This window comes from Glandiceps talaboti, chromosome 8 (genome assembly GCF_964340395.1).
Source record: "Glandiceps talaboti chromosome 8, keGlaTala1.1, whole genome shotgun sequence".
Classification (NCBI taxonomy): domain Eukaryota; kingdom Metazoa; phylum Hemichordata; class Enteropneusta; family Spengelidae; genus Glandiceps; species Glandiceps talaboti.
In genome coordinates, this window is record NC_135556.1 from 9,582,222 (window position 1) to 9,726,400 (window position 144,179).

The 144,179-nt window shown below is 36.1% G+C and overlaps 4 protein-coding genes across 4 annotated transcripts; 2 read left to right on the forward strand and 2 right to left on the reverse strand.

Annotated features, from left to right (window-relative positions):
• The first annotated feature begins 25,481 nt into the window (after window positions 1-25,481).
• On the forward strand, window positions 25,482-26,336 carry LOC144439151 (1-phosphatidylinositol phosphodiesterase-like). Its single transcript, XM_078128421.1, has one exon. The coding sequence runs from the start codon at window positions 25,482-25,484 to the stop codon at window positions 26,334-26,336; it is 855 nt and encodes a 284-aa protein (XP_077984547.1).
• A 328-nt stretch (window positions 26,337-26,664) lies between these two features.
• LOC144439152 (uncharacterized) lies at window positions 26,665-27,486 on the reverse strand. The gene has a single exon (XM_078128422.1). The coding sequence runs from the start codon at window positions 27,484-27,486 to the stop codon at window positions 26,665-26,667; it is 822 nt and encodes a 273-aa protein (XP_077984548.1).
• A 28,400-nt stretch (window positions 27,487-55,886) lies between these two features.
• Window positions 55,887-119,913, forward strand: LOC144438934 (cytoplasmic FMR1-interacting protein 2-like). The gene is made up of 27 exons (XM_078128161.1): window positions 55,887-56,001; window positions 64,521-64,749; window positions 70,271-70,348; window positions 72,612-72,713; window positions 74,521-74,702; window positions 80,972-81,197; window positions 81,900-82,004; window positions 82,576-82,782; window positions 83,163-83,282; window positions 84,209-84,283; window positions 84,838-85,052; window positions 85,817-85,964; window positions 86,722-86,878; window positions 87,070-87,152; window positions 87,395-87,468; window positions 88,253-88,349; window positions 88,882-89,067; window positions 89,586-89,705; window positions 91,089-91,288; window positions 93,910-93,997; window positions 97,955-98,098; window positions 103,442-103,532; window positions 104,244-104,447; window positions 106,342-106,436; window positions 107,054-107,292; window positions 117,834-117,981; window positions 118,744-119,913. The coding sequence occupies exons 2-27, from the start codon at window positions 64,543-64,545 to the stop codon at window positions 118,909-118,911; spliced, it is 3,759 nt and encodes a 1,252-aa protein (XP_077984287.1). The 5' UTR covers window positions 55,887-56,001; window positions 64,521-64,542; the 3' UTR covers window positions 118,912-119,913.
• Window positions 119,914-139,443: 19,530 nt separating this feature from the next.
• On the reverse strand, window positions 139,444-143,969 carry LOC144439153 (acyltransferase PGAP2-like). The gene is made up of 5 exons (XM_078128423.1): window positions 143,717-143,969; window positions 142,593-142,842; window positions 141,447-141,562; window positions 140,870-140,978; window positions 139,444-139,577 (listed from the first exon to the last, which is right to left on the reverse strand). The coding sequence occupies exons 1-5, from the start codon at window positions 143,882-143,884 to the stop codon at window positions 139,444-139,446; spliced, it is 777 nt and encodes a 258-aa protein (XP_077984549.1). The 5' UTR covers window positions 143,885-143,969.
• Window positions 143,970-144,179: the final 210 nt, after the last annotated feature.

A 144,179-nucleotide genomic window follows, 5' to 3' on the forward strand; every position in this document is an offset into this window, starting at 1 on the left:
ATGTGTCTTTCTTAAGTTCACGTTATCTCTTGTCATATTTCTTATCGAATGAATTGCATGTCCTGTAAGAGAGAGTAATAAAAATGACGTAAAAATGATTTGTTCTGTGAGTATCGTTCCGTGGATGTGGAACAAATTGAAATCATAGTGTAGTAGATACAAGCAGTGTGTAAAAGCCAACATCACCTTTTCAAGCATGTAGATAGACATCAATTTTACCGCACGATTACAGCCCACTATAACCATTTTATTTGGTAGATGATCCCACTTTTGGTAACACTCTGAAGGAATTACTGTTGTTGTTCTTGTTGTTACCATCGGCAATAAATAGACTGCACTGCTTTTCCCAGTGTGCATAAAATACGTTCTCAAATTCCAAACGATTAGACGTGCATACTAGAATAGTCTAACCATAACATCACCACTTTAGATGCCAAACACTAATTGCCAAGACATCAGACATACCATGCCCAATCGCGCACTGGTTCAACGATTTTACACTTCCTGCACGTAATGTGGTGTTATATACATATTTCAGGAATCACAGAATATTTGGCAAACTTCTTTCTTACAAGAAAAGATTGTTTGCGAACGACTTTTGCAGGTTTAGAATTCCCCTGTCTATCTACGTCATAGATTAGCTGACATGCACATGTATTATTGACTTACAAGCACAATCAAAATTACGACACCAAACACAAAATGTCGTCTGGCTGAACAAAAATCTAAATAACATTGCTACATGTTATCGTCTGGCTCAGCAAAAATCTATTTTGGTACACTTTTTAAGCCAGATGATAAAATGAAGGAATGCTGGTACAATTTCTGCTCAGCAGAAGGAATACTGGTTATCGAAATAATGAACAATATTTATGAGAGGCATTCAGTTTGTTTCTTAGCTTATTATATTGCAGACGTTTTCGTACTGTTAATGTTTTACGGTCTGTAGGTTTGTGCTTACTCACTAGGCACGTAGATTATTTACAACATTCTTCAAATTTAATGACGAGCTGTAGGTGTTATCAAACCCTCTGTGTTGGCATGGTAGCCAAGCATAACACACACACAAACATGTTTTCGAACAAATGTGATAATTCATGACACCTCTGATTTGATAACTGGGATTCGCGGGGGGCGTTCTCATAGATACGGTTGGTATTGTGTTTGACTGTGAAAACCTTTCGAATTTAATGAAATTCTCTATTCCGGGACATTTATCAAAGTAACACACTTTCAGGAAAATGGAGAACAAACTTGGTGGTGTTACTGCAAGATATCCACAAAATACGTTTCCAAACTGGATGGAATCACTCCCAGATGAGACACTGATTTCAGACTTATCTATTCCTGGTATCGACGGTTCTATCAGCTGTTACGGTATACACAATGAATGTCAACACTGACCTCTCTACTCCCAACTAAAAGCTGATGTCAGATTTATTTATATTGGTTGTAGGCACTATGGGCGTCGCTTTACTATTCACCAAGGTACAAATTACCAGAATACAATATTCGAGCCAGTGTGTGACGAAGTTGCAGAGTTCCTAAAAGAATACAGCAGTGAAACAGTTCTGTTCCATGTTAGGGAAGAGGCAATCCCCTATCAAACAGTCCAGCCGATCGTTGACCGGCTTAAACAATCTATAAGTAAGGGAGCGAACAGTTGTTAAGGCCGGGGGGTCACCTTAATTTGGGACTCAAAGAAGGGGGTCATCATTTTTATGAAGTGAATAAATGGGGGGGGGTCACCTTGTTTTCAACTAAACAAAATCATGAGCCATGCTCCTGTACTTAAATGTCCTTACATTTAATATCATAACTAGGCCAAAGCCCCTAAGCTCGCACAGCTTGGTTGATGCATTTGTGAGCGACTGCCTCACAATGATATCATAGATAGTGCTCTCAGCATGGAGATTGCACTTCGTACATAGAACGCGTATGCGTAGTCATTGTACCGCAATGCATCCTTGGGTAAAACCACCAAAAAACCATCGCATAGTATATAGGACATGCATGCGTACTAGTCATTGAGCTGCTATGCTGCCACTTGCGGTCGCCGTGTGAGCTATTAAACAAGAAAATGTATGTGCATAAAATAAACCAAAAACAAATAGCTATGTATATACATTCAAATATAACAAAAACTCTGTCTCTTGATACATCCAATACATATGGTATGGCGTCACAACACTGCACCATGGCCACCTTTAAGCAACAGTTATTTGTTAGAAATGACTTCTCGCTATTGCATGCCATGAGTTGCATTGTGTCATCTTGTGGTAGAAAAAGTTGCATGTGTAGCTGTCCATGTAACACATAAGAAATGAAATACCTTAAGATTTACTGGCTCTAAAATCTATTCCTCTATTGACCTGAACATGTGGAATTGTGCACAAACATAACCAATTTAGGACACTTTGAAATAATATGTGGCAAACACAATGACTGAAAGTGCCTGACACTGCCTGTGTCTAGATATTGGATATCCAATGTCCATGTATATAGTTAGTCTAGTTCCTATATATTTTTGTACATCTAGTGTATGATAACTACAATCATCTCCATTAGAAGTCCCAAATTGATTTATGGTTGAGATCAATAGTTCAATGTAGGGTAAAAACTAAATTCTTTTAGTTTTGGGTGGGGTGAGAAGGGGTCTTTTATAATGAAATCTGTTTTGTACCCCAATACAAACAATTCTAAAAATGTCAGATTGAAAAATGGGAAAAAGAATTGTTATGCATGGCACTAAAATACATTTATTGTGCCAATAAAAGAGCTATTTTTCCTCACTACATACTGGCTTTATATTCATAGCACTAGATAATACTACATACTGATTTGAAATTTATTGTGCTGTGTGCAACAATTTTACCAATTTAGTTAGAAGGGGATGGGGGATGGGGGAAGGGGTTCTGAGGCCTTACTAAAAGAATTAGTTTTTTACCTACTGATCCCACCCCTAATGTGTTGATTTATCATACATGTACAAACTATTGAAATGTTACTTTGCATAGCTATAGTACGAACTACATGTCTTATCAAAAATTACTTTTCAGTGTTTGTGTTTCACTTCTTCTCTGATACCTGTGACCTTCCATCACCAAGTTTAATACATGTTAACAGGCTACATGTGAAACCCCCTTTTCTCTTGCTATTGTTTTACACCATAAACTACCAAGAAGGAAATATATTCCAAGGTGAACACAATATTAATCGGATTAATATTGTGTTTGGTTAAAATTAGCAGTGTGGTCAATGAATGGGAGGGGGTGGAGTTTTGAGTCAGTACCAATTATGAACAGGACAAACAAGTGCCTTGAGGAGAGCAAACGTGTACATGTATGGAAAGCCACAGTTATGTTAAGTCTAAGGAGAACAATACATTGACTATATGGTGTGAACATATCTTTATATGATGTAAACAATTCATTATATGATGCAAGTACATCATTATGTGTGACAGTTATTGACATGGGTTTACAAGTATATTATCTCCATTTATAATATTGTAATTGATAATTAGCTGAATTAATCAATATTAATAGTTCACTCAATCTAAGAGATATCCTAGAACATTTGGTAACTAAAACATGAATATTTTGTATGTCCGTGAATAGACAATCATACTTCTCATAGGGGTCCTTATCTAAAGAACTTTATACATGTGAAACATTGGATTTTGGTTAGCAATTTACCAGATACACTTAAAATTACTGAAAATGTAACATGTAAAATTATCTATGCAGTGTGCGGTATTATGCTTTGAGAATAGAGTGTATTTTGCAAGAACAAAAAGAGTGTTTCTTGTCAACAGATGGGGGGGGGGGTATTGTGTTTTTTATTTGTCAGAGGGGGGTGGATTGTTTTGTGGATGAATTGCAGGGGGTCACTATTTTTAAGTACAACATGAACAAAAAGCCACCGGCCCACCCCCGGCCGTAAAAACTGATCGCTCCCTAAGTGCAGGCGACAAACATTCAAAGGTGGTGCCTCGAGTTTGGCCATGATTACACTTGGACAGGTACGCTGAAAAATGGTCTTCCTAGTTGACTTTGATGGCGTTTCACTGGAACCATACGCTTCAATAAATGTGGTGGGTAAGAAATCAATTGTGAGGAGTTTGTCTGATCTAGATATTGGGGAAAAAGTGGGATGAGCTACAGCCAAATCTTATGAAGGCCATCAATGGTAAAGCCGAAAACGCATTTCTGATTATGAGTGGTGGCAATTGTGGTTTTACACACTGCCCCAGCCCATATGCAATTTGTGGTGCGATCCACGAGATCTCACCTAGATAGATATCTCCAAGGGCGAGGTGGAACACGTCAACGACTTAGGATTATTGCAATGGATTTCCCAAGGGAAGATCTCATTAAAGCTATCATCAAAACGAATAACATTGAATTGCTGTAAAACAGTTTTACCAGCAATCAACGTGTTTGTTATGAGAAGTTGCACTATATCACATCGGAGGTTCGTTTGATAAAGATGACAGTTCGTTTGATAGCATGTTCTCAGGAAATCAAATCTGCTTGAAAATGGCCGCTTTTGTATGAGAGATAACTCATTCTATCGAAAATCGCACTCTATCCAGTGAACTTCTCATTCTATCCTACGTACCTCTATTCCTATCCTATCAACCCCTCGTTCTAATTTTAGTACATACATGATAGTTGATTACATATCAATACTTTCGAATCTCTTTCATTTCATATCAAATTTTACAGTTTACCAATGATTTAAATTCAATATAAAATTATGATTCTCTCATCACTTTTCTTTTTGTTCCTACCAACTTGTTTGTTTAGACAGACGAATCACACTCAGTATACTTACAAATATTTCAAGATTACAATACTAATCAAAGGCGTGAAAGACTTAACTTTGCAAACGACGTCAGGGGCATATCTTCTGAGTATGAGCATCTACTCCATAGGCAGAAACTTTTACTTGGAATTCAAATTTGTGAAAATATTCCACAGATCAATGTCTCATTATTGATATAAATATGGATATTATTATTAATGATACCGAAGAAAAAAAGGAAAGATTAAAACCCGTCCGGATATTAAAACAGTAGTCTGGATGACCAGAATTTGGTTTAACCACAACACAGTCTGGTCAAATTCCCTCAGTCATCACACATTCCTGTGCTTCCTCCTATTATGTTGATATAAACATGATTATGTTGTTGCATAGATTTTGTTTAAACGGATTGGCGGTGGAGTTCTGGTTAGACATTGGACATCATGGAAACAGTTGTATCAAATGAATATTTAAAGAGTGGTAACGACAAGACATTCTGTTATTACTAGTGACATGCACTGTTGTGCTTTGCTCACTATGGGGCTGAACCATAATTAACACCCTTTGTCTTGGGCCTTGACTATACTGTGAGTGAAGGTATAAATCATAACGATACTGTATAGGAACAAGACTATTAAAACAGGGGAGGTAGCTCCACACAACGAATATTAAACTTCTGCATGGGCGATGGAGATGTGTTTCTGTTTTGTTTATTTGTGTCTGTTGTGTTTGACTGATGGTGTAATAAAATATCCATGGAGTGGCTCCATACAACGATTACTTTCAAACAAACGTGACAACAGTACCACGGAACCACACACACCATAATAGCCAATGTTAAATACCTTTACGGACAACTTATTATTAAACCATATACACAAATATCCAGCGGATAACATTGATAAATCAATATATTTGTATCCCATACCGGTAAAATTGCGAAAGAAGTTGAGAGATGTTAAGTGTACCGCCGCTGATGTTGGACTATTGATGTAATGCAGGCTAGTGGTATACGTCCAATTCGTTTTCCTTATTTGTAGCTACTGCTAGAAATTAAAATGAATGTTACTTGACTGTGTTTTCCTTACATTTTTCTTTCTTTAGAATTAGTGAAAAAATGATCCTATAGGGAACCAAACTTGGGCTGCAATCAGTCGTGATATACACACTCAGTTGACTTGACTTATTATTGGCAGTTAGCGTGATTAATAATGTTGTTGATTTCATCCCTCGTGTTGGAATACCTTAGCCTACTTGTAGACGTGAGAACAGCTATCGCGATGCTATTCCACTATCACACAATTCCTAGTAACTTGTATTCAATAACAATGGTTGGCACTAGACCAAAATTCCAACTATGAAAGACCGGCATTACGTGCACAAGATCATGCATGCAGGTAAAAGGTAAAAACAAAATCGTGGAATTCTTGATAACAAATAAGTTGAGAGATGTTAAGTGTACCACCGCTGATGTTGGACTATTGATGTAATGCAGGCTAGTGGTATACGTCCAATTCGTTTACCTTATTTGTAGCTACTGCTAGAAATTAAAATGAATGTTACTTGACTGTGTTTTCCTTACATTTTTCTTTCTTTAGAATTAGTGAAAAAATGATCCTACAGGGAACCAAACTTGGGCTGCAATCAGTCGTGATATACACACTCAGTTGACTTGACTTATTATTGGCAGTTAGCGTGATTAATAATGTTGTTGATTTCATCCCTCGTGTTGGAATACCTTAGCCTACTTGTAGACGTGAGAACAGCTATCGCGATGCTATTCCACTATCATACAATTCCTAGTAACTTATATTCAATAACAATGGTTGGCACTAGACCAAAATTCCAACTATGAAGGACCGGCATTACGTGCACAAGATCATGCATGCAGGTAAAAGGTCAAAACAAAATCTTGATAACAAATACTGTATCAACATTATTCAGCAAATAAGCAATGGTTGGCATTGTACAATACTGAATTATTATCGATGTTAACGCACACATGCCAAATATATAACATGGTCGAACCACTTCCAGGTATCCGACAGTACAAGTGTACATGAATTTAGGATGACCATCGGTATTAAAAGTGAGAAATATATTTTTTGACTAGAACTATCATAATATTAGAATGTGTATAACAATATGGAAATGTAACATCGATATTCGTCTTGTTAGGAGTTGTATTTTAGTGTTGTAATTGCTGTTTCTATGTGATAGTGTGGTTTGTGAATTTGCGTAAATGTCTCATGATATGTACTATGTATACTCAACCATTCTGATGAATTAAATCTTAGCTCACAAATTAAATGACACACTGACAGTTTAAACTTCACAAAAGGCGTCACGATTTACAGCAAAATTTTGCAGACATGATGAAAACCTGGGTGATAAACATTTTAGAGGAAACAACTCTTCATAAAAGAAACACCCTCTCAAAACCTTACTTCTGTGTGACAAAGGTATGACAAATGAAAGTGACTGTGTATTTGCCGTGTCCTTTATTTAATGTGCCCAGTTGGTGATTGATTGACCATTAAGGTCGTGGTCAGGGTCATACAACAAACTTGCACCTAATAATATGGGGATAGACACTTGAATGGAGTCTCAATGTAGTATATTTTATGTAGTTATGCAGTAAATATTGATTTATAAAATCAAACTGTCACCATTCAGTAAAGAACGATATGATCACTAAAAGTAATGCTTGTGCATTTTATCTTTGATCTGTATTACCTGCAAACATGTTTTTTGAGACATCGAGTGCAAAAAGTGCAATAAATTATCTGTGACATGTAAGAAATAGCTGGATTTTAATTAATGACATTTACCTTGTCATCAGTAAATCTACTGAATCGGGCCATTTAATGGATATGGATTCATGAACGTGACCATGTTTCGTGCTCCTGTCAAATAAAAAAATAAAAGCAATGTTATGTTAAAACTGTGTGTGTGTGTGTGTGTGTGTGTCTGTCTGTCTGTCTGTCTGTATGTCTGTCTACCTGCCTGCCTGCCTGCCTGTCTGTATGTCTATGTATGCATGTATGTATGTATGTATGTATGTATGTATGTATGTATGTATGCATGCATATACGAACGCACGCACATATGTATATACAGTTCCCTTCAGACAAGTTGACACGGTTGTCATCGGTAATAAACTAAATTACCTAACTCAGAATTTCAGAACTTGTTATTTTTTTAACAATTTAAATCTGAGGTGTGAAAAGGCTTTCATAATTAACTTAATCGTCCTTTATCTCCATTTCCATGACTATCAGGACTGAGATGTACCTGTAACTTAGCGTCATAATATTCTTACGTTTGTTAATGTTGCCAAGTCGCAATTTTAATTTGTTATGGTAAATGTTGTAAACGTGAATAAATGCTGATAACTTTTAAAACAAGGAAGGGTCAGAAAGGTCGTGTCAGTCTCTGGCGTCGACATATTTTAGAGAATGTGTGGTATGCTTTTAATGGTGTTTATCAATTTCTTTTTGGATAGCCGAGGCTGACATGTATAAATCTTTTTTGAAATCAAGTTATTCTTAACCCAACTGACTCATGATATCAGTTCGGTGTGAAAGGTATCATGCCATGGCAACCATGTACTTTATTAAATATTGTCGTATAGTAAAGTAAATAAAAAAATGCGACCGTTTGGTACCAAAATGAGCATAGAGATATATATATAGCAATGATGTACACACGCAAATTCACCACAAGCGTATAACTCCAGATGTACTCCAGTTTAACTTCACTGTTACACTCGTCTCTGCTACAACAGTCGGTACAAAACATAGGTACAGACCAGGCCAGGTCAAGTCAGGCATAGACTAAATATTTTTTGGATTCCAATTCACATTTGGATCCAAAGGTCCGTCAATTGTTTTTTATTTGCAATATATTGGTTTTCATGGCAAATTTCATCTTCTCTTTTAAAAATGATAATTCAACAATGTAAGTACTCGAATATGTTCACATTCTGTGGAAAATGTCTATGATAAATACTCCGAACTGCTCACACGATATATCGCTTGATAGCTATTAATTACCAATGTTAATTATTGCTCACACTTAGCATGCGCATTTAAATGTGTCATAGAGTGTGTAGTGGGCAAGTAGAAATCAAAGCCTATTTGGTATATTCCATACAAAAGAAGTGAGCATAAATGGTAGACGCGTACAATGATGGAAATCCGCAATTACGAAGCATAGAATATGTGCTCATCACATGACATGATTTTTTGTGCCAATTTTCATTGACCTTTGATGCAACGTGCATGTTAGTCTTGGCCATCCAGACTTGCCATTGATGGCTCCACCACCAGCCTTCAAAGGCAAGAATTTGGGCAACCGAGACTACGTATATGTATCAATACATATTAAAGCATAATTTTGAACATTCATATAAAACAGACCGAATATATATACGGGTAACATTGAAATATTCTTATATTACACACACTGTTTCAATTGTATATAACCTGACAACTAATCAAAAATCTACACCAAATATAATGACGGATTCACATCTTTGAGTCTGAGTGTGAATTCAAAAAAATAATATTCAGTCGATACCTGATCTTTTTGGCTTTATTATACAGTCTCTGTTTTTTTAAGAATGGATCTACGGATGTAGCCCATGGCAGGTTAAATCTAGTTGAGGTCGTCTTGGATGAAAAATGTTGATTGCTGTTGCGAGTGTTTGTTTAAAGTCTGACCATAAAGTTATTGTATTATTTGTTGCTATGTATTCTTCTGTTAATGATGAATTGAAGTCTGATATGAGTTTGTTTACTGCAGGGTAGTCAGCCTATTAAGAGATAAAAATTTTCCTTCTTAGTGGCTTCACAAATCTACCTGGTATTCTGGCATTAACAATGAGTTACGTCAGCAGTACACTCCGCTCTGTAACTGAGAGTTGGAGTTACTAAACGTAACTCTCTGCTCTGTTACTGGATAGGTGTGCTGCTAAAGAGACTTCACTGTACCGCCAGTGTTTTTTACGCTGGACTCATAACCTCAAAGATTACCCACAAACCCACAAAAGATAAACAACATGGCAGCGTTGTTCATCTTTCCACTGGTGTCTATTGTAGGCGTATCTTACAGTCTAGCATAGTGAGAGTTCATCACATAACATAGTCTAGTTCCTATACGGTATCGTTACGATTTACACCTCCGCTCACCCACCCATGGTTTATAGACAACGTTGGCATCCAGACTGCACACAGCAAGGCACCTTTTTCAATGAGATCAGTGTTGAATCATGTTTAATGAAAACTGATCCCCTATGGCATATTGAACCGTTTGACTTGCTGTTTCTTTCAAAAACGAACTTTCTAATGAAGCTTGTTATAATACCAAGTACCTGCAATTATCATACACAAATAAAAATGTCTTAGCCAGTGGTCAATGTGCTATGGGTTTCTAATTCAGCATACTTTCATGGAATGGAACACTTACAAGAGATGGTTTGATCAGAAGTGAAGAGTCCCCAAACAACATCATTTACACTCGTTTTAATATTTCTCATTGAAAACACACTAATCTAGTTGAAATGACATCACTACTATTAGATCAAGTGAAATCTCATCTAGGCAACTTTACCATTTGCTCACAAATGCTTAATACTTTGCACACTGAACATTTTTCAAGAACTATCCAGTATAGATATATAATTATTATCATCATTATTAAATAATTATTATTATTGTTATTATTATTATTATTACAAGTGGAGGGGTTTAAATAGTATATAATAATTAAGCCTTGTGTGAGAGACAATTTAGAGGAATGGTGCCTATTGATCCTATTGTCAATAAAATACAAAATACATTTTCCTTAGGGGGCAACATTTTGGGGCAATTTATGGCAATTACGATTTGGCAAAGGACAAAGGGCCACATTTTAGACCAAGCAAAATCAAATATAATGCAAAGTGGACCCGTTTTAGACTCTTGAGTTCGAAAAAACCCTGACCCCATTTTAGACCAAATGGCTTGAAAACGAACCCAAAAGGTCGGCACATAAATGTATACTCAAATAAGGGAGTAGCCCCCCCCCCCCCCGATATTTGTCTGAACAGCTCGCATCATGACCAAGCAAGGTTAATAGGCCACATACATTGTTCTGTTACGATTTATAATGTTGCCGATAACATTCCCTGAAAACAATATTTGCAATGAGCCTTACTATATTTGTAATATTATTATTCCCAAATCGCTGCAGTTTTCAAAACATCGTAGACTTTCACAACATTCTGTAACAAATATCCCTCGCCGGCCATTCAGCAAATTCATGTAACATAATGTAATACAATGTACAGTCCAAAGTAAATATATTATTCCACGAAGTGTTTAGTAGTAGTATTTCTACTATGCAGCAGTACATTGACAGGTACAATTATTTTGATTATACAGTGTTGCAAAGTTTACTGAAAAGATTATCGATTTTTTTTCCGACACCCTGCAGGCGCTCTGAGCTGTGCGAGTGTGATAAAATTTGAGCCAGGTTTTTGAGCTATTGGTACTTATGTTACTGTTCACAATATATTTGTGTGCCATTGTGGTGGAGTCAAATGATGTATCCATTTGTTGCAAAACTTGGCCTCAGATTTCTGTTTGCTATGAAGACAGGTGTACTTGATATTTAAGGATCATTTACAGATTGAAATAATAGTTACCAACGCAACGTTAGATTTGTTTACGAATTACGTCGCTGTACCCATCATCAATGTCGCTTATCAGATGTCACACTAAATGATTGCGTTGCTTCCCATCAGAAAAATTTAACTGAAGGTAAGGGAAATTTTTATCGTAACATATTCAATCATAAAATCATCAGGTTTCTGGCAATTTCCATGACTTGTTTAGAAAGATTAAAGTTCAATAATATTTGGAAGCAACAGCATAAAGTTAGCGCTAAATATTATGTGATAACAATCAATCCCAGATGCACATGGTGGTATGTTTGTGCCTCATGTGTATGGTACCGGACGGACTAGCCTGTCTGTCAGTGTCACATTTTGCTTCTTATCTTCAAGATGTTTTAAGAAAATGAAAATAGTCGTTGTCTGATCAACAGAATTTCTCTTCCACTGAAGTTTAGACAACATTTAGTTGTATTCTCATGTAAACGTTGTTGATCATGCATGATGTGTCACACTGACCTCGTTTCCTTCGACGTCTGTATGAAACTAGGTTAAGGGTTAAATTCACTGAGAACGAACACTTTCGCTACATTGCTAGTCTTGTTTTGCTGCGTAATCGTCAAATATTTTCCAGATAATTATGAATAAATTTCTTATTTTACACTTTGGGCTTTTTATTTTTATCTGATAACCAGCCACTTTGAATACTATGTACTCACTCTATTTCATTTTCTCTTGATTGCGTTCATTACCATCCACACAGTGACACGAAGCACTTTCATTGTCTTTCAAAAAAGTACCCGTCCCGTTCGTACTGAAGACTTACTGTACATGTGGCATGGTGTATCGTCTACGACTATATTTGTTTTGTATTAGTTGTAAAATGAAATAAAATTTGAACATGCTGAACAGAACTATGGCCAGGCATGTTTTGTTTTATTTATTTATTTTTTTGTTTTTATGTAACTGTACTGTGTTGCGTCTATATGAACCTGTGTTTGCCATGTAATTTTCCAGGTAGACACAAAATGGCAACACTGAATTGCAACATCAGTACAGCATTGCGTCTTTTTATGTTGATTTCGACAATGATGCATGCTATGTATCAAATTAAAGCAATCAACTTTCCGTAGTCTGTTTGAAAGCAAGACACAATCGGACTACGCATTATTGTTCAAAAACAAAATATTATCATGAAACTGACTTGCCTTCTTTATATCAGTTCAAACACAATTTTCGATTTCACTTTGATCATGAGCCACAACCGGGGAACTCCTAAATTGGTCCGGTTATATTTACATGTTTACTGGCTCGGTAAAGGTTATTATTGTGATGGGCAAGTATAGTGTGTATACTAGTATTTTTTTAGAGTGTTGTGTTTTTTGGTTCATTGTGCACGATTGAAATAGAAGCAGGTGAAATGCACATAAAATCGTAAGTGCTAATTCGTATTGGGGTAGGAAACGAGGTCAAGTCAAGTAATCTTTCAAAAAACTACCCAAAAACAGTGTGTCATGGTGCCGTATATCGTCTACCATAATTTTTGTCTCGTAAAATAAAATAAAATTTGAACATGCTCAAGAGAACTATGGCTAGGCATGTCTTACAGTGCAATGTTTTGTTTTATTTATTTATTTATTTATTTTGTTTTGATTTTTGATGTGGGAGCGTGACGTATTCACTACACTGTGCATCTGTGCTATGTCCATATGAACGTGTTTTCGCCACGATGTATGTAATTTTCCAGGTAGACACAACATCATTGTTGCATCTTTTTATATTGACTGTGTCAGTGGTACATGTTATTGTATCAAAATAAAATCAATCAACTCTCGGTAGTCTGTTTGAAAGCAAGACAAACAATCCGGACTACGCATACATTACAAAATATTTGCAATGCCCCTTTCTGTTTTTAAGTCAACTTCGTGTAAATTTTAGCAACTTGTAAATTAATGATTATTCCTAGTCGTTCGGCAAAGTCATGTAAACAATAAACTAGTGAGTTGGTTGCTTTCATTGCCTATCATGCTTGCGTATATGATGTGTGTACGGCACACCTCGTACTGCTGCATACACACATAAATGCAGTGCACATAACATGCGTGATTTGCGTGATAAATATAGCTACATTGTAATACATTCTAGTGACGTCAGTCGACTTGCACGCGCAAAATATAACAGTTGCCATCTTTATAACACTGCACTTGTCAGCAAGCTTCAAAACTGAGAAATTCTGGATAATAATATTGATATTCCTGTAACAATCGATGTAGTGATACTGTGATCAATCCCAACTATATTGTGTCCTTATCGTTTGAATTTGGCATGTGTCACTGGGACCCGGAAATATGTATGTACGCATAAGTACGCACATCATGTTGTCAGTTGAGTTGGAGAATTTAAAAGCAGACGATATTTTGTTGGATAAAATCCAAGTACAAACAATAATATACAGTATGGAGTCAACGATCATGTCAACTTGTACTCAAATGTGTGTGTACACTTACTTTGAAGATTTTGTGATAAAAGACTGAACCAAGCTGTGTAAATGGAATTGTCAAGGACTGCTGGTATTTTAGGTATTTACAATTTATTCTGGTGATTTTAGAGTTTTAGAATTGCATACCGCCATAGGTTTGATACAGATAATTTCAAAAATCATGAAACCTTGTTACAACATATATCACCAACCCATACATTCAAACAGCAATGATGTTTTTTCCTAAATTTGAATTTTTTAAAGTGTTTTATGTCTAATTTTTCAAAAAATCACACAATGTGGTTATTTTGGTTACCATGGCAACTGATGTTCATTAAATGACCACCTTTTTTGAATTCAGCATGACAAACTACCCTTGGTAGTGGGGTCAATGTGCAAATAAAAAGATATTTATCAGATTTATAATGTTATTTGTGAGATGTATGTGTATGTAATGGAAACATAATTTTCACGTCTACCTTATGTGTCCATGGAAACAGCCATCAAATTTTATACAGTTTATGTTACACCAGGTAGCACTAACTCATACATGTCTAATACAAGGACATTTTTTCACTGTATTATCATTTTTTCAATGTTTTATGTCAAATTTTGGAAAAATGATTAACATATTATGGTGATTTTGGTTACCATGGCAACAGATGTTCATAAAATGACACCCTTTTTTGAGCTCAGCATACAAAACTACCCCAGGTAGGGTGGTTAATATTCGAATAAACCCGATTATTATAATCATTATTATTATGTACTATCACTATAATAATAATTATTATTATTGTTATATGCGTTGGCGAACTTCAAAAATAGACAAGCAAAATCTAATACATCACCCTTTTTATTCGAAAAAGAGACCACGTCACTTTTTGTACGAGTCACGGCAAATATAATTTTTGTGACTAACTTCCTCCTTACTTATTGGGACTGTTTAGTTAATCTTAATACTATGAGGCTATTTGTTAGGAATTCCTTTCCCAGCACAGTAACCAGACAAAAGGTTGATCACCAATAATCCAGGGTACTGACATAAAGTCCTGTGTAAACACCTATGTACTGTAGAGGATGTATTAAGATATAAACATTCCATTGAATACATGATTGATAATTCTTAGTCACGAAGGTGCCAGAAACCTAAACCGGACAATTCATGGATTGAAGATTATTGTTAATGCAAAAGACACATGGATTTATATATGAAAAGGAGGCCGGCTACTTTCCTTGTAACCAAACGAACAAATTTTTATACAATGATATAGAACATATAGCAAAATCTGACTGAAAATCAAAATAGTGAAATGTATCTTTTCAGTTTGACACATCAAGAAGATAATGATTGAATATAAAGAAAATCTGAGAGGAATTAAATTGGATTCCAGATTTAGAAATTGCCAGTCTTTTAAAACTGTAACTTTCCATTGATATCGCCATGTGTGTGTGGGGTGGGACATGGAGTGGGGGTATGTGTGTGCCTGTATGCGCACGCTTGTGTGTATATGTATGTGTGTGTTTGTTTGTTTGTTTGTTTGTGTGTGTGTATGTGTCTGTATGAAGGGGGAGGGGTTGTGCGTGCCAGAGTATATCAGTGACTCTGTGTCTGTTTACACGATGCATACAACTAGAATTTCAAAGCTATCCTAAATCGTTGCTTGTACAGTTGTGTTTTTTTCTTTCGAGAATATCAAAGAACGATAAAAACTGTTAAAACTTTGAAATATTTCTCTTTGCACAACACTCATATCAAAATTATTCTACATTGCAATCGGTACTAATCTTACAGCGATGACACGAACTGAAGCAATCCACAGAACTTTACTTATAGAAACGCGCCATGATTGTTTTGCTGTCATGAAACTATCTGGCCAAACAGATCTAGAGTCAAGTGGCAAATAACTGATAACTATAATTTGCGTTATTTTTGTTCGTGTCTATGCAGATAGATCCCAATGTTATTGATTTACACGAATGACAACGTTGGCCCAATTTAGCATAAAGAGGCGGGACTATAGGGGTCAAAGTATCTGCCAGAATGTACCATGTATTTATTATTCGTGCATGTGATCAGTCTTTAACCTGAGAAGTCGTAGTGAGGGTTGTCATTTGCTTGTTTATGTTATGCGGGCAAACTTAATCCAAAATCTGCGGCAAAAAAGTGCGGCGTTTCGTATTGCTACCTGGTGGTACTTAGTGAATCCAGATAGATCATCTAAAAATGGATCTACTCGCTTCTTTATCTGTAATTTCTGATGAAATCGTCGAAGGTATGTATGTGAATATGTCGCATATTTTACTAAATATCCGTAGGTCATGACACCAATTGACAGTACGAAATACGAGTTTATCTTAAATGTTGCCCCTAAAGCATTTTAGGGAGGGGATTCTTTTTCACAATGTTATCGGTACCCAAATAATTATTTTGAAGTTTATAAGACCAACATTGTGCGCTGCTTTTAAATTGACAACGAGAAAATGGTCAAACAGGCAATCACCTTTGCTTAGAGAATTAACAGGAATAATGTTTCAGTGCACACTGATTTTCAATGATTTTATCAGATGAATATGTATCTTTTGATGTTTACAAAACGTTGGTCACATTTGAACTATTTCAACATTTAATAAAAGACTGGCAATCCAATAAATATCAAATAAATCTCAAAGGCTTACATGCAGCATTCTTTTTCGTTAATGGATCATATCATAAATTGATGTGCTTATTGCTATTCGTGTGACTTGTACACTCTTTGTCATAAAAGCTTAGCATTTGGGTGTTTGAGACACACACAATTCTTGTTTGAGACACACACACTCCTTGTTTAAGACACATTGAATCCTGGTCATAAGAGCTTAGCATTTGACGTTTTATGCTACGATTTTACTCTAAAACAGAACACATCAAAAGATGCGTCAGTCAGAGGTGACTTCTTCAAAGCATCCTGATTTACACACTGTTACAATTTCATGTGGTGTCTAAGACACACTAACTTCTGGTCTGTCGAACAGAATAAGTTGTTGACATTAAGTCCCAAATGCTAAGCGTTTATGAACATCAGAAGATGCCGCTATCAATGTTGAAGAGAGCGCTTGAGCAGTCAATAGACGTCTATGCAATGTCAATGTTTACGGTGACCATCCCACTTTCCACTGATCTCCTTTTTAACCCTACTCTCGCTGTGTCTTTTCGTCGTAGAGTATGTACGTCCAGTGTCTACATCAAATTTTAAAAAGTGGTGTAGGATACACTCAAACTTCAATGTCTCATCCAAATTAGATGGTACTCTGCCGTGATAGTAGTCCTGCTTGCATACGGAGTAAGTCGTCCCTGCAGCGAAACGCGTACACCGTCTGCGAGCAGGACTACCGTGATAGTGACTCTTCAGAATCACAATATCATAATTTATGACCTGTTTTCTTGGTCGCAGTCTATTGGATGTTTCGCATCTTGTCGGCCATCTAGGTACGTGGAATCGTAAAAAGGGGCTACTTTTTCAGATCACCCTTCGATAATATGGTACGATGCCCCATTTCTACTCTCTCTCTCTGAAGGAACTTCCCCAATGAAGCCCTGGGAAGAAAAGGTCATGTAATCCAGGACCGTGTGCAGTGTATGGATTAGTTGTCATTGAAGGTAACCCCCCCCCCCCCCGATTTTGGAGAGAAGAGGGTTTTTGAAGTGATTTTCTCCCAGATTCACCATATAAAAAGGGGGGGGGTTCTTTTTCATTGAAATATTAACTGGAAAAGGGGTACATATGAAGTTTCACTAACAAGCCTGGGTACCCACCCATCCATGATCGAGAGACTGCCACCGCTGGGGCATAGGAGTGTCAGTATTGTATGGGGTGTTGATCACCGAAAACACCCATCGTATAGACTACCCGAACTGTCAATCCGTATTGTCGGCCCTTTGATGTGTGATGTTTTAGAGTAAATTGTTGCAGAAAATCCCCAAATGCTAAGCCCTTATGACCAGGATTCAGTGTGTTTTGAAATCCTCAATTCTGGTCATAAGAGCTTATCATTTGGGTGTTTTCTGCAACAATTTACTCTAAAACAGAAGACATAAAGGGTTCCGTCAATGAGAGTTGATACAGACACAATTTGGTGTGGTTTCGACTGGACTGTTTGTTTTGTCGCCTGGAACTGACGCATCTTTTGATGTGTTCTGTTTTAGAATAAATTGTTGCATAAAACGGCAAAAACTAAGCTCTTATGACCAGGATTGTGTGTATTTCGAACAAGGATTGTGTGTGTTTCAAACAATAATTGTGTGTATCTCAAACACCCAAATGCTAAGCTTTTATGACAAAGAGTGTAATACGTTGTGTACTGTTTATGCTAAATTTTCTCCTGGTGATTTGAAATCATGTTTATAAAGATACACAAAATTGATGAACAATGCCTAGTTTATCTGCTTGAATTACAAGCAAGTTTTACCTACCTCACATAAAGGTATAACTCCATAACATATAACATTACATTAAACACAATTTCTTCGAAAATGATGTCAGTGGATGTTTACACTGAACAAATTAAATTCATCTACATACCTACTTGTTATTATATCTTCTTAGCCAATCTTTTGGACATGAAAGATTTATGCAAGAAGATGACTCCAGACTGGGATGTTCGACAAATTGAAAATTCCTTTGATCTCATGAAAAGCATGGTTGAACGTAAATTGATTACGACTGATGACACAACACGCCTAGAACAACTACTGTCTGCTGTTGGACGACAGGACTTGGTCAACAAATTAACCGAGTTGTTAGGTAAATATGAACTTTATTAATTGAAACTTGGGAAATGAAAGTCATTACTTACAGGGCCCTGGTCTGCAACTTGTAAGCATATTTTGTCATTTTTGTTCCAAATAAAAGGTTACTTATCCTTTACCCTTCACTGTCATTTGTTTAATGACGAGTAGTCACTGGCAAAATCCCCATCCCACCGTATTAACTGCTGTGATACTGCATTCTCATACTATTTGACTAAAATGACGTCATTTTATTCTTATAAGTAATTATATTAGCCTACAGTATCACATCAGTTTATGTGGTAGCAGTTTTCTGGTTTTTAGACGAGTGATAGTGAATAGTTAAATATCTAAAAATCTAAATTCAAAATCTGATAAATCAATTGTCTATTAAAGCCTGTACTGTGCCTCTAATTATGATATTTTCCTCGTCTAATATTTGATTGCTATTGCAGCAACATCAATACAGACCTAAAGTGTATTGACTAGTGATTATTAATGTTTGGTATTCCATCTCTGGTCAAGCAACAAATTGGTCATCCATGAGATAATCTGAAATAATGAGTTAGGAGTAGAAAAGCACGTAATGATATATTGAATATGTGTTATATAGAGCAATTCCTTTGCAATCAATAATTATGGCGTCCTTTTACAGTCGTAGCATTGAACTACATGTGAAGTATAGATACGGTATACGTATAGATAAACTGTCCACAATTAACTTAATATTGCAAAGAATATCCCGTTGGAACTCTGTTGACTTTAGTTTCCTTTTTTATAATATACAATAATTAAATATTAAAGGTTATGTGATAAGTCATACTTCTCGGGAGCAGTATAAATGATAGCATTTTTCAGTAAATCAAACAAAATTCCATTAGACAGCTATGAATTGCTAACGTATTGTATGTCTTCTTTTCAGAATCGTCCGATGAGAAAGTTGTGTGGATGAAGGAGTTTCTGAAGAGAAAATACGAAAATGATTTTGCTAATTTTCAACCCCTTCCATGGAACCAAGAATTCCAGCTACACTTGAAAGACGTCTACACACAGCTGGTCGTCGAAAAGACAGATATAAGAACAACTCTCAAGACTGGAGAAAGACTGAAAAGTGAGCACGATATATTTGCGCATTTACATGATAGCAATGTAAAACGAATAGTAGTTAAGGGGTCCCCTGCTATAGGAAAATCTGTCTTTGCTAGGAAGTTAGCTTATGACTGGGCTTGTGGTGAGTTGCAAAGATTTGATTTCGTATTTCTTATCACACTTAGACACGCTGAAGCAAAATCTATAGCAGATGTGATATTTGAACAACTTCTCCCTTATGACGCACCTATTTCACGTTTACAACTTCAACGATATATCAAACGTCACAGTGAAACGATGTTATTGATATGTGATGGCTATGATGAAATCATACCCAAGACTAAAGATGGCGAAGTTTGTCAAATTATCTATGACAAAATATTACCAACTTGTACTGTAGTAACCACCACAAGGCCACATGAGCATGACCGTGATTTAACTCAGGCTAACCTATGGTTTGTTATCAAGGGGTTTAGTGAATCCAACTATAAAGAATACATTACTAAATATTTCTTTGAGAGTGTTAGTGGAAATGGGGATGCATTGGTCAAACAACTTCAGAAAACCAAGTTTGATTTTGATGAGAGTTTCCTATGTAATCCATTGTATATATCTTTTCTCTGTGTCCTTTGGGAAAACTATAGTGAAACAAAATTCAAAGAAGAGTCTCAGAATGTTAAGTTTCCAGAAACACTGAGTGACCTTTACACTGAGACCCATAACTGCATATTAAAGAGATATGTGGCGAAAGAAAACTTACCGTATAACGATGGCCAAAACGAAAGTGTACATGATCTATCTAGGTGTCTGGCGACAGATGTATATAGCTCATACAAGAGAAGACCTACTAAAGATAGCCATGTTGTCCTAAAGCATGCCGAGATTTCAAACCTTAAATCTCTAGATCTCGGCTTTCTTGTACAGGATAATGAAGCCATGACTCATGCGCAAACAAACATATACTATTTCTTCCATCGAACCTGGCAAGAGTATTTTCTTGCCAAACATGTAAGTAATTGCATTGAAAGTTCTATGGAAGTGAGGGAATTCCTGACTGAACTTCTTCAGTATCCTCAGAGTAACTCTCAGATCCTACGGTTCGTGTGCGGGATATTAAAAGAAAGAGCTAAACTGGCCTTTGAATTATTTATGAAAGCCCTGGAAAACATGCAACATATTTTGAAGGTTGAAGGCGACGACATTCCGTTAATGAATAAATTATCTTTCATGTTTGCATTTTGCTTCGAATGTTTGCATGAGTCTGGGAATAGCAAAGAATTTGTTAGCATGTTCTCTGATGTTGCGCCAAAGTGCTTAGGAGTAGAGATACAGGAATCATGTCCACTATTTTGGCAAGATTGGTTTTACCTTTTTAACAAAGGGAAAGCTGTAGAAAGTGATCCCTTGATTATCAATTGTCCAACGAAATTCCTCCCTGAAATTTTAAGGTTGATACAATATCAGAGTGAACTAATTAAAACATGTTCGGAAGAGGGAAACCAATATCTCTCGACAATTACACATCTTGTTCTCTTGGTGAAAGGCCGGAGTTCTAGGGAGGCTGGGGGTGAAAACCCTTTAACCAACATTTCTGAATTATTAGGTAAGAATAAAAGCATTGAATCACTTGCCATATGTAGCATCAATCCAGACATTGATGACACCATAACATTGTTAAAGATTGCAAGTAACTGCGTCACTCAGTTGGAGTCCTTAGATGAAATTTTCGTCGGATGTTTACCGCGCTACAAGATACCGCCTCTAAGTAAGATGTTCAGTTTTGAGAAAGATCATGAGTGTCAGAAAGACATATTTGTGGATAGGTTAAAAGCTCTGGTAGCGAATGCTAAAGGAAAACACAAATGCGTTAACAAGTTTGGTCTAGCTTTATTACAAATTCGATCTTCCATGGATATTGTACCCTTAGAGAAGTTTCTAGTCTTCAGTGAGTTATCACTTTTCCTTCACGTTTCAGAAGATAAAAACTATAAGCTGGATAGTGCGACTCATTTTATTCAGCAAATAAACACTGCAACTGATTTAGAATTGCAAATCTTCTATAGCTATGAAGGTGCAAAAGATTGTACTGTCGAACTGGGCAAAGCGGTTAATAATAGCCCAAATTTAAAAGGCCTGAGAGTCGGATTCTGGGACTTGTCAGCAATGGCATCTTCTCGCCTTCAAATAATTCACAGCATGTCATTTCTGAAACCAATCGATAAGAATAGAACACTCGAAAGGCTATGTGTCACCGCTGCACCAAATAAAAGTCTAATGTCCCTTATCACAACAACGAGACACCTACAATCTCTCACCGTGATATTTGGTGTGGTTTTCGGAACTACACCAAACGGGGCTGACGACTATTCAACGCATCTCACTAATGCAGTAAAGAAATCCTCCGGCCTCCGTAACTTGACTCTAAAAATTGTCAACAGAGACTTCTTCAACCGTCTACTGGACACCAGTCGATTGGAAGATTTGATTTACCGTATTGTCGATAGATTTATGGTTCCTGCCAGCAAGTGGATGGTGGGACGCTCATCGTGTACTTTAGAATCAATTTGCGTAGACGCAGTCTGTCGTGATGAGAGGGGGGAGATTAGGGATAACATTAAGTCATTTGTTTCCGAAATGAGCAGTGATGAGTTACATTGGTCATACAAAGTATCTTGCTCCTACACGGGAGATCTGAGACACACTGTTACTCTAAACAGAACGCAATCACTTGTGAACATACAGGAGAGTGGGTCGTGTGAGTGCATTTAAAGGGCTAGGGATAATGAATCTCTACAGGCATCTGATTCGCACAAGCTCACCTCGGGCTCGCATGCTATGTACACCTAGCCCTGCAGTTAGAACATTCAAACATAACTTTTTTTCTAAACAAAAATGCAAATTTGACGAAAACATTCCCGGCCAAGTGAACTCTGACCTCCTGCAAATTAGCCAAAATAAACGTGGTGGTTGGTACTGAGAATATGTAAGAACATAGTGTGTGTTGTCAATATACAATCATGGAACTTCACCGACATGCGTATTAGCCAACCTCAGAACTTTTAAATTTTAAACAGACATTACTACAGCATCGGTTGAAAAGTATATATGAGAAACCGTCGATATACTGCGGTCCATTAAATCGTTGGTTCAAAACCGTTCTGAGAATAACCTCGAAACTACAAAATCGCAGTAAGAAAGAGCAATAAACTTTCAACTTTAGCGTAAACAAATCCCTTCTCGATCTTTTCCTACCTGTTGCATTTCCACTCGTAAAATATTCAAAAGAAGCAATCTTTCCTAAGTCACAGGTAAAGAATATACAATGGTCTTACATATATTAATTTTGTAGAATTCAATTAATTCATTTGCCATATTAGAGGTATTGTGACAGTCCAGCATGAGTGTAACATGTCTAAACACACTTCCCACTGTAACTTTGGGTACGTTATTGTGCGTTTCAAAAGACTGTACATTGTGGTTAAAAGCAACTTTTAATGCCTATGAGTGACCGATTGTTTTACCCTTATAATAGGAAGTATAGAAAACCAATGATAACCAACTACAAACTAAAATTCCAATCAGTGACAACTCGCATCCACTCCTTCAACCGCCACAACATAAAGTGTGCTACAGGAAGTATTAGAAAACAAATGATAAACTACAAACTAAAATTCCAATCAGTGACAACTCGCATCCACTCCTTTGATTGTCACAATTCTAAAGTGGGTAAAAGTTAATGGCTTACGACATTTCATTATAGTAGTTGGATTGATGGAAGTAATTTGTCACGGATTTAATCAACCCAATAGTGATACTGTTGATACTTGGACTGTAATATATACTTAACCCTTGATTCATGTTAACAATGAGAATGGAACATTTCAAATTTCATTTCAGTCGATGTATTTTCTTTTCTAATATTGTGTGGCTCAGTGTTTAAAAGAAGCAGTCTTTTATATATGGCAATATGTATATATATTCTTCTACTTGGCCCATCAAAACGACCAGCAAGCGAGCTGCTATCTGATGTCGTTACTGAACACAGGATACTGGAATTGTGTTGTGTTTAATAGTTTAGTTTGTGTACACTGTGTTTTTGTTATTTTTAATTTCAACTGACAACAATATGAAATGGAAAATCGTCAACGCATTCAAGTTTTTGCTTTTAACCTGTAATTGTAATATGAAATATGATTTCGAAAAGCTATATTAAAAGCAATGAGGTGGGATGGGGAAAGCTAGGGAAATGTCCTGATATATTCAGTGATATAATATGAATGTCATATTCAGTGTAGTAGTGTTTTAAACATATTTTCGAAAAACTAAATATATATACTATTCTATTAAGTATATAATTGTGATATGAATCTATGTTATACAATTTAATTTTATCAATAAAATGTCAATTAAACTACATTGTGCTAGTGTCCGAATTCTGGCAAATGTGTGATTTTACTTTGCAAATGTAACTGTCTACAGTACAATTATTAGAGTGGATGATTGTAGGTGTGAACATGTTGATATGCTGAAAAGACAATAATTCTAAACTTTTTGCCTCAAAGCTGTTAAATATTTACCGTGCGTGTACGTGTTTTGTGTGTGTAAGTTAACCATCTAGATTGTCAGCGTGCATGTTGATACCAGAGTCAGATTAGATGACGCATTGATGTCAATCATTCACCCCGCATTCACCACTCCCCTAGCATAAATGCTGACGTCGTCGTTTTATCGTCGTCACATGGTCACTCTTGCACGTACTTCTCTTTTTTTGATTGAAATGTATTTCTGATCACAAGAATTGTATATGTTTTACTTATTAAATTTCCTTTCACCAAAAATATATGATAATAACAATTTATAAGCTTATACAAAAAGCAGTAACAGCAAACAATTCTGGTGAGGCCCATGGAAATATTCCACTTGAAACTATATACTAATCTTAAGACTTTTATGTGGTCTTAGCAAACTATGACAAATAAACTAATTACATGGCATACAAATGAATAACAGATAAATAATAAAATACAGATAGTTATTGAGATTTATTACATGAATATGTCGAAAACGATACAATACTAAACATATGATGAAAGATACCATATAGTAAAGAGAATATCAAACCCTAACCCTAACCCTAAACTGAAATTTGTATGCATTTCTATCAAGTTTGTTGTCAACGATACCGGGCAGCTCAAAACAAATGAGCAACGGGTTATACCATTCTCTTGGCAGGGGAGATTATTACTGCCAAGAGTCACGCTATGCGTATGCGTGTAGCTGGTATGATGCAAGCATGATACATGACTGTACAAAGCCTGTCAAATACGGATTTAAGAATGACATATGCCCTTCTGTTTAACGAATAATTTATAACACACTCTCATGATAGCGGCAGGACAAAGAGAGGCTACGTTTTTTTTCATTAATTTTCAGTCAATCTGTCAAGGTCTAGTCTTCAAAATAATATCGATTATATCCCTTTCTGATTTGACTAAAGTCTTTATCCTAGCGACCAGAACACAGTGTTAAAGTCATATATAACGAATGATTATGAGAGCAGGTTATAACTTATATAGTTTGTATACTTGATGACCCTAAGGTCAACGTAGGCAGACGTGTTTGTTTATAGTTATCAATCCTTGAATGGCACACGTAGGTCTTTCTGACACAAAATCAGCAAAATGGGGAACAAACTTGATAGCACCATCGCTAAACATCCTGAAAACACCTTGCCAAACTGGATGAAATCGATCCCAGACGACACTCTGGTGTCAGACATATCTATTCCTGGTACCCATGGTTCGGTCAGTTGTTACGGTATGAACAACGAGTGTCAGCATTGGCCTCTCTACTCGCAGCTGAAAGCTGGTGTCAGATTTATTGACATTGGTTGTAGACACTACGGACACCGCTTTGCTATCCATGAAGGTACGAATTTCCAGAATACTATGTTCACGCCTGTAGTTACGGAAGTTGTCAAGTTTCTTGAAAATTATGAGAGCGAGACTGTCCTTTTCCACGTCAGAGAGGAGGCAATTCCACACCAAACAGTCCAGCCAATGATTGATACACTCCGAAGCTATTTCTCGTTCTATCCTGGCCATATAAAGACAAATATGACATCGAGTTTGGGTAAAATCAAACTTGGCCAAGTTCGGGGAAAAGTAATATTTATCCCCAACTTTGACGACCAGTCTTTGGAACCTTACGCTTCAATAAATGTGGCGGGTAAGAGATCAATCGTGAGGAGTTTATCCGATCTGGATATTGGGAAACGATGGGACGAAATACAGACCAACCTTAGGAAGGCCATCAGTGGTAAGGCCGAGGACGCATTTCTTTCTATTTGTGGTGGTAATTGTGGTTTTATACGCTATCCCAGTCCGTATGCAATATCTGGTCCCATCCAAGATCATCTTGATAGATTTCTGAAAGGACTTGGGGGAACACGTCAACGACTAGGTATCATCGCAATGGATTTCCCAAGGGAAGATCTTATCCGTGCCATTACCAAAACCAATGACTTTCAACAGTAACTATTAGCATTGCGAGTTTTCACATGGCACCCGGTCACTTTTGGCCAAACGGCTTCCTTATTTCAAGAAACAATTTTAAACACACACACACACACACACACACACACACACACACACACACACACACACAAACAAACACACACACACACACAAACAAACAAACACACGCAAACACACACAATTTGAAAACAATCTTATTTCTTATGTAAAATACTTGATCAAAAACTAATCTTTTATTTCAAACATGAAAACTTCAAGTGGTTGTGGATCAAAGTGTTATGTGTTTTTGGTGAACACTACAACAGAACCAGACATGTATCGTTAGCATTTAAAGTTTCACCTTGCACAGTTCATCATATATCAAGACATCTTTTTCTATGAGCTGCTGTATCATGTTTATGGATGTCTGTTCCTCATTGCCGCCAGAGGCAGTCTGGCCTGCTGCTTCTTTGAAACAAGTACTCTCTAGCGCAGCTTGATACCAAGTACCTGCGATTACCTTTGGCAGACGAAAATGCCTTGGCCAGTGGTCAATGTTCCATGGTTTCCATTTCAGCATACTCTCACGGAATGGAACACCGGTGGCGTTGCAAAACTTCAGGAGAACATCTCTCGGATTTTCGATTAGATCTTCTGAATCAATGACAACAGGACAGCTGCCCTTTTCTTTTACAAAATCATACAGATCTTTGAGGTGAGAAATGCTTGCATAGCGCATCAACTCATCTAGATAATTCTCATGTGTCAAGCCAAGTGCCTCATTTACTTCGATTAAGCATTCGTGAACTGATAGAAGTGCCTTCTTTGGATCACAGATCATAAAAACGTGTTGGAACCCCTCCGGTACGTATTGTCGTTTATCTAGAGCCGAGAGTGGTGTGTGATCCATCGCAAGCACTGCATCATAACCAGGGTAGTGGGCTTCTAGCGTTGCTTTTATTTCTTTATATTTGAAGCCGAGATTTTCACCAACTTGATCAGTGATAGAATGGTGTTTCTCTTTACCGACGACAGCTGCCAACAGGTACAGTTCATGGAACACCTTGAATCTGTCTACGGATGCCATGGACAGTTCAAATGCAACTCCCATGCCCCCAGATTGGGCCCAGAGCATAACCTTTGGAATGCCTTTACTTCCAGCCATGCCCATGCTGTCGGTAAAAATTAAAATATACATGAATATTTATCATTTTATCTTATATAGTTGAGAAATAATTTTAGGATATCTTTTTTGTTTTTTGAGTTATGCAATTATAACTATTTTATCCAAACTCTATAGATTTTGAAATAGTGTGTACGTGAAGAAAAATCATTATGCCTCACCACCATGTATTAACGACAATGAGTGACAACTGCATGTACACTGTACATCGAGCAGACAGAAACGATATCTCTTGATAGTTCATTGATTTGGATTGTGTTGCGATAGTTCTTCTGTTTGCCTTTGTTGTTCTTAAAGACACGCAGGCCAGAAATAAGCTTAAGTGTTCGCATGTTTTGTCATAATGTAGACTCTCTCACAGTCCTCGGAGCATGGCTAAAAAGGGTTGTTTTATATGTACCGATACCTCAGTGCATAGTTGTACTCACACATCCCTGTACTGTGGGCCCTCATCGACGACATAGGGCTAATCATTCGTTAACGTGTTACTGCAATGTCCTGAAGACTGTTAACACTTGTTCATTTCCCTCCTTGGGGCATCACAATAAACACGGAGCATCGCAGTATTAAATACACCAAGGCATGATTAGCCCTATGTAGTAAATAAGGGCCCAAAGTACAAGGATATTCGAGTACAATTATGCGGTCGATGTCGGTACATACAAAACAAACCTTTTAGCTATGCTTAGAGACTGTGAGAGAGTCTAGTCATAATTTGGTGCTACAGAAAGCTATTTTGACAAGTGTTCTCTCACCCTCCAAAATAAACTGTATGCCCATTACATACTGTTTATGGGCAAATTCCAAACACACGGGATATGGTTAGTAATTAAAATACTGTGGAGTATCCAAGGTTCATACCATTATTGATTGTTTTTGTCAGATTTGTTATGTATTTTCATTGTTTATATGTACAATCATTTGGACCTCTCAACATCACTTGTTCATTGCTACCTTATTGAAGTCCAAATATCAACAGCAGTGTCACACTGAGGTATTTGGAAATAACTTTACGGAACTAGCATTGCCAGGGTTGTATGCTCTGTCTAGTTGTGTAAGTTGTCTACATACCGTAAGTTTGTCGTTTCGGTACCCACGCTGTGACTCAACGTTAACCCTCCCGGAAAGGCCGTGCGACAATGCTCTGACAAATGCAAACAGCTGCAATGAAATTTATTACGGAAATAGAATTATATATTGTAATGGAGTTGTTGCGAAAGCGTCTCTCAGCTCCCATAGAAACTATGTCGTGTTAGCTTGTGTGTACTTTGATCCCGGGCGGTAACAGTGGCCAGCTCAGGTAGGGGTGTGCGGCCAATACAGCTAATCTAAGACTCCATTTTGACCAAAACACATTTTAGACCTTTATAGGTTTTCAGATGTCTCAGACGAATTTTTTGTCCAAAATACATGTATTTAGTAGTTCCATCTAATTAAGGAATATCGGGTCGTAAAGTGCAGTTTTCCAAGTTGTCTTTTTCCTTTAGGAAGGAACATTTTAGGGGCATTTAATGGCACAGTTACGATTTGGCAAAGGACAGTGGGTCATATATTTTAGACCAGGCCAAGTAAAATCAAAACTAAAGTAGAGTGGACGCCATTCTAGACTCGTCATTCGAAAACACAGTCACCGTTTTAGTCCAAATGGGCTAGAAAACGCAAAGGGCGGCACATATACGTAGTCAATTGCAAGTAAGAGAAGTATCCCCCCCAGTGATACAGTGGTATTGTTCCAGCGAAAGGTCCCTTTCTGAGAGGGCGCAAGTACAGTTTTTCGACACATTTCGTGTTTAATGTATACATTAAAGAGATAAAATTATAAGTTTGCCAGGTTTATAGAGGACTCTATATTATTCAGACGGAGAATTAACATTTGTACTTGTAGGGGGTTTGACTTAGTGGACATCCTTTATCTACTCGTTTTCTCTATACGACGTTTTCTACTCTTTGATTCTCTATAATATAAGATAAGATTTGAGTACAGTATTAAGTGTACTTATTGGAATCGTTACTAGACATCCTGTGACAGAATACAACAAACTTACTTTCTGTCTGCTCTCATTTTCGGTCCAATCATCATCTCTCCATCCACAGTATTTTCATTGCTATCCATAATATGTAATATTTTCTTGTTTGTAAAGTGGATGAATTTATAAGCCGTTCTACTTAGGTGCAAGAACTTACCTAAAACACTAGATTAAACTGTAGTCTCGAATAATTAGAAGTGATTTGATGGCATCAAAATCGTCTCCTGGTATTGTTAACTGAACGTGGCGAAATCCATCTCCATCGGCCTTTTCTTTAGGGAAAGGGTAAGACCGATGAGGGCGCCACGACTCGGCGCGTTTTATGTGTAAATTTTAAAACCCAGAACAAACACAACACTGTGTTCTTTTATGTGAAACACAGATAACTAAAAAACACTGTTAGTTGTCTGTGTGTGAGATGATAACCTTACTCCTGAGTGCTAAATAATTAACAAATGGTTTTTTGGGGTGGTTGTTGTTGTTGTTGTTGTTGTTGTTGTTGTTGTTGTTGTTGTTGTTGTTGTTGTTTGTTTTTTTGGTTTGACCGATGTCTGTGTCTGTTTCAAGCATTCAGACAAGAAGACAACTTAAGTATGAACTTCGACATTTATACCATTGTCACTTGTAGAGGCAGGAAGGACAGTCGACCGGATTGACCAAGGTTTAACACTTTTTTTTATTAGGCCTAATGACAACTTTTTTCTGTTTATATTTAGATTCGTCGCAAGACTTCAAAGCACATTATACCGCGATTTGTGCGGCTTCCTTAAATACGGCCTTTTTCCAAGTTCCCTGATTAAAACCTGTTCTGTGTGGACTTTTATTTGCCTTTTATGAGATATTGGTGTGCGTGTCGATTTAGTGATATTTTCCCGTCTTCATGCCGGGTTTACCTTTCTCACTTTCATCGGTCAGAAATTACACAGTTAGGCCTATATTACGGCCTAGGTATATACAATTCCCACCGCTCCAGTTAGATGTATCTCCAACTAGCGGATGACATCGGCTCTACGTGTCAAAGTATATTTTTATCATTCCATAGTAGTAAAGTTTGTACTTGATATTTCGCAATACATGTATTATAATTCTCAACAAAATACCTCAACATGCGTTACCTCACTCAAAAAACGTAGTCCCGGTACATGCAAGCACAGCAAGGACGTGACCGGTAACCTTTTCGAGTTTAATGGGGAGAAAGAAACGCAAAATGTAATACAAAAAAAGACTGAAGCCAAATTATAGTTGTAATTATTTGGTCGATTCACTGAACTGAGTAAGCGTTCTATGGACTGCATAAACTTCAAAACTACGACCTGCAGCCGCTGCTTATACATGGTAGTTTTCTTCATTCTTGTTCACTCTACTAAAAATTACAGGGCGATATCGAATTAAACACATTGTCAAGGTTTACTGTTTACAATGAAATCCAAATGACCGGCGTGAAAGGAATCGACAAAACTTTGATTTTTAAGATAATGTCAACTGATAGACTCCTGTATATACACTAGTAGAAAAAATAGTACAGATTACGACATTTTCCGTACTATAGTTCAGATTGAGTTCAATTCTGTACTTTTATGCTGATGAGGTGGACGTTTCTGTACTTTCCCATTAGCGGCTGTCTAATCGGATTATACTCGATCTGAAAAATAGTTCAGATTGCGAGTCGGAAGTGATTTGAATACATTTGCATTTAGTTCAGAATATATTCATGAGTTCACCCCGATAACCGGGCAGTAAACAAATGAATATTCAAATCTACCGTGCTTGCAATCAATACGTACATAAACGCTATACGTGTAGCTAGTGTATTCGATACATATGTATGTATATAAGCAGGCTTATGATATGAACTACATGGTTAGGACGTACGTAGATTGTAATATCACAGGGCTCATTTTGAAATAAATGTTCGTAGTACGCCTTTTCATTATGCACTACATACCGCCACCACTAAACGTGTTTCACATTTCTACGCGTTTGATGCGTAGTAATACAGATTTAGATGACATGACAATCGTTTCCAATAATAGTTTAAAATTGGGCCACAAATATTGCTAGTGTATGGAGCTTCTTAACAAACCTGACCGGCCAATAGCGTCAACAAACTCACAGTAGAGACGTGCTGACAGATTTGAGTCTGTGGACATTATTTCTAGCTAAGTAAAATTGAGTGACTATTGGGAATATTATATGGCATCCATGTCGTCCATGTCGTCTATAGTTTCTGACGGACCGTGTTATGTACAACGTAACGCTGAACGAAATACGGTCCATCAGGAATTAACTAGACTAACCTCTATGGGAATAGTATTCTTGTCCATGTGTCGTTTATAGAACAATTAAGTGTTAGGGTGTGATCTTCACAGTAATAAACAAGCCTTTAGAAGAACAACAGGTATTCACGCCTCAAATATCTTGGGCATCATCCAAATTACGATCATGAGCACCAAAGTAAAGGAAATACTTAATGACGTTCGGCATGCAGAACCCCCCCCCCCCCCGGTCCCGTACCTATGGGTACATGCCCGGCATCCATGTAACTGTTATATCACTCTACGTGACGATTCTGAGGGCCCTCATCTCTTATTCTCTTGTTTTATTTCAATGTGGTATACTCATAACTCCTGTTTTTATAGTATAACTGTACAATTGGCTTCGATCAGTGCATTCCAGATTTTCATGAGTCATGAGTGCACATTGCACAGATATCTGCAGAATACTTAAAAGGATTATGGGTAATGTATGCATATGCGGGAAAAACAAACTGCTGTAAGGAGCATAGTCTCGCTGCCAGACTCGAGACTATCGTCCCTAATCTGTTTACCGAGCGGCGCAGCCGCGAGAAGAGAGGGGGACTGGTCCCTCTCTTCTCGCGGCTGCGCCGCTCGGTAAACAGATTAGGGACGATAGTCTCGAGTCTGGCAGCGAGACTATAAGGAGCACTGACTTTGCCCTCATATCTTCATCCCATTTTGCACTGAAGAAGTTTCACATGGCTCTCATATTTCATATATACTCTTTCTAAATATATGGTGATGCAACATGAGTAGAAATAACTGGGGTTAACTAAGTTTGGTAGTCAATATAGCAGGTTTACCATCAAACTGACGCAAAATTTGTTTCAAATTTGTCTAGTAAAAACCGTTGGCCCAGTTGTCGATTAGGCTTACAAGTTACACAAAGCATGATAAGACACTGTGAATGGTGCAAATAAACAACGTGCGAAATGCCAAATACCAAATGCAAACAATACAAGCGAACAAAAGGGCCTGTATGCACTCTAATAGCCCGATATTTTGCCTAAAATCAGGCTCACATGTGCGAACGGTGTGTTTTTGACGTACCTAGTAGGCAGTGATGTAGATAATAGCCGGTTACCGGTCACAACGCCCAGCTATAACTTATAAGTATAACAGTTGTGGGACCGGCTTAGGAAAGTACTCAAACCTGACGATCATTGAACAAATTCTAAGGTTGGAAAATTAAATATGAGTTGCCCGGGAGTTCTAATAGCAAGTAAAATACCCAAAGTGTAAACAAAAAGATAAATTAATTCATAATTATTTGGAAAACATTAGACGATTACGCAGTAAAACAAGACTGGCCACACTATCGCTAGCGAAAGCCTTCGAACTAGTTTCATAACGACCGGACGTTGAAGGAAGCGCGAAGCGAAGTGTGAGGTCAATGTGACGTCTCATGATGATGTATGATGCATCAACATGACGTTTACGTAGAGTTGCACTAAATGTTTTCTAAACTTCAGTGGAAAGAATTTTTGTCGATCAGACACTGACTATGTTTAAATTCTTAAAACATCTGAGAAAACTGAAGAGGGGAAGCAAAATGTGACACTGACAGACAAGCCAGATGTACGGCACATGTACAGAAGGCGAGGCACACCCTCTGATGCAAACTGGACAATTATCGTGCGTGTCACGTATAAGGCATCAGATGTAATACATGTAGCTAACCAAATGTTCTTGTACTGCAGTCTTTCTTGTAACAGGTATTGGAAATTGTCAGAAACCTGATGATTTTATGACTGAATAAGTTTCGATACGGAGACGAGAGAGAGGGGGAGACGGGAGAGAGAGAGAGAGAGAGAGAGAGAGAGAGAGAGAGAGAGAGAGAGAGAGAGAGGGAGGGAGGGAGGGAGGGAGGGAGGGAGGGAGGGAGGGAGGGAGGGAGGGAGGGAGGGAGAGAGAGAGAGAGAGAGAGAGAGAGAGAGAGAGAGAGAGAGAGAGAGAGAGAGAGAGAGAGAGAGAGAGAGAGAGAGAGAGAGAGAGGCATACACTTATACAAATGTAAATTTACTTGGTAAACAACTGCTCCTGAGGTTTAATTTTGGTTCAAATCATGAGCAGAATATTCGGGGGCCCTTTCAGACCATCACAATTGTCATGCCCCCCTCCCTTTGAACCTCAATTTTGTTCATGCCCCCCCCCCCCGTAAATTCTGACTCCAGCATAATTTCAAGTTTATTCCGAGCTCGGTATTACAGGCATTCGACTAGAGTCTTTATACCTCAAAGATATACAACAGTCCATTTCTGTACAAGGCATATCAGAAACCAAACATTTGCAGTGTGGAGTGCCACAAAACCCTGTGCTTGGTCCACTCTTACACGCGTATGCTGTCTATACACACCACCACTTGGAAAGCTAATCCGACATCAAAATCTCAATATGCAACAACATGCAGACGACAACCAGATTTACCAATATATTTCCCCAATCACATACGTCAACTACAGTAACTAAGATGGAAACTGTTGCACATGATATTAAACGACCCAAAATAAGCTAGTTTAATGATGGCAAAACCGAGGTCCTCCTTATCACGTCTCAGTTCAACAGGCTTCCTCGTCTCATGAACCACATCAACATGGGATCGTCTTCTGTGCAGTTAGTGGATTCAGCATGTACCATTTGTGTAACAATTGATGACCGTTATAACCTCAAGAAGCACATCTCGTTGACATGTAGATCAGTTCTTTTTCACCCCCGAACAATAGGTCGCATCATTGACAGTGGAGGGGGCCCCTCCACTGTCTATGGTCGCATACGCCAGTATCTTACAAACGGAGTTTGTCAGAACCTTGGTCATGCACTTATATCATCGAAACCTGACTACTGAATGTCCCTTCTGTATGGGCTGCCAGCTAAAAACATTGTCCCTCTTGAACATGCCCAAAATACAGCAGCTAGGATTGTGTCAGGTACAAAGAAAACAGATCACGTCACATCGGTTCTTTCAATAACACAGTTTAGTTAATCACACTGGCGTCAAGTGTAGTTACATAATATACCAGTAGGTAGGGCCTACATGTACATGTAGTCTCAGGTCACTACATTGTGGTCTGAGATGTAGTTTACACCACTATGACCTAAGAACTTGAACCAGGGCTGAGGAGAAGTGGTCTGAGGTTAAAGTTTTGCAGCTCTCGTTCAGCAATCTCAAAACATTTCAGCCTACTTCCCGTAATGAACACTTGTCAAGCATTTTTGTAGCTCCCATACTCAAAGACTACATATATGTTTATATACGACTCAAAATATAACACTGAAATTTACTTTGAACACGTTCAGTTTCAGTAGACCTATTAAAGCCCAAAATCTCCACCGTATAATTTAATATCGGTAATAGTTTACAGTCAAAAACTGAGTTTTGACTAGGAGGTCCCCAAGTTTTGCAAGTTGACTCATGACCGCAATCATTGCTTTACTCGCTTGAGCTGCAAGCGCTAAATACCATAGACCACTGCTTGACATAATCACGCCTAGATATTCATAAAAAGCGAACAACGTCGAGTTTATGACCACCAATAACCACTTTTCAATTTTCTTAAGAATTTCATCTCTTAGTAAATACAATAATTTTAGTTTTGACATACATGTAATTTACTTTCAAAAGACAATGTTAGAAACCCCTACCCCATTGATTCCTGTGGGAACATGCCTTTCGTGAAGAAAAAATGGTTACATAACATGTCTACAAGAATTGTTGGAGAATGTCTATGTAGAATGCCACACTGATCCCATATCCACACCTTGAGTTTTATTTTTGTTGTTCTTCAATGATCTCCTTCAAAGTAATAGTCTGGATGCCAATATGGTTTCTAACTAAACCACGTCTAGCCAAAAGCCCCTCAAATAGCACAAAAAGTTGTTCACCCAATCAGTGAAACCTAAATGTTTTGGTGATGTAAACAGTATATAAGTAGCATCATGAGCTGACAAATATACCACATTTGAACATTACTGTCCCAATAAACACTAACTTTATGAGGGACTGTGTTATTGGTTAGAGTTTTGTGATTTATTAACAAAGACATGATGTTAATGACTGTGTGGGTGGCTGTAGATGAATTTTAAATTGCATCTCATGCATTTCAAGACTTCTAGAGTAACGACTCTGACTATACTGTGAGTGGAGGTATAAATGGTAATGATACAGTATAGGAACTAGACTATCAAAGTAATTACCTTGTCCAAAAGACTACAGTCGGATATTAATCTCACCATTAATGCCTGAATTTATGTCTATCAAGGTGGATCTGATAAGATCATGGAAATCGAGAAACTTTCATCACTTTGGACTTGAGCATTGAATACATTTGTGAAGTACTCAGACCATGATTCATGGTTTTTTTTAGAGATTAATTCCACTAGATCGTCCACTAAATCGTCCACGAAAACAAATACATTCTATCATTCCACCATGTCACTCAACAACGCGCATCACATCCGGGTACCAGTTATTCTGTGAGTTCGAATTCTATCACTTGAATTTCCGTTATTTAGTCGTCTGAAGATCGTAACGGCCTCCGTACCATAACTTGTGTACTTTGTGTAAATACAGCTCTACTTCTCAGTATTGAGCACTTTTCCTTCAGTTTATGACTTACCTCTATATATATATATATATATATATATATATATATATATATATATATATATATATATATATATATATATATATATACATATATATATATATATATATATATATATATATATATATATATATATATTACCATTGCTCGGTTGACGGCAACGCGGTCAAAGATATCGGGTTCTTTGCACAATACACGTGTATATAGAAATGATGTCCCTTAAATTTCCCCTCTTTTCATTCTTGCTCTTTTCAACTACAATATAGATTTTGATAATTTCCATAGGTCTCACGAGATATACTCTTCAAGGAAAAACAAGTTCGTGTCGGGGTTTGACACGAGAATAGTCTGTGCTTGGAGTAATTATACTGTCAGTATAATTTCTCAAAGGTATGTGTTATCGTGGAAGTTTAAACATTATTTATACTTTAATGGTGTTATAGATTTTGACCCAAGCTATGCATGCCACGGTCACAAGCTATATTGCGTCAGATCGATTTGCCAAACAAGTTTGCCAGAATTAACGCATCCCATCAAACCATGGACCCTCCACAAAGGTGGAGTGTCTATGGTCAAACAAATGAAGGTCGCAGAAACTATGGTCATGGAAGTATGAACGTCGTTTATACTTGTACGCCGTGACATACAATGAGCGCAGTACCATGATTGACCGGATTATTCAGTGTCGACAATCCCAGTTAATATAATCCCAAAGGCAAACTTGTTTTATTTACCACCTTGCCAAGCAACACAGGGTGGTGGCGAGGCGAAGTTGTAATGTACTGTCGCTTTGATATTCACGATTTTGGAAAGGAAATAGATAACATCGGGTTAGATCTTGAGAGTAAATAAGAAGAAAAGAAGAGTTAATTTGAAATCAGTGATAAACGAGTTGTCTATTTTTAAGAAACTAAATATAAGGAAAGCTATGGGTCCTGATAACATATGTGGTAGGTTACTGAATGTCTATGCATCGCAGTTAGCTAGTGTTTCCAGTAGATTGTTCAATTGGTCGTACAATGATCATACGATATCAACCATTTGGAAAACATCTACCATCTGTCCGGTCCCTAAAAACTTCCAAGGCATCGTCCTGTAGCACTGACTTCCATTGTGATGAAATGCTTCGAGCGTATTTTACTTTGTCAAAACCCACAAAAACATTCACACCTTGACCCATACCAATTTACATATTAAAGTAATAGAGGTACTGATAATGCAACTCTCACATTACTTCACGATGCGTATACACATCTTGAAAAACCAAGTTCATTTGTAAGACTATTGGTTATTGATTTTTCATCAGTCGTTAACAGAAGTCAACCAAACATGATGGCTCATAAACTTAGTTATTTAAACGTTAACCCCAAACTCATCCTCTGGATAATGGATTTTCTTGTCAACCTTTCCCAGTTTGTTCGCTACCAAAAATTAAGTTCAGCCTTCCTTTCAACATTTAGGGGTGCCTCACAGAGCACGATACTCTCACACAAACTATTTACACTTTACACAAATGACTGCTCATCAGGTACCGATACAAATCCACTTATCAAATATTCTGATAACTCTGCATTAGTTGACCTGTCAAATTCTGACCGTACTTATTTCGATGAAGTTGATAGGTTTGTTACTTGGTGTAAAGAAAACTACTTGGACGAAAGGTCGACTTTAGGAAGAACCCTAAAGTAGTGCCCGACCTTTTTATTGACAATGTTAAAGTTGAACAGGTGACTAAATATATATATATATATATATATATATATATATATATATATATATATATATATATATATATATATATATATATATATATATATATATATATATATATATATATATATATATATATATATGTTGAGGGTAGAAGAAAATCAAGTCGGGTTTTTCGTCTCTACAAGCCTGGAGTTAAATTTGGTTCAACTCATGAGCAAAATATTTGTACGTGACTCCGGGCCCCTTTCAGACAATCCGAATTTTCACGCACGTCCCAATTCGTTTTTTTCCCGTGACAACAATTTTTCTCCTGAGCCTCCCCCTACCCTAATCTAGTTCCTGACGACCGTATTCCAATTTTACACTACATCTTTACATATTACGTATAGTCAATGTCATTACTCTCGTTGCCGATGTGTTGGCAATTATATATATATAATATCCATAATCACAACATATTTCCTGCTCAAAGAAGAACTGTTTCAGCTTATTCCATTTCGATATAAACAGAGTCCAGGGATAAAATACCCATGTACTACTCCTTATATTACTGGCTAGGTAATGTCAACCGTAAAATAATCCAAGCACCAGCGTCCCTAAAATCCGTGAAACAGTGTCGATATTACAGTATTTTGCTGACACTTATTACTTTCTGTAACTGGTCTATATTTGTGATATCATGGTAAATATGCTTGGAATTTATGGCCTAACAAACCAGACATTACGTAGATTTGAATATTGAATCAAGAAAATCAAAAACAAAAACAAGGCCATGGCCATGGCCGGTCAGGTACTGATATTAGTACTTTAGACATCAGTGGGGGTCACACTTGGTCATTGAAACTATATTGACCGACCAAAATTCTAAACATCACGGATAAATAATTTCATATCGAAATGTATGTACGGAGATTCAGGTTTTTAGACCACGTGGCTTTGACATGACATCATCAGCTAAATTTGCAATACGAAAGTAACGTAAAACATGGATGTATCTAGTAGGGAGCAAAGTCCGCATGTCTGTATAGATGTTTGAAGATTTACTATCGGTATATGGGAGGCATAGAGGGAAATATTTGAATAGCGTTATTTAACGTTACATAATTCATAATTGACTACTAAACTACCGTCAAGAGGATTGTTTTTGCTTCCATTTATCTGTATTAATTTTTTTTAAGGCAGTGATGGTGACTGCCAATGCCGATAGTGAAAATATGGCCCGCACATTCTGAAGATTTTTGTATCATACAAGTTCAATGTTGTAGCTGAGAATGTGATTTATATTTATAACTCAGTAGAATGGGTACCGGTACTGATGCGAGGGATGTGAACCAACCTTTGTGTTGCGTGCTTTTTAATATCACCGTGTGTGTGTGTGTGTGTGTGTGTGTGTGTTGTTTGTTTGTTTGTTTGTTTGTTTGTTTGTTTGTAATGTAGATTCGTCGTTGATATACTGCTACTAGATCAGACCGTGGGTTATACTTCCATGATCCATTCTCACTAATACATCCATGCATGATCAGAACATGACCAGACACAACTCTCCACGGCACCATTTTGGTTTTGCAACTTTGATTACTTTGTTTTGAATAGCTTTTGTCAAGTTCTTGACTTTCCTGATATGACAATAAAGCAAGGGCGGTGAAATATTATTATAGTAGTCCTTCAAAAAACAAGACAATTTTGAAACTTTTAGTGGAAAATGTTAGTGAAGACACAGTTTACCCGCATAAATTAACTAACAAAAGACAAAAGAAATGTACACATGGTTCATTTTCTAGGTGTCGACCTCATGAATATGCACCAAGATTTAGAACCGATCGAGTCAGCTTTAAATGCGTTCACACCTCCAAATCTGGTCTGGACAATATTGTCTGGGCTTAGTCACCCTTTTATGCGGACTACAGAGCGGCCCTGGTGCGGACTATTTCTGCCACCTATTAATGCCTGAAAGTCAAGTGGCATATGCTGAGGTTGTGTACAACCAGCAACCCATAACATTTTAGCAATCTACAGTTCTACCTCAGTATGGCTATTAGCCATGCTAGGTAGTTACTATAATGATTAATATAATGGTTGTCTTGGTAAAAGTTGTCGACCCCCCCCCAAAAAAAAAAAAAGAAAAAAAGAAAAAAAGAAAAAAAAAGATCAACAAAACATTCTATGATATTGAAAGCGCTCCTGGCATGTAATTCCATAGAACAGTTTCCTGTAGGGAATGGCAGCGATTTCATTCAAACTCAAAGACAGAGATGTTGCTAACCAACGTGAACAGCCATAAAAAATTGTATGTGAATGAGTATGACTCTGAGATCCCGCTAACGGTTTCATTGTTGTCGGTCTAACCAGAGACACTGGAGAACTTCACTGTCTATGATCTAATCGTATTGCTCAGTGTGAAAACCGTGCAAAGCGTTACTATTTTGGCGTTGTATTTTCGCACATTTTTGGTTCACAAGGGTCCAATAATTTAAGCTTGAGTTAGGAAATAGGCCTGTTAAAAAAATTGTGTTGTTCCGATTAGGCAAAATAAATAAATAGGTGGGGTAGGTAGATTTATTTTTATTCATGTGCGAGTGTCTAATTCTGGTTTTCCATTTTTTCCAAATGATCTCTGTGTTATTGGCTTCTTTCCATTAGATGTACAACCATTACAGATTGGAGGAACAGTTTTATATTGTCTTTTTAAGTTGATGTCAGTTTCTGCATCCACTATGTCTCGTGAGACTTCACAATTGTCGCGATTTTGTTAGTTTTTCAAGAACACGTAAAAAAAAGTTAAGGGTCGGCAGTGAAAAACTAGGTGGGTCGGGTAACAGAAACCAAACAGTTATTTTTTAGGCCTAAGGCATAACGTAGCATATAAATCTACCCAACCTGCGCGAGTAAGATCTGCATCGGTCAATGTAATATTTACATGGTCTATTACAATTTGGTAAAGTGTACCATTGTATATGCTTGTGCGAGACGTAAAAAACATCATGCCGTCTAATTGTATGAAACGATTTAGTCACTATGGTTTTGAAGTCAGTGAGATAATGTTTGTGAAGTACCCGGTATCGTGATGTTATCGCTTGTATAGAAAAACCATCACTGAGGCAAAATCTCACTTTTATCATCATTCATTTTTTAAAGTCTTCAATCATGCCAATTAAAAATATCGATACTGCAGTCATTTATGTGACTTTTTTCCAAAAATGTTTATCGTGCATCTCGATTATATTTTTTTTCGTCTTCGTAACATCTTTTTTTTTTAATTGTGCCAAAAGTAGTAGCTACCACATATAGAACAGTGGAAAAATACAGAATGAGACTCAGAAATGTAAAATCATTTACTTCAATGTCCAAAATGCGGACATCACAAAATGATGCATGCACGTTGTGATGGACTCGTGATTAGCTCTAGTCCAGATGCCAATTGGTATCTAACTAAACCATAGACAATAGAGAGGGTCCTCTCTATTAGTGAGTGGAGGTGTAAATGGTAACGATACTGTTTAGGAACACGGTGATAGGAACTAGACGAGATTAGCACTGACAACACACGCTCCGCGAACTCCAGCAAAGAGGCCTGGTGGGGTATATAGAGACTTGTCAGAGTTGTCGGAGCTACTGTTCATGTACATATAAGTTCCACGTATTCTCAATTTATTTCGTGCTGGATAGAAAACAGTCAGTATAGTCCTTGTGTATAGCCGATGGATTGGATAGTGAGAGTCATGATATGTGTGATACATTGCAGTTTATACACCAGAACTGAATTTTAGACTGATCCCGTCGGCATCTTCAGAGAAAGCATCAAGCGGGTACCACAATAAACTGAAAACGTAACGACTATAAGCATAACTATAAGTTTTAATTTACATGGAACTACGGTCATATTTGATAAGCTTATCCCCCACTTCCACATATGGTCTCACACCCCTTGGTCAGCGAAAAGCCAATCATGTTCATGTCCGGACATACGAGTTATAAATGGGGCGGTCATATGGGTTAAGTTAGGGTGGAATATAATATATGGAAAAAGTCTGATTGATACTGGCTGTGATGGGTAGTAGAGCATTTTTTAATTGTCAAAAACAGGGTTGGGGGCCGAATGATATGATTCAAAACGTCATGATTTTCTGGTATATCTTTGTTGTCATGCTGTGTGTCCAGTTGAGGATGGCTGTCTTTGACTGGCAAGTTAAGCTACAACTGTTACAGTAAGTGACTGACTTTGAAAGCAAAGAAAGTGGAAGAACATTGGTGTTAGTTAAAAAACTATTGTTATTAAAGATATACAAGTAAACACAGCAAAACAATTGAGAGTCGGTACGGAAAGGAACAGATGACCACAGGAAGGTGTTCAGCTGTTCTTCATTGTTCTTTGCAATTTGACGACCGGGCGAGGCCTTGAGTAAGTCCAGAAGTTCGAGCAGTCAGTACGTCGCCATTGATAAGGCCGAATGTTTTTGGCAGTATATTAGGTTGTCATTGAGTAGCTAGCTGTTTATCAGTAAGCTTAAGTCTCGACAAACGTTTGTAGTCGTTTAGGTGTGAGCCATTCACTGGTAATGACTGACATTTTTCCCTACTTGGTCGCAACCTCACCTACAAATTAATTGTATATGGTATTAATTGTATTAACTGTCATACTCTACTGCTTTTCTACCACTAAGACTGTCCCCTGGCATAAGGACAAGCAATGTGCATTGTCAAAAGTGATTCTCACGTGACCCCTTCGCAGGTGGCAAGAAATGAACAGAAATCAATAAACCCATACCTTGATTGACATTACCCACTATACAAAGAATAAGTTGAAATAATTGAACTTGAAATGCCTTTTGCAGGCCGATAATGTAGGACAAAGAGGACGTAGTGCTGTTACTTTCTACTACGCAAAAACCACAGACAACTAACACAACAACACTGTAATACTTATGCCGGTAGGATTTAAATAGATTGCTGTGTGAAAATTTCAGCTAATGACCAATTTGAACTTCAGTAAAATTGGTATCGCTGAAAGTTAAACGCGATACAAAAAATACAAATAATACCTCTACCTATTGGTTTTGTTAAAAACAGAATCTTTGCATGGAAGGTGGTATGTCGTCAACTTAAAGCTAAAAAAATGACAAAATAAAACGAAGTGAGGGCAGTTAACAATCACCACATTGTAAGTGTCAAAGAGATGACACCTTCCTATAACCCCCACCTTGCTTGCTACAAAGTTCACAACCTTGTAGATAATCTTTGAAGTTTCGCAGTTGTACTTCTAAGAGGGTGAGGGACTGGTATGTGAGTAATGGTCAACAATAGCAACACAGATTCAAAACTGATAACTTTGAATATTCGAGGTAGCCTACCTCCATTTTTGAACAAACCATGGAGGTAGGAACACGTCTTTTCTACCTCCATGAACAAACCGATGTGTCTTTAATAGGCAACCGTCCTTGAATCATCAACTATACACTCACAGTCGCAGTTTTCAAACAGACTTCATTTGATTTTCGGATACCGGCTCAGCCAACAACCCTCGCTGTTTTCTTCGGATATTTTGTCATGCTCAGGCATTCGTACAAAAGATTCAACACTAATGTTGTGGTATATTGGTTTTGCGAGAACTAATATCGGCGATCACATACTAGTAGTTGTCAGTGTTTTCGCTAAAGCAAAATACACGGAGATGGTTCAAAATCACTTGACTACCATTTCACTCTTATTTAAATCTACAAATATCTCATTAATATTTTCTCCCAGCTTACTTCAAACTATATGACATTTTCCATGAAAAAAAGGTGCGTATCTGGAGCAAAGAAGTGTTTCAGATATCAGAGTGTTCACGTTTGCGTGACCAAGACATAGACTGGCAAGCGACGCCATGAATTGTGATCCAATCCCAGGGTCGGATCGGTAGTAGATCAGTGTTCATGATAATTCATTTGCGTGTTCAATTACTAAGTCATCGATGTAGGGTTATAAATTCAGTGACTACACCATCAACAAAGTTACTTCTTACTATAAATCATGTTGAAAAAGACCCTAGGAAAATGTCTAAGCAACAATGACGGGTGTTACTTTTTTGCAGTGTTTATCCAAATAGTAATCGTCGAATAACGTGACCCTGGCTGAAAACTGCGACAGTGAATGTACCATAAATTCCCAAAACAGACTGACCAGAACAGACATATTGACACAAAAAAGTGTGCAAGTTTACATCTTGTGACAGGTTTGGTTGGGGTCACCTCCATCGGCTAATGGTCGAAATCGTCATTGTAAAATATTTTTAATTACCCTCAACTACAAATCAGCGTATCGTTGACGATCATTTCAATCGTAAGTGTTTAGAACTGATTCAGAAGTAAAACGTAGAATTATTAATGACAATGGTATGCAAAGTTTTGTTGTTTAACAATCATCAGCGATTTGGCATGTTTGCACAAACCACAGATACTTGTTAGTGCATACACTTTTGATACTTCTATTCTATAAGGTAAAGGCTAAATTTAAAAAGACATGATCCCAGTATTAACTTTTTTGTTGCGGCTATATTTCCTAAGTGAGGTGTGCCAAAGGAAGTTTTCCCATGATACTTTGCGCCAGTGCGACTTTTTGACATTGTACGTTCGATGTTCCCAATGAGTAAATGGAATTTTATCGAGAAGTCTATTCATATTTGTTTATGACAGCAAGATATTTTCAATTTTCTGTTTTTGGTCATTTTTGGGGTCAAAAACTGTCATTTGTTTTGTAATTAAAAGAATTCAAAGTAAAAATGAATGACAGCCGCAAAACTAATCGATTGAATGGGCTGACATTTGGTGTGCAGGTATGTTAGAGTATCTGGATGAAGAATTCTTCAAGAAAATTTGAAGATGACATTGATATGCAAATACGTCTAAAACGTGCTATGTAGTATCATATTATAGCCATGTTATTTTACAATACTCGTGAGAAAGTAGAATTTATTGGTGAAGTAAAGTTGCTCATACACCTAAGAAAATTTGACTACACTTGAATACATAATGAGCAAATGAAATGATCACAACAATCACATATCTTTGTAATATTATGACTATACAAGATCTAATACAGGGACGAATTGAGCACTTATCAAATAATGCCCTCCGTAACTCAGAAATAAATGTAGATGCGCTGTACCATGCAGTTACGATCAGCGGTTTTGAACTATGGAGGTAGGAAGGAAGGAGGTAGGAAGGATTATAGTCCTACCACCATTTCTGAACAAAATCGTTGTCCTTGAATTGGAATGGTATGGTTTTAATACAAAAGTTGCACAAACATATGTTCTTGCTTTCAAAAGTTTTAGAATTAACACCATGATTTCACCGTCGCCCATACTGAGGTTTTCCTGCATCTATTGCTATAAATGTAGATGCGCTGTACCATGCAGTTACGATCAGCGGTTTTGAACTATGGAGGTAGGAAGGAAGGAGGTAGGAAGGATTATAGTCCTACCACCATTTCTGAACAAAATCGTTGTCCTTGAATTGGAATGGTATGGTTTTAATACAAAAGTTGCACAAACATATGTTCTTGCTTTCAAAAGTTTTAGAATTAACACCATGATTTCACCGTCGCCCATACTGAGGTTTTCCTGCATCTATTGCTATGGATTTTGTTGGTGGGACTTTGCTGTACTGTATGAACACTTGTTCAGACTCAGGCCACTAAAACAGAATTGCAAAAAAAACCCGTAAAGACACGAAGTATCGTTTTGCACAACGTTCGGCTTGAAGCAGGTTTGAAGGGTAACCATGCACGACAGAGAAGATGGGTTTAGAGCCCCATTCACACCTAAAACAAAAAGCGATTCTAGTCTGTTCCTATTATAGTGGTCTGAGGTTCAGATCAAAGTGCCGCATTCATCCACAACATAAAAAATCATAGACCCTACACGACTGGCGTTTGTAAAAGTCAGTTTTAAACCATAATTACTACACCTCTTTATCTTCTCGGCAAGAACATGCAGTGCTGCAATCCAACGTGAGGACCTCTCACCAACTTTCAGATCACTTCACATTGGGAACGTTGGTGAGAGTTCTACTAATATAATTCAGACTGAGGCAAAAAATATAGCCTTTCTGAGTTGAAATCCGAGGTTTAAATCCTGATATCTGAAAATTCCCAATCAACCCAGATTACATTGAATAAAAAATAAGTCTAACAAACAATTTATGATTTTTCAGTCCCGAAACTTGCTATTATCCATACACTGTATACAAAGCTAAATACACGGTGATTGGTGTATCGCACTCCTTGACTGAGTGGGTCGGAAAAAAATAGGTAGACTCACTTGTCATAAATCGATTTATAAATCCACAAAGGCACTGTGACAACTAAAGCAGTCCCTTTACAGACCATTTTTCATTAGAAATAAATTGTAGGCTAAAACAATACTGAATGACAGGCAGTCCAAGGTATGCAAAACCATAAGCGAGCGCGTACTCACGATGCTAGATTAACACACTATTTTACCTGCGCATTGAAGACGCACAGTAAAAAGACCAGTTTTCAACATTAATGCAGGAAATACAAAGCTAACAATTCAAAATTGTATAAAATGTAAGAAAACAAAAAACAGGCGACAGTCAGAGCATGCATGAACTTCGATTTACAATACCATTATTAAGTTCTTGCATTTTGGGGCTAATGAAGTCATAGCGACTAGAGTGGGCGAGTTTCATCACAGTTAGTATAATCAATGGCACCGTGATAATTCTGACTTTCACTTGAAACTGGACCAGAACAGTCTAGGTCGGACGAGTCGTCATCATCATCAATTCAAAGGCGACGTAACCAAATATACACCGTGAATTCATCTTAGATCGCACCGAGTTGACCAATCATGTCTGTCATTGTTGTCCTCTTTGACTAACATCGAATGTATTTATCATTGTAGAATGTAGACCTTTACGCTGTTTGACCGACTATTGAAGTATAACCCACATAGGTGATATTTCATTGACCTACATGGAAATGCTTGTAAATACTTTTTGCAAGTAGTAGTAGCTCAGACCACTCTAGTATTTTAGTGGTCTGAGGTAGTAGTAAGAGTTTTTGCTAACGTTTACATGCTAGCGTAGTTGTACATGTACGTATACATGTCAGTTCGTATGTACATGTACATTAAATGTAGCTCTCATCATATCATACACTGTACATGTGTGTAACCCTTTTCTTTTGCACCCTCCCCCTCCGCCTTCATGTGGTCAAACACAGACAACTAACTAACTAAATAGTGTTACTGTTAGTTTTCTGTGGGTCAAACAATTAGTGTACACGCCTTGAATCACATGCAGGCGAGATAGATTTGAATATTCATTTGTTTACTGCCCGGTTATGGGGGTGAACTCATGAATATATTCTGAACTAAATGCATATGTATTCAAATCACTTCCGACTCGCAATCTGAACTATTTTTCAGATCGAGTATAATCCGATTAGACAGGCGCTAATGGGAAAGTACAGAAACGTCCACCTCATCAGCATAAAAGTACAGAATTGAACTCAATCTGAACTATAGTACGGAAAATGTCGTAAACTGTACTATTTTTTTCTACTAGTGATAAACGATTACACGCTTTGGAAATTCAAACAAACAATGCCAAGTGTGGTATCTGATAACAAGAGGTCGTAAAAATGCAACGTGCAAAATGTACACCTTCCAGGGAAAAACTTGACAATTGATGGTAGGTTTTATTAAATATAAGTGTGTTGGTTTCTAGAAAGCATGGTGTTATCATCATTTTTGTTGAATTTAACGGAGAGATGGTTGAAAAAATGGTGCAGACGACGGATGATGTTTTGCCTTTGGGAAACTTACATACCTTCCCTATATACCACTAGTATAGTATACATACTCAAGATGTTTGCTCTTCTCTTACATTCAAAGATGGACATTGGCGTAATAGGTGTACAGTATACTATTTTATTCATATTTCCATAGGTATTGGTTCAAGTGCCTGTGATACCAACAGTCCTGATTTTCGGGCTCTAGTATGTGTTCAGTTTGAACACTTACCAGAACACTTAATTGTAACACTTTAGTGAATGCATTGTGTGTTCAGAAAGAAAACTAGAACGCATGTGTTTTGGAAACCAGACCAAAGTGAACACATGCGACGCGTCCCAAGCGTCAAAATGTTTAGAGCGTATGTATGTATGTATGTATGTATGTATGTATGTATGTATGTATGTATGTATGTATGTATGTATGCAGTGTGTATGTGTGTGTGTGTGTGTGTGTGTGTGTGTGTGTGTGTGTGTGTGTGTGTGTGTGTGTGTGTGTGTGTGGTTCGTATCTCCTCGCCTCCCGTGACTAAGGCCTGCAACAGTAGACGTCATATCTTCCATACTTAGAGCGGAATCCCCAATTAATGATTCCAATTTGATTATGGCATGAGATATCAACTCTCTGCATTGGGTATCTAACGCTACCATCAGACAACCAACCAGCTCTGCACATTTCATAGCCATTTTGCCAAGCCTCATACATGTTATAAGGAGTAGCAATTTGGGCACCACGGCTTATGCATTTGTTTACTGCCTCATAGAACGTCAGAGTATACCGCCCACCAGGGCCTTCAGCATGAAAGAATCTCACCAGCTCTGTGTAATCTGTGTAATGGGAATCAAAGAAAAACTAATAATAACTTATTGTTAAATTATTTCCATTCAGACAGACAGACAGACAGACAGACAGACAGACAGACAGACAGACAGACAGACAGACAGACAGACAGACAGACAGACAGACGGACCGACGGACGGACAAACAGACAGACAGACAGACAGACAGACAGACAGACAGACAGACAGACAGACAGACAGACAGACAAGGACGGACGGCAGGACAGGCAGACAGACAGACACAGACAGACGGATGGATGGACGGGCAAACAGACGGTGGGTGGGTGGGTGGCTGAGTGAGTGAGTGAGTGAGTGAGTGAGTGGATGGATGGATGGATAGGTGAAGGAGCGAGAGATCGAGTGTGACAGACAGATATATAGAGGGACGTCAAACGTAACAAATTCGTACAATTGGCCACTTTAATATGTGTAGCACATAGCAGTTTTGAATACATGATATATATATTTATGAAATACTATTAATATTGTAACACTTGATATTTACAACTGAATCTAGCTTCAAGCATGACAATATTGAGTTAACCCCGTTATCATATGTATATGTATTTGTAAATTCATATATATATATATGTATATATATATATATGTTGACATCTCCTGACGAGTGATTTACTCACGAAACAGGCTTGTCGAGACGAAAAACCCGACTTGATTTTCTTCTACCCTCAACATATATATATATATATATATATATATATATATATATATATATATATATATATATATACACATGTATATATATATATATATATATATATATATATATGTGTGTGTGTGTGTGTGTGTGTGTATATATATATGTATATATATATATATATATATATATATATATATATATATATATATATATATATATATATATATATATATATATATATATATATATATATAACTCGGTGAGTATCAATCTGCTAAGACAGTGCTCTATACCGCAGTGGCAGAGCGTAATAGTTTTGGTAGTACTGGAACTCTTTCTTGGTTGTAACTCGGAGTTTCACGCATGGTGCGTGAAACTCCGAGTTACAACCAAGAAAGAGTTCCAGTACTACCAAAACTATTACGCTCTGCCACTGCGGTATATATATATATATATATATATATATATATATATATATATATATATATATATATATATATATATATATATATATATATAAACTATTACGCTCTGCCACTGCGGTATAGAGCACTGTCTTAGCAGATTGATACTCATCGAGTTATATATATATATATATATATATATATATATATATATATATATATATATATATATATATATATATATATATGTTGAGGGTAGAAGAAAATCAAGTCGGGTTTTTCGTCTCTACAAGCCTGTTTCGTGAGTAAATCACTCGTCAGGAGATGGTGATGTACATCAACATCTCCTGACGAGTGATTTACTCACGAAACAGGCTTGTAGAGACGAAAAACCCGACTTGATTTTCTTCTGCCCTCAACATATACTCCGCTCTGCGTGCAGACGTATCGAGCACTGTACTACGGACAAATCTTACCACTGACTTCATATATATATATATATATATATATATATATATATATATATATATATATATATATATATATATATATATATATATATATATATATATATATATATCAAAAGTTAATTATATCATACAAGATTTAAATAATTATATACACGGTCTGTAAAGTTAAAAACGATATATCTCCATTTTTCGAATTAAGTCACATTTACACCCATTCGATGGGCAAACATACAGTACCTCTCCCTCGAAAGAACATCACTTTCTATTCCGGTGGCACGAATCGTCTATGCTATTGATATACACATGTACCATCTACTTGAAGAAGGTGTGGTTGTATCCAATCATAATGTTATCACTTACCATGTGTAGTCAGTGGACTAGTCATCGTTGTTGTCATGGGCGGGTCAGACGTTATTGCTGTCGTGACCATCTCATCAGATATATGGGTTGATGGTTCCATCTTATATGTAGGAAAGTTTGTCAACGGATCAGTTATCATAGTACTAGTGGTTAGGTCGATTATTTCACCAACCGTTGTGCTGTTGAGAGTACTAGTGGTTTGTTCGGATGTGGCTGCGGTAAGCTTGTTCGAAGTAACTGCACTGTCGACGCTCATTTCTTTTGACATCGCTGTTGTTTTACTCGTAGGAGTTTCAGTATTCACCGTTGTCATAACAACTTTGTGGTCAGTCACTGCATCAGGTCTTGTCGGATTTCTCAGAATTGGTGACTTTCGGTAAAAGTAGCCAGTATTTACACAACCACTTTGCTTGTGAGATGCATTGCAATTGTGGCCTACAAAAGGTAGACGATAAAGGATGCACTCTATATAAATTTGCCATGCAGTGTGGTGCGCTCAAACGTCGTGAAAATCAAAGTTTTAACATTCTCTCCCAACTCTGCCATACGAAAGTTTATTGCTAAACTGTGACTTGAAAAACGCACCACCATTAAAGTAATAACGTGAAAGAATGACGTGGTTCTTTCTGTGCCTGATACCACCAAAATGGTTTTGACAATTGAAAAAAGTGTTGTTTCTAGTAAGCTTCGAGTTGATTGATTAAACTATCTCTTTTGTGAAATGATGTGGCAGTTACACCCACAAAATTACCATACGCTCACAAATAGGCACATAGGCTCTCATTGAGTCACCGGGTGTTTTCAAAGGGAACATCTACGATGATTCAATTGCATAATGATCACGATATATATATATATATATATATATATATATATATATATATATATATATATATACACATGTATATATATATATATATATATATATATATATATATATATATATATATATGTGTGTGTGTGTGTGTGTGTGTGTATATATATATATATATATATATATATATATATATATATATATATATATATATATATATATATATATATATATATATATATATATATATATATATATAACTCGGTGAGTATCAATCTGCTAAGACAGTGCTCTATACCGCAGTGGCAGAGCGTAATAGTTTTGGTAGTACTGGAACTCTTTCTTGGTTGTAACTCGGAGTTTCACGCATGGTGCGTGAAACTCCGAGTTACAACCAAGAAAGAGTTCCAGTACTACCAAAACTATTACGCTCTGCCACTGCGGTATATATATATATATATATATATATATATATATATATATATATATATATATATATATATATATATATATATATATATATATATATAACTATTACGCTCTGCCACTGCGGTATAGAGCACTGTCTTAGCAGATTGATACTCATCGAGTTATATATATATATATATATATATATATATATATATATATATATATATATATATATATATATATATATATATATATATATATATGTTGAGGGTAGAAGAAAATCAAGTCGGGTTTTTCGTCTCTACAAGCCTGTTTCGTGAGTAAATCACTCGTCAGGAGATGGTGATGTACATCAACATCTCCTGACGAGTGATTTACTCACGAAACAGGCTTGTAGAGACGAAAAACCCGACTTGATTTTCTTCTGCCCTCAACATATACTCCGCTCTGCGTGCAGACGTATCGAGCACTGTACTACGGACAAATCTTACCACTGACTTCCTATATATATATATATATATATATATATATATATATATATATATATATATATATATATATATATATATATATATATATATATATATATATATATATCAAAAGTTAATTATATCATACAAGATTTAAATAATTATATACACGGTCTGTAAAGTTAAAAACGATATATCTCCATTTTTCGAATTAAGTCACATTTACACCCATTCGATGGGCAAACATACAGTACCTCTCCCTCGAAAGAACATCACTTTCTATTCCGGTGGCACGAATCGTCTATGCTATTGATATACACATGTACCATCTACTTGAAGAAGGTGTGGTTGTATCCAATCATAATGTTATCACTTACCATGTGTAGTCAGTGGACTAGTCATCGTTGTTGTCATGGGCGGGTCAGACGTTATTGCTGTCGTGACCATCTCATCAGATATATGGGTTGATGGTTCCATCTTATATGTAGGAAAGTTTGTCAACGGATCAGTTATCATAGTACTAGTGGTTAGGTCGATTATTTCACCAACCGTTGTGCTGTTGAGAGTACTAGTGGTTTGTTCGGATGTGGCTGCGGTAAGCTTGTTCGAAGTAACTGCACTGTCGACGCTCATTTCTTTTGACATCGCTGTTGTTTTACTCGTAGGAGTTTCAGTATTCACCGTTGTCATAACAACTTTGTGGTCAGTCACTGCATCAGGTCTTGTCGGATTTCTCAGAATTGGTGACTTTCGGTAAAAGTAGCCAGTATTTACACAACCACTTTGCTTGTGAGATGCATTGCAATTGTGGCCTACAAAAGGTAGACGATAAAGGATGCACTCTATATAAATTTGCCATGCAGTGTGGTGCGCTCAAACGTCGTGAAAATCAAAGTTTTAACATTCTCTCCCAACTCTGCCATACGAAAGTTTATTGCTAAACTGTGACTTGAAAAACGCACCACCATTAAAGTAATAACGTGAAAGAATGACGTGGTTCTTTCTGTGCCTGATACCACCAAAATGGTTTTGACAATTGAAAAAAGTGTTGTTTCTAGTAAGCTTCGAGTTGATTGATTAAACTATCTCTTTTGTGAAATGATGTGGCAGTTACACCCACAAAATTACCATACGCTCACAAATAGGCACATAGGCTCTCATTGAGTCACCGGGTGTTTTCAAAGGGAACATCTACGATGATTCAATTGCATAATGATCACGATGATGATGATGATGATGGTGATAATATCGAACAAAAGTTACGCCCTTGATATATTTATATGATTTAAAACAATATCATACACTTACCTTGAGTAGCGACCATGATTAGAGCAGTATTAATACCAACAATGATAAAGAACATCACTAAAGTGATAAGTACTGATTGACGATCCTCTCTGCGTTTTTCAAAACACTTGTTGTTTGCCATCTTGACAAAGTAACTCTGGGTTCGGCAGATGCCGTGTGGACCGTTAATATTCGGTTGACACAACAAAGAATAAATAACCCCTTTAGAAATAACACACAGAGGCCTGCGGGTTCACGATGATATTACGATAATATATATTAACAAAGATTAAAATACATTTGCACTTTTAGATAGCTTATCTGTGTGCTTTTAGTTGATATTTATATGAATTTTAGAAATAAAATGAAACGTATATTAATATAATGTTATGTGACTTTGAAATGTCAAAATTCTGCTATGTTGAGCCTCACTGTGTGCTGCCGCCATTTTTAGAACTTTTGCCTCAAAGCCGGAATTCTGGAAAAACTCCCTGCTCAAGTTGTGACGTCACGTCATCCTAAACGTCCACCGGCATCTAGATCTAGGTATGTGTAACAGCTGTCCATCATTTCAAACATGCCAAGGTGTAAATATAACTGAGATGTAAAAAAAAATATCATTTTCAGCACTATGGTAAATCATTTTCACCATAACTGATCCACAGAGACACCCAGTATTGTGTAAATTCTGGCAGCAAACACATCAGGACTGATTTATCTAAAGAAGAAGTGGTTCAATTAAGTACCATGCATTGGAGTCTATTCTGGTAAACCACATATTGACAGAAAACTGCGACATGATCTGGAAATCTAATATTGAAGTTACTATACTTAGTACCTGGTCAGATCATGGGCATCATCATGGAACAATAAAGATAAGAGTATAGATATTTATAATCAAATAACGAAAACATGAATAAAAAAATGACAAAAAGTACTACTGCACTGTATGTGATACAAATTGAAGTGTGCGATACAAGACTACAGTACGTGCGTATGCGTAAACAACGAATGTACGTGAACGGTGCAGTATGAGGTGAGTGGACGATTGGGACTGCATATTTTTTTTTCAATAAAGCTTACAGATGACGTGCTTTAATATCTTAGGGTAAGAACGCACTCCACATCGACCAACGGGTGGATGGGAAGGGAAAAATAGGGTAACACAAAAGGCACATACTTGTATTACAAACAACACAACAAGGCGCCTACTACTAATAACAGCAAAAAGAAACACTGACCAAAGAGGGCGCCCTTGTTGGCCCTTAATAATTAGTATTTTTTTCCTAAATTCCGAAATACCTTTCAAAATCATGTCATACAAATACAAAATGGTCTGTAAAGGTTAAATTTAGACTTTCGAATAATGGAAATGATCTGCTCTTATACAGAGCCGCTAAGAATAATTCCCAAGCTATCTGTCGACGAAAGTAATTGTTATTGCAAGAAACAAAAAGTATTAAAGGCAAAACATGACCCAGTAAAGGTTTGGGGATTGTTACGTAATCGGCTGAGACGTAACGTATCGTCTTCTAAATGATATTACAACTGACCAGTGGAGATATTTTCATGGATTGCTTAATAACAACCGGGCTACATCACCTAACATTGATATACCTTTTCGTGAAATTGTCACCATGCGTCTTGAGTTTCACGATCAACATTGTGACCGTTGTGATGAGAATGTTCCCAATGACCTTTATGCAAATTCCGTAGATGAAATTGAGAAAGCCATTCGTTGTATGCCAAATAACAAAGCACCCGGTCATGACGGGTTAGTTATTGAGTTGTTTAAACAAAACTTTACCTCGAATGAGTTAAATGTGTTAAACCTTTTATTTAACAAAATTTTCTCTAGCGGTAACTTCCCTGCAAGCTGGAGTAAAGCTATTATTGTTTTTGTCTCAATTCAGTCGAAGGTTTAAAAAGTTTATAGCTTGGTGGCACGACTAGGCTACTACTGCCCTTTTTATATACTTTCTCAACTCTTAGGGAAGCATACAATCAATTGCAGCTTATGATTAAATCCTTCACATAGCCACCTCTGTCCTACCAGGTCTCCAAAAGCCCGAAGAACTGTACAGTCATTGGTCAAATCTTGCCCAAGGACACGCCATTCATATTCATGGACAACCACCAAGGATGATCCCACCCACATTGTGTCCCAAATGCAATGTCATGATATCGCGGACTAAATGCCCATAATGCAACACACCGGAAATAAACACTTCTGGTACATCTGCCATTTTGGGAGTGTTTCATTTACAGGAAGTGATGTGAAGACGTCGAAAATAGTGTGAAATGAACTCCCGGTGTGACATTTTAAATTAGTTTTACAATTATCAGTCATCAGGTAAGATAAAGAAGTTCATTATATATCCAAAATAGTATTATTTTAGTATATTTCTCGAGTGATAACGGCACTGCTCGCCACGTCCCTTGTAACCTAACCGTGTACGCCGTAACGCTACACTGTAGTATCCGAGTTCAACGTCGGATAAGGCAGTAGACTTTGCACCATAATATTGATTTTGTAGTAAGTACTGAGTCCGTCGTTTTAGTTTTCGGTCAAAAATTAGTTGCAAAAGAGGACCACAGAGGTGCAATATTGCGGACATTCGTGCATTAAAACACAAACAAATATGACATTCCGTGACACATGATGTAGTAGTTGTAGCAAGTCAGGCGGTCATCAATGATGCATGGATGCCAGTGATGTTATTCACGTTGAACCCAGTACTAGAGAACTCGCCTTTACATTCACCAATATTCACTTAGTACATGTATATGCGATGAAGTAATATTTCATATTAGTAAGGACAATGTAAATGTTAGAGATTGCACCACGACTCTATTCTACCTTTCTTACCTGGCCTGAATGTGACACCTAAATCCGTGGTCTACTTTGTAAATTGTATGTTCGATACTTGGAACAGATTGGGCACGGGTTGATAAATATCCACTTACGCCGTTACCTACTAGTCCTGCTTGCAGACGGTGCGTGGGTCTAGATAACTGACATGACCCTCAACAAGAAGGAAGGGACGAATTAAACCGTATGCAAGCAGGACTAGCCGTTACCGTACTAGTGACTGACTGCTCCCCGTTAACTTCATTCGCTAATACTTACAGTCAGTTCAGTCATCTTATCATCTTGTGAATATGCAGTTCATCCAACTAATCTCAAACAAGCGTGTATATGTCTTTCTTCATTTACACTATCGTTTACAAGCCCTGTGATGTAACGCTACATGTGTAGATTCTCAACATTATATACGTGCTATTTCAAGTATTTGGCCAGTGGCAGATTTTTTTTTTGCACCATTCATCCAGTATGGATAAATAGCAGATTTTATGTCTAGTTGTCCTGTGACAAGGAAATTATTCTTTCAATTCTTTGGCAATTAATCCAACAGAATACAAGATGTGAATGTAAACCTTTTGAATTTCCAGGCATATACATGTAGTCACAAACAACACTATTTTGATGTAATGAAGACAATTTGGCTGAATAATGAGACAATCACATACACATTACACACATTACCATAGATTTAAAAGGAAAAAATCATGGGTTTACTACTTCACATATGCTTGTCCTTGAATTTAAGGACATGCAATATTAAGGCCCAGGTCAGAGTAGTATACATGTATACAAGCTTGATGATGTAAAGACAGGGATAGTAGAAATTTGATAGAAAGGATAAAATTCATCAAGCTACATGTACATGCATGTACAACTAGTCTGTTATATTGAACCATGTGTTAGAGTGTATTATAATGTTATAGAAACCTACATTTGTATGCGAGTGAAACAAGCCTCAGGAATACAAGGATGTTTATAGATAATTTCCAAGTGTTTCATCCCCTTGAATGGGTCACAAAGAATTTCTTATATACCGATATGTACCATATTTTGCTACTCCTAACTCATTGTGTAAATTAAACAAAAAAGATAAACTTTTGAAATTACAATGTAGGTAGTAGTCACCATATCTTTGTATGAGTGACAAATACATGTAACCTATAATACTAAAGTCTACAAAACATATCGTAGATGCATACTTTTAAAAGTGAAAGTTGATGATAACAAGGATAGCGAGGAAACCGTCTTTCAGTTTCTAGAAAGATGTGAATACTTTCACTAACATATTTTAAGAAGAAACTATTGATAAACTAGTAATAGACATACACAGTTTCTTTTATTCTTTTACTCAGATGGCTGTTTCATTGTTTTGTGTGTTCCATATATGATGGAGTAGTGATTTGTACTTTTACCTAGGTTGTTGTAAAACTCATGAAACTGGGGTGTGGACTCTTTTTTATCAGTTTGTCGTCATAGAAGTGCTGTGAAGTTAGGGCACAACCAGCTTGTTTGCTTGTACATGTACCTTGCTTCTCACCTTCAATGAAACCCTACCAAGTCAGTCAAGGAAACCCTACCAAGTCATCACATGATGTTGTATTGTTTGAAGTGTGCTGTAAAATTGATTTGTCATACAGGAAATTAAAATGGCACTATTGCATTTTGTAAGTTTGGACCCAAGGTGTGTCATCAAAATGAACTTTTTAAGGATTTTTTGTCAACATGGACAGTTGTAATAGCAATTGTAACAAAAAACATATGAGAAGTACATGTACATTTCCACCCAATGGCTTCATTGTCAAATGATAAACCATTCTAGTTTACATTGTGACAGTAATCCTTCAAGGTCTTAAGGAGATACACATTATTATACACAGTAACCCAAAAATGTGAAGAAAAAAAATGTGATTGTCCTTGAGGAGAAATTGCTTCATGATGGTCCCAAACAACATATACATTCAGTGTACATTTTTGTACAGTAAAGTATGGCCAACTCATTTGTGATGGAATGAAGCCAGGTTTGATTTTTGTTTTAGCTCAAAATTGATCTGAATTGATGTACATGTAGTTGTTAGCTCTCTCTTACTGTAATACAAATATGTGATAATATGTTGTACCTCAGAAATACATTGTAGATGAAGGTAATTTATCAAGCAAATACCATTAATTCACTTTATGGGTCATCTGAACCAATGTATATTGTATTTAACTTTGACATACTAAATGATTCTAAATATAGTATGTGAAAATGTACTGTACTTGAGTGCAAGAAATTTATTTAAAGTAGTGAAATATCAACAAATGCAAATCAAATATTTGTATGTATGGTGTATGTATGCTACCAGCATTGTTCCAGTCAATGAATAGAATTCCATTCAAATTAGAACTGACATATAGATCATTCCATGAACTGGACAGTAATGTGTTCATATATCACTTATAAAGGTCCACAGTACTGAGGCAGTGAAGTGACATCTCAGATTTATTTCATAGCACTTCCTTGATGGATTTCAGAAAGTTGGTGGATTTTCTACCAGTAGGCGTTCGTCGGCAACATTTATAGTGAGTGCATGTGGACTTAGTGAGACCAGTCAACTGAAACTTGAAAGTCTTGCCTCGCCAACATTGCATCTTGGAAGTATTTGCTGAATGAGTTAATTTCAGCTTGTAATGTATTTGGACATGTTTGCTGTATGACCAAAACTGACATACCAATCCCCACACAGATCTGCCCCTAGTGACCTGCATATACATTATACATTGTCAGAATCCAAGCTGTCCTATCCTGCAGTGTACAAATGTATGCGCTTGGCATGGAGTCCATTGTAATACATTTTTATATACCTTTGTTGCCATGGCGTTTTCACTATCCCTACACTACGAGGACCACATTGGAAATAAGTGTTTTTAAAAATACTTTTATGTGTTATCCTTGGTGATTTTTATACCTTGTATTTTAATACATGTATCTACTTGTATAAATTTTTACCTAATAAATTCAAATTCAAAATTCCAATCTATTATGTGCTTAGATGATGGGAGCATAAATTTTGCTTTACTGCCAAATGTGTAAGTGTTGTGTAATTGAATTTGTCAAGACTTACAGTTACATGTAGTTTGCTCAGTAAATGACATAAAAGAAAATAATCAGCTGCATAAAATCTTAGTATTGTTTGAGTAAATACTTATCATCATTAGGTTTAGCTATTAACTCAAGACACTTGTGACAATTCTTCTAATTCTCCATTGATGTTTCATTGCATGATTTGTGTACATACATACATACATACATACATGTACTAATTTCTTCCTGCTGTAGAAATATGATACATTTTAAATGACAAAATTAATGTTTTCTGTAATTAATGTGAAGCTGGAGTGTGTTGTCAATAATATCATGTGTATTCTGCCAATCATTGTAAGATGAGATGTATCATTTACATTACCCTATCAAATGAAAGGGAGGTATTTCATATATGGTTATCGCACAAAGATATGAAATACTGTATATTATGTAGAATGTAAAAATGTAAATAAAATATGTTATTTTTAGTTTTGTCCATATCAGGGGCAGTTTCATTGTAAGTAGTTTCAGGCGATATCATGTAATAATTTGGGGCAGATGCCCTACTTCAAACATGTGCAATGTACAATACTATTTAAGTAGAGGCTTGAAGTTGAAGTGTATAGTGTGAAAAGTAACCATGTACAAATGGACATGTATTGAACAACTCCAGAGACCAGTGTCTTGGATATGATATTACTTGACAATGTTGCTCACCATTACATGTACAAATGTATGTTCAGCTTCTTGTCTAACTCAGAGACTACACTTAGTGTTACTGTTCGGTTTGCATTTAAACTCTGGAATGAGAAAATAGCTTTAAAACAACTCTATCAAAACTAAATTACTAATGCTACAATTATTGAAGTTAAGCATACATTTACATAATACATGTGCGTTTGTAACATACAATGTACTCAGTGAACATGCAGTGGTGCACATGTTTGTGTGTGTGTGTGTGTGTGTGTGTGTGTGTGTGTGTGTGTGTGTGTGTGTGTGTGTGTGGTGTAGTTCCTTCAAGTCTGTCTAAAGGTCTCGACAGTGTTGTTCCTGCTTGTCTTCTAATATTACAAGTCAAGAAATTTTGTTAGCATTTAGCAATTTTGAGAAATTTCTCCATGCTGAAAATCAAAACTACGAATGGACAATAGCACAATGTCACACAAACTCAGTAAGCAAAGTTTGTTCATTTAGGGGAGGAGGGGTCTGGCATCAATGTGATTGCTGAACTTCATTTTCACACTTCTAACCAAATTTCAAAAACTTTCACACCTTCAATGATAACAGCTGCTGTATTTACATGTACTACTGAGGCTGGGTTTCTGGTACACATGTAAGTACGTGTAGTTTGATGTGTTTACCATCATCTCAGTAAACAGGTTCATAAGGTTGGAACTTCTTGTTTGCCATCATGTTTTCGCATTGCATCGATATAGGGTTTACACCACATATGAAAGTGTGAAAAAAAAGAAAAAAAAAAAAAGTGTGATGTCACACTTGTGAATGTTCGTTAGGGGGGGGGGGGGGGGGGTTGTCCTAAACTAGCAATGTTTGTTTATTGAGCTTGTGCAACATTGTGCAATCATCCCTAATATATACATGTACATGTAGTTCTTCTCATGCCTTCATTCGATAGGAAAGGGAGAATGTTGATAAAAAATAGATCCCCACATCAAAATGTACTACATGAAATGATCATGAAGTATGTTTGGTATACATGTATCCTTTTTGTTGTGGCCTAAACAGGAAAAGTAGTATTTAAAATCAAGGAATAGATTTCCTTCCCCTATCAGTGCATAATGAGAATAATATTACCAGGAACTATCATCACCACCTGTTATACACACATAGATGCCAAAATATTTAAAGATTAAATGCAATGTTTATTTTGGTTTCCAAAGAATAACATACATGTGGTATCACATGTTCTGATCTGTACAATAAGTTAACTGAATGTTTGTTTGTATTAATAACATAGTCAATCCACGAAATTATTCATCATTTGGATTAGAATTTTACTGGCCAATAAAGCAATTCGTTGTCACTAAGATTCGAGAACTCCTGGTACAGATACGAAAAATCTAGCAATCTCTGCTCATAAAAGGGAATACATACAATTATACTGTGAGTACTACTATTAGTACTATATTACTGTAATTTTATGTGGAACCCTGGTAAAATGTATATTGTACCTTGGGTACTCGGATGGATTTTACCTACTCGGGCCAAAAAAAAAAAAAGAATTGTTTCTGGTCAGCGCACGCATCACTTCAAAGTTAAATACCATTACGCCAGTATTTTTTGTGTGCAGTTGTCCAGCCCATGCATTGCAGTCAGCAGATACGTGAAGAAACACAAAAATAACCCACCCTATTTCAGTGAAGACAACATCTACCCCACATACATGCACACTTGCTCTAAAGTACTAAATAAAAAGAACAGTAACAGCCATAAAATGATAAATAATAGCCTGAGACACAGGTTTGTTGAAAGAAATTGCTCCATCGCACTGTCCTGACCAGAAACAACTTCTTCTTTTTTTTTGGGGGGGGGGGGGGGGGGGGGTTAACTGAACTTCTGAAGTGAGCAGATTTGTTGTTTGAAAAAGTGATTCTCTGGTAAAATGTTCACAGTAAACACTAGACCTACATGTATGCATGTACATGTACTTTGTGAAACAATAGTGATGACACTCTGTGATGTAACAGATCTCAAAGCACATGAATAAACATGTAATTTTCTGTCTTTTTTAATGATGAGGAAAATGGTATGCACCATGTAATATTTGAAATGCTTAAAGTACATATATGTACTGTAGACAATTACATACATACATGTAAACAGACAGTTGGCAAATTCTTGTCCATATTTCACCTTCTGTGAAATACTGTACATTACAGTCCATTGCCGGTTGGTTTTCACTGGCTGTGTTTGATACAACAACACAGAAACTGATAAGAAACTGCACACGCTACACTTTTAGATAACAATATAATATATTGAATGTTTCTTGTGACATTTTGTCTAAATAAAAGGAACTAACGTGACACCATGCAGACATTAAATGCAGATATGAAAACATTGGTGCCCACTTGTCTACATTTGTACTTCTAGTTGCAATACATTTACAAATAGTTTATTTCAGTCAGACTAAAATGTAGCAAGAATTTGCAATTTTTTGCTACATTTGTATCTTAAGAGTGCAAAATTGTAAAGTCATAATAGTGGTTTCTGTGTGGTTGTGTCAATCAGAGCCAGTGAACACTAACCTGCAACAGGCTGTAGTTATAACAAATCAAAATATGCTATAAACCAAAATACACTTTGCCTTACAGATTAGTTAGTACATGGATCCATTCATGTGATATTATTGGAAGAGTATTATTGGGAGATTGACTCACAATCAATGAATCTGTTCAAAGTTAAGGTCATGTCATTTTGAGGTGAAAGGTCATCAATATGAAATAACGTCTATGATCTAGTACAAGTAGATTATATCTTGGTTTGGGTGGAGTTAGCTCAGTTCCTGTCTTATGACTCATTATAAAGTACACATTGTTATTGTTGTACATGAAGTGTAACAATGTACTTAACAATCAGAAAATAGTAGTTTTTGCTTTCAAGAAGTTACAAAGGTACAATATGTAGCCATACATGTACATTAGGTACAAACTTCAAGCCTATATCATATGGTCCTATTTCACCTACATGTAGACTGTGGTACAAAACCAACCATGCCTGTAAATTAATACACATGTTCATATGTACCATAGTCACTTAAAAATGTGCAAATGCACGTGACAATTTACATGTTTTTAGTTTACATTGTGTACCATATTATAAGAAATCCATCATCAAAGGATAATGTGTTTGCATGTTTGCTTAATATTGAAAAATTATGTTTTGCGTATTTTGTGTACATGTACTTTGTACAAGGTTGTAGCATACATGTACACCCTATACATTTGTACGTGTAGGGTCTATGGTTGTAGTGGAGATGATGGTAGTAATCGTAATGTGTCATATAGAAACTAGACTAATGTTGTATGTATGTTTGCAAAAAAGATAGATCATTTTGTTAGTAGAACAAGCTACATCACTGGTAATTTTACATGCATGTAACTAAAATATTGAAAAATGACACCTTATCCGTAATATGATGTTCATGCTGAGCTCCTACAATAATAGTCATAGTCACATCTTGCCTGCATGACCTCACAATGCATCATATCCTGTGGATTGTTTATAATGAAATTGTGCTTTTTAGTATGTTATGTTACATGTATCTAAGAATATGGGGGTACATACATGTAGATCGCATTTCATGTTTTCCAACCTCAGATTCATACATTGTACAATGTATAGAAATCGACATGTGTAGAACACACTACTGTATTTGTCCACTAACATGATGGAGAACAAAAAATTGAAAAGAAAACAGAAGTACATATATGCAGACAAAAGTAAATTACTGACATAAAATCCACTCTTCATATAAACACAACTAATGTAGTAGTACGGTGCACATGCTTCATTGTTGTAAGACATTTCCGAGACTGTAAGATACGTCGTGCTGATCTACTCTCACCGGCCTTGACTGAGGTGTGAGGGCACCCTGACACAGCGTACATGTACCTTACAGACTAGTCATTTCCTAGCATGACTTAGCTTCCATACTTGGTAGTCAGATTTTATAGCCAAGTATATATGGTACTCATGAAACAATCAGCCTTGCTACTTTTGCTAAGTTGTCAGTTTGACCATGGTATTAGTGAAATCTCACTAATATATCGATACACGTAGTCTGATCATTTGCTGTAAACTACAAGTCCAATCAAGCCCTCAATCATGGTTATTTACTATCCTCAAACGAAAAAAGTAGCAATGACTGGACTTTCACAGTTTTTAACATTTTATTTATCATCTTCATTCTAATTTCTAGATAACTATTTAGAGAGATCAACATGTCAACTCAGATAAGTTTGGAGGACGCACTGTCCAATGTTGATCTGTTAGAAGAACTACCTCTACCAGACCAACAGCCATGTATAGAAGCTCCTGCTGTCTCACTCACATACCAGGCCAATTTTGATACAAACTTTGAAGACAGAAGTGCATTTGTTACTGGTATAGCCAAGTATATTGAGGAGGCCACTGTCCATTCACAGTTGGTACGTACCGTTTTGAAATTTTGTCAGATATGTGATTTTTTTATGGTATAGAAATCTGAATAGTTTTTTACATCCGATAAGAAAAATAGTCATTCAATCGGATGTACGTTGTATATCTAAGTAAGAGAGACAAAAACTTGTCAAAATTGTCATGATTCAAATTTCATCATCATACATATACATGTCATGACTTGTTTTGGTCAAAAGAATTACATGTACACATAAACTCTGCTAGGTGGATTTGTCTCTCAAATGTATATTTCATTGGGATGTTCCAGTCAAGTGTGGGTATATATGCCTGTAGATAAAGAAATACTCAGACTCAGGGACGATGCAAGATAAGCTCTGTACCATCATACAGTCTACAGTATTCAAATTGGGATTTAAATTGGGATTAGAAACACCAACAATTGCTTGATTGGTGGGATATTTGGTAGGCATGTGAATTGCCTCATTTATGATCATACAAAATGTACTAATCAATAGCATGGATTTCAATGTTGTTTGTTCTTTAACATGTCATTCAATGGCATTATTTTTTTTAGTGAGTTGTAATGATTGCATTGATTGAAACCTACTGTACATTGTATGTACTATACATTAGTCAGCTTCTATAGAATGAAAATAGGAAATATTTGCTCAGGCCAAAAGAAAAAGAATTGTTTATGTGCATCACTTCAGTACCTTCAATGAGAATTTAAAAAAAAATCATGTCACCATTTTAGATAAACTGTCATGACCAGAAACAATTTTTTTTTCTTTTTTGGCCTTATAGGCCACTGTACAGTTTTATGCTGTAGAATGGCAGATCTTCACATTTGTATTTCCATGTTTAGCATGTGAGAACTCATGTGTCTATGTTTGCTAGAGTACATGTACATTCTGCCAGTTGCACAAACCTTTGAAGTACATGATGTAGGCTAGCGTGACAGGCTGTGCTCTTGGCAACATACGCTGACTGGATGCACAGCTTTTAATTTAAATACATGATCCTATTTACATTTGTACATGAATACATGTATCTGAGAGTGAGGTACAAATATAAAGTCAATAATTTCTTACATCAATTTGTTTGACCGTGATTTTGTTGAGGGCTCAGTACATGTAAGTAGGTTAAATCTATCTCAGTTCTCCCAGGAAGTGTATTTGGGGTTTTCCATCAATATCATTTTACTACAATTTGTACATGTAGATGTAGATGTGGAAATCTATGCAAGTTTACATAATTCCCACCTTTTGTTACCAGGGTTTCTAAACCATAGCCCCCAAAAAAACCTTGTTTGACCAAATGACAATCAACAAAAATACAATATTTACTGCTATACACATGTACATGTACTTAATAATTATGATATCAAGATTAAGTTTTTAATGAAAATGTGGAGATGTCAGTCACCACTTTATTGAAGATCTAGTATTATTTCTTAGATTGCAATTCTGAAATTAGTTTAAAATTTTTAAAAGTACAGAAAAGTGTAATTTGCCCAATCAAATTTGAAAAAATGTAGCATGCAATCAAGAGGGTTATAGTGACAATACATGTAGCATAAACTACTCCACTCTTAATAGGCACCTTAAGTCACTGCCTTTACATATGCAAAAGACATGCAGCACATCGGTGTGCCCTCTAAGCCAATTTGACATGCGTGCCACTGACACACACAATTTCTATTTTGTGTCCCCCTATCTTTTACTACATGGTGACTCACAAGAAATGTCAGTTTTTAATCATTTTGACTCTCAACAACAAAATTTGGCTCCCATTAGAGGGCACACTGCAGCACATAAAGTTGTACATTGTACATGTATCTGAACAAGGAAATCATGGCATGTGTGTAAAAGAATGTGAAGTTCTAAATGAAAATGTACATGTATCATCTTACATAGCATACTGTGTGAAATACATTCAATACGCCATATTCCGATTTCACACTTGTAATCATTTTGAAAGAGAAGTGTCACCAGGAATTGATGCCCCAGATGGGAAAAATCGGGACTACATATGATCTGGATTAAGTCATCAAAATGTACCTAAAACAACTCTCTGTGAGTTCCTAAAAATGATGTGATTGGGAAAAAAGTGAGCAGCATTTTGTGACTGGTTGTCGTTGATAATGCCACCTTTTGTCTAGAAATAGTAAAAATTATGATTTCTTCAAAGGTGGCCATAGTACTCAACGACCCTCACTTCTCATCCAAAACAGAAGCTGTTTTCCAAATAACACCCTCAGTGGCCAAACTATACAGTCTTTTGTTTTTTTCTGATAACCCGGAATATGGCGTATCCAACACATAAAGTACCTATCACTGAATCCACATATGCAAGTCTAAAGTACACCAGTGTAATTGGAGTGTTTAAACTTTCATAATTCTATTCTTAAATCTCACTATTTCCACCAATAATGTTGCAGCTACATACAGGATGTCTCTTGGAGGTAATACTTTACATGATGCAGCTACCACTGTACTCAACTTTTTTCTCTCCCCTGTAATGTTATCCTGTTTTTTTCCATGTTGTGACCTGCGTCGCCATCACTTTTTCATATCCAGCATTCCCTCTCAACTAAATGGTGTATGTAGAGTGGCTCTTCTGCAAAATGCACGCCCTGAAATAATCCTCAATATTCCTTACTTTCTTATGTGACAAAAAGCTGTCTCCCTGCACTACACCTGGAAAAAAAAGTTTTGTCTTCAAATAATCAGCCTGGCTTCAGCCTTTGGTATATGGTATTCATTCATTCATTCATTCATTCATCATCATTCATTCATTCATTCATTCATTCAAAATTTTCATGAGGCTCAGCATTAATGGCCATAGTCTTTAATAAACTAATAATTTGTATTCGTATCCATATCCATATTCATATTCATTTTTATATTCATATTCACATTCATAGTCATATTCAGTCATTTTTGTCCACTTATGTATTCATATGTATTCATATTCATATTCAAATTAGATTAGTATATTGATGTGTAACATCAGAACTTACGATTATGGTAAAAGGGTTAACCTGTACTAATATAATGTAATATGGTTATTCAAAATTTCAGTCAGCTACAAATGTAGAACTTTGTACAAAATTCAAAAGCCATAGTCCTCATTTCTAGACTTCAAGTGTATGCACGAATATGTAGTCTGAAGCCAGGCTATTAGCCTTATTTATCTTTAAAAGTCAGTGTTTAACTTTGTACAAGTTGCAAATCAAATGTAATAATTCCTAAGCGGTGCTTGCATGACATCTCATTAGTATTTTATGTTCTTGGTTATTGATAGGTATAATTTAAATGTAATCTCTGCCCCCCCATTTTGTGTTTTGTTGTCAACGTTGCAGCCATTAATTTAAACTCAGTATAATATAATGTGCAGGAAGAAGTGAAGGAATATCCAGCATGACATGTTTTTCGTAAAAAAAAAACAGGTTGACAAACACACACGCTAATATATTTTTATTTTTGCATGCTAAGTTTCTTTTCAGGCATATTTCACACGCCTTTTATGAACCTACTGCTTTGGAGCAGTGTACATGTATTTTATGAATGGTTTGGCGATTTTTTCAATGTTGTAATATATCCTATTATATTGCATGGGAGTTTTGTTAGCCTTTACTCTTAAGCATTGGCTGCGCAATAAATATTTTGTACGCATTTTAATACACCTTTTTTATAGTGACCGTTTTGACACCCGGCTTATGCCAGCACAGTGATTGATAGTTTTGTATACACTTATGGTATGTTGTTATTGTGATTATAGGCACGTAATACATGTAGGTAGTCCTGATGTAATAATGACAATTGAATTATAATGAACAATCATAAAATGCCATCACTCGTTACCTGCGGTTAATAGGAATGCAACAATGGCGTGGAAATTTTTCAGTCTAGCCAATCCAGTGAGTGGAATATTTGATATCATACACAAATACAGGAGAAAAATATTAGACCTCCCAACGCAGTTGCTAAAATACTGGTATTGCTGAATGGATTCTAAAGTATCACAGGCCATATTCCAAAATTTTTGTGAAAATTAAGCCTCTGCGAGTAGTATAACAAAAAATTATTATGGTACATGCAAAAAGAAATATTGGCGATCCCAAAAGTATAGTTTGAGAAAATACTAGTATTGTTGACTGGTACACTGTAGTATCACAGACCAGATTCCATCCAAAGTTTGGAAAATAATTGCCTCTACCAATGATATGACAACATTTATTACAATACATGCGGAAAAAAGTATATTCGAAATTCCAACTATAGTTAGAGAAAATACTAGTATTGCTGACCTGGATTATATAGTGTCTTTGATCAGATTCCAACCACAAGTTTGGAAATACTTTTCTCTGCCAGTATCATGACAAATGTTATTACCAGTACAGACATGCAGAATTTCCTCATTCCCAACGTTTGAGTGTGTCACCTACTGTAGAACTTACAATTTGTAGAGAAAGAAGCCTCAATGAAATAATCCAGGTGCCAGTTTTGGCATGGAAGTTATACATACACAGAGTTTAATGAACAGTTTATGAAATTTAGCAAGGCCAATGCTGGGTAAAGGCTAGCAATCACTATGCTGGGTAGGTGATCTTGTACATCATTTGACAAGCAGCTGCAGTAATGTCATAACATGTCATCAGGTAAGATTTGTGAAGGTGTAATATTCTGTACCAAATGAAAAACTGGTAAGTCAGGGCCGCAACATCAGGGCTAACTACATGTACTACTCGTATTAATTTACCTTCCCTTTAATAGTGTCATTTTCTGAATGCAAAGCATAATCTTGTGAGTACAAAGAGTCATCTGCAACTCTGAATAGTCAAATGAGTGAATTTTGTGTTATTCAAAAACAATCTTGCATTTACCATATACAGTTTAGATCGAGATTCACTGTCTGATTGGACTAGTATAGGACTACATTTGTAGCTTAGTGCTAATACTTGGCTGGCTCTAACACCTGATCAGCATGTGTTAGCAATTGGTAAACCACAGTCCATCTATCATAGAATGAACTGTGGTTAACTTAATACCTTCACCAGCTGTATGGTAACATGGGGCTAGCCCAAGGTTAGCACTATGCAAAAAACTGGAAGGGTATTCACAATGTATACTTGTCTGATTAATCAGGCAGAAACTTTATTTTTTGAAAGACGGCATATTTTATTCACTGATCAACTTTTAATATGTAGCATCCAAAATCATTGTTGGGTTATAAAATCATTGAAATGAATTCATTTTATAGAGCAAAGTAATTTACATGTATATGGATTTCAGAATAAATTTGATGCATTTTGTAGAACAAAGAAATTTACATGTATATGCTGGGTTTGTACTTCATGATGTATGTCAGAAGTTTGCAGAGATGTTATGTGGGCTGAGATTTTGTAATTTGCATTCAGAATATGACATGTGTAAGCATTGTATTACAATTTGTAACTAGATAGAGGATACCAGAAAGTGGGCATCACAGGTGTAAACACTAGGAGCATTAGTAAGTTTTGATTGGTTTTCGTGTTCTGTCTTTCAGAATGAGATGTTGGAAGAAGGCAATGAATATGCTGTTATGTTGTATACCTGGAGAAGCTGTGCCAGGGCTATCCCAGCTGTAAGCAAAATCTACATATGTTCACTTACAGAATAACTTCACTCACCTGTTTAGATCAGATAATATGATCATAGAAGTGCTGTGATTTTATTCTCAATTCTAATATTTAAAAGAGACAGTCCTCTTTTTACATCACAAGTATCTCAATGATTACTCGGTATAGGCTGTGTACATGTATCAGTAGGTTGTGTTGTCCATATATACGTATGAACAAGTATACATCCCAACTTTCACTCTTTATTGCCAAAAGATAATGCTCAAATTTTTACAAACAATACTTTGAAATCCACTCTTCTATCTTTTTGACATTATTAGTATCTGTCAACAATTTCATCTCATGTTGTTAGCAACTATGTGCTAAAGTGTAATACCAGTATACACAAATATGAGTTTCTATTCCAAACAGCGCCCTCAGTGCTAGGTTGTTGAATTTGTGCATATGTAAAATATTTGAATGACCAGTGTGTTATGTAGTATTCAATTTGAACTTTTGTTCCAAACACAACTAGAAAATTTACCTGAAATGTTCGACTGTACACTTCAGTCTTTGTCAACAGATTGACCCACTATTCAGCACACGTGACCTTACAGGACACGTGAGCCTAATAAGGGGTCAAAGGTGCCTGGAAGTTTGTATCGTCCCCCGTCTCTGTTTAGTGATGGTTTGAGTGCTCGGATGTAAATAGCTTCTTTCACTCCCCGTTCAAAATATCTGGTTTCAGTGTCCAGTATCTTCACTTCATTTATGTTAACCGAGTGACCGGGTGATTCAATGTGGATGTGTTGGGAGACCTCTGATGTGCTGGAACTAGGTCTTCTGTGTTCCAAAAATCTGGTCTTGAGTGATCTCTCAGTTTCCCCTATATATGAATCTTTGCATTGGCCTGTGTTGGTCTGGCCCTGGCAAGGAATTTGGTACACTACTCCACATACATGTTCCTTTTTAGTCTTGTCCTTTGGAGACACCAATAATTGCCGCAAGGTTTTAGTGGGCTTGATGCAGGTGTTTATACCGTAAGCAGTAAAGATTCTTTTTAGTGCCTCTGAAGTGTCCTTGATGTAAGGTAGGACCACTAAACCCTTACTTGGTTGTTCCTTCTTACGGATGGTCTTTGACTTTTGAGGCTGGATGACTGTGGCTTTATCTACTGCCCACTTTGGGTATCCACACCTATACAGTGCCTGGTTGATGTGAGTCTTTTCTTCTTCACGATCTGAGTTGTAGGTAATCACCGTATCTGCTCTGTGATGAAGCGTCCGGATCACACCTAGTTTGTGCTGTAAAGGGTGGTTAGAGTAAAAATTGAGGTACTGGTCTGTATGGGTGGGTTTGCGGTAGATTTTAGTTTTTAAAGAGCCATCATCCTGAATAACTGTGGTCGTATCTAGGAAAGCCAGAGACCTATCCTGTTCTTCCTCGGTGGTAAACTTGATGTCTGGGTCAAGACTGTTAAGATGGTCAGTGAATTCTTGAGAGTGACACTTTTTAAGTTTTGTGTGCGTGTCGTCCACGTATCTGTACCACTATAATGGAGGATGGGGGGCTGTTTCTATGGCGCGGAGTTCTAATTGCTCCATGTACAGATTGCATACTATGGGGGAAACAGGTGACCCCATAGCTGCACCATGAATTTGTTGGAAGAACACACAATCATAAACAAAATAAGTGCACTTCAGACAAACACTGAGTAGCTTAACCACTTGGCTGGGTGATAAACTGGTTCGCTGGTTAAGGGTGGTGTCCTCCTGTAGTCTATGTAATATCACATCCAATGCTTTGTCAATAGGTACTGAGGTGAACAAAGCAGTTACATCATAAGAACGTAACTCCTCATCAGGTTCAACCCTTTCCTTCTTGATAGCATCTTATTAGGCTCACGTGTCCTGTAAGGTCACGTGTGCTGAATAGTGGGTCAATCTGTTGACAAAGACTGAAGTGTACAGTCGAAAATTTCAGGTAAATTTTCTAGTTGTGTTTGGAACAAAAGTTCAAATTGAATACTATGGTTTACCAACACAGATGAATTTCCATTTGAAGTGTGTTATGTAATTTGACATAGGAAGACATACTTCTTTAATAGTACTAGTAAGACAAATCACCGGTAAAGACATTGACAATCAGTAATTTGACTCAAATTTCCATCCTTTACAAAATATGAGTGATATTGAAAAAGCAAAACAAAATAAAAACATAATAAGAACAACAGCATTAGACCGCTACTAGTATCCTAATATCTGAAATTCGTGCATTTTTCAAATCCAGATAAAATCCAATGAACAACCAAACAGAGTTGAGATTTATAATAAGACAGTTGAAGTATTGGAACCAGAAGTATCCAAGTTAATGAACTACATGTACTTTCAGGTAAGTTTTTGTAGACCTTGAGATACTATTCACCAATACTTGTCTTCATTCAGCCAAGGAAATGACAAGTTGAGAGATAAATAGTGACAAAATCCTTAGATAACAAGTATTTTCCAGCTGAATGAAGTACCTGTAGTATCTACTATTAACTGCTATTAAAGTGTATGTGACCATCACTTACTATTAACAGAAGTCAGTCAGGAATTTTTATTCAAATATCTACATTTGTAAATGATTTGATATCTCAATTTAGTGTCTAGAAAACCTGTATCATCCCATCAGTTGTGCTATGCTAATACAGCTTGAAGGCAATTTATAATGGTATTTAAAGCATGTATTACCATTACAAATGTAACTAGCTTAGTTTGATGCATGTTTTTATGTATTTTCAGGCAAGTAAAATAAAGTTTGCATTACTGTATAAACTCAGCTTGTGCTACTTTTAGTAGTTTCATCTTGTTGTAATACTGTTTTTCCACACCAATTGAGTTTGCATACCATAACCAGTGCTATCTAGTTTGATTTTTTGATTTGATTTTATTGATTTCACCAGAAAAAAACCCATACATAACAAATAAATTAACAAAATATATAAATCAAATTAAGTCAAAGAATATTCAATCAAATACATTAATTTAGTAATTACATGGACCTGGTGGGGTTGTATAAATAGTTCTACAGAACTAGTCTAGCCCACAACCCTTACAGAATGAGTTAAGTCGAAAATACTGGGTAAAACTCAGGTAGCGGAAAAATAAACAAAATGTGATAAGAATAATTGTCAAAATATTGCTTTGCATGAACGAATAAATAGGATTTACAACAACAACAACAACAACAACAACAACAAAAACAGCAAGATAGACATACATACATACATACATACATACATACATACATACATACATACATACATACATACATACATACATGTACATACATACATAAATACATACATACATACATACATACATACAGACAGACAGACAGACAGACAGACAGACAGACAGACAGACATACATACATACATACATACATACATACATACATACATACATACATACATACATACATACATACATACATACATACATACAAGCATGCATGCATGCATGCATGCATACAGACAGACAGACAGACAGACAGACAGACATACACACACACACATACATACATCACAAACATCATAAAAATACCCGACAACTCTACAGTTAATGTCATACATGTAAGAGAGGTTTAACTGTATGCTAGAATTAAAATCTGATGTAGATGTCGGCTAATAACACGATTGGTTAGAATGCATGTGTGCTCAGGAATGTAAACTTGCATGATTACATGTGATAACATGTAGAGAGTTGTCTTTTAGTGACCCAAACTTGAAAGCCAGTGAAACGTGCATGCGTCCATTTGAATCTTCTGTTCAGAAGGCATGATGTTGTCTTCCTAAATTGTCAGTACTTTCTTGGTCATTTTTTTTCCTGCAAAGTACCTAAAAGAAAAAATCTAACAATTTGTTTACAGTTAAATTTCTAAACTTTGATATCAATCAAAATTACAATATTCAATTGAAGGAAAATGACAAAAACTTCACACATATTTACAGTTACATGTAGACCACCCTTTTCACATTCAAGCAACTGCTAGAGAATGCATTCGCTGCCTTTGAATCATTTGACTTTGACACTACATACATAGAATACACATATATATAGTATGTGCAGCCAACCCTCTCTATTGTAACAAAGCTAATAAGTGAGTTGAGTTATACCCAATGTGTGATATATTGACATACATTCATACTTCATAGAGGAAAGCTGTAGACAGATTCTGTGCTGAAGTGAAGCGTCTATGTCATCAAGGAAAGAGGAATGACTTTGTATCAGAGGCGTACCTCTTAACGCTGGGAAAGTTTCTCAATATGTTTGCTGTCCTTGATGCCTTGAAGAATATGAAGTCAAGTATAAAAAATGACTACGCCCAGTATAGAAGGTAAGAATTAACTTTCATGTCATTGTTCTCATTTAACTTCAAGTTGAAATGTTATCAAATTGGTATTAAATTGAATATTGCCATGTTGTACTGATAGACATCACCTACCTTCTTCCATACCTTCCTAATTATTACATTGACAATTTAAAAGATATTTGAAAGCTTTTAATCTTTAAATATATATTGCATAATCAGAGGCTTAATAGTAATACACAATAAGAGGGTATTTACAGTGGCAAACCATGTCAATTAGGTTTATGAGTATGAATATTACTATTACACTCATACATATTACTATTTTGACATTGCAATACAAATTAACTGCATAAATTATATTAAATTCACATGTATAAATGCATAAGAAATGCCCCTGGATCTGGATTATTACTATACAGAATTTCAATATTGCAATATTGATTGATTCATATTTCATAAATGAATAGTAACTGGCCACAGATCTGGTCACTAGGTATTCTCAAGGAACAATTGAATTTGATTATACAATGGCTGGGGGGGGGGGGGGGGTTGAATTGCTAGACATCAAAACTTGCCTATTGAAGATTTGATAACTGCTGCTGCAAGAGAAAATAATGGAAACATGAAAACTGGAAAATATAAAGTATTTGAATATAAATTAATATCATAACTAGGCAAAGCCCATAAGCTCGCGCAGGGTAGATTCATTTGTGACCGGCTGCCTGGGCCAGGGTTGACACACTTGATTTGGGTCATTTTCCAGGGGTATTGACCATCAAAATTTATTTTATTGAATGACAACTAATTCTCTGACATGGATGAGAAGTAAAGCAAGTCAACACTCTATGCAGTTGTTGGTTTCAAAAACCATCATAGCCGTTAGATTAATATTGTTCATTTTCAATCAGCCAACTTATCATAGACCCTCCACCAACATACGTTGGTCTTTGGACAATTCAACTCGATGATTTAGGAATGTTACTGTATCAACAAACATAGGAAAGTAGATATTCTTTTTAAAACATGTAAAAAACAATTATCGACAATATAAATGTCAAAACCACACTTCCACAACCCGGAAATTAAACTGCTCTATGTCATCAGTGGTCCGTATCGCCTACCTCCATGCATCAAACTTCCAAATAGTGTAACAATTTCTCCTTGAGGTACAGTGATGCCTCGATACTCGTTACAATGTTACGATAATCATGCCAACAGGCCTACTGTTACAATATTGCAATGCATGGTGATGTTATGTCGCCTATGATATACGATGATAGGGTAGCGCGTGGAGAATGCACGTAGTATATGGAAGGCGCATGCGTAGTCAGTGCGCGCCGCAATGCATCATTGGGAGAACCACCAATTTTCTACGCATAGTATATACGACGCGTATGCATACTAGTCATTGAGCCGCTTCGCAGCAGCTTCGCTGCCGCTGCGCGAGCTATTAATGTGAATGGTTGAATAAGTTATATTTTTCTGTTTCATGGTGGAAATTTTTTATTTTATGCATAGAATAACACAATGTGATAAATGATAAAGTAATTAAACAATTTGTTTATTGCCAAAATCCAACATGCCATTGCTCAGAGGTGCTTCACAATGCCTAAAAATGAAATAAAGTCTCATTGTTTAATATATTAAAAGCCAACAGGATGTGCTACACTGAAAAATCCAGCTTGTATGTGTATCATGTCGACTTACAAGTACATGATGTCATACCAGAATAAGTTCTATCTTCCATGATAACACCGAAGCAAAAAAAATTATGCTTACTGTGCACTTTGCAAATATCCTGCTACTACCATCCCTCTACTTCTGAATGCCATGAAATTTGTTATAGACACTACAGAAATAAAAATTGTATGAACATCAATCACTATAAGGAGACTGTTAGTGTGTACAAGATATAAGATACAACATTCGTGCCATGCTATCAGAAGGTTTAGAAACCTGATAGGGCTGAATAACACAACAACGTGTCTCAGAGTGTAGGACACTGTCTACAAATACTATGTAGTTTCCACTATCACTGAGGAAGATCCACTGTGAGGGGTCAAAACATCAGACATTTTTAATGAACACACTGCCTCTCAATTGTAACCTGACTTTTGTTTCACCATCCTACTCAATAGACTGTATGTAAACACATTTGATTACTTATATTTTACTCTTTGATGTTATTCCCCAATATTTGTCTTTGTTCGGCCAAGGAAAATCTGAATGACCTAAGGGGCCTTTGTCACTACAAGTTGCTAGATGGGTAGTAACAGCCCTAAGGTTAGGAATATTTTCTGGCTGAATGAAGTGGAATATTGGAGAATAACATAATTATACCAGCACCTGTAATATTAAAGAAAAATAAGGGGAAATTAATGGCAATTTTGAATGTTTTGGCTCATATTTGGAATGCAACAGAACCAGTGACGTAGATGTGCGTTGTCTTGACATAGAACGACCAGGATATATATATTCCATATTTTTTATTCAACTTGGCTCGTTCATGGTACCGGTATAATAATACACATCATATCAGTTGGAAAAGTCATACTGCAATTAATTTCAGATTTTTTTTGTATTTTCTATTTTTGATAATCTGTTCCAGGTTTGAACCCAAAAATCACTAAGTTGGCGTGTTTAAATCATATATTTGGTTTGTTCTCATTTCCTCTTGTTTCAAAACACATAATACCATATATTTACTTTAAAAGTAAAATTAAGGAGGGATGTAAAGTTATCCACATCTGTGTAGCTTTATTCATAATTTATTTGTCATAATATAATAAAGAAGTGTACATGTAAGATTAAATTACCATGTTTATAAACAGACTTGATCAGTTTATTCTGCATTACAACAACAAGTACTGCTTTCATCAATGCATAAATTGTAATTGCTTCAAAACGCTGCCTAATCCTAGGGGCTAGTTTTGGATGCTTCACATGCAATCCCATAGTGTAGAGAATCTGTGTGAGCAAATGCAATACAAAGATGATAAAAAAACATTCTGAATGATGCCTTGGGTCATGTCAAAGTAAATACATGTACTACTAAATGTGTGCCAACCCAGAATTCAGTATAAATGTTAATTTGTAAAAAATAATTAATTAGGTACAGACAGAAGTTACTGTCCATTTCATGTTAGTGTTCACTACCTCTTTTTGATACAGCCATGCAGAAACCAATAAGAAACTGCTCAGTCTACACTTTAAGATAGCAAATTCTTGCTAAATTTTGTCTAAATGAAATTTTTTTTTAAATGTATATATTGCAGACATGTGGGCACCACCAATGTTTTGATGTCTGAATTCGATGTGTGCATGACATGTTAGTTCACGTCATTTACTTAGACAAATTGTTGCATCAATCTTGGTATCTTTAAAGTCTCAAACAGGACCAGTGAACACTAAAGTGAAATGGGTAGTAAATATAGTATGATCATCCTAGTAATGGATTTGTGCATCTCTCATCATTTGTAATTTTTCTAGGGAGAACTCTATATTGCATCCATTTTAATACTAAATTTCAGACCTTTGTAAATTTGTTTGTAAATTTGCATGAAGTTCATTAAAAGCTGCTGCCACATCTGTAAAGCTGAAATTGATATAGTCATAATAAATTGCAAAACATCAGATATTTGATATAACATAGCATTCATGGCAAGTATTTCTCTAAACCTTCCCATAGCAATTTCACCCGACTCTGCCTACAACCGAAACTAGGTAGATTTTAGGAAAACACAAAGAGTTAAGAAATATAGCTTTCACTTGCTTTCAAACACAGGATACATGTGTACTGTATTCAATTTTGTCCTCTAATAAACAAATTAGCAAGGGGTAGGTGAACACCAACATTTCAAGTCAATTAACTTTAAGGATGCACTGTCTGTATTTGTAAAACTGTTATGATCGTATGTTCTTGTACATGTTGTTACATCTATTTTCACCTGATCCATTCACATATATGATAAATGTGAGTTATTACATGGAACCTAATTTACATCTGTATGTACTTACCAACTGACATGATATGTGTACCGTGTTGCTGTCAGCATAATTCAACGGTTTGATGCAATTCATATGTACTTTATCATGGGTGTCATACTCATAGTTTATGTAAATTTTATGTAGATGTTATTTAAATGATATGCAAATTGACAATCCACCATACATGACATCAATCCTTGGGAGAACACTGGTTGATTGTTGATACTTGTGTATCACTGTATCATTGTATGTGGTGAAAAAAATTGCATTTTGTAGCATTACCTGCACATGGATGATAAATATACATTTCATATTACCTATTTTTTTTACACTGTTTATCCTCAAAGTGTGGTACTAGTCAGTCAACATGAACTGATGACATTCTGGGGTTGGGGTCATTGTAAGGGTCAAACACATGTTTAATGCTGTGTGACACTATGTGTTACATCAACCAAATGAGAAAAACCTGACATTGCATTGTCCAATCTGATCTAACTTACATGTGCTTATGACCATATAACACACATCAGTGCCTGCATACTTACATGTACATGACCTCAGTTGACCTCAGAGTCTGTTTTCATAATCCACAAGGTTAGAACATAGACCTTTAGTGAATGCCAAGATCTATGGCCAGAATGTAGGTTACAATGCAAATCAGAAATTTAGCATTTTACTGCAGTAATGTTGTCTCTGACATGAAAATTAAAATCCAAAGTCAAATTATTTTGTTTTACATTTACGTAATGAAAAATACATGTATCAATTTTCCGATGAGTATGTTTTGATTAATTTTTATACAAGTAATATTCAAATTTGCAAGTTTTTCAATGCATTCTTGCTGAGTGTAATATTATTCACTTAAAACTGTATTGAGGTAATGTTTAATCAAGTGATGGGGCATGACGTCTCATTAGCTCTGTTAGAGCTATTTGTCATGTCCTTCACTATTGTAACTTTAGTGTCTGTAAGTATGTTTATTATTCATACATTAGTGGAAATAAAACAATATAATAAAGCAATGCAAATTGAAATAAAAATGGACAGGTTTGGTGAAAAAGTTATGGGAAAGTAACAATATCAGCTGGCTGTCATGGCAACATAATTCATGGACAAGTAATCAGCATTACATGTAAATCAGTTTAGTTTTGTATTCCTATGATGTACATATACTAACCTGGACCCACACCTCAGACAACTAACAATGTTGAGATATGAAACACAACGCAACAAGACATTTGGGGACCTGTCTTTGAGGTAAAAGCGTGTTTTGGTCTTCCATTCTGTCAAATGCTGCTATAAATCATGAAACTTATATTTATGCACTCCATCAAATTATATTAGGTTTGTGAGGGATTATCTCAAATTGTCACAATATGAAGCAAAGCTCAGAAAGTAAAAGTCGATCTGTAGTTTTAGATTTGCTACGTTTTCCCTGTAAATGATTATTTTTCCAGTGCAATATTGATGTGCATTTAAAGGGCAGTTCTTTGAAGGATTTTAATGACAGGCTCTCCAGAAATAACAATACATGTATACTGTCAAAAACGTTTGGCACAGTGAAACATACTTAAGTACATATAACTTAAGTTTTACTCCATGATGCTCTTGACAGTTTATACCTCCGTATTTGTGTAATCTTGTTAATTTTTGGTAATGATAATAAAACAGAATAAGATTAATGTAATATCTGATATAATAATTTTGGCATTACATTATTGAAAAAAAAATGCCTTTGAAGGAGGTGGGAAGGTGAAGATCAAACAGTGTAATTTTGATGGGCTGCAGCCATCTTCCCACATTTGCTTTGTGGGCTTATTTGACGTTACATACATATATATCATCAAAGTTGAAACAGTGTATAAAAAGTATAAGACACAGTAAAATGTCATGGCAAATGAAATAATTCTGGATGTTGTTTTTTTCAAGGGAAAATGAAATTAATCAGTTTTGTTTACTTTATCACATTCACAGGTTTTAAATTTAAGGAGCTGTAATAGGAAGTTACAATAGATAAAATTCTGAAAAACACAGCAGCAAAAACAGAAAAAGGGCACTGAACAGTAAAGAGATGTTATTTTATCACTGAAGATAATTTATACAGTATTAAATATTTTGTTCGTTGTACCGATATGTTTGAGTTGATAGAAGTAATGATAATGCAACACATTTTTTTTTCATTTACAATTATATGAAAATTGAATGAATCAAAAAAGAATGAAACTTTTGAGGAATCCATTTTCATGACAATCGCAAGTATTTACTATTAGCAACATTTTAAACATTATTACGTGTCTTTCTTTCAGAGCTGCTCAGTTCCTGCGTAAAATGGCCGATCCGTCCTCAATCCAAGAATCCCAGAATCTATCCATGTTTCTAGCTCATCATGACAAGATAACCAAAACATTGAAAGAGAACTTAGAGAATATTCCAGGCCATGAAGATCTGTTGGCTGACATTGTAAACCTGTGTTGCTATCATTTTGACACTAAGATGTATTTACTGCCCAATGAGAAACATATGCTGCTCAAGGTATGTCCTTTACCAATCCTTGTTTCATTGAGGGTAGATTATATTTTCTTTGGACAACTCAACAAGTACTGCATGTAGCTGCCTTTTCTGCCAACAAGTTAAAGTGTTAGATATTTATTAATGACTACCTGCATTGGCATATTCGTATACCATTGATATTTACACTGTAGTGCACACTTTGAAAACGTTGTTGCCTGCATGGACATGAGTGAGTGAGTGTCCATGTACACAAACTCACATGAACGTAGTCATGTTATGAAATTTGCTGTTTCAGAAAAAATGTCTACAGTGATACAAAACCTCATAAAGTATACGAGTGCAAAACTGTTTATTTCCAATATTTGTTGCCATGCTTGTGGTGTTTTCTGCTGCACTTTTACTCACTTCACTTTTGGAAGTAAAGAACCATGCCAAGTACATGTATACATGCTAATACAAATTTACAATATACCCCAAATAGAGCACACTGGCACTCATATATCAAGTTCTGCTTATTTTATGGTATACCCTTTAGGGCAATACCAGTGCACCCAAGTTAAGCTACCTATGAAAAGGATATTAAATGTTTGATAGTCAAACAGAACAGTAAAAACATCAAGTGATTTCTATTTGGTGGGTTAGATTATGAAATGAGTTCTGAGGAAACATTGTTTATACATTGTATCTAGATAATGATGACATTTGATCTATTGTTTATTTCAGGTGATGGGATTTTGTTTGTATCTGATGGATAGTAATGTTGTTAATATTTATAAAATGGATTCCAAGAAAAAAATCAACCTGTCAAAAATTGACAAGTTTTTCAAGGTAGGTAGGACATATATTTCATTTTGAATACACGAAAGCAATCCTAGGTCAGTGATTGGTGAATTGTATACCCCAGGTTGGGTTAGGACAGTTGGTTGGTTAGTCAGTGAATAAACACAGAGAGTTCAAACATTTTGAAAGTTCAACGCTTTCAAACACAGCACCGGGTCAGTAAGTGTTGTCTTCAGTTTTGAAAAGTTACAGGCGTTCAGGGCATTTGACACATAGTTCAAACACCCCTGGGGGAAGAATTGAGAGGATTGTCGTGGCTGTACAGTTGGGCTTTAATATCAAATTATGTGTATAAAGGAACTTTTTATTAGTAAATATTCACCGTATATGTATTCAATCCATTCCAGGTTTTGTGCAAACTTGTGTAAGCGAAAACTTCCATTTGGAATGTGTCATTCAAAATAGGTTGGGTTGTTTTCCACAATGCTATGTAGAATAATAATGTACACACAACTTTAAACATGGTGCAGCCATTCAAAAAAAACAACAACACTGTGTGCCAAACGGACTTCAGTAGTCAAGCGGACACTGACATTGATGTACGTTGTGTTCATTTCAGCAATTAGAAGTGGTGCCACTGTTTGGAGACATGCAGATACCACTGTTCAGTTACGTCAAGAATGGACCAAATTACAACGAGAACAAATCAAGATGGACGTGTTCGTCAAGTAGTGTTAGTAATCAGTATAATCTCTTAGAACAGCTGGTTACTATCAGAGAAGACCATACTAGATATATCAGTGAATTGGCAAGACATAGTAATGAGGTAAGTTTAAAGGCCCATGACTCAATCCCAGGTTCTCACATTAGTGATGTGTCTTGTTAGTGGACTGCATAGGATTATTCTTTGTTGTGGATCAACTTTTTCTATAGCTTTGTCAGACAATGTCATGATTTTCAGGAGACCTGTTTGGTCAGGAAGACATTCATTTATTGAACATACTGAAACAGTTTAGCCATAGACAGTAGAGTGTCTCAACTGTCTATGTTTTCACTAGACCAAGAAAAACATTCAACTTAATACAGGTTTTGAAGACATTTACGTCAAGACAACGTCGAGACTTCTCCTTGAGAAGAATTGAGTTGACAAGAAGTAAATTGTCAAAAGTGTACACATAGTGATATGTATATCTCTCTTTTCTGTAGGTTGTTACCACTGCCCAGAAAGAAACAAGTCGATCAGACATAGAGAACAGACAGTTGTGTGATTTAGCACTCCGAGGACTTAGGTTGTTATCTAGCTGGACAGCTAGAGTTATGGAATTGGTAAGTACTAGACCTACAGAACCAGGAAGCTTAACGCTTCACCAGCTGTAACTGAAGTATTATTTATTTTTAGACCAGACAACCAACAATGTATTCACTAAAAAATTGTTAAAATATTAATAATTAGAATATGAATAATTACATGTTAAGTAGATGTAAATTTTATCTGTAGTACAGTAACAGGTTGAAATTGTGATTCGGGGGTAGGATGGGGTCTGGGTGCTGAAAAAGCAATTTGATTGGATTTATTGTACTGACTAATAACTGTATTATGTGTATAGCTATCAAGTATGTTTACCTACAGGTGATTCAATATTGTTCACAGTATTTGAGATTACGAGTAAGACTCGAACAAATGAATTTAGAAAAAAACAACATTTCACTTGCAGTTAGTGCAGCTGTAAATTAGTGTTTCTACATTAGATGTAGGCAACTTGTATGTGTATATAAACAGAGAAAACACAGCAAGAGTGTAGAATTATGGGTTTAGTGTATATAGCAGTAAATGAGTACACAAACTTGAGTCTTTGACTAGGTTTTCACCACAGCAGAGTTTTTCAAGAAGGTTATTTTCTTAATCTCAAACTTTTCTGGAATTCAAGCAAACTGAGACAAATAATGACATTAGGATCATAAACGTTAGAGTAAAGAGGAAGGGAGAATCAGAACTACCCAACCATTCAAATAATTGGCCATGCATGCATTACATGTAGATAAAGTTAATCACATATATACCGGGTACATAGTATGTATAGCACACTTGCTACACCCAATGGCTGACCCTGATGTTCTTGGGGCATTTGTTAAAGGCATACCAAACCCATCTTTGTATTGTCTGTTGTGAGTTTTACACTTCTGTTTTTCTTTGACTACATTTATAATGTACTCTATTTGACATATTTTGTACGTGTACTTGTATTATGTAGTATTCTTGGAAACTAGTTCATCCTGCTGATACCTACTCCAATTCTTGCCCTAAAGAAGCTGAAGAGTATGAAAGGGTAGGTGTCATATTTCATCTTATACCATGTTGCCCTTGACAACTGTCAATCAATGTCACCCGATGTGAGTGGGAATGCACAGGTATATGTGAAAACAAGAGATGAGAATTCAGTTGTATAATGAATATCGTCAAGTCATCACCACAAAAGTAGCCTTGGTATTAGTAGGAAATACAACTCGGCCCTCACTCACCTCAGTGTATATCCTTTACCTGTACCACATGCTACTTGCTAGCCAAGATGAATGTATTTGAATAAAATATTATGGGATATATACCCTGCTTGTATCTTGATAATGGGTGTCTAAGTCGTTAGTTCTGCAGAGCTCAAAATGTGAATTGCCCATTAATTTTCTCAGTTATTCATAAATTTTGCATATGTTGGTATAATTTATATTATTTCTCAGTCTTCATTCAGCCAGAAAATATTCATGACAAAGGTTTTATCCCATTTCATCTTTGACTTGACGGGACAAGGAGATTTGAAGAACTTTGATTTTTCAGAATAACTTTCCCAGGTGCATTCTACCTTAATGTTTACATTTCTGTTGCTAGGCAACAAGATACAACTATAATAGTGATGAGAAGTTTGGCCTGATAGAGGTTATAGCCATGATCAAAGGTCTACAGGTTTTAATGAATAGAATGGAAAGTGTGTTCAATGAAGCTGTGCTAAGGACTGTCTATGCTGAAATACAAGACTTTGTGCAATTAGATCTCAGAGATCCACTCCGGCAGGCCATCAAGAAAAAGAAGAAACTAGTAGAAAGGTAAGAATAGTACTGAAATATCAGTTTCTGTGATTGGTAGTTTAGTTACAACTGCCGACATCAGACCGTGGATGAATGGAACCTGTTACAAACAAGGAAAGTAAACAACTGAATTGACACTTGGCACAGCATGTTGAAAGTACTTCTATTACATTCCATCATTTGATAAGAACAGTTTTATGGCCTCTTTACATAATAGTTCATGTTGACAAACACATTGCCAGTTCGCCTGGCATTTAATGTACACATAAAGAGGCCATAAAAATGTTCTTATCAAACCATGGTGTGTAATACAAGTCTCTGTCCTTCCAAAATGCTGTGCCAAGTGTTATTAATCCAATTCATTTGTTTACTTTCCCTGTTTGTAAGGTAGTTTGTAAGGTTCTGTTTGTCCACAGTCTGATGTCTGCAGTTGTACTATACTATATGTGTATTCATTTTTATTTTCTATGATCTCTCTCTACACACACGGACAAAATTTTACTGAAAATCTAGCTAAATTTCCTGCTGGGAAAAGGATGAACAGGGCATGTCAGCAGTAATCTATCACACACATACACACACTGATAGGTGGTTGGAATTGGTCACTTCATTCAGTTTACTACAACTTTAATTTTAATGTCTTAGCTTTCCACTTACCACATGAACTGGTGCTGGTACATGTACTTCACATAGCCAAAAATTGAAGATCTAACGATTTACAATGTCTCAGTAATGATAATGTTCTGTGTATTAATTCTCTACAACATTACTCCTCTTCGCAGTATAATAAAGTCAGTACGTGAGACGTGTGCTGATTGGCTACGAGGTGTGGAGCCACGAGATGATCCAGCAATAAGGGGAGAGAAAGATCCTAAAACAGGATATAATGTTCATGTGCCAAGGAGAAGTGTAGGACCTTCAAGTACACAGGTATGTCTGACAACTATTCATCATTATTGCCCACTTTACTTTATCACTTAATTGCTTACAGCAGGGAATGTTTATGGTTATGTATCTTTAAATGTTAATATTTTTCGTACAGAATCATAATGAAAAGTATAGCAATGAGAGTGTAGCTAAAGCTTGCTTATACCACTCGTAGACTACAAATGTATAGTCCAAATGTGACATGAACATTAAACGTCATGTTTTATAACATGGCTTGGCTAATTCAGGCATGTCTGCTGCCCTCTATGGCAGAAGGTGCGACACTCAGAACAAAAGGGTTGTTGTGTGAAAACATTTGCACAGCAAATAATTCCCATTGAATAATCCATCATACAGCAATTAAACAAGCATGCCTACAAGACCTCCCCCTCCCTCCCCCTTCCTCCTCCATCCTCAGGTTGACACATGTTCATACATTATGTACTGAGAATCATGATAGTTTCTTGTACAAATTGTAAGTTTTACCATTTGTTATGGTCAGAAGATAAAGTCATTATAAGAAATTTGTGTACACGTGTTTATAAGGCTTTTCAGAGCTGTCAGAAAATTTGAATTTAAGATTCAAGTGTTTTAGTGTATGCACATGGTTTTGTTTAAAATTTTGATTGCTGATTGTTTGTATGGTATTTCGCTATTTATTCTATTATAGAAGTATAACTTCCTTTACAGATAGGCTGGAGGCCTTGAATTGCAATTAAAATCTGAATCTGATTCTGAATCTGAAAATTTTGTATTGCAGTTATATATGATGCGGACAATGCTAGAATCACTGATAGCTGATAAGAGTGGTTCTGGAAAGAAGACAATACGTAAAGATATAGACACAACATCATTAGACGCCATAGATAGCTTTCACAAGAGATCTTTCTTTTATCTACATTTACTGAATTTCTCAGGTAAGAATTGCAACATATTTCTGTCAACTTCATCTATATTAATTACATAGGACATGAGTAGATTTAAATGGAGTAAAGTTTTACACTCTAAATACTGGCACATAGTTTGACAACTCTTGTAATTAACTGTTGTTATGGTGGCATGATATTCATGGTTTTTCACATGTGTTTATTTTTGATCATGTTTACAGAAGCACTGCAGCAGTGTTGTGATTTGTCACAACTTTGGTATAGAGAGTTTTATTTAGAGCTCACAATGGGCAAAAGAATACAGGTATGATTGATGTCTTTGTCTCCTCTAAACCAATTTGATAAGCCTCTGATGTAACTGCATAAATTTGGTGTTTGAATTTTAAGTGTTATGCTTAGTTGTTAAGAGTTAGCCAAGTGAACTGTTTCAGCCACAATTATCTATTGATTTGTTGATTGTATGTTTTACTGAAATTCAATATAATTGTACAGTGATATTACAATACATGTATGTTAATTTATCATCCATGTTTTTTTATTCTCCAGTTTCCTATTGAGATGTCGTTGCCATGGATACTAACAGATCACATCCTAGAGTCCAAAGAGCCATCAATGATGGAGTAAGTCATGTAGATTATTAAAGTCCAATTATTTACCAGTTGTACTTTCATCTTTGTTACTAAAGTTTCTAAATCACAAAATGATCCCTTTCCTACTTTGGTCTAACACCATGTATACATATGTAACTGGATATTGGAATATTTTAGGCAGTACATAATTGTTGAAACCAAGGTTCTTCAGTGGTGTTAATCTTATAAGGGGAGCCTTAAGGATTAGTTTACATGACTGAATATATATTGTTTCAAACCCCATGCAATGTTTGAATCCCATGTTTTCAAATTAGGTGTCATCATTTGATAGGATCACTCAATATTTAGACTATGAAATACATGGTGTGGGGGAGGGGGGGGGGGTTCTTATCATCCTTCCCCTTATTTGTGGAAAGGGGTGAGAACAGTGCCCCCAACGACTGATTTGTCATTCTATCTATTGTCATGAGTATTCACTTTTCAGAACCCACTTTCCTATGGCTCTGCCAGACACCTATTTTTACCACACAAATGTAATTCTAAATTGACTTGGCCTGTAACAACATACAAATATACTTTTGAAAAAATGAAATTAAAAATGAAATTAAAAATAAATTTGAAAAATTTTGTTACTTTTAAAAAATAAAATAAAAAAAATGTAAAAAAAAGATTTAAAATAAACAAAATAATAAAGAAAAACATTCAAATGTACTAGACTTCAATACATAAAAACACTAATTCCAGATTTATGAGAAATGAGATTCTATCTATCTACTGTAACTGTTGATGATTGTTTTTCTCTTTCTACCCCTAGATATGTACTGTATCCACTAGATCTGTACAGTGACAGTGCTCATTATGCACTCACCAAATTCAAGAAACAGTTCTTATATGATGAGGTAGAGGCTGAGGTGAGTCATCATTTCTAGCACTATCAAACATATAAGGCTCAGAAGTGTTTACAAATGTAGCTATGCAGGCTGTGGGACTGTCTCTTTGTCTGTCTTTCTTTGTCTGTCTTTCTTTGTCTGTCTGCCTTCCTGTTTGTCTCTCTGCCATTCTCTTGCCTGCCTGCTTATCTTCCTGTTTGTTGCTAGCCAGCCTTTTTGTCTTTCTGTGTCTGCTTTATATGTATGTATGATGTATGTATGTATGTATGTATGTATGTATGTATGTATGTATGTATGTATGTATGTATCATGTATGTATGTATGTATGTATGTATGTATGTATGTATGTATGTATGTATGTATGTATGTATGTATGTATGTATGTGTGAATGAATGTACATATGCTAGTTAAATGACCCAGTTCAAGTTTATAGTATAGGTCTGGTTGCACCCACCCATTGTGGTAATTACATGTTTTGGACAAATCTTACTCTCACTTTTACAGTAATTCTGGTACTGGATTCTTGAATTTCATTTGTGTCTTTACCACCAGGTCAACTTATGCTTTGATCAGTTTGTGTATAAACTAAGTGATCAGATCTTTGCATACTACAAAGCACAAGCAGGCAGTATCCTGTTGGACAAGAGATTTCGAGCAGAGTGTGCAAACCATGGTATACATATATCTTACCCACCAGCCAACAGATATGAAACACTGTTGAAACAGAGGCATGTTCAGGTACTGAGATCTCGAAACATCTCTTCATGAAACTCTTTTCGTGGCGTTCAAAAAAAGATTTTGATAGCTGTCACTGCTACATTTATGTGCAGCAAATGTGGATTGTTACATGCCAACCTGTTTTCGGTACAATTCACACTCAACGACTTGCCACATTATCCTAATATATCATTATATCAGCAACTTGCTAAGCAAGATTGAATGTACCTGTGACATTTCAAGAAGCTCTGAAATTTGTTTTTTTTAAAGATTTTTATATTAAATTTTACCCTCACCAAGTTGCAACATTATCACTATGTATAAGTAAACTTAATGTGAAGGTAAAAATGTAGTTACATGTGAAATTTCATGAAAGATGGAACCTTTTTTTTCTCATGACAACTGACTGCACTTTATAGTTTATTGAATATTGTTTATCTTATTTTCATTCATATGATGTATCTCATTGAACACTTACTGAACAACAATCACGTTCCTTCTTCATGTTTGAAATGGTTTCTCCTGCTTGATGTTCACAGTTATTGGGAAGGTCGATAGACCTAAACAGGTTGATTACGCAGCGTATCAGCACTGCCATGCAGAAAGCATTAGATCTGTCTATCAGCCGGTTTGAGAGTGGAGATATCACAGGCATTATTGTGAGTCCAAGACCTAATCTTTTCTTGTACCATGCAATTTACAATTCCTTGTGTGTTTGAGTACAGTACGCCCTCTATGGCCACTGAGTTAGAGGATGTCACCATGAAAAATGGAAATTTTAGATTGCACATGTAGCTCGATGAAGGCTGAATAATATTTTCTCATATATTTCAAACTGCTTATATCTGTTAGTGTTCCCTTGTATGTAACATTGAGTGAGTTTGGTACTGTTGTGAAATTTAGCACAAACGAAAGTGACACTTTCAGGACCACAATATCTTGCAAAAAATAAACATAGCCAAGGCACCCTTTAGGAACAGTAGAGAGCACCAAATGTAATAAATCAATATAATGTGATCAGAAAAAACAGTGCCATCTATCATAAATAGAGAACAAGACTGACAGTTTACAGTCAAAGGCCCTCATTTATGTTGTGTACATTGGGTAAAATAAAAAATACTGGACTAATACGAGTCATTACACACTCACAGATTTTGTTCATGCTTACTCTGATTCAGATCTCTTTTTTGTACAAGACAACATTTTTGTTTTATTTTCTTATTTTTTGTATTTTGTATTTTTATTCTCTGTAAAGTAGTTGAAGTGCAACTTCAAACTGAATGACACACAAACAGAGGAAGAGAGAGACTAGACAGACAGACAGACAGACAGACAGACAAATGGAGAGACAAACTCGACAGACAGACAGACAGACAGAAACAATCACAAAAAGATCAAGGCTTTGACACAGTTGATGTGCAGTGTTGCAGCCAGAGGGGGTTTTTGGGTCATTTGACACACATTTTTTGGACCTGACCCACAATTTTGGAAGTGACAGGTCATGGATGACCCACACTAAAATTGTATGCAAATATGTTTAGCAACATGACCATGCCTATAGCAACAGCCAAATGATTGCGTATATTGCATAGATAACAACAGGGTTGGATGGGATAGGCAACTGCACAATCATTCAGTAAATATGTAGCACGGATCAGCATGTGGGTACATATTTTTAGAAACTGTACAGTTGTGCTACAATGCCATTGGCGCTTTTTTTATAATGTCCCAAAAAAATTTATGATAACCCAGAAAAATGAAAGTCTCGGGACACTATGCCCCACTCTTTCATAAGGCTGGCTGCAACACTGGATGTGGAATAGTTTCAAATATGGAAATATCTGGAAAATATACAGTGTTCATGGTTCCAAGAATCTCTAGGACAGTAAAATATAGTTCCTTTGGAACAGTAAATTGGCTTTGTTCACACAATGATTAGATTATTCAGCACTAATATCTCCGAAAATGAAAATTTATGAATTTATGAAGTTACCTTCCTTAGCACTTCAAATCTTAAAATATGTATTATTATCCACATGCAGGAACTCCAAGGATTACTTGACGTGAATCGCTTGACACACAAACTTCTCTGTAAACATCTGACCCTGAGTGACTTTGAGTCTATGTTCAGAGAAGCCAACCACAATGTGCTAGCTCCCTATGGCAGGATTACATTGCATGTATTCTGGGAACTCAACTACGACTTCTTACCAAACTATTGCTACAATGCATCTACCAATAGGTGAGCGAAGTCATCAGTCTTGTTTAACGGATAAAACTTATTGTGAGGCGTATTTTTTAGTGCAATTGAATGATACGTAGGGTAGTGTAATATAGTGTGTAGGTGTTGTCAAGTGCTCACTTCTGTGTGTCTTTGTGTGGGTGTGTGTGCCTGCGTCTGTGTGTGCCTGTATTATCTGTGTTTGTCTGTCCATCTGGTTGTCTGTATGTGTCTGAGTGTCTACATGTGCGCGCATGTGTATGTGTCTGCATACATATGTCTGCATGTATGCCAGATTGAATATATCTCAGTCAGACTCTGCATCTGTCTGTCTGTCTGTCTGTGTCAGCACATATGGTGATGTGTGCACACAGATATGTGTAGTTGGATGACTTTAAGGCCATGATTCAATCCCAGGTTCACATATAAGTGTTATCTTATCAGTGGTGGTATGAGGATTAGATAAGATTATTCTTTCATTCTGGACCAACTTTTTTATAACTCTGCCAGACAACTAATTTTAATCCTTATCTGCACAGGGCCTTTAACTTTAAGGTCACAAACCATTGATCCTGTCTAACTTGATATTTGATTGGGATTTTCAAACCCCAAATGGTCATATCTGAGTCAAAGCAAAGGATATATTTTTGTTAAGAAAAGTTAAACTAATAGCTCAGAAAAGCAGACTATGCTGGGAAGGGTGAAAGAATAGAATTCAGTCTAAAATTAATATTTGTTCAAAAGAGTTTACGTTGTTTGGTCCAATATGAAAGTTGGGTAGGGCATGATTTGTAATGGTTGTCAATGGTTGTCTCAATGAGAAGTTTCCCAAACAGTCAATTTTCCACTTCCAAGATGCAATGCTTGAGATGATGTCACTTGTATTATTGTGTTTAGGTTTGTTTTATCTTTATAACATTTGGAATAACATTTTCATCCTGACAGAAAGACATATTGACCTTTGGAATTGTGAGTGATTTGATAGAACAAAGACTGAACATCATCAATGACACAGAGAAGGGTTTAACTGATAAACCCAGGTTACGGTCAGATGACAACCATTCCCCTGTCTGAATAGATGTGCAAACCCTCCTGCACGTACAGAATACGTTATATGGGGAGACGCACAATATATCTCGGAACCCGCAACAGGTCTATGCAAGACTTAAACTTGCTGGATGACCGATTCCAGATTTGATAGCAAAAAAGTGTTTGAATCAAAAAAAAAATTGTTCAAGGAAGGCTAAATGAGATGATTCTTAGTGTGAAAAGTGGGTCAAAAAAATGCACTTTTTGGTCAAAAGAGATCACTGGAATACTGCAGATGAGTAGTCTCATAGTAGCAACATGTGTATTCCATCTGAGTATATTTTCATGCTGCGCACAGTACATTACTCTAAAGTTTATAGATTAGGTTACAACTACCACATTGCCGTCAGTAAAAACTAGGTCACTAAGTGAACCGTAGTAGATATTGGCAGGTATATTATGTACTGTATTGGTATAGTAGCCCCATTGTTGGTGAAATTGGATTAAAATGACAGTTTGAGTACTTGCAGGATTTATGACTTGGGAATGGTTATCCCCGGATACTTGGCAATCGTTTTGGAGTCTCAAATTCTAGCCACTAGAGAGGCTAAGATTTAGGAGCATTAGCTAAGGTTAAACGTTTGATGGGCTAAATTACAGAAAATACAAATTAAAAAGAAAAAATATTACAGAAATATCTGAAGGGTCACTGAAAGACTGTGCATATCATACACATTTTATGTTCTCAAGAACAATTTAGATACTAGATAAAAAACAAGCTTCCCACAGACCTCTCATTACAAACATAAAGAACACCATCAGACCCCAACTGATACACAGACACACACACAACAAGCTATTGAAAGTTGTCCATTGCAGGTTCAGATTTTGACACATACAAATTGAAACTAGCTAGAATTGGAGTCTGCTTGCATGGTTCCCCGTGGTGACGTGTGTGTACACATACAATGCCTGCTTGTCAACAGGAGTGTGGTGTTGTTTGTCTTTGTAATGAGAGGTCTGTGGGAAGCCAGTTTTGTATCTAGTATCTAAATTGTTCTTGGGAATATAAAATGTGTATGATATGCACAGTCTTTCAGCGACCCCTCAATATTTCTGCTGTAAGCTGAGTACCTATAGTCTTTTACGTACAGAAGCATAGTTTGTATACTATCACTTCCAGAACTCAAACGTGGCATCCAGTAATAAATAATTTATCCTAAGTTGAATAAAATGTCTAGCAAAACCCTATGGTTATGCCTTCCAGTGTGTTAACTTATGATGACAACTTTCAATGCCAGTGATGGTATAAATACATTGACATCAGCATCATACTGGAACGTTTCCCCTCCACTGTCTATGCTTAAATTGAGGTTATATGTGTAAGTATTTTCTCCCGAGTAAAAATTCACATAAACTCAACTTGTGCCACTTTTATTCCAGTAACAGTGTTGAGAAAAATGTAGATCTATCATAATGTTGATCCAAACACTGCAGTGTTGGTAAAACCTGGATCTATATCACAGTGTTGATTGAAAAAACACAGATGTTAACCCCCCAGATTTATCAGAAACTTCTTTTTTTTAAAGTGTTGTTTGTTTTCTATGACACAGGTTTACGCTGACCAAGTTTTCCTATGTGCAACCTCTGGGCAGAGACAGACCTCCCCACGCTGCAGCTTACTACCTCTATGGATCAAAGGTTAGTAGACACATCACCTAAATAGAGTACTACTGTAGAAACCAAGCTTTCAGCTTACTGGTTTATGCAAATTAAAATGTTGTTCAATGTGATAGATTACACATTGAAAGTAAGTAAGTGTCTTTGTTGTACAGGTGTACATGTAATCACCCTGTAATCAAGATAGTGTACACACGTGGTGTCTCAAAAGATGTACACTGTGAGATCATGGAAGTCATATAGCATTGGCACCCTACATTGAGTACAATTAAATTAACATCCATTCAGCAGCTTTTATCAATGTGTCGATGGTTTTAATTTTGTGTCTCTCTTAGCTGCAAACTTGGTTTCCACAGTCATATATTCAATACAGTGAACCCTCTATAAGTCACGGGTCATGGGGTCAGTCGGAACAACCACAACTTATCAAGGGTTGTGACTTGTGAGTCAGCAAAGCGCGTATTATATTATATAATATTATATATAACAATCAGACAATGAAAATGAAACACAACAAATCCACATCTTTGTAATAAAAGTTTGCATTGTTCTGAAAAAATAGCAGGTAAAGTATAGTTTCAAACCACCAATGGTGGTCTGAGGTTTAGTCAATTGTAGTAGCCTTGGGGCTTGATGGATTTCAAAAATGAACCATTTCAACTTTTCACCCACCCATGAACTCTCCCATTCTACAATCATACTACCCCCGGTACATTGATTTTGCTGATTTCCCAAGCTGTTCTCTCTGCCAAGCCTTATCGGTCATCTTAAATTTGATACATACTATGGAGACAATAGATAGTTAGAATTCAATTAGACATCAGAGTTGCCACTGTTATTCTTCAGCTCTGTAGCATTTTATTGAGTGTACCCATGTTAGCCGATAACACAAGAAATTATGTCATGTGAAGACATGATGGTGAATACTTTCTGTTGTGTGAAGACTCAAGTTCCTGTTTACTGCAACTTGAATCCTTCCACCTGGCTGATTAAATAATTGTTGACCTTAGTCAACCTTATGTGACCTTAGGCGACCTCGTGTGACCTTAGGCAAACTTAGTCCACCTCGTGTGAAAGTATGTGCAGCAACACCAAGCTACTAATGTCAGAGCATTACAGTGACAGTGTATTATCAATCAAAGCACCACCGCAGAGAAAACTGTTAAAATTTAAATTGGATTATCTTTGATCAAAGTCATCTGTCGAACTATAACACCCAATTCACCAACTTGAAGACTATTGACAAGTACAGATGTCCCCAGTTAGTCACACCTTTCTCACTGTCTGTGTAACATTGGTATTCTTTACTAGCTGTTATAATGCAGCAAGTGAAACAGTGGCCTAAATGAAGAGTTCATGGGTAGAGAAGAGTTTTGGGGTGATCTTATCTTATTTTTTTTGCCAACAATTAAAGAACAATAGAGAAAATTTGAGCCAAAGTGACACCTATAACTTGATGGAAATCATGAGTTAGTGAGCTGCGAGTTACCGAAGGTCCACAGTATTATAACATGCTTTGCTGCCTCGGTGATAGATGATCACAAAATGGGAAGTGTTTCAATGGAAACTTGTTGAAACATCAAGCCATCTTGATTACAAACATTACAAGCAAAGTTGAAAGACTCTTTGCAGATTTATGAAACAAAGAAACATAACCTGCCTATATTGAATAGGGTTAGTTGTAAAGAAAGGGGTGAATTGGGTCACTGGTTGAAATAGTTTAAGTTTGTCGTGATTGTAAACATTACAAGAAAAAGCTGAAAGATTGCTTTTGGATTGATCAAATGAAGACACATTGTACCAAGGTTTATGCAGTAGGAATGTTGCAAAACTCTTTGCTGCCTATGGGATACATGTAGTTGTGAAAGAAGAGGGCAATTAGAAGCATTTGGTCGCTGTTGAAAGAATTCAAGTTGTAGCAATCATATATGTCACTGGTAATTGAGTTTTGGTTGACTAAGATAGGCACTAACAAACTATAGTTGACACAATGTTGATACAACGTTGATACAACAGTGTTAAGCTATTGAATGGATGTTGGTTTAATTATAGTCTCAATAGGGCAGCTCCGTGTATTAAAACTAGTTCCATAAACTTGCAGTGCACTGTTTTGGGACTTCCAATGTTTATACAGGGTGATTGTATTTGTACAACCAACGGATGCCATCATGATACAACAGAGGAAGCCAATTGTGTAATCTACCAAGTCCAACAACAATACAAGTAGTTTTAGTTTGTGTCTATCTGAGAAACAAAGTTAAAAGACTGCTGCCTGTGAAATACATGTAGCTGTGTAGAAGAAGGAAATTAAACATTTTGGTTAAAAGCCAAGTTGAAGTATTGGGTGCAAAGTCATATAAAGATACAAGCTATTTATTTGGAACATTTACACGTTTCACTGCCTATATCATTGCAGGGCATAAAGGAACAAGTGAGCATTAGGTGACTAAGTGAAACAGTTAAGAATTTTCATGAAAATAAACAGTACAGTTACACTTGAAACACTTTGTAGATTTATAAAATAAAGACACTTATTGTACCAAGGTGTGTGCAATAGGGATGTGACCAGTACTTTCACTGTTTTATGGGATTGCAAGGCATAAAAGATCAGGTGAGTATTTGGGGTGGGTGGTTGAAACAGTTTAGGTTGCCAGGATTACAAACAGTACAGCTACACTTGATTGATTGCAGATATGAAATATAAAGACTCATAACTAACTTAAGTTTATTCAGCAGGGATTTTACTAAAAGCTTTATTGCCTAGAGAGTAACTGTAAAAGAAGAGGGCGATTAGGTTTTGGTGACTGGTTGAAATAATTTTTAAGTTGTCATTATTATAAACATTACAAGTAAAGTTGAAAGATTCTTTGCAGATGTCATAACGTAAAGACAAATAGCATACCAGGCTACTTTCAAATTGGGACGTTACAAAAACTTCTGCGGCCCAGGGAAGTGCTGGGTACAAAAGAGCCATTGAGTTTTGTGGTCAATGGCTGCAATAATTAAGTTGTCATAATCAAACATTACCACAAGTGTTGACAAGTTGTTTGTAGACACAAGTAAAATAGATAACATGTTGTTCAGTTGCTGTGCTCTGTTTAAGAAGTATTCAAAGCCCATCACTTAAAGTTTATGTGACAAAGTACGCTAACATTGTCAGGATATGGCTCATTTAGTATTAGCGGGTGCTAGGGTGACTTATTTGATATGCTGTCATGGTCTTTGTTGGCATCAGCTACTGTTAGGTTGTGTCATTTTGTAACTGTAGATCATGGTAATTGATGTGTTCAGCTATCAACAGCTCAGATTCAATTCAGTTTTTTGATTAAAGTAATTCCTAGTCTAGAGGTTATCTGTGGCTTCAAATCTCTTCTCACGTCTAGCGCAATCAGGAGCTAAGATGAAATTTCAAATATTCAACAAAGTCACCCACAGTCATTAACATCATGTCTTTAATTGTTAATAATCAATCGCAGAATTTTGCCCAAAAATAAGTTGGTGTTTATTGTGGGCAGCTTATATATAATGTCCAAATATGGTATGTAATGTCCAAATATGGTAAATTTGTCAGATCAGGATACTACTTATAGTTAATGTTTACTAACAGTTAGGTGATTTTACTCATTTTTATGACCAACTCTTTTTAGTTCATGATTTCTTATTGAGCTAGATGGGCTGAAGAGAGATCTTGAGATTTGAAGTCACAGATAGCCTATAGACTAGGTAATTCCAGGCCTGCTTGGGTTCAAAAGTAGCTGGAAATTCAAGTTTTATTTTTGAACTTAAATTACTAACGTTTGGAAAGTTTTTCACACAAATCTAAGTTTATCAATTATTGCAAAATTATAAAATAACAAGTCTTGTTTTTATGCAATTCTTAAAAATCTGATATAATCTTGATCTGTATTTGACGTATTTTGAAATATTTTAAAACCCGAATGAGCTATATTGTTTTGTTTTTCTCCATAATAATTCCAGGTACTCAACAGTGCATACGGTAACATCTTCAGCTTGTATAGCAACTTTGTAGGTGCTCCACACTTCCAAGCCATCGTCAGTCTCCTCGGTTACCAAGGTATTGCCGTGGTGATGGAGGAACTTCTGAAGATAGTGAAAAGTCTGGTGAGTTTTGTTTCCATCTCTTTTTGCAACAATGTGTCACTGCATGAAGGTGTCAATTACAGTATAAAAAGGGAGGGGGGGGGGGGGGGGGGCTATTCACCAGAAGACCATATGTAACATTATTCATTTACAATCAAAGCATGTTGTTGTTGTTGTTGTTGTTGTTGTTGTTGTTGTGCTTGATTGATAACTATTTACTGCTGAGTACAGCAGGGTTGTCATTGAGGAGAGACTTACTAGCTCAATTACTGTGTAGTAAACAAAACTCAGTGAACACTAACATGAAACGAGTAGTACTTGTTGTTCAGTCCTATCAGGCTTCTAAACCATTGACTCCAACATATCCTACAGACTAGTTACAAATACTGATCACAACCCTGCTGTACTGTTAACTAGAAAGTAAAATAACAACCTCAAATTTCTAAGTATTAAGCTTTGATCATAAAGTATATAATGTTAGTGTATACAACCATGGACAGGCAAACATTTACAAGCAAAACTCCATACGAACAGGAAAAGTAAATACATGAATTGCATTAATAACTCTTAGAACAGCATGTTGGAAAGACAGAGACTTGTGTTACATTTCCCGGTCCCATAAGAACATTTTTAAGGCCTCTTTACATATACTCACGTTCACAAACAAGTTTCAAGTTCTTCTGGAATTTCATGTACATGTAAAGAGGACATAAAACTGTTCTTATTGTTACATCAATCTATGAAATGTGGTACAAGTCTCTGCTGTTCCAACATGATTTGCCAAGTGTTATAATAAATCCAGTTCATTTATCTACTTTCTGTGTTTGTAACATGTTCTGTTTTGTAAATGCTTGCTAGTCACTAGTTGTACAGTCTTCTGGTGAAGGCTTCCTTTTTTTTTTCTTTGCACTGTAGGTGGTGTCGTGATTTATAGTAGAAATTTATGTGACAAGTGCAAGGATTAAGTTAAACCACATGCATTCATATCCCACTGTGTGTGTTTACAGCCCCCCAATCAAGTAATCCATTATCTAGAATAGAAACATACTTCATCAGTAGTTACATGAAGACATTCCATCGTGGTGTATGGTAGTTTGTGTATATATTAAGTAACATCAACACTGATTGGTGTGGATTGGTGCTGGGGTGAAGGACACCATGGGAAAGGAATAACTTGGTTTAATCTCAGAGATTTGGATAAACAACCTGTAGTCATTTAGCTCACTGAATTGTATGAACTTGGAATGAGATCAACAAGTTGGTTTTCCTTTGAGTGGTAGTCAAAGATTTTAATTGCTTTTAAAGTGACATGGCTACATCTAAAATTGATTATATTTTGAGTGGGAGTCAAAGATTTTCATTGCTTTTAAAGTGACATGGCTACATCTGAACACTTTTTCTGTGTTACATTTGTTTCACATAAAATGATAAAGACACATGTTATTATCACTGGATCTGTAGTCTTAGCAGTTAGGCAAACTTATAGTAAATGATTTGACACTAGTTTTAGTTTTTTTGGTATTACCCAAAAGCTGTTGCTGACAGTACAATCATAGATGAAATGTACATTGCATAAACCTGTCAATGATATACATGTATATGTATGATGTGTTTTACTCACTTCATCCATAGACAGTGGAGAAGCCCACTGGCTATGCTTCAAGGCATAGGTCTATATCAGTTAGTATGATACTATAATATAGATATGAGTTTTATGTAAATGTCACAGTATGTAACAGTCAGATAATAACAGTGTCTCAAGTTAAAGGCACAGTTCAGATTAGGATTAACATTTAAATGTCAAAAACAGTTGTCTGGCAGAGCTCTAAAAAAAAAATTTGATCCAGAACAAAAGAACAATCCTAATGGCTCATCTGATAAGCTAGCACTCAAATGACGACCTGGGATTGAATCCAGGCATTTAAAGGCCCAGTTTAGATTATGTTTAAACATTAGGTGTGAAAAACAGTCATAGAAAAAAAGTTGGCCCAGAACAAAAGGATGAACCTTTCTATTCTTCATGGTGCCACTGATAACACACTAATAAGTCAGAACCTGGGATTGAAACCCACGCCTTTAAAAAGGAATGTCTCTGTTGTATACCAGTAGGTAAAATCGACTGTATACAGTCCAGTGACAAATACATCTCACTTTGAGCTGTATAGATTCTGACATACACGTATAACGTTAATGGCTCCAAACATGTGTGGTGAACTTAAGTGTCGTAGGGTCAAGAATGCAAAAAGCTAAACCAATTATTGCTTATCAAATTCAAAGAGAAACTTTATATTCCATAGTGGTGTGAAAGTATGCCCTTCAGGTTTTAGAATAATGTGATCAACAAAAGTCTCTCTTTGACTTTATTTATCTTCCCAGCCCCTAAAAGTCAAGGACAATCTTGCTACATGTATCTTTAATGGAAATATATAGAAAAACATGTAATTTCTCATGGTCACCACGTTAACATGTGCTATGGTTTGTATATTTCTAAATGGTAAACAAAAGTGACCATGTACAGCCATTCTATGGGGTAAGGTTACTTTCAAACAGTGTTGTACAAACTATATAAATTACACTTATTTATTAGTGTATAAGAAAACCTATGTTTTGTCACCTCACAAGCAGATGGACATAAACGTATGTTAACAAAAACTTTTTTTTTGTAAAAAACAGAACAAAAATTGACAATAACTAACATAGAAAGATACCCCCCCCCCCCCCCCCTATTATTCTGAGACTGTCATGAAGTTATTACAATTCCAGAAAAAACAACGCATTGCATCATGGACTTTGTATTCAAAAAATCAAAATAACAAGTCTGTCCTTTCATTATTTCACATCCCATAAATTTTCCAAGATTGCCAAAAAATACCAAATTGAAACGCTATTTCATCTCTTGTTCTCATACTAGTCCAACATTACATCATGGGACTTAGCAGACATACATATGTATTAGATGCACACTGAATATTCATGACTCCTAAGTGCTCATTATCTTTCAATAAATAGTCATGAATATTCAGTGTGCATCTAATACATGTGTATGCCTGTGAAGTCCCATGAGGCAATGGGGGGGGGGGGGGGTTATTGTGAGATTTCAATTTAGACAGGTATTTCTTGGAAATTTATTTGATGTAATAAGGACTGAAGAACCAAGAGTTTATAAAAATACATCTATTTCCTGGAGTGGCATTCCACTGAGTGCGTCCTGATCAATATTATGAGAGGTAACCTTGTGTTTGTAGAGAAACGGAACACAGACTAGAAATCGCTGGTTACCATATTAAGATGTAGTGAACTTTGACCTCTCTACCTGTACACAACACATGAAGTGTGTAATTTACATTGATTCTGTAAATTGAAACATACAGGTATTCTGATAATGGCAAAATCACTAGTTTTTGGGGGTGTGTCTGAAATAATGACTTCAATGTGATTACTATAAGCTGAGAAGGTGACAGCGATCAGAGTCAGTCAGTCAGTCAGTCAGTCAGCCAGTGCTGTAAACAGGCTAACAAAATCTGAGCATCGTAGTTAAAATTGAGCCCTGGATTGTATATAATATATTAGGAGATTTAATGACCATTGTGATGTTTCGTGACTTACGGATACTACTCAAAGCCAGCAGTGAACTAAACACTTGATAAACAAACCATACTTCATGATTGCGTGCCAAAGACAAAGAGATTCTGTGTGTACTGTGTATAGTCAACTTAATCATTAAAAAGTTATAATTTGTGAGGCACACAGAGACAATGAAAAACTAATCAAAGACAAAACACACATCATCTGTTATCATTTAAGACTATTATTTTATTTATACAAAATGGTGAAAGTTTTTCCGTTGAAGGACGTCGGATGTGTAAATTATTGTCCCTAATTTCATGGGAAATGAATGCAGTCATTGAAAGGGAACAAGATGTGGTTTTGTACTACATTATAAATTAGTGGTTTACGTGTCTTCTGGGTTATCGCAATCGCATCCTTGCGGGTAACTCTGGCACACATTGACCAACAATGCTTAATAACCAGGCAATTGTTTCAACATTTCAATCTAAATACTAGCTTTGTGGTACATGGTTTTAATATTCGATTAATAATACCCAGTCACTGGTCAAATTCTCAAAAGGTCCAGGATCTATACAATGCAAAAGTGTTCCATATGTGTATTAGAAGATATGATAAATCATGTGACCCCCATCAAGAGGACACTCACCTCTGCACCAGTGACGAACCCAGCTTCAGTCTTTACCCTATAGGACATTTATATGACAAATAAAATTAGATTAAGTAAAATATGTAATATACAATGTATAAGTTCTTATACCAGAAACAGCCATTGAACTTCATTAATAGCTGACTGCAAAATACTCTAAATTTGGGCTGTATCCCTTTTCACAATTCATAACACCGTTCATACATGATTATACCATGCACAAGCCATGTTCAACAAAAAATATGGAATGTATGCTCTGATCGTTTTATGTCATGACAATGTGCGTCTCTGTGTCACGACAACATGTGTCTATGACATTGGTTCTGCTGTTTTCAAAATATGAGTCAAAGTGTTACTTTTCCCAATTTTTTTTGTATTACTGAGGATGGTGATATTCCCCATTATTTTTCTATACCATGACCTAAGGGTTGTCACTACTCATCTAGCGACTTGTAGTGACAAGGGCCCCTTAGTTCACTCATATTTTCCTCGCTGAATGAAGAAAAATATTAGGAATACCATGATCTAATCATGTACAAGCATTGTTGTCAATATACACAGTGCGTACTCTAAACTTCTGGTACAGTATGGTAATGTCATATTGATGAAAGGTTACACTAAGACAGTATACTATTTCAGTATTTGTAAGCTTAGGACATGTTTGTGGTTACTTTCTAATGTTAGGGTGGCTTTGCAATTAAGTATCAATGAGTCAATGATGGGTGGCTTGGAATCTGCAGGTTGGAGGTTCGAGCCCCATTGCTGCCATTTGTTTCTCAGTGGCTAAAGTCCCAGGGCAAAATTTGAACCACGACTGTGCCCTCAGTCCATAATTGGGGACCTGGTAGGATAGGGGTTACAATGTGAATAATCCTGTGAGCTTATAAAGGCTGGATTGTATGCTCCCCTGGGAGTTGAGGGAGTATGAAGGGCCGTTATAGATCCAAGCCAGGGGTAATAATTGTAAAGTGCTTTGAGCACAGAGTGGGAATGCACTAAATAAAAACTAACATTATTATTATTATTATTATTATTGTCAAAATTTACATTTAGCGATAGTCAGTGTTCACCTAGGCTATTTGATTTAATCTTTTTCGAACTAGATACATAATACAGCATACTAAATTGTTATTCTTTGTGATTTGTAGTTGCAAGGAACAATTCTGCAGTATGTCAAGACATTGATGGAAGTCATGCCTAAAGTCTGTAAGCTACCAAAGTATGAATATGGATCTCCAGGTAGGTGTCATCAATGTTGTATGTTAACCGTAGAGTACAGCATAACAGGTGTAAGTCTTGTTATTTGATATAATTGGTACACAGTAGCTGAAGTCCTACATATGATAATGGCAGATCAACTATCAGCATTGAAGCAAATACAGACACAAACTGACAACTATTATAGAAACATGTTGATATAAGCTAATGATATTGGACATTTGTGTAATCATCCCCTCCACTGGCTATGGTGTAATTATTACATTCGTGTTAGGGCAGCATCTCCCAATAGTGAGTTTTTTCAAGTGATGGCAAATTCAACCTCATTCTGCTTTTTACACAACTTGAAAATTAACCTCATATGTGACGCCATCTCACTGTCTTATGCATTTTACAACCTGAAAATCGACTTTTATACAAAAACATATGATGACATGTCTGAAACAAGGAAAATAATGCCAGTAATTTTCAAACATTACAAAAATGAAGTGCTTCTGGAAACTACAGACAGTTCCAATTTGTGACAAATGAAAGAAGGGACAGTCAGGTCATAGTTCAGACAGGTCCAAGGTCACCATACAGGAAGCCATTTGTGCTGAGATAGTGGTACTTTTCATGTACAAATGACTGATTTCTTTCTAGGACAGATTACACACGAAAGGTCAAGGGTCAATTCAACAGGAAGCCATTGTCAGAGGGGTTTACATTCTTGTACATTCTTCTCCTTTGCAGGTGTTCTAGGCTATTACCATGCCCATCTGGAATCTATTATCCAGTATGCCGAACTGAAGACTGATGTATTTCAGAGCTTTAGGGAAGTGGGCAATGCAGTCCTGTTTTGCCTGCTAATAGAGCAGGCCCTGGCACAAGAAGAAGTCTGTGATCTCTTACATGCTGCTCCCTTTCAAAACATCATCCCAAGGCCTTTTGTCAAAGGTATGATGAAATCAAATAAACATCTTTTGCAAGACAGATGTGTTATCTAATATTGAATAGCCTGGATAAATAGAAGTAGTCGTATTTTAGCCATAATGCACCTTGGGGAGATATTAATATCAACTAAAATGTACAAAATGTGCTATATGATAGTATCAAATCTTTGCCATATGAGTTTGTTTGTCTTTTCAGAATTACAAATAGTCTCATCACTTCCCATGTTGACAATGACGTGTTCTAGCTATGTTGAATAATTATACATGGGTTACATGTATGTAAGATGACATCATTACACAAGGAGTCCAGGCTTAGCTAGTAATGGTTATGTGCAAACAAAAAATGAAAATGCAAACAAACAAACAAACAAAAAGCAACAAACAACAAATATGAACAGTGACAAACATGACAAACATGCACATTTGTAATTATGAAAATTACAATACATCACCGTGCGTAATCACTCTAAGTGGTATAGAGGGACTGTAATGAAAAGATTATCATTAGGATGACCCACAAAGGGTGAGTCTAGGTCCCTAACAAATGTATACTAAATTGGAACTGTGGTGTTTTTCAAACTGCTAAAAACATGCACATTGATTACTGACCCGTAACAATCTAGGACAAACATCCTCAGAACTCATATACTGATATCACAATCACTAGGAAGGCTTCATTCAGACAATTTCTAAAGTCGCATTTTGTGGCCTTAAAAAATCACATCAGGTTGAGAAAAAAAACACTTGACTACCTTGATGCCCCCCAAAAATGTATTTTTGTCACAACATGCTCAACAACCTGTACCCACATTTTGCAAGTGATCAAGTGATTCACCCACAAGATAAGAATTCTTATATGTTCATTCAAAAGTGTGTTGAACAAAATCTAGCAAATTCACAAGTTCTAATTTCGAGGTTCATTCCACATTGGAAGAGGTGAGTCAAGTACTGTAAAAGAAACACTCCTTTGAACTCAAATTCTGCGCAGTTCATGTGTACGGGTCAACAATTTCTGGGAAATTAATATCCGGACTTATTATATCATTAATTATATAGCTGATGTTATCTATACCACAAACCAGACATTGGAATTTAGTCAATAGCACTAAATATGTCCAGACATGTAAAGTAGGTCAGAGCTATCACAGTTCATTCACTAAAAGTTTTTTTTGCCATGGTCCCCCATGAAAAAAAAAAAGGTTGAATGTAATGAAAGTATACAATTTCCCCTTTGGAGTGGTTTCATTAAGGTTTGGTTACCATGGTAACATAGGAAGGAAATCTAGTAAAACTTATAATAGGCCCATTTCGTGTGCATGTATTATTATAGACTTATTGCCTAGCTGTAAGGGCACGAGTACACGTCTATTACCTCAAGGTTTGTTCATGTGTTATGCAGCAACTATTTCCCCAAGTCTGAAAGCCTGTTCCCTTAGGAATTCCAATAGATGTGACCTACTTTAATACTGCCCTTGATGGGGAACAACACTGTTGGAAATAAAGATATTTTCATAAACTGTGGGTTCTGGAGAGTCATTTCATGATTTTATATCGCATACATTACGCATGATTGCTGAGAAATACTGGGTTCAAACTTGTTCCTCGTTCATTGTTCAGTGAAGGGTCTGTGCCATGGACATCATGCATTTTCTCATTGGAGTCAGCAGACATGCATATGCATGAGCAGAATTTAAGTGATGTAAAATCATAAAATTGACTCCAGAACCCATAGTTTATGAAAATGCCTTTTTAAAGTTTATATCATGCGATGGTATTCCATTCTTGCCAAAACACTGCCCTTCCTGTTTCATAGCATCTCTGTTTCGTAGTCTAAAAGTTTAGCAGAAATACTGCTATAGATGATGACTTGTTGATTTGTTTTACGTTTGAATTGATAGATGGAGAGAAGTTAGAGGGTAAGATGAAGAAACTTGAAGCCAAGTATGCGCCATTACAAGTGGTGCCTATTATAGAGAAACTGGGTGTTACAGAGGTGAGTATTAGAACAACGTTGGCTATACATCACTTGACTAGTAATGTGATGTAATAACCAAGAAGACAGGTGTGCAGATAAAGGAGAGATGTATGGTTAGATAGTGTCCATTCCAAAATAGAAACTCATAGCAACCATGACTATGCCCATAACAACTGCTAAATCATGATAGTTTGGGGCATGCCCACTTACAAAACAACTGCATTGCGGTTGGGGGTTATAGATATAAAGGAACATGACTGCTACATACATGACGTGTGTGTTTGTGGGGGGGGGGGGGGGGGGGGTATCAAGAGTTGTTGTTCAAAAGCATAATACAAAGGTCATGGCAACCTTGTCTTGTAACATAGCAACTGAATTACATTGGCCAAAGCCACTGCACCATCCCAAAACAGAAACTCAAATTTCTAGCAGCCATGACGAAAACTTAAATTCATAGCAACCATGACTGTGTCCATAGCAACTGAATAACATTGGAGGAAGCCACTACGTACTTAGTTACTAATTGTCTCTGTTATGTTAACAACATGATTCAATTTTAATACTATACTCAGTGCTTTGATACATTGTGTTATTTTCTCAAATGTGAACTACAAGGTCGTCTTTTCCTCTTTTAGCAAGCACAGATAAGCAGAGAAGGAGATCTGTTGACCAAAGAGAGACTGTGTTGTGGTCTGACAATGTTTGAGATTGTACTAACAAGGATTAAAAGTTTCCTTGATGATATGGTGTGGCATGGCGCTCCACCAGCCAATGGTGTGATGAATGTGGATGAATGTACAGAATTTCACCGATTATGGAGTGCTATACAGTTTGTTATCTGTCTTCCTCTTAAGGCGAACGAATTCACAGTGGAGTAAGTACAACCCACAACACCAAAGTAAAGCGTTTTCTGTTATGTACCACAATCGTTTATAGCATCCACATCAAGTATACTGTTTCATTTGCTAATTGACCACATTAGAGAGGCCTGTAAACAAACCAATTGAAACAGTATATTTATATTCTTGATATGAATGCTATAAACAAGTGTAGCACACATACAGAAAGTGTTTTACTTCAGTGTTACCCGTTGTAGTATGCTTTCAACTTGTATGTAGTGAGTTAGATAGTGCAGAGGTGTTTAATGCTTGTATGCATTTCTTAGAAATGTTGACGCAATGACAAACAAGAGGTGAAACCAATATTTTTGCCCAAGGGAACACTGTTGACAACAGGGAGGAATCAGGTAGAATTAGTTTCTATACCTGGTATCACAATTATGGTAGGGAAGCTTGGTAAAATGCTTTGCGAATTTTACCTATTTACTGCCCTTGAAGGGGCACAGGCAGAGGTTATAAATTTTGGGGTGTAAATTTTACTGTGTGTTTAAACAGTACTCTCAGTATTCAACATTCTGAAGCATACTTAACTATTACTTGCAATTGACTGAAATCAAACATGCTATGAAGATATAGTAAATGGGTCATTCTCTGATGACATTCTCATGTGTATTATACAAAAATGTCAAGGAAACTTATTGAGCAATCAACTTTTCTAACAACGCCAGAAGACAGTTGTTATGTCATAGAAGGCAAGCATCAACATATCACATTATACTAAGAATAGTTCAGTATTCACTAGTGATTTTATACGAGTATTTCTCTCATTGACAAGTAAAACATTTATGAACTCAGCCTGCACCACTTTCATGACAACACTGTAAATATGTGACAGGCACCAGATATAAGGAAAATTGGTCTTTCTTCAATTATTCACATTCCATATGCTGTCAAAAAAATGGATTTTCTATTCACAAAGTGCTCAAGTGGAGGAGGGGGGGGGGGAGTGATTACATGACATTTTTATTCATGTCTGGTATCGAGGGATTATAGTAAGGCATTTGAAAATCAGCAATTACTACATGGTGTCTTTGATATCAGATATACATTTACAGAAAGCTGAAATGATATATCTGTATTATCGCTGTTGGGCTAACTTAATATCTCTAGCCAGACAACATGAATAACAGCTGATGAAATGACATACAGTGCAAGGATACCTAGAAATAAGGGGAATGTAGACAGGAATGACAGCTGAGAAAATGACACACACACAGTGAAGGAGATGTAGAATCATTGACCTGAAGGGATTGTACTGTAGACATGGCGTAACAGCTAATTAATTACACACAGTGCAAGGAGATATAGAATTATAGGTGAAGGCTGTGTAGACATGAATGACAGGTGATAAAATGACACACACACACACACACACACACACACACACACACACACACACACACACACACACACACACACAGTGAAGGAAACCTAGAATCATTGACATGAAGGGATTGTACTGTAGACATGGCGTAACAGCTAATTAATTACACACAGTGCAAGGAGATGTAGAATTATAGGTGAAGGCTGTGTAGACATGAATGACAGGTGATAAAATGACACACACACACACACACACACACACACACACACACACACACACACACAGTGAAGGAAACCTAGAATCATTGACATGAAGGGATTGTACTGTAGACATGGCGTAACAGCTAATTAATAACACACAGTGCAAGGAGATATAGAATTATAGGTGAAGGCTGTGTAGACATGAATGACAGGTGATAAAATGAGACATGGTGCAAAGAAACAAAGAAATATTGACATGGTGGGACTCATTTTTTAGCATTTACAAACACAGATTTGGTCTTTGTTATTTTACATTGAATTTCATTTTTCAAGTAGGACGACATGATGAAATTGTTTAATGACAAATTACAAATCCAAAGTACCGTAGATACCCAATCCTCATCCATATGACCACTTTAAACTTCTTAAGTTCTTGTCTGTGTTATTTATCTGTATTTGACATAAACCACAAGGCCATGTCCTTTCTATTGAAAATGTCAAGTCACTTTTAAACTTTTAACATTATAACACAATAGATGGTGATATGTTTGCCAACAACGTGCACCATAGCCAGTAGTTTAGAGTAAGAAACCCAAGAAAGTAAAAGATAGCACAGAGCCAAAAATAGTGAAATATTGCATATCTGCCCACACAAATGACCTCAAAGTGACTTTTTGTATATCATATCACATCACACTCTTTTAAAGTTCTAAGCAGTTTGACTCTGTATCAGAAGGGGCTAGACTCAAATCTGTCGGGGTTTTTTTCAGTGATTTGTCATAATGAAATCCTGAATGAAGCCAGGATGACTTTGTTTTTTTGAGTGCTTGGATGAAATCCAATTTTTCGAGGTATCAGTTTCATTTTGACATATTGGACATCAACACATTTGAGTTCTAATTAACCTTTCAGCAAAAGGGAAAGAGTATTGCAAACATGACCCACAGGTTAAGTTCACATCGTTGCAAATACAGCAGCTCAGTTGGACCACAGTATGATTGGCGCAACACATCTCCAGCTAAGTACAGTATTTCCTAGTGGAGGGGAATGTAGGATTATTAAAATATGTTTGAGAATGTTCTAACAAGTGGTACATCACATTGGGTGTTCACTTCTCCCAACCTTTACCCTCAGCATGCATCCATCAAACAATGCACATGTTTTCAATACTCTGAAATATACCTTGCCCTTTCTCAAAAACTGAACACATGATACTCCACAAATAAATGAATAACATCACAAATGTGGATATGAGATAAGCAAAATTCTTGTTGTTCCACAGAGCCATTATGTACAGACACTGTTCAGTGTTTTCTGTTGAATAAGGTATAAGACCATGTACAAATTGGGGAAAAAATGCTATTTTTCAAATTGTTCAATTCTTTCGAACAGTAACTGATCATGGTCTGGTGAAACTGTTATGGAAACATAATGTAATCAGTGTGATACAGAACAACCTGTGTTATGCCCTGTTATCAGAGTTTGGTGGGGCTAATTAATGGACCACTAGGGAACAAACCCCTGTTATGCCCTGTTATCTGCATTTGGTGGGGCTAGTTAATGGACCATTAGGGAACAACCCCAGTTATGCCCTATTATCAGGGTTTGGTGGGGCTAATTAATGGACCACTAGGGAGCAAACCCCTGTTATGCCCTGTTATCTGCGTTTGGTGGGGCTAGTTAATGGACCACTAGGGAACAACCCCAGTTATGCCCTATTATCAGGGTTTGGTGGAGCTAATTAATGGACCACAAATGTTGCCAATGTACACTATGTAATCACAGCTTATAGATTATTGTGTTGACATATAGTTTTAAACATCCTCAATCAACTCCTGGCTCTAACCACAGGGTAAAGGACAAATGATCAATTTTGTACTCGCGATTTTCCGGATTTCTAATATTATTTTCTGTATATTTCAAATAAAGTTTTAAATACTGTTTCCTCTCACTGTTTTTTTTCTATTTCCTACCTGATATCAATGTCTTATCTGAGTTTATCAGCTTTGCATTAATTAGTAGCTTGCTAGAACAAACTCACTATTTGCCCAAAGTAACGCATTATACCGTGAGTGTAAACATCTACTGATGCGACTAATGGTAATACACGAAAAGGGGGGAAACTCCAAAGGGGGACATGTCCAGAGGACATCCGTAAATCACCCTGCCACTTAATTTATTCATGAATTCACAAAACAACAGGAAATAAATGGTAAAATCATGCATATGTTATTATCATTCATAGTTATTTTATTCTCAAATTAAAAAGCCGACGTATTTGAAGAAATGCTTCCAAAGACAGTTTTGACACAATTGAAAACCAAAAAACGACTGTCGCGTGAACAAAACAATGTGTCGTTCAGTAGGATCGATCATGGATGTAGGATTGGCATATTAAACCGCTGACGTTGTCCAAGAAATGCTTGCACGATAGATATTCACGATTGAAAACCAAAAATGTCTATCGTGAAAAATGTAGCATGGATGATATATTTAAAAGCCGACGTATTCGAAGAAATGTCCCCAAAATGTAACCCGTGCAGCATGATCAACATTTTCGAAAATAGAATGTCGCGTCGTTTGGTACACGGTAGACACTTTTGGTTTTTATTAAATAGTGCAAAAACGTCACAAAAATGAGAAAAATGTAGGACGAAACTCAAAAATGAAACAGTATTGACTTCTGTGCAGTATTTCAAGAGTGTATTTTGCCCTTTTCTCCTTCCTTATGTCCCAACATTTGCTACGAAGCGAAGATAGCGATTGACAGAATGCGAGTTTATTCCCAGAGAATCCTGGGTAATTTGTTTACAAGTTAGGCAAATGTCACCAGTAATAAACAACTCAGGGGTCAAAGGTTTCAACTTCCGACTTCCTGCTTTACGGATATCATCGGTACATTGTCAGTGTGTTGGCCTGGTTTCGTGTTAGGGCACTTACAGACAAGCTTCAATACTGTAACTTCATCAATGTTCCCTTCATTTGTACTTTAGGATTTCTGGTTGTGGAATTACCATTGTACCGTTTGAAAGTTGGTTTCTTTGCAAATTTCTGGACACGTCCCTTTGGAGTTTCACCCCTTTCCGTGTATTATCATTAGTCGTATCAGTTGATGTTTACACTCACGGTATAATGCGTTCATTTGGGCAAATAGTGAGTTTGTTCTAGCAAGCTACTAATTAATGCAAAGCTGATAAACTCAGATAAGACATTGATATCAGGTAGGAAATAGAAAAAAACAGTGAGAGGAAACAGTATTTAAAACTTTATTTGAAATATACAGAAAATGATATTAGAAATCCGGAAAATCGTGAGTACAAAATTGATCATTTGTCCTTTACCCTGTGCTCTAACTTCATTTTGAGCACCGTTGACATAAGAAGAGATTTGTTTTGGCCATAAATGGGGAAATGACTGATATGCATGTTATCATGAGGTTGTTAAATTGCCTGAGTATATACGAGTTGGTTAAATTCTAAGATAAGACAGGTAGGGTTTGAATACCATTTTTTAGTGGAATGGTTTTTTAAAGATTTCCATGACTTGTATAAGGTTTAATGCATTATTGAAACAGGTTAGTGTGACCCCGTAAATTCCAAGCTGGATAACTTCCAAGTTTCTGTTATCGCCACCAGAACACTGAAATTTGACACTATAATAACAGTTATGCTCACAGAGGCACATATTGAGAATGATGTATTCCATTCATAGGAGACCAGCTTGTATTCCTTGATTAGCTTGTATATACTAACGAGTGCAAAAGTAACAAGTAAAACAGTCCTGATGTACCTGCAAAACGTTTTGAATGAATATTCTTTTACAAAATATAAGGCAAGATATGTGTAGGTGGAAAACCTGACAAACGTACATGTATGTGTACTGAAATAGAACGATACACCGCAAGTTCAGATAAACGGTAAAGTATGTATAGAAAGACCTAAGAATCAGATGATACAAAAAGAACCAAAAAACATGCCCTGAAAGATAGAATACACAGAGTTAGATAGTAGGGAAGGACATAAATAATTTATTCACTCCATTCACTGTATACATAGTGTTGTAATCATAGTTAGAATATTTCTGATCTCAGACACAAAATTTCACAAATATGAAATCCCAGTTTTTCATAGATTGAAAAATAAGTCGTGTTGTTCAGCCCTATCAGGCTTCTAAATTATGACTGTACTAAACTGCCCAATATCCTGCACAGTGCAACCAGATTTGGTTGGAGCCAATCAAATATAGTTCTGCTGTACAGAGCATCAAAATGACCATGCATGATGTCAGCCTTTCAAAGTCGACTTTGAGAACAGCCATCTAATAGTAAACACAAGTTTCTGCTATAGTCTGTGTGTTATATCAAGTACAGACAATTGACAAGTATCATCATGACAACAATTGCTCTTGTCATCAAAAGCAAAAACTTCTTTGTTCCATAGTTTGGGAACAACATCATGTAAGAATGAACAAATGAAACTATTTATTCATAGTTGCAAGCAGTTGAGGTCTTCATTCAAACGCAAGACATAGTAAAATGTAGGGCAGTGCTACCTTTTTATGTGGATAGTTTTTGTTGTAAATACTTGCATATAATACAAGTAACTATAGAACTGCAAAGTAATTTGATCAAGTTGGTGGTATAAATAAATAGTGATGCATGCTGTTGGCCTACATACCGAACGCCCACCACGTATATGTAGTCTCGTACTGTATGGGAACAGTTTCCCACTGATAAAGACAACCAGAGGTCTCACTTTCTCAGCAGCTTGTCTGTCAGCCAGTCTCAGCAGATCAGAAAAGCTGCAATAGTATAGTCAATTTGTGTGTAAATTAATCCATTTATTTTCATGTGGTGGCACTTCCATTCTCCTTGTAAACCTTTTTCTTATCAGGATTGACTTACATCTTTTCAAAATAAAAGTGTCAAATTAACTGTTATGGGAAATTCCATTTGACAGGTAATTATTTGACATTCAGGTTTTCACATTTCTGGGTTATGAAAAGGTTGTGTTAGATTATGTTTGAAATTTGGTTGAAATAGTTGTCTGGCAGAGCTGAAGAAAAAGTTTGTCTGACTCTGTCCGTTTGTCTAGTTCCTGACAACCATGTTCTGATTTTACACTACGTTATCTTCACTTATTATGTCTAGTCAATGACATTACTCTCGCACAGAATTCTGTGCTCCCCCTACAGTGTTCATATAAACTTGATGACATTGTCGTGTCCCCATGTGATTTTAGTTTCAGCAGACTGGAGGTGGAGTTCGGTTTTTATGTTTTTACGGTTCACAGCTGTACCAAATGAATATTAATGAGCGACAGCCTATCAATTTGTGATGGATTACTACCGACATGTGCCATTTGCGCTTTGCCCAGCATGGGGTTGAACCACATTTAATGCCTCGAGTAACAACATTGACTTGACATAATGTGTGAAGATAAAGCAGCGTAAAATCAGAACATGGTCGTCAGGAACTCAACTATCTGTCAGTTCATCCATCCATCCGTCTGTCCATCCATCTGACTATCTGTCAGTGTGTTTGTGTGAGTCTGTCTGTCTTATCAGTCTCTGTCTGTCTGTCTGTCTGTCTGTGCATAGATGTGCATGCATGTGTAGGTATGTGTCTGTGCCTGTATATATTCATAATTGCTGTATGTATATAGAAATATGCCATTTTTCAAACTCTGTCTCACAGCAAGTACTCAATGGTTTGTTCACTACATTCAATTGTTTGCTGTTGTTATTTAATACTTAACTTGCCACTCATGTGAATATTATATTTAGTAGTCCAGAGACATGGTCATATTGTTATTGCAGTTCCTGACAATCTTAATTAGAAAGAACATGGCCCTGGAGCAAGTAGACTATCAAAAATGTCAGTAATTTTTGTAACAAGTGGAGTACTTATTATTAGTCATCGGGTTTTATAACAAAGGTAGTGTAAAGAATGCCAAAGTATCAGTACATGTATGCCGTCACATATATTATTGTCTGTGTCTGTCTGCATACACACACACACACAAACACACACACACACACACACACACACACACACACAGACAGACATACAAGTGCATTTATGTGTAAATTACCATATATATATATGTGTGTATGCATGAAAATGTGTGTGTATGCGATGTGTGGGTGTGTACATGTGTATGTTTATGTGTATGCATGCATGCATGTATGTATGTATGTATGTATGTATGTGTGTATATGTGTGTGTGTACATGTGTGCGTATATGCAAGCTTATGTGTATATGCAGATATGTGAGTGGTTTGTACGTGTGTCTAATAGATACACATGTGTGTATGTTCCACCTATAAGAGAAATGGCAGTACAGTTAAAAAAGAATAATTTTCATCATGTACATGTTTGCATATAGTGTCACATTGAATATATCATAGCAGTCATCACAACTTATAGAATAGTAGAAAACAAAAAATAATAATAATTGATCGGGACTGTTTTACTCGTTACTTAAATATGCACTTCTTTCTAGAAAACACTGGTAGGTTTAACCTCATACAATCCAATGAAGTCCATCTATAATGGTCTTTATAATGACTGTACATCAAACAACTATCAGTCTCACTTTATTATCCATTATATACAGTATACATGGGAAGGAAATGATGTGTGTTCAAGGACTTTGACCTTAGCTTCCTGTGTCATCCATATCTGTGTGACCCATTCACTGTTCATAAACTCTCAGCTTCCTGCACACATTTGTAGAGTTTAACATTTCTTCTTCCCAATAATAGTTCCCTTTATCACAACTCAATTCTAGATATAAAAAAATAACGTTTATGCTGGTCCAGTTCTGGATTACATGTAAAGTAGATTATTCTGTGTCAACTGTTTTTAGTCACAGATTTTAATGGTAATAGTTTCAAAGGACAACTGCTGACATCAGAGCACGGAGGAATGGAACCTGTTACAAACTTCAAAAGTAAACAACTGAATTCGATTAATAACAGTTGGCACGGCATGTTGGAAGTACAGAGACTTGTATTGCCTTCAATAATTTGATAAGAACAGTTTTATGGCCACTTTACATAATAGTTCATGTTCGCAAACACATTTACTGTTCCCCTGTCATTTCATGTACACATAAAGAGGCCATAAAACTGTTCTTATTTAACCATGGTGTGTAACACAAGTCTCTACCATTCCAACATGCTGAGCCAAGTGTTATTAACCCAGTTCTTTTGTTTACTTTCCCTGTTTGTAACAGGTTCTGTTCATCCACAATCTGATGTCAGCAGTTGTAGTACCATGTCTCCATTGTAGAGTAGTAATTCAAGATCACATATCTTAGTATAACATTGGTGACTGTGTTCATGTACAAATGTTTTCTTGAAATTATACCAAACATAATAATTTATTTATTATTATTATTATTATTATTATTATTATGATTATTATTATTATTATTTAATTTCTTAAAAACACATTACACTACGTCTCAGTGCTCTGTACACAACAAAAAGGATAAAATACGAAAAGTATCAAACTATGAAATACTAAAAAGTGTCTTACAACAATAAAAAATGGAAATACTAAAAAGCCCTACAAAGCAGAAAGACAGAAAAAAAATTGGAAAGTTACATTCCGTTATGAACTCTAAAAAGATAGGTTTTCAGGTTGCATGTAAAAGATTCAATAGAACAATAAGGAGTGATGTTAAAAATGTAGTTCATTTCATAGGATCGGTGCTACGATGGAAAAGGCACGGAAACCATAGTTTTGGGTTGTTGTGTTGGTGTCATGTCTTGATAAAAGTGATCTATCCGATGAATGAACAATAATAATTAATTATAATAATTATTATTATTATTATTTATCATTCCCCAATATTTTTCATCTTTCAGCAGAGCAAAGTACAAAAATGACAAAGAAGAGATCTTTACAGTCCAATGACAAATAGTGACAAATACATCATGTCACAAGTATTCATACTTGCAAAAACTTAATTTGAGAAGGGGGGGGGGGGGGGGGGGTTATGACAATTTTGTTGTTTTGACCCATATTTTGAACACCACAGAACAATGATGTAGACATGTTGTCATGACTACTAGAATGTCCTGGTGATACATCCTATATTTTTGTTGGAATATGTTCAACTTGGCTTGTGTACGATATAAATGATTGTCAATTTAAGCCTTGCTTTGCCAAAGAATGTCTAAACATTACAAGTTGAAAGCAGCTGGAATATTAGTTTACAAGGAACAGTAATTCACTGTGATTATGTTGAGCTTACATTCATGACCTTGTGAAGATACTAAAGGTCAGTTTGGGTCAACAATCACAAGACAGACTTTTGACCTATCAAGAATCTAGTACTTTGGAATTTTATTATTATTGTAATTATAAAATATCTTTATTCAGGATAAAACTCAATAAGTGTTACAAACAACACAAAGCATTGAAGGGTTGGCTTCTTTCCATTGAGGCCTTCATACATCAAACTGAGAATCACACAAAAATCCACTTACAAATTCTAAAATACATTAGAACATGAAAATACACACATTGTGATATTATACCTCCAGATATACCAAGTGAAAGTTAGATAAAAAAATTGTCTCTGTAATTGTCTTTGAAGTGTTTAAAAGTTTTACCCTGCTTTATATGTTCAGGTAAACGAATTCCAGTGAATTGATAGAAGATATCAGAATTTGATGAAAGCTATTGCATGAAATCAAAACTGTAACCCTGTCGGATTTCAAGACCAAAAAATTTGCAATTGATGTACAGTTTGTCAGTGTATATGTATGCAAAACAATCAATATTTGGTAATGAAAATTTCTACTCACAGAATCAAAAAATTTCTTCGAAGCAAATCACAAATTTTTGCTGACGTCTGATTGGCATCGTTTATATTTGATTATTATTAGTGTAAGGTAATCTCTGTACCAGCAATTTATAGTATGTTTTAAAAGGTATGTAAAATTTTAAGTAGATTTTCTGTTGTTTATCTGTTCACAGAGAGTGTTTTGGTGAAGGCTTAGACTGGGCTGGATGTGTGTTAATTGTTCTACTCTCACAGCAAAGACAATTTGAAGCACTGGACTTCAGTTACCACATCCTGCGAGTACAGAGGGTGGACATGAAAGAGGACACGGTCAAGGGCATTGTGAGTACTCATTCAAGTTTTTTATGTCGCCGTTGAAAAACAACATCTGTAGGCATGATTCTATTTCTGGTTTACAACCCTGCAGGATAGAAGTCAAAACTGTATACGTATATAAAAGCCAAGGTTATGGTGTATGGTTATGTTTGAATCATGGTGGTCAAGTGCTCGAAGTGGCTGACCAAGTATATGCAAGCTGCTTGTTCAAGCCAAGCCACTGTCATTTGTTTCTGAGTTGCTTGTCCTTGGGTTAGATTTCAACCCCAATTTGTGCTATAGTCAACCAAGCTGTACATGTATATTAAAATTTGGACCTGGTAGGATAGAGGATATTATGTGAAGGATTTAGTCCTGTTTGCTCATAGAGGCTGCAATGATTGTATGATCCCCAGTGAGTTGAGGTGTAAGGTTTAAAGGGTCATCCCCAGGGAGTTTAGGAAGTACACATCACCATTAAAGGGGGCACTGCTGAAGGTAATAAGTACTTAGGAGTCATGAATATTCAGTGTTCATCTAACCCATATTAATTCTGCTAAGACCCATGAGGCAATGATGTACTACTCAAAGAACAATAGTTTCAATTTTGTATTTCTTGGCAACTGAACAAAATTTATGTGTCAGAATCCAAAGTTTATGGAAATACCTCGTTTATTTCCTGAAGTGGCATATTTCCCTTTAACAGTTGATAGCACAAACTCCATGACTCAAGCTATTATTTCTGTCATCGCAGTGTTCTTAAAGTCTTGTTGTGTTGTTTTCTTTCAGCCCCTCAGGAGATTTGTTGACAGAGTGAGGAAATTCCAGATCTTAAACCAGCAGATATTTTCTATTCTCAATAAATTCCTGAAGTCCAGCGATTCAGACAACCTGCCAGTAGAACAGGTGCGATGTTACCAACCACCAATACACCAGTCTATGGCCAATAATATATGAGACGAAAGCCAAGTTAAGATACCGCCCCGCCCCTGTCCAACTACCCAAAAATGAATATCATATACAACACTGCATAAATAACGCAGTTTATAGTTAGTAGTGTACATAGAAAGTTATCTGGTCCAACAGGCCAGGAAAAGCTGTAACAAATTTGCATATTGTATTCACTGGATATTACTTGAAGTTTTGGGGACAGCCAGCCCCTGTACTTGTTTGAAATGAATGAACAGCAGCAGTTTCAGTGAAGCTATGATACGATACCTGATTTGTACAAATGTTTGCAGTAAGTTAAGAGGGGATCACGTTTTGTGACAGTGGAGTGATGTTGTTTTGTGTGAAACTGATCATAGTTATAGTGTTCTTGTGACATGTACCATAGATATGTGTAATCGCAAAATGTGTGTAGATAGATAGACTCCATACAATCATGAATTCAAATTGAGTTGAAGTGACTTTTACATGGCATTTCACTGGTACCAGTCACAAAATCTGATCAGCAATTTTTGTCGTTAAGAACTTTACAGCTGAGTTTTGTTGACTGTGTTAGGTTATATCTGGTAAGGTGGGCGCAGACCGTAGACATCCATACACTGTCATGGTACACAGGGTCATATCGATATCATGTACAGATATTAAGAGGGGCATTCACTGTTCAAGGTATCATCATGTACAAGTGGAGATGTCAGTGTGGACGAAGGGGTATCCGATTTCAGAGTCTCGTTTGGTAATAACATGGAAAGGGTATATACTGTTCAAGGTCTTATCACATACCACAGGGAGCAGCGAGCATGTAACTGATTGATCGATCGATCGATCGATCGGTTGATGTATTGATTGATTGATTGATTATTTGGTTGAATGATTGATTGATCAATTTTTGTGGTGCAATATAACTTACTTTATGTGTGATATTGATCAATTGACTCATTGAGTTTTAAAACTATTTCTTTTTCTTTCCCTGGTTACTTTGCTCTCAGCTGTTGATCTCAGACCACTAAAAGTCTGAGGCTGTATGTAATTCTCTCCTTGCTTTATTGACTAAATAAAGACGCCTTGTCCATTCTTCTAATCTTATCTTAATTAAAACACCCCTTATCTTAAAACTGGCAGGAGATCACTTACATTAACAGTTTGCTTTATCTCTCATCTGCTGGGAGATTATCACACTGGACAAACACTCGATCATGCATAAACTAGTAAGGAAGAGAATCCTTACTAGTTTATGCATGATCGAGTGTTTGTCCAGTGTGATAATCTCCCAGCAGATGAGAGATAAAGCAAACTGTTAATGTAAGTGATCTCCTGCCAGTTTTAAGATAAGGGGTGTTTTAATTAAGATAAGATTAGAAGAATGGACAAGGCGTCTTTATTTAGTCAATAAAGCAAGGAGAGAATTACATACAGCCTCAGACTTTTAGTGGTCTGAGATCAACAGCTGAGAGCAAAGTAACCAGGGAAAGAAAAAGAAATAGTTTTAAAACTCAATGAGTCAATTGATCAATATCACACATAACGTAAGTTATACTGCACCACAAAAATTGATCAATCAATCATTCAACCAAATAATAAATCAATCAATCAATACATCAACCGATCGATCGATCGATCAATCAGTTACATGCTCGCTGCTCCCTGTGCACATACATAGATACTGGAAGGATATTCCTTGCCCAGGGCCTTATCATGCAGTGGTATCCATTGTCCAGGGCCTTATCACAAGCAAACATTTGAAGAGTATTCATTATTGAGGGCCTCAGCATACACAAATATTGGAATATTCATTGTTCAGGGCCTATTCAAGGAATAGAATTCATTGTTGAGGACCTTATCAAGGAATATTATTCATTGTTCAGGGCCTTAGTGTGCACAAATATTGGAAGTATCCATTATTCAGGGACTAATCAAGGAATAGTATTCATTGTTCAGGGCCTTATCAAGGAATAGTATTCATTGTTCAGGGCCTAATCAAGGAATAATATTCATTGTTCAGGGCCTTATCAAAGAATAGTATTCATTGTTCAGGGCCTTAGTGCACACAACTATTGGAAGGGTATGTGTTCAGGGCCTTATCACATGCAGCTGCAATCATGTGTGTTATATGAATTTTCTGTGGTAGTATGATGTAATAGTGACATCATAATTATGTGAAATAACCTAAAAGTAATCCTTTTTTTGGTTGTGATCTTTGTATAATGTAATAATTAAAATAGTCTTTTATGAGTATGTTTAACACTTCAGATTTCAGAAAAAGGGTAAGAATTTCAAACATTACCAACAATTTTATTATGAGGGCTGCTTGAAACCCTGCGCTACTGGTGTCGCCATAACTTCTTGTCATATTAATTATGATTGTAGTAAATATGTCAGTTTTGTTAAATGTAAGATATTACCCACAATATATATACACAGGTTTAGTATGTGTATTGGTTTCTATGACATCAGTAACTCAGTGAGGCAGCAAAGTTTAAAGCTCAAGCCAGGATTAACTGTTGGCGTCAGTAAGCATATGCATGTGGGCAATTTTTAGATTCTCTCAGTTGCTAGAAATGTCACCCATTGGCAATTTCTAGGCTGTGTTGGGTGCATTCATGTCAACAATAACACCAAATACTACTATATGCTATCGCATTGACTCATACTATTATGTTGAGAAAAAGTGTAATAATATATCAAACTCTTTTGATATAAACGACTAGGTCTCAGTAAAGTTAACATACTGTTTCAGATATTTTTCCCCAAAACGTTCAGACAGAAACAGTACGCTGCCATGCTGAAAACCAAATAATTTTTTTTTGCAATATCAGGTTTAGCATTGTCAAGTAAATGTTTTCCAAGTAATTTTAGTATAAAATGTATAACATAGCAGGGTCCCATTGATGTAAATGTATTTTTTGTTTACCTGTACATATATTTAGTTAGCAGATACGTAGTTTTATAAACCTTCAAAGCTTCCTTGTACCAGTATAGGTTTTCTGTCAAGTTTCAGGAAGTCAGTTTGACTGTGATAAACAAGGAAAGTGTCAACCAAACCTGCTAGTTTCTGTTAATCTAAAACAACATTTCATTTGTTGTCCACTCATTGACATTTGTATAACTGAAGTATCTAAGTGGATGCAACTTTGATAGTAGTGGTGCATGATTCAACACTATTCACCAACTCAAAATTTGTAGCTCCAGTTCTCACTGCCTGGATAGTATTTTACCACCAAGGCACTTCGTAAAAACAAGTCATTTGATTTCATGATCGACACTGTAACTTCCACTCCACGCACTACACATGCACTACTACAGGTGTACATGAGAATAAGTCAATCTCCTTGTTCTATTTTGACTCTCTCTTTATTAAGTGTGAGGTAAAATTCTATTACAGGTACCAAGAATTGAATGTCAAAACTCATTGGTTGCAAAGTGTGAACAACGTAATAATACTGAGTAAGAAAATTTCACAACTGCACTTGACTTGGTTCACAGGTCATCTAGAATTGTATCTGCCATGAAAGCCGGTACATATTGCTTGAGTTTTCATTGCATTAAAATGTCAGTGAAAAACAAAGAATAATGTTGCAAAGCTTTGTTTATTTTACCCCATCAGTTTGGTGCTAACTTATTAAGTAATACATGATTTGTTTCTCTGCATCATTTTTTTTTTCAATTTTATTAACTCTGGAGATAATGAATTATTAAAACACTTATGTTTGTATGATGCATATTTGTAAAGTTTTCTCTCTTTTTTTTCTGTATGCATTCTTAATTGGCAGAGTACATTGTAAGTTATGCCAGATTTGATAAGGTTTTTAAATCAGTTTGTTCACTGCCAGTACACATCCATTTAAACAAAAAAAAGTCTAATTGTAAGTAATCCCAAATATTGTTGTGGTGATTAAGATGGATACAATTAAGTTTTAAGGTGTCGTTTGTAAGATTTTTGGCTGTCTTTGAAATGTTATGGCTTTTTTCAAATGCTTGATAACTCTCAATGTATTGTTACAGAAATGGGTAAGCATCTGAAAGTGTTCTATAATGTTATATACTTGACTATTAATTGTCCTATTCAGCATTTTTTCCCCAATCTCGGCTGTGTTTATAGTCAAGTGTTTGAAACCTGTAGGCTGTTAACAATAAAGTCGTTCAGATCAGTGTAACAAGTCTAGAGTCTGATCAAAATTCCAGTGTGTCAGATCTTGCTCAGAACTCAGGTTCTTGGGTCTGATTAATCCTGTGTCTCAGATCTGATGGAAATCCAGTGTCTCAGATCTGATGGAAATCCATTGTCTCAGATCTGATTAATTCAGTGTTTCAGCTCTGAGTAATCCAGTGTTCAAGATTTGAGTAATCCAGACTGAGTATCTCCGATCTGATGAAAGTCCAGGGTTCAGATCTGATTAATCCAGTATCTCAGATCTGATCAAAATTCAGTCTCAAATCTTGTTCAGAACTCAGGTTCTCAGATCTGATCAAAATCCAGTGTCTCAGATCTGGTCAGAATACAATCTCTCAGATCTGACCAGAATACAGTGTCTTAGTTTTGATCAGAATACAGTGTCAGATCTGATCAGAATACAGTGTGTTAGATACAACAAAAATCTAATGTCTCAGATCTGATCACCAATATCTGACAAATTTCACAATAATCAGTTCTACTACAATGCAATTTGGCATTATCTGTACTTCCCTCAGGAATTAACACACTTATCCATTGTTAGCTCTTCATGCTATCTATGAGCCATAATGTTGTGAAAAGAATAACAATTTATAGACCTGTTACCAATGACAACATAGACGGCATACTGTACCTAGGCAGTATCCATGGCAATATACCGACAATCACAATTTTGTATGATCAAAGTTTTTTTTGCCAACTTCCTGAATTATTTAAACTATATATTTTATCATGTTTGCGTTAAGTTCAAATTTAAAGCAACTGAGTGCAAAGAATATGAAAATTTGTGATTGTTATTCTTGAAATAATTTGATTTGATGTGAATTGACCAATCATCCTTTAGAGTTAACATCTAATTTGCATGTTAGTGAAGAACAGAAATAGGGAGAGAATATCGGGAGTTAAAATACCCCTTGATGTCATCATGTACATGTGTGCTAGAAACCAGAAACTAAGTGTCGTCACTTCTGAGGACGAACCCTGCTCATTCCTTGTATTATTATGTTATTGCTTCACATTTAAAAGCATGTGTTACTGTTTTTTGTATACTTGACTATTCTTGATTCATTAAAAATGTCTGATATAAACTGTACAGTTAACGAACTACAAATGTGTGCGCGTTTTTTGTATCGATATCACTCTTGGCTTATAATTAAGGCCTACAAAAAAATTGTGCAGTTCCGTTTACCCGATCCCACCTAGTTTTTCACGCCGACCCTAAATTTTTTATGTATTTGAGAAAAAAATAATAAAATGCGAAAATTGTGTGAAGTCTGGCAAGAAATGGTGGATGTGGAAACTGACACCAACCTTTAATAAAAAAGACAATATAAAATTTCTAACTTCCAATCTGTAATGGCTGTACATCTGGTGAGAAGAAACCAATAACACAGAGACCATATGGAAAACAACAGAAAATGTAATATAAATACCTGAACTAGACACTCACATATGAAAAAAAAATATAACAAAAAATAAAACAGCAAATCTACCTACCCCACTAAACGAGCGTAATCGGAACCACACAATGCTTTTGTTATAGGCCTAATACATGTGTCTTCGAATACTAATAGTCAATGTACCCAAGCCAAAGTTGTATCGGTGTTAGAGTCTTGAATCAAATATTAGAGTTTTCAAGATATTGTGTATTTATAGAACAAAAATGGTGGCCATTCGGCAAGATTTGACAATATTACAGAGTACAAATTGAATGAATGATATCAACTTTGTGTAAGTACAGTCCCCCTATCACCGGGACTGTGGTGCAATATATAGTAAAAACTCGGCTCATTGTTAGATGAACGGCTACGAGCAAATGGACAGACGGACGGGACTACTTCTGAGATTATAACATATTTGTTGCACTATATATGTTACGTAGAAAAGTACTTGCTACCAAAATATTTGTGTTTAACCTTGACAAATACTGTGATATATTCATTCAGCGCTAGTTATCGACTTGACGAATACTTTAAGTTTCTATTACATTTTCCATAGCGTGTATTGTACGTTTCATTTACTGACCGTACATGTGGTATAATAGTTCTTTCACAGACTATTAAAGATCATTAAAGTGTTCATTGCTCGTTCTCTCTTAAACGTTATATTGCAAGTGTCAAACTCAACGAGCCTTTGATGCCCGACCTTCAGCTTAAATTTATTGTCCAATGTATATTATATAGGAACAAAATTATAGTAATGTTTCTAGTTCGTTGAACCAACCTATCTACACGTCCTACATATCATACCATGTCCTACATATCAGCATTGGGTATATATCTGACATTATGCTATTTACAAAGGGGAGATAAGTATAATGAAAGCTCCTCAGTGTCAGCCCAACTTTTCTTGTTGCCAAATGAAGTTAAGTTTATGAACATACAGAAAAGACCATGTTAGTAAGTATAATGATAGAGATAAAAATAAATATCAGTGAATGACTAAGCATAAAAAAAATTGTTTGGTTCCGGTTACCCGACCCCACCTAGTTTTTCACTGCCGACCTTAAACTTAATTTTACATATTCGATACTGACATCAACTTAAAAAGACAATGTGTAACACTGTTCTTCCGATCTTTAATGGCTGTACATCTGATGGGAAGAAACCAGTAAGACCATATGGAAAACAACTGAAAACATAACTACCTGAACTAGACACTCACACATGAAAAAAAATCTACCTACCCAACCTTTTTTATTAGGCCTTATGTTAAAAAAAACACCATTAAACTATGATAGCATGAATTATTTGATTTTCATATTTTGTCGTTCCTTTACAGTGCTGCGTCCTCGTCCATTACCTTTACTGTAACTGAAACAGTATATAACAACTTTCACCGATGACAGTCATTTTCCGACATTCGTCATGTTCACAAGTTTAACATGTCTTATGATGATTTCAAGGTTTGAGCAAAGTTTTGCTAAGTGACACGAGGTCATAGAGAACTATCATGATCAGCTGTCCTGAATTAAGTTTGCCTTTCGCTCATAGCATTCCTCTACGACAACATTCAGTGTCATTAAAAGATCACCAGTCAGTGTCAAATGATGACTAACTACAGATCTAGACCAGCTGTATCGAAGAACAATGGCTCAATCGAATTGTAGATACTTTTCAATATTATTTGCATTGAATTAGGGCAATGACACAGGCATTTGTTTCCCGAGTTATGGCTCAGAATATTTCTATCAGAATACAATAAAATGACGATAATATCGTTAATATTGACGTATTAAACCAACACTATATGAAAGGGGTAAAATTACACATGTTTCTGTGATCGCGCAGTTTCACTAAATGCGAAGGAAGTGTCTTCCTTCGCATTTAGTGAAACTGCGCGATCACAGAAACATGTGTAATTTTACCCCTTTCATATAGTGTTGGTTTAATACGTCAATATTAACGATATTATCGTCATTTTATTGTATTCTGATAGAAATATTCTGAGCCATAACTCGGGAAACAAATGCCTGTGGGCAATGACACTCATTTATGGTATTGATGACTTTATTGTGCAATCATTTTAGCACTAGTAGTATATGTTGAAATGAATTTAAAGTTGGGATACAATATGGAATCACTTTAGGGGGGAGAGCTGGAGGAGACTGCGAGACTTAGGCAAGCTAGGAGCTTCGATCAATCTGATTAAAATCCGATGTAGATGTCGGCCAATCGTTCATTGCTATTTTACCTTCGTTATTTTGCCTGAATTGACCTTCGTGGTACATGTTTACGTTTTTATCCTGATCGCCTCCTCGACCATCTAATTGCATTTCAGTACACAAGACTTGATACATTTTTCATTAGCTTTTTAAATCAGATTTGAAAACCAACGACGAGTCCGTAGGCTTTACAAGACACCGCACAAGGGCAAGGCTATAGTCTATACTGCATGTTGTCGTCCAGTCCCGGGCGCCCGGTTCTAGTCGTTCTGCCCTTCCGATCTTCTAATCGAAGGAGGGACCTACCCTAGTAGTGTACCTGTCCGTCTCTCTATGATCTGCCTAATCCAGTGTCTAAATCCAGTGTCTAAATTTGCTATGAATTGTTACTGCTTATATTCATTTTCTCATATTATCATTTACCATGTGTTTACGAAGACTTTAGGAATGATGTACATCAAAATATGAAACACTGCATTACAACTTATTTATGTTGACAACTTCGATAACATAGACCATAGACCCTCCAGGTGCATAGACATAGTAGTAAAAACAGGATGTGTTTGCTATTACACATGTATTTACACAGGTATGCAGTACTTACGTAATTTCCTTTCAAAAATTAGCATATGTACTCACAAGGGGGGGGGGGGGGTCAATGAACGAAGTCAGTGATACGTCAGACCATAGGGGCACGTATTGTTGCTTAGAAGGAACATACTCAAGTTCATTCATTCATTCATTCATTCATTCACTTGCACCTGAAACTATAGTTCGAACTAGTATACGGCATAGCATGGCATGGTATATCAATAACTACTTGTAAACATTCTCATCACCAGCTATGCACATTTTTGACAATTAATCTTTCATTAATAACTCAAGATTCCAAACAGTTAATTCAAAGCAGTGATATTACTGAATTATTCGTGTTACTCGAAATATTGTTTTTATTATTGTTGTGCAGACGACAGAGAGAATTCATGTGTTTGTTTCGCCTGTACGTGTTTACTTGCTTGCTTGCTTACGTCACACTTGCCCAAAAGTACAACTCAACCCGGCGAGTTATGATACAATCCTGCTTCACGTGTAACTGCCTACATGACGTCACTAGACCTACATACCCGCTGTGAAGGTTACAGCCTTGATTTTTACATCTCTACACATTCCCAGCAGAACAAGCGACCAATATCGAGGTTACATTTTCCCATAAGGAAACAGTCCCAGTTCAACTTTCGGAGGACTTGTTGCTCATCTTATTCAAAGCCTTGCCATGTTATGCATTGATCATTAAGCACATTTGTGAATGTTTGTTTGTTTGTTTGTTTGTTTGTTTGTTTGTTTGTTTGTTTGTTGTTTTGAGGCCTATGTATGAGTGTATGTGTCGTTCTTTACGCTTTTAAGTTGTTTCACCTTTAAAATCAAACTAGTCCCTTTTTTTCTATTTAGAGAAATATATACCTGGGAAGGTGTTCCTTCTTCTCACCCTGTGTCAGTCATTTGACGATCAATTTCCTCTTGAATTCAAATCATTGACACTTTCGCACCAACCTTAGCTGTATGCATTCTCAAGTATCTTTTTCATATACAACACGGTTTTTAGTGAGCGCTATAGCTCCCCTCCCCACCAAACCCTAGAATAATCAACCCTAAAGGTATAGTAGAATTGATCGACACCAATTGGAAACAGGCATGCTGATGAGACTGTGACCTCTTACATGTAATGTGGAAAGGAAACCGGTGACTTTTACGAAATTTAGTACCATATCCATACAGTTGAAACGCTATCAAGACATCTAGAACTTACCACTTTTATTTGACATTTTTCGTGATCAAAGGAAAGAGGGGAGGGGACTATTCCAGATTTGTTGAGTGATGAATGTTACTTCTTATAAATCAATATGATACTTTTTTTGACTCAAAGAAGGGACAGTTTGTTGTGTTCACTACCTTAGCAATCCACAATTAAAACTCTGAGACTTTTGTTCCATCACGGTTCATCCCTAGACTTTCCCCTCTATTTCAACCTTTACCCCCTTGAAAAAATGTACGCTCCCAACTTTCGCAGGAAATAAGAGCCTGAAATTGCTGACACTTGGAAAACAAAGTCAGTATTGCGAAAATAATATAACGGGAGCGGTGCGGAGGATATGACTGTGTTCTTCCAAATCACAACGATGTTTCCTATTTCGACATTTGTTCTTGTTCTGTTCGGAAACTTCTACGTGGGACATACTTTCGTACCAACAGCTCTTAATTATAAGTCTGACAACCACGTTAGTGATCACCATCATTCTGAAAATTCCAAGAAGCCCGATGGCGTCGTTCTAAATCCATTGACACAGGCAATACAGACACGTCGCCAGAACAAAAAGAAGGAAAATGCCCTCTTTGAAATACCGAATGACGTAGAATATGGTTCGGCTGCCGATCTTATGTTTCAAGATTTTGATTTCGATTACGACGTGGACCTCGAATCAAAACTCTCGGATTTAGAGTCACAGGTTGAAGAACTCAATATTAAGGTTCTTGAAAACTCACTCCAACTCCTCAAGGTGAGAAAAACTGGAGGAGGAGGAGGAGGTGATGATACGGGTCTGAGAGAAGAATTCGCACAACATACACATACTATCAACAACGTGAGTAACTCTATACGACGTTTAGAGGGACTTGTATCGGGACAAACAGATCCGGATCCATCTGTGTTCGAACGGTTGAAAGAACAAGCTCGCATACTGGAACATTTGACCCGGACGCTCAAACAAGCCCTTATACATAGTGAAAACAACGAAGGCGACATTGCAACTATCAAGAAAAATAACAGAGAAAGGTATCATGCAACCGTACAGCGTCTCAACGAGCAAGCCCTGTTGATGAAAAGTATACAAGACGAAATATCTCTTGTGCAATTGAGCGATGAACTTGATAGAGCCGAAATCGAAAAAATGAGACAAGTTAGAGAGGAATTTGTGGAAATCAAATCAGGTGTATCGCGATCTATGTCGAGTTTACACGAACGAATGAATCAAATGGAAAGAATTGTGACCGAAGTCAGAACTGATGTAGGTGGTTTAGAAGATGAACTTGTTGATGATATAGAGAAAAACAAGGACAAACTTTATGAACAGAATATTGATTTGATTCACATGACGTACGGGGTCAATCAAGTGGAAGGCGATCTCCAAGACTTTCTGGATGACCATGAAGACGATGTGAAAGACATCGAAAAGGACATTGCTGATCTAAATCAAGAGACCGACGGACAGAGGATGCAGCTTGCCATGATTGATGATACGCTGGACGATATAAGGTCACTGTGTTGCGGGGATACGAAAGAACTCGGGGATGAAATATCATCATTACGAAGTGACATAGCCCACCTTCGAGAAAATACGGACGAATGCTTCCTAGACACGACCACCCAATTATCAGAAATGGAAAGTATGTACAGGAACTTGAGAGACGATCACGATGACCTCAAAGTGAAATTTGTCCACCTCGAAGATTTAATCAAATTAGAAAGTTTTAAACGCCAACAAGATTCGGATTATTTCAACGCTCATATACAAAAGTCCAACCTTGAACGTGGAAATATGCGAGACAAACAGTCTTTCGACCTAGCTGGCATTAAAGCAGCCATCAATGTCATAACAGATCGCAACCAACAGAATGCTGAGGAATACACCGAGTTACGCACGCGCTCCGAGTACCTGGAACGTGAAGATAGGACCCTGCAGGAACAGATAGAAGAAATACAAGACTCTATTCTGAAGTTAACAGAAACTATACACGTTAGTACTGAGGCCAACAGACATTTTCTCCAACAGTTGATACAAGATTTGTTAAAACCCCGTGGCATTTAAAACAATGTATTTGACATTTTGCCAACATGTACGACTTGTTGACAGTCGAGTACATGCATGGGCAAGAGTCGGGGCCAGCCACATTCTTTGTGGTTTACACGTACACAAGGTCAGGAAGTCCTAAACAATGCAAAGATTTTTTTTCGGAAATTATATACACTTGCTTGACTACTCAGAAAGAGGAAAGGGATCAAGGATAGTATCAAGAATAGTTATATTACGCTGTGCCAAAGAATATATCAGGACACGTGTGATCAGGATTTGCATATGGCAGATCTATTATATTTTGGAATAGACCCATACGCAATGTCAAAGAAACCATGCCTAGAACACAACAGTTATGTGTTTAGTGTTTACAAATATAGTAAATTTATCCACATACCTTTTGGTATGTTTTTGTCAGGTTTCAGTCAGGTTTCAGTACTTTTTACGAAATACTTTACTACTAAAAGTTTAGTAATTCTATGTACAAACTTTATGTCAGCACAATACTATAGTATAGTGTTTGTATTTGAAAATGTTTGCCGTTACGCCTTTAACAGACACACTCGCGGTCTGGTAACGTTAACTCTCCTTGATACCTTAATTACGAATGTCATTTAAAGGCCAAGGTTTCAATCCCAGACTCTTGCATAAGTCTTATTTTATCAGTGGAGATATAAGGTTACCTAGGATCATTCTTTTATTGGGGGGGGGGGGGCAACTTTTTCTATAGCATTGCTAGGCGACCATTTTTTTTTCACATGTTGAATTTGTTAATCCTAAATTCGAATTTGGAATTTAAAAGTCTAGGTGTCATTCAACAACATCGTATCAAAGACATGGCTATCAAATTCCTCTATACTTATAACATGTCTCAGTGACAGAGTATAGCACTATGCGTATTTATTGCACGTTGATCCAGTAACCTTACAAATCCATGACTCCCACACACCACATAGCATTATAATTCCATCCATATGTTGATCTACATGGTTGTAGTTAACAACTCCGAGTCGGAAGTACTATCTCGTAATATCGTTGTTGTTGTTTTTTTTATTTCCCATATTTGTGTATTGATAGTTCGTTAACGTTAACGCTAATATTGACGTTTCATATTCTTCTGGAATATATTTTTATCGAGTTTTGTAATCGTAAATTTAGACCGTGTGTTTAAAAAAAAACCCCACACAGTATGGTTTACCGCCATCAGAATCATTTAACAGTTGTAAAATGTGGCCCCAACACTACGTATTGTTAAAACATCAACTTTCAAACAATTACATTCACTGTGAAATATACCACCATTGTTATTTAAATAATTCTAATTCGGTTGGAAATAACGCAAAGAAACGATTTTTAGCTAAAACGCTACAAAAATGTCCTTCATATACCCAAATATTGTCCTGTGAATCGAATAACATGATATCATAAAATCGACGAAGAGAAAAAAAACAACACTTGGTATGTGACGGTACAAGTAGTAGTTAATATAGTTAAACGAAAAAAATATTTTCTAAAAACATGCACATGTAAGTTGATCTATTTTCATTTTCCATCTGTCAGGATTTACTTAGTCTTAGCGATCGTATGGGTTCTATTTATGCAGCTGGACTGGCATTTTACTTTGGAAACACTCAATTTAAATAAGACGGGTTTGATCTTATTTTATTTAACTTGGAAAAATTAAAAAAATAGTGTGTTTCCGATAACGAGACCGACCCTAAACATTTTTAACATGCAAAGGTAAAATTATGATAATTTACTTCTATTTCTCTGTAGATTTTCTGGTCAATATATCTTTGATTACTTTTTTTCTAAATCACATTCCCGAGAGAAACAATGTCATTTCAGCCAATAACAGCACAGTCTGCATATTTTGTTTGTCTACTTCTGAATCACATAATTGTCTTCATTTACTTCTTTTCTGATCAACTGCTACAGAAGTATTGTAACCAACGAGTATCTTGTCTTGGGGCCGAAGTAATTAAAATGAAAATGTAAAATAAAATGAAACCCCAACCTACCTACCCTATTTTTGAAGTCGTGTTATCGGAAACAAACATTTTTTTTTTTTTTTTTTTTTTACATTTTTGCCTTGTGTGCCTGCTTGAGTTTTGCTCGTATACTAGCCTGTACAAAATCCATGACTCTTTGACAATGTACAGTTTTATCAATTAACGACGTCATAGTGACGTAATAGACCGTGAATTCTGAATGTTTAGAGGGAAGTATGGTTGATTTAAGAGTTATTTTATGTTATACTGTAGGGAATTAATGAGGCTTTGTTGATGTATGGTGACCACGTACTCTCATAAACTAGTTTGATGAAGTTTGTCGGAAAAGAATGTTTTAGTGTTGTTTCCTTTATGTTATTTGCATATATACCATACGACTTTTACACATGTTCCATTTATTTCCTCTGTGGAATTCGAAGTACTGTGTCAATAAACTTTGTTTTTGCACTGATATGTTATCAAACTGGCTTTGTGCCTAAATTGCTGAGACTCGCATAGTTTCCTTCAATTATAATTAGATCTAGAACGGAAGCTGAGAAGCAAGCCAACCCTCAGTATGGGATATGATCCGCAATGTGCGTGGAAGACTACGAACTTTTACAGTGGTGGGTCCACGTCTACCGTATAACTCTTCTCGTTTTCAGGTCATATTCATGTTGTAAATCATATATATTTAATCAATGGCGACACGCTTTAGTGTAATAGTCACGTACATATGTATCTAGCAACGACGCAAACTTACAGTCGACGCATTCAGTTAATACTATGCAGTGGACTCACTCTGAATGATATTTTAGGGGTGGAGGGGTGTGTGTAGGGATGGGGGGGGGGGGGCGGGGGCGGCCAACAGCGAGTTAGCCCGTACGATTTCATCATTATCATAGTCACGTATCCAGCAACGATGCACAACAGCTGCTGAAGTTATAATTGCCTTCAATGGACTCACGATCATGCTGAATGATTTGCCGTGCCATTTCTCTGATTTCATAATTTCTCTCGAATCCTCTGACTTAGTATTATTACATGAATGGGGCTGATATTTTACTAATTTTTCAATCGTATTCCTTCAGTGCTTGGTTTTTATTTTTTTATGTTATATAAAGCTACTTTACTTTGACTCTCTTAAGAAGGAGACGTTGGGGGATGGGAGGAAGGGGAGGAGGAGGAGGAAAGAATGAGGAAAAAATTACAATGATCTGGAATCAGAGTTTAAATGATTGAAGAATATGAAGATATTTGAAATGGAGATATTCGTGTAATTTGAGACAACAAAGTCATTATATATATAATGACTATACAATGCGCTTATCACGTTCAGTCAATTGCGAGCTGAGGTCATTTAATTTCTTGAATGTTTGAACTCTATTTCCCGGAAAAGACTACTACCTTTTTTGAAATATACCGGTGCTCATGCATAAGTAATAGCAGTATTTGCACTGTATAAACCGAAAACAGTGTTGCATAACTGGATGCGAACGATCGAGTGTACAATGCACACGAAATCAACCAACTTATTATAATGATTGGACAAATCTGTTTTTACCTTTAGCATTTATACTAAACAAGGAAATAGAAGGAGTAAATTCTAAGAGAAGGGAAGAGAAGACACATACACATACACACACACATATGCATATACATATACATATATATATATATATATATATATATATATATATATATATATATATATATATATATATATATATATATATATATATATATATATATATATATATATATATGAAGTCAGTGGTAAGATTTATCCGTAGTACATCAACATCTCCTGACGAGTGATTTACTCACGAAACAGGCTTGTAGAAAAAACCCAACTTGATTTTCTTCTACCCTCAACATATATATATATATATATATATATATATATATATATATATATATATATATATATATATATATATATATATATATATATATATATATATATCAGATTGATACTCACCGAGTTATATATATACGTGTACATACACATACATGGACATATTTATATATATATATATATACATATAATATGCGAAAGAGGCAACCCTTCGCATCACCAGCCACTTTATAGCAGGCGAAAAAATAAACTTTTACAAAATTCTTATTTTCGGTAATTCTTTTGCAGAATGCATCTTAGATTTTGATCTAGGTAGGACCCATATGTCCTTGACAAAGTCTACTGACCTTTCAGTCGAAGTAGGGCATAATGTAGTCACAATATGAAATTTACTAAAATTGTGAATATGTCATCTGTAACGGGTATCACACTTCATTTAAACAGAAAATTGGTTTCATTGACTTCACTGCATATAACAACAATTGTCAAACAAGGCAAAATGGAGAACATAGTGAATAAACTGCGTTACGAATTTGATATGGCGGAGATGTCCATGCCGTATATAGCGGTTTGTAGGTTTACGACGTTGTACATACACCACTGTGCATGTGGTAATTCTATGAGGAGTCACAGACATTACGTCATCGACCCAATAGCAGCTAATAAAAGAAGTGGTTCAACTCACAGACAAGGTGTCTGTGTTTACGTTCAGCCATATTCCATCCTTGCCCGTACACGAAAGGGTCTATGATTCCATTTGCGGAAATAGAACAATACGCGCGGTCTGTAAACTTTACAAATTGGTCGTTTCCTGTCACTTGAGACCATGGATTGTGAACAGACTGTCTATTTGTAGACTAAGTACAGTAATTATAGTAACTATGAGGAATAATATATAAAAAGAACTATTTAAAAGGAAAATAATAGAAGCATAGAAGAGTGTACATACATGGAAGTATGACCAACCCACTTCCATGGTACATGTAAGCCTTCTGCATGCTAAACTTGCGACACACAACGATGTGCAGTATAGAACATTGCATCGCTCTCTACATTCTCGCAAACTCCTTTATTTGTTTCATTTTAAGATAGCCTCTATGACTGCTATGGTTGATAAACTTCTATAGCTACATGAAGTAAATTGACTGAAATCAACCACATACAAAGTGTTAAGTTCTGTTACGGATAAAGGGTCTTGAAGTTAATATGTACCTCTCTTGCTGGTTTTCGCCAAGATAATACGATCAACAGGTTGTTCAAAACTGAATTGCGCGCCCTCAACGACTAAATTTGTCAAGTTCAACAGCAGGTTTGTATTCAAAAAAACTCATGACACTCATTTGAAACAATGGGTCACGAGAGGCACTGGTGACATAAAACAACATCACACTAGATAATGCAAACAAAGACGGAAATACATGTACTATGTTTTTGCTATTCGAGCTAACACGATTTGGCTAACGTTTATGGTTGAAATTAAAAAAGCGCGTTTTTCATGGTACGTTTTTGGCAGTTAAATCACAGACGTTGGGGAGAGATCCAAAGTGTATCAACTTGAACGGATTTGGTGAGCTCTCTCCAATGTCTATTACTGTACACGTAACAAGTTTTTCCCTGGCATGGAACTTACTATTAGGCGAGCACCGGCAGCAAAGTCTCAGTCAGTTGTTGCTATATGAAAGGGCAATGTCATGATTTTCAAGTTCAGTTTTTTTTTATGTTTCTACATTGTGCCACTGTAAAGATAAATATGGGATCTTATCAGAGTGGATATTATCAAACTTAAACTGCTCTGTGGCTAGTAGTAGTACTTGAGACATTTGGCCCATTTGAAAGTTTCAGAACAACCTGTGAGGGCGGGCTACAATCTATGATTTCTGATGAGATTCTAGGAATCCTTACAAAATGAGATATTTACAGAGCCTTGATAAAGATGGTGATTATATTGATGGTAAATATATTGTATAATATTGTCGCAAAACCATACATATTATTAACCCAAAAACTTGGGGGGGTCATATCAGAATGTCAATGACAGGTTGTAATACATGTTTATGATATATATTCACACATTGTACATTACAACATACTACAACTGGCGACATCAGACCGTTGACAAATGGAAGCTGTTACAAACAAAGAAAGTAAACAAATGAATTTGATTACTAACACTTGTCACCGCAGAGGCTTGTATTACACACCACGGTTTGATAAGAACAGTTTGTTTTATGATGGCCTCTTTATGTGTACATGAAATGCCATGCCAGGGGAGCTGGAAATTTGTTTGTGAACGTGAACTATTATGTAAAGTGGTCATACAATTGTTCTTATCAAATGATGGAATGTAATACAAGTCTCTGTACTTCCAACATACTGTGCCAAGTGTTATTAATCCAATTCAGTTGTTTACTTCCCCTATTTGTAACAGGTTCCTTTTTGTCGACGGTTCGATGTCAACAGATGTAACATACTATGCCAAAGAACGTATACTGGGATAGCGTGACATCTAATCAAGTACATATACTATCTCCATGTTTTGTCCTTAGATGTCGGGGCTCAAAATTTATGATGGTACGATCCAGTGTCTAGACTACCAATTTTTGTCATGAGGCTAGCATAATGATACAGTTCAGTTTCTACAGACTACCAATTCTTAACACGAGGCTGGCATAATTTCGGCAGCTGGTAGTCCACTTGAGCTGCTGCTCATCATGTGACAATTTCAAAGATACAGAAATAAGATTTAGGGACCAACATGACAGTATTTCTCTGACACACATATATCTTTCTTATTTGAGGTCCTCTGTTTTCAGTTCAGGTATACGGAACTAGTCACCATCCTTGTACTATCAATTTTGGAAAGTGGTAGCCCACTGGAACCAACAAAGAGCCCTGTATGTACAACATTTTAGCACAACTGAACTTGTGCAGTATGCAGTTGTGCTGCAATGTCATTGGCAGTATTTTTTGTATACAGTGTGTAATTTAGTGAGACACAACACATGGCAAAATATGTTATTGGTCTCTATTTTTGACGTTTATTTTGATTTCAGTACAAATTACAATTTGCAAGACAACATTCACTTCTTTCAAGCCAGTGAGAAATTTTACTAAAAAAATTAAACACTTCAAACAACTTTACTCTGAAGGTTCCTGAATACAAAAGATAAACTTTGTGCAAACTGCAATGCTCTGAGAAATCCCATCAGAATTGTGTACTTTTTGAAATTCAAGAAAAAAAAATTACTATGACATTTCATAAAATGAATGACTAATAAAATTTGTGATATGAATTACAATAAAGTTATGGTGGTACTTATCAAAAGATGGACTGTGAGGGCGGGCTACACATGCTTGACTTCTTTACTCATGAAGACAGAGCAAATACATTAATTTTATTTTTTTAACTTGTACACATCTAGCAGACTATCATGGTTAACAAAACATATCTTTGCAAACAGTCCAAGAAAAAGACATATTGAGGTATCCATGAAACAACTTTTTGTGTGTGTTAGTTTTGAACACAGAGTGAGCTAGATGTTGGACCTCATCTGATTTTCAAAATTCCTTTTATATTCACTTTGACTTTGTCAAAATGAAAGGGAAAATGAATGCCCCCTGCAATCAATTACAATTTTTCAATAAAAAAATATACATTCCAGTCTAGTTCAGTTTTTATGATAGGAATGATGCATCAAAATGTGTACTTTGATGACCTATCAATGACCTCTGACCTGTGATATATGACCCATGACCTACTATTTGATTGTAAAAATACATAGCAAAATTTCTTCTACAAAGTACAATAAAATGTACAATTTCACATATTTTCTTTTAAATTTGAATTTTCGGCAGAGGAATTTTCTTTACTATTATAGTGGTATGATTTTGAAATGTAAACTGAAATCGATCACTAGGTAATCTGAGCGTATAAAATTTGAAGTCAAAAGACTACAACTGTTCTCAAGTTTTGTTGTATATGTACAGCGCGTTGCAGGTTGTTGTTCACTTGCACTGCTTGATATGAGCAGCAGAAACCAATATGAAACAACTACATGTGCTAAACTTTAAGACAGCAAGATTTCTTACTGGTCTGAACGAAATAAACCATTTCAACGAACTGCAACTGGACGCAGAAATGTGGCACCAAAGATTTGATTTTTTTGCATTTGATGTTTGCATGGTGGCACGTTAGTTCAGTTCACCGAGACAAAATGTAGCAAGACACTGTAGCATGTGCAGTTTAGTATTGCTTTCTACATGTTTGTATCAAACAGCGCCAGTGAACACTAACCTGCACACACTGTATATGTCAGTTGATTTTTTTTTGGCTCTATCTGGGTTACTGCTACTGCCATATTCAAAATCTGTTCAAATTTTGACTTATAACGATATATATTACTCCCAAACATTTCTCTTTGTTCAGCCGAGGAAAATATGAGTGGCCTAAGGGGCCTTGTCACTACAAGTCGCTTGACAAGTATTTTCTGGCTGAATGAAGACAAATATTGGGGAATAATAATTAATGTAATCATACCTCCTAAAGCATAATTTATGGAAAATTAGGTAAACTTCTGTGATTCGGAATGTTTTGACACATGTTTTGAGTACAGTTATGTTGACACAGGTTATTGTGTCATAGAATGACCTGGGTATATAATCCGTATTTTCTGTTCGAAATCCTAAATATAAACAACTATTTGGTGAAGGACTGGAAAAAAACATGTTCCATCACATCACAGTGAAAAGTAACAAGATCTGTATGATATTGTTGTTGTTGTTGTTGTTGTTTTCAAAGTGTAAGTAAAATGAATGAAATCCTATTTTTGATGAGTTTGTATCACAAAGTAACAAAACATGGTACAGCACCCAATGAAGTACACAGAAATATATATCAGGCACACAGATTGCATAGGCAATGCAACACACTACCATAAATGACATCCACTGTTCTTCTGTAACCGGTGAAGCACAAAACAACTCCGATGTACTTTTTGTTGATGGTTATATATCTAGTCTGCCTTTGCCAGTGATGTACTGAAACCGGCCACCAAATCTTTATTCTTGAATTGTAAGATCTCTAATGAATGGAAACCAATATTGGAGACCACTACAAAATACTCAAAGAATGCATACAAGGTATAGACTGAAAAAAGAAAAGAAAAGAAAAGAAAAATTTATTAAAAAATTTATTTAATAGGTTGACATAATATTTACACTGCATAATTGGTGCAGAATGAAACAAAACAGCAAAACAAAGACATTTACATAAAAACAAAAAAACAAACAAAATGAAACAATCTGAACGGCATCCTTGTTGCAGAGTAACAAAAAAAGATACATTTGGATACATAAATATATTGGGAGAAGGGTCATTTTTATATTTCACACACACATATCAAATTCCATTCTTTTGCAGTCACATGTTTCCAGTGTTGAGTCAAGTGACCAATCCTGTACATCAGTCTGGTGATCAAGTCCACAGGTGTGAATGAAAGCAGCAGTTTAACTTTCACAAAAGTTTCAATAGTTGTAATTTAAATGCTGAACTGAATGTATGCTAGGAATAAATTATTGGACTGTGAATAGTTTTTAAAATGTGTGAACTTGTTACTCAGGTGGACACCACTAACAGTGACATAATTTACATATAGGCTATTTACTACATAATCATCTGCAAACAGGCATACTAATAATGGCCATTGGGGGCATGGCCAAAGTTACAGGTTAACGCTGATATAATCTAGTTCCTGACGACCATATTCCGATTTTACAATACATTATCTTCACACATTACGGATAAAGTAGAGTAAAATCTGAATACAGACTAACGCTGATAGTACTAGTATTAAAAATGGTTAGTGAGCAAAGTAAAATCACACGTTACAATGTACTCAGGTGCTAGGCTAGGCTAACACTCCCCACAACCTTGACATACTTCCCCACATTACAACACAAGACAGGCTAACAGTAAAACTTGACAGTGAATGCTCAGATTCAAATCCATTGCATAACCCATCTGTTTCTAATAATAATGAATAATGTTGGTTTCTTATATAGCACTTTCCCACGCCGTGGTCAAAGCGCTTCACAATTATTACCCCTGGCTCGGATCAGAACGGCACAACAGCCCTTTTTAGTCTTTCTCAACTCCCCGGTGAGCATACAATCCGTTGCAGCAATTTCAGCGCATAGGATTAAAGCCTTCACATTGCAACCTACATCCCACCAGGTCCCCAATTATACAGCTGGGTTGACTGAGGCACAGTCGTGGTTCAAATCTTGCCTAAGGACTTTAGCCACTCAGAAACAAACAGCAGGCAGAGATAGGGCTTGAACCTGCAACCTGTAGATTACACTTGTTGCGTTTATCAGTTCTATAGTTTACTTACTAAAGTGACACTTTCTAGATTAGATAATATTTTGAGATGTACTTACTTCCTGGTTCACAGTAAATATTATGTCGAAAAAAAAAGTAGATACTGATAAAAAATGTAGCAACATTGAAGAGAAAGAGTCCTAGGAACACCTTCTGTTGTTGTCTTTCCTGAAAGAAAATCAGAAATTCATTGTTAGGATATAATGATATTATCTAAATAGCAGTGGCAGCATTGTCATTGTCATTGGTGTCATCATCATCGTCACCATCGCTGTCGCCACCAAACTAGTGTACCATTATTGCCATCACATCCCATCACCACCATCTATCATCATCACTGTCACCGTCGCCACCAAACTGGTACCATGCACTGTTGCCACCACAACCCATCACCACCACAATACAAAATCAAAATACAGCATATATATATATATATATATATATATATATATATATATATATATATATATATATATATATATATATATATATACATATATGTACACATGCATTCAAACACATGCATGCATTACAAACAAGCAAACACACACACACACACACATACAGACACACACACACAGACACACACATAACACAATATATTAAAGTTCTATAAAAAATCTGGTTTACAAGTACCTCTGCACTGAACTCACTCCATGATTTTCGTTTGGAAAGATAATACTGGATATTACTTGTCAGCATGTTGAACATTGATGTTACCATGAATGTAATAAAGAAATTTTCATGTACCACTGTATGGAACAAAAACACAACAACGTTAAAATGTAAACAATTTCCAACCACGTATCATTATAATATATATGTGTCTGTAACAGTCACCATCATCAATTTCTTTTATGAGAAACAAGTTTCGAAGAAATGTAGTGAACAATATTTACAACTCTTGATATATTTAACATGTTATTGCCAAGACAACTATCATGTTATTGCCATGACAACTGTCATGTTATTGCCATGACAACTAGCATGTTATCGCCAAGACAACTAGCAGGTTATTGCCAAGACAACTAGCATGTTATCGCCAAGACAACTAGCAGGTTATTGCCAAGACAACTAGCATGTTATCGCCAAGACAACTAGCAGGTTATTGAAAGACAACTACCACGTTATCGCCAAGACAACTATCATGTTATCGCCAAGACAACTAGCAGGTTATTGAAAGACAACTACCATGTTATCGCCAAGACAACTATCATGTTATCGCCAAGACAATTATCATGTTAACATCAAGGCAACACTTTAGGATCCACGTTTGTATTTAGCAGGCAAGAATCTTGCATATGTTTAATACATTAAATGACCATTATATTGCTTCATTTGTTAGCTACTGTTTTTACATTCCTTGGAGTCTAGTTTGTGTTCACAATTGCAAGAACTTCCTACACTATTCGGGATTTTTTATAGATATTTTGCATTACTGTATTACATGTAATTGTATTGTGCTGTACTGTATCACAAAGTACTGTTTAGTGTATATTGTGCTGCATTGAATTGGTCATGTAATGTAATGTAATGTAATGTAATGTAATGTAATGTAATGTAATTTAAATGCCAGTCGTGATCGGAGACCATGGTTAAAATCCTCCAATAGCCAGTTAATAGGCTAGTGTAATACAGTCTGCATAAGTCTGAATGCTAACTGAGGTTTCTAACCACACTGAAGGTATAAATCATAACGATACTGTATAGGAACTATTTAGACTAAGTCTGCATTTACAAATTGCAAATTTTGGAACTATATTTACACTGTCGCTCACTTACGTTTGTACTCTCTGGATGACACCATTGTAAGTCCAAGCAAACATAAAACCTCTACAGAATGGAAGATTTCTGATGCCCTACATAACCATGGATACCATGAGTTGGTACTGGGAATCCTAGAGTAGACATCATAGATATACATTGCCCCTATTAACCTTGGGACTGTGTGTAGAGCAATACCAATTCTCCATATATATTTCTGTGGTGAGAGTGAGATAGCTGCACTAATAGTTGGTAAGTAGTTTGGAACCTGGAAGCAAATTAACACATTATTAACATTATTATTAATATTGCCTATAAAATTACAATGAGAGAAAGGTTTTATTTTCTTCTATGTCAATGAAATGTGCTCATTTTCACACCTTAAATAGCATTTATAAAAAGACAAATTTTTGTATATTGTTAGGTCAGATGATAAATTTCCACCTGCGAAATTCCTTTCTGACACATGTAAATCAAAACAGATTTCTCCAGCAGTTAATTTATGAATGCAAGTATTGTGGCATTTTGTCTTTGTATTTTCTTTACTATGCTTTCCATAGCATGTTGTTGTAAGGTAATAAAGTATGCTTCTCATTAATTCTACTGTAGTGTTGTCAAAGGTCAGTCATTCAAAATACTAACCTCAGAAATCAATTAACAAGAATATTAACATGAATACTAACAAACTAAATATACCTGTTAATAAAAGCTTAAATATTAGTGTACTTTATAATTGAAATGAAATTGAGAAAGAATAACACGTTCTCCTAAAATGTGTGAGCTTTATTTCGGCATACATCAAATAAATAAAATTTATCGGTTTAACATCATATTCCACCATCATTTTGAAAAATAGTGTGTTCTGATCGAGGTGATAAATTAGACAATTATGGTATTCTGTTCTCATTATTTACAAGTAATGTTTTTTATGGAATTCTAAAAAATATCTTTCATTTCAAAACGTAGCCTTGCAAAGTGTTGGGGAACTCGATTTTAAAGTGGGTGCCTTATCTAGCTACTAGGACCTATATGGTGAACATCACGGGTTGAACTTCCAATTTATGCATTCACTTCCATGACACGTCCCAATATGACAGAAATACTGCAAACGTCTCCTAAACATATTATATTAATACACTTACCTTACAGTGTGTGGATACGGCCTGCTCATAATTATTCACAAAACTTATGGCGATGACGGCAACGAAGGAGAAGAAGGGGAGTCCTGCAACAACGAAGACCACATACACTATAGGCCAACGTAACAACCTTTCTTCGTTGCTAGGGCGCTGTTCGCGTTCAACAAACATATTTGATTGGGTTCGTTCCTACTATCACCGATACAATGAGATAAAAATGACCAAAACACCTCTTTCAACCGTCACCTGCACCGGAGTCCTGTGTTAGTAGGTCAACCGAGGTCGAATGTAGAGTGACGAAATATTCAGGAATAATCAATGTTTTATTGGGGGGGAGCAGACAAAGTGCATTTTCTAAAACTCACATTTCTATTTTTGCGATGAATATTTCATTTTTAATAATCCCATATTTGTCACATTTTCATGATATAGTTTGTCTCAGTGTGGGCAATACTTTTATATGTTT

What these genes read in the sequence shown, in the direction of transcription:
- LOC144439151 (XM_078128421.1), top strand. Translation starts at nt 25,482, where the DNA reads ATGGGGAACAAACTTGATAGCACCATCGCTAAACATCCTGAAAACACC.
- LOC144439152 (XM_078128422.1), bottom strand. Translation starts at nt 27,486, where the DNA reads ATGGGCATGGCTGGAAGTAAAGGCATTCCAAAGGTTATGCTCTGGGCC.
- LOC144438934 (XM_078128161.1), top strand. Translation starts at nt 64,543, where the DNA reads ATGTCAACTCAGATAAGTTTGGAGGACGCACTGTCCAATGTTGATCTG. An exon ending in AAAGAGCCATCAATGATGGA is followed by an intron (nt 87,469 to 88,252) that starts GTAAGTCATGTA and finishes TTCTACCCCTAG; the next exon opens with ATATGTACTGTATCCACTAG. An exon ending in AGAAACTGGGTGTTACAGAG is followed by an intron (nt 106,437 to 107,053) that starts GTGAGTATTAGA and finishes TTCCTCTTTTAG; the next exon opens with CAAGCACAGATAAGCAGAGA.
- LOC144439153 (XM_078128423.1), bottom strand. Translation starts at nt 143,884, where the DNA reads ATGTTTGTTGAACGCGAACAGCGCCCTAGCAACGAAGAAAGGTTGTTA. An exon ending in GTCATCCAGAGAGTACAAAC is followed by an intron (nt 141,563 to 142,592) that starts GTAAGTGAGCGA and finishes TGTTCCATACAG; the next exon opens with TGGTACATGAAAATTTCTTT. An exon ending in TATTTACTGTGAACCAGGAA is followed by an intron (nt 139,578 to 140,869) that starts GTAAGTACATCT and finishes TTCTTTTTTCAG; the next exon opens with TCTATACCTTGTATGCATTC.